Raw genomic sequence first — 144,179 nt, forward strand, 5'->3', positions numbered from 1 at the left:
AACACCCCTCACCTTCCACTCCAGACACAACACTCATCCGCGTTCTATTGAGACGAAGAAATAACCCGTAGGTGAGTTTTGCGCAAATGACCCTCACGAGCATGTAGCATTTTGAATTTCAGGTTTAAAATTGTATTTATGTTTCCACAACTCGGAAAAGCCTAACTTAGACGCTAATTCGAACCAAGTAAGATGTCACTAAGCCGATCACCTATAGGGAGTCCCCACCTGGGACCCCGTGGTGCCTCACACCACGTAGAGTAGATTTTGATGTCTCAGTTGCTGTCTTGGAGTGTTCGCATTTGGATGAGATGCTAGAGAGGAAACAGCAGGAACTGGAATGGTGCTTAGAGCTGCAGCCAGAAATTCGCTGTCCTAGTAAGAGAAATAGATGCTTTAATCCCTCCGGTGGAGACAGCAGAATTGATCAGAGGGAAACGAGAAGATCCTGCTGGGGGGGGGGGTGCAGCTTTATCACGGGATCAGAAAAACCTCGGAGTCAGTCTATGCAGAAGATAACCATAGGGGCTCACCTGTCGGCGCAACACTGAAGGCTGTATTTATGGAGAATTAAACTTCTGACATCATTGATGACATCTACAGGAATAGTCTCCTCTATAGACCGGTGGGAATGGTCCACTGCTTTTGGGAAGCAGTTTTCAAAGATTTAGTAAAAGCCATGAAGCTCTTTGTACTCTCTGACCTAGCAATTCCCATCTTGGACGCGCCTCTAAGGAGATGCTCCAAACGATGGACAATTCATGGGACACAGATGGTCATCAAGGTGCCACGGATCTTACCGGCATATGAAAAAAGGATGCATCAAGTATGCAAAACAGCTGATGTTGGCTGTCATCTAACCCCTCCCCCCCTTGCCGGGCCCCCGCCGGCAGATGCTCTTGAACGTGATGTCACCATCTCACGGGCGTCATGAGATACGGAATCCCTGCCACACAATATCCATTTAGAAAGGGGAAGGGAGAGACCACCCTTGGTGGTCCCCAAACTGTCACCCATGTCATGTTCTGCTGGAGAGGAGAGGCAGAGGCTCTTCACTCTGATGAAGGAGTGAGTTTCTTGGGTGGCTTTTCGGCTGTCCCTGGTTTCTGCTCTCTGGCAAGATTAACCTCGTCCATATTCGTCGTGGACGTATCTGAGCAAGGCCTGGGGAAGGAGTCCCCTTCTGGGATGCAGCAGTCCGCTTCCTGGTGGTAGGCCACGTGCATGGTGGGGTTGGCACTCGCAGGTCCTTGATGCTGAGACTGGAAGTTTCTCCAGCAAGAGGACCCCTTTACCCATTTAAGAGGTTAGACATCTCTTTGCTTCTGGTTAATTCTATAGACTGATGCCTGCAGCAGACAGTTACCAAACACTGGATTCCAGACTGGGTGGTTTTGTCGCTTAGCATTAATCCACGTCACTAAGCCCATTCCCTTGTCTCTGAGTTTAATGACCGCCTTGGTTTCTGCTTTAGGCTAAAATGAAACAACACGTGGGAAGGAGAGGCTCCGGGAGGACAACTGGTATCTTTCCCAGGCAGGGACTGTCCAGCCTACAGTGTTTCTGAAAAGCTGAGAGGATCAGGCTTTGGCTCCTCCAGGGTCTCTGCCTTCGCTGGCCCTGCCTGAAAATTTTAATGGCTGTGTTCTTGTGATGAGTTCAGCTGAATGGACGTCAAGTAACGCTGGATTGTGAGGTGGGGGTGGAGGGGTGAACGTTTTCCATACTTTATTTTTGGTCTTTTGATGTCTATCTGTGCTTCTTTTTTTTTTTTTTTTTGTCTTTTTGCTATTTCTTGGGCCGCTCCCGCGGCATATGGAGGTTCCCAGGCTAGGGGTTGAATCGGAGCTGTAGCCACCGGCCTACGCCAGAGCCACAGCAACGCGGGATCCGAGCCGTGTCTGCAACCTACACCACAGCCCACGGCAACGCCGGATCGTCAACCCACTGAGCAAGGGCAGGGACCGAACCCGCAACCTCATGGTTCCTAGTCGGATTCGTTAACCACTGCGCCACGACGGGAACTCCTATCTGTGCTTCTTATGCCCCCATATTTGGGTGATTTGAAAGTGTCAGTGCCCTTCAGGCAATGCCCACTGGGAGCACAGCTGAAGTCCAACAAGTTGGGGTCATTACTCATTGCAGTGAGGAAGAACCAGCACCGCGGGGGAGCAATGAGGTGTTTCAGTATAAGAAGCGCGATGGAGTTCTTCCAAGAATGTAACACTGAAGGGTCAGGGGGCCAGAAAGTGATATGACCAAGAAAGAAACTGAAGGATTGGATCTTGCTATTCAGGCTGAATAAGAAGTCAAAATTACATGAAAGATTGGAGTGCCCGTCGTGGCGCAGTGGTTAACAAATCCGACTAGGAATCATGAGGTTGCAGGTTCGATCCCTGGCCTCGCTCCGTGGGTTGAGGATCCGGTGTTGCCATGAGCTGTGGTGTAGGTTGCAGACTCAGCTTGGATCCCGCGTTGCTGTGGCTGTGATGTAGGCCGGTGGCTACAGCTCCAATTCAACCCCTAGCCTGGGAACCTCCATATGCTGCGTGAGCGGCTCTATAAAAGGCAAAAAGACAAAAAAAAAATTGTATGAAAGATAATTTTGAGAGTTGGGGAGAAGAGGACAGCAGTCAATAGTGTCCAATAGGGGGATGACCGGAAAGAAACAGACTGAATTTTGTCACGACTATACTAATTGAATGACGGGGGCAGAAGCCAGATTGCAGTAGTTGAGGAGTGAACAGGAGAGTAAGATGGGAAGGCAGCAAGTATAGACAATGCTTTTGAGAAGCACGACCTTGAAGGTAGAAGAAAGGCAGCAGCTAACAATGCAGAGTCAAGGGTGCTGATTATGTTGGTGTTATTTCAATGGGACAGGCTTGAATTTGTTTAAAGGTTGCCGATAAACATTAAGTGGAGAAGGGGTTGAAAATAGAGGGGCCAAGGGAGGAATGGAGGAAAGAGATAGGAGAGGATTCATTCACATGTTTGAGAGGCTACCATTTGCCTCACACTGTGCAGGTCCTGAGGATGCAGTCGTGATCAACACGCAAGGCACAGATGGAGAGACGGCGTGGGCTCCGAAGGAGTGAGCCCTCTTCCTTTGCGACAAGAAGAGAGAGGGCAAAGATGGCTTCTGAGGTGAGGAGGGGGCTGAGTGGCTTGAAACTAGAAAGCTAAGGGACTTCCTGCTTAAAAATGTCCCTTTTCCCCAAAGAGTGGGAAGCAAATGCCTTTTACTATGACTGAGGAGTCAACGTGGGACATGGATAAAAAAGATGATGGTTCATTTTATGAGTCGATTCGGCAGAGCCACACCACCCAGATATTTGGTCAAACACCAGTCTAGATGTTGCCTTGAAGGTATTTCTCAGATGAGAGTAACATCCACACCAGTAGATTTTGTGTAAACAGGTCAGCCTCCTTTGTGTGGGTGGGTCTCCTCAGTTGAAGACCTTTCCGAGCAAAAGACAAATCTTCTGAGGAAGAAGGAATTGTGTCAGTTCAAGGTATCGAGCCTTTGGACTCAAGCTGCAGCATCACCTCTTCCCTGGGTCCCCAGCTTGCGGGCTTGCCCTGCAGAATTCAGACATGCCAGCCCCCCGAGGGCTGCATAGACAGATATATACATACAGACGTATCCTATGGGTTTGTTTCTCTGGAGGACCCTGACTAAGACAGAGAGAGACTGAGACGGCTGGCTTGGGATGCAGAGAAGACTGCTAGATGGCGTCAAGCCCTGAGTTGGGGTTGGAGACCTTGGTGGATGTGCAGCGGCTGGCACCCCTCCACCTGGTAGTAGGCTTTCATCTAGCAGCACTCAGCAGCCCTCCAGCAAGAAGGCAGGTGCAGTTGGATGGCTTCAGGATGGGAGTTCTCCTGGGGAAGCGGAGCAGAAGTATAAGGGGACACAGAGTTGTTGAATTCTGTACCAGAGGTCTATTCTGGATTGGGAAGGATCTGAAGACAGAAAGAGGAGAATTGAGTAGGAGGACACGGATGGGTGAGGGGACTGCAATCTGGTGAGATTCAAAATCAGACCCAAACAACAACAACAAAGAGGTAGGTTATGGGTTGAATTGGGACCCTCCAATAAAGATACGCTGAAGTCCCAATGTCCAGTACCTCAGAATGGGATCTTATTTATTTACTTATTTATTGCTTTTTAGGGCCGCACCCACGGCATATGGAGGTTCCCAGGCTAGGGGTCAAGTCGGAGCTACAACTGCCGGCCTACACCACAGCCACAGCAACTCGGGATCTGAGCCTCATCTGCGACCTACACCACAGCTCACGGCAACACCGGATCCTTAACCCACTGAGCAAGGCCAGGGATGGAACCTGCAACCTCATGGTTCCTAACCAGATTCGTTTCCGCTGCACCATGATGGGAACTCCCGGGATCTTGTTTAGAATGAGGATCTTTTTGGGAGTTCCCATGGTGGCTCAGGATGCAGGTTCGATTCCTGGCCTCGCTCAGTGAGGGAAATTTGGGGAAATTTGGACACGAGGGAAGAGGAAATGTAGACACAGAGGAAGAACACGTGAGGAGAGAGGGCTGCAGTGATGCATCCACAAGCCAAGGCATTGCCCAGGATTGCCCGCCGGCGGTTAGTAAGAGGCAAGGAAGGAATTGCTTTGAGGTTTCGGAGGGAGCACAACCCCACCAACACTTTCATTTCAGACTTCTGGCTTCCAGAACTGGGAGACCATAAATTTATGTTATTTTAAGCCCCCCAGTTACAGAGCCCTCGCAAATTAATACTCGCTATTTGGGGCGTAGGGGAGTCCAAGAGCCTGAGTTTTTTAGAGAGTAGATTCTAATTGAGTTCAGACCCCTGAAGCAGGTAGGAAATTTTGAGGGGGTGAATAGAATAATCAGAATAATCAGTTCCCCCCGGAGTTTCTGAAAAATCCAGATTTGTAGAGGTTGATGGCGTGATGTCAGGTAACTGGGGGCTTCACCAGAGGCCACTGGACTCTGTCTTTCCTTCTTTTTTTTCTTTTTTTTTTTTTGGTTTTTAGGGCTGCACGTGCAGCATATGGAGGTTCCCAGCTCCAATTGGAGCTCTAGCTGCCAGCCTACACCACAGCCACAGCAATGCAGGATCCGAGCTGTGTCTGCAACCTACACCACAGCCCACAGCAATGTTGGATCCTTGACCCACTGAGCGAGACCAGGGATGGAACCTGCATCCTCATGGATCCTACTTGGGTTCGTTACTGCTGAGCCACGACGGGAACTCCTTGATTCTTTCTTATCTCAACCCCAAACCTGCTGGTGGTCCTAGGGTACCCCAGAGAAAGCCAGGGGTTCAGAATGTAGGGCCTCCGCAAGGTAATCATTTGGGGATCCAAAGAGCACTCTCTTGCTTTCCCCAAACATTGCTACAAGGCATTTTGTGCGAAACTGTCATGGCAAACAGACTTGCGGTTCACCATAGGGTAACTTCCTTGGGCCGTCACTAGGCAACAAATCAAGATGGTTCCATCTGTAGCCAATTACATGCTCTCCAGCAAAAGACACTTTCTTTAGGAAGCAAACGGACAAGCTCTGTACAATTCCATACCCACAGCAGAGACGCCTTACTTTGCTCAAAACACTTTCACCGTTTGGAGTTTCTTCAAAACAAAGGCCAAAACTTCAGGCCATATGCTGGGTTATAAGAGCCTCATTATTGTAAGAGGAGTGTCTGGTTTTGTTTGATAAAGCTGGGGTGGCAGGTGACCCATTTCATTGACCTACTTTCAGTCGACATTGAAAGTATCAACTGAAGCCACCTCATGTCAGTTGCAGAGATCTGTCCTTCAAAATTAAAGAAAAATATTACTTTGGGTTTCCTCATATTCAACAACAAATGTCTGTTGGAGGTCAGCTCCAAAACGAACAGGACACAGCTCCTGCCCTCAGTGATACGTGCTACGACCTAGTTGGGGAGACAGTACATGTAAACAGAAAGATAATAATGCAAAGTAGCATAGAGGTGATTTCATTTAATCCTCAGAAGAACCCCACGAGGGATGTACAAGAATAGTGTATTATCTATAGTTATAGCTATTTTACACACGAGGAAATCAAGGCACAGGGAGGCTAAACAAATTGTCTAAGAAAATATAGCTAGTACCTCCAGTATTTGAGTCCAGGTAGTCTGGTTTCAGAGTCCACACTCTTTTTTTTTTTTTTTTTTTTTTTTGCCTTTTCTAGGGACGCTCCTGTGGCATGCGGAGGCTCCCAGGCTAGGGGTCTAATCGCAGCTGTAGCTGCAGGCCTACACCACAGCCACAGCAATGTGGGATCCGAGCCGAGGCTGCGACCTACGCCATGGCTCATGGCAACGCCAGATCCTTAACCCACTGAGCAAGGCCAGGGATTGAACCCAAAACCTCATGGTTCCTAGTCGGATTCGTTAACCACTGAGCCACGACAGGAACTCCCCTGCGCCACGACGGGAACTCCTAGACTCCACACTCTTAAAACTATGCTAGAGTAAAAATGAAGGACTATGGAGTTCCCGTCCTGGTGCAGCAGAAACGAATCCGACTAGGAGCCATGAGGTTGTGGGTTCGATCCCTGGCCTCGCTCAGTGGGTTAAGGATCCAGCATTGCTGTGAACTGTGGTGTAGGCCGGCAGCTGTAGCTCCGATTTGACCCCTAGCCTGGGAACTTCCATATGCTGCGGGTGCGGCCCTAAAAAGCAAAAAAAAAAAAAAAAAAAAAAAAAAAAAAAAAAAAAAAAAAGTGCAAGATTTATGTACAAGGATGTTTATTGCAGTATTGTTTATAATAGAAAAGATGGAAATGACCCAAATGTCTATTGATAAAGGAACTGACAAAATATACAATAGTGCATTATTTAACAAAAACTAGATAGAGCTACATGTATGAATATGGAAAAATGTCCTGTTGTACAGATCATTGAAGAAAGAAAGTTTAAAAATAGTATGAGTAGGTTGTTTAAAAATTGTTTTGTCAATAAATGTTATTATACATGCAAGAAAAAATATTTGGAGGAATAGATACCAAACTCAACATAGTTATCTTTGAATGGCTGGGACTATGCAATACTTTCACTTTCGAGAATACTCCTACGGTTCTGCAATGTTACAAAATTTTGGAATCAGGAAATGACATTACATTTTTTCCTAGTTAAAAAACAATGTAAAACCTTCCTCTGAGAAAACACATGATAACATTTTTGAGTGAAAGCTAGCTTCTGAGAAAATCTTGGTTTACTCCATAGCTCAGGGAATAGATTTGACAGCTCTTAACTTGACCAACCAAGTGTAACAGAGTGGAGTTTAGCAAAAGGCTCTGAGCAATTAAACCTGCAGAATAATTACCAGCCATCAGAGCTTCTGATGGAACCCAGGCCTTTGCACTGTCGTCTTTGATCTGCTCTCAGGGCCTAATGCTCTAAGCACTTAGTGCTTTGGTGGGGGCAGGGGGTGAGAGCTCAGTTCACATAAGACCACCTTCTTAAAAACCTTCCATGGCTACCAATTGCCTACAGACCAAACCCAACCAAATCCAAACCATTTAACATGGCCTTCAAGGTCCTATGTCACTTCCTAGCCCTAAATTCCCAACCCAGTCAAAGGGCTTATATAGCATAATGCTAAAGAGTTCAGGCTTTAGATCTTTTTTTTTTTTTAAACCACCTTTATTGAAGTGTCATTGATACGCAAAGAACTGAACATATTTAATGTGTACAATTTGATGTTTTATTTTTCAAATAATTAATTCATTATTTTTTATTTTTTGTCTCTTTTTTTTAGGGCCACACCTGAGGCATACGGAGGTTCCCAGGCTAGGGGTGGAATGGGAGCTGCAGCCGCTGGTCTACACCACAGCCGCAGCAACTCTGGATTCGAGCCATGTCTACAACCTGAACCACAGCTCATGGCAATGACAGATCCTTAACCCATTCATCAAGGCCAGGGATCGAACCCACCTCCTCAAGAATGCTAGTCAGATACCTTTTTTTTTTTTGCTGAGCTATAATGGGAACTCCTCAGGCTTTAGATCTTTAGCCAGATCTAGGATAGAATTTTCTGCCTCATCTCCTTTTCAACAAACCCTAAGCTATTTGTTCTTCAAAGCCAAGTGAACTTGTCCTTTCTCCATGCCCCACCCTTCCCAGATCCCTATCAGAAAGCATTCAGCTGTCTTTCCCTTAAACTCCTGCATAGCTCTGTACTGTGCTTACAGAGTAAGTTTTTTGTAATGCCTCTCTTAAAAAAATGTCAGCCCCATTAAGGTAAGAAGACCTCGCAGTGCACAGCATATTGCTTGCACAAGCCAGGCTGATAGCAAATATTTACGGAATGAATGAATAAATGAATGAATGGATTTCCTTGTTCATCAACCGCCCGGCCCTATTATACCTGCCACCACCAGGTGGCAGTATTCTCCCTTTCAACACACTGCCACACATTAGAGCCTAATAACGTCTTGCAAGTAGAGCAACTTCCAGTTTAAGATAGTTTGGTAGAGATGAAAGTTCTGAACTCAGGGTCAGGTAACTTGGCCTTTTATCTTCAGATCTTCTCCTAAGTAGATATGTGACCTTCAAGTCGGCCCCTTCACTTCCTGGATCTGTTTCTGTGTCTTCAAGATGAAGTAGTAGGATGGGATGATTTGCATAGTCCAGCATTCTATGACTTTCATTCTCTGCAAACTCCAGATAACTAGAGCTATGAGATCCTTGGATAGTTGCCATCATTATTTCTCATTTATTCTAGAATGTTCTTGCGATAACAATATGGTCAGAGGCATTTCCTTATAATCCTCTCCAAACAGTCTTTCCTTGTTTGGATATGATGGGTTACACCAGGACCGGATCTTCCCAAGTCTTTGACTAGGGTTGACCCTCAGGAGGAAACTGGGTAGTGATCCTTAGAAGTGAGAGAAAGAGGTGGATGAGGGGGGAAAACTCAGTTTAAGGGGATCAGCCAAATCCTATATTAGCGGGAAGGAACTCTGAAGTATTTATTTTGAAACTATTTTTCTTCTGTATAAATGTGTTTCAAAAGTCATATTCAGGAAAAGGAGTACTTACTTCTTTTTTTCCTTGTCTTTTTGTCTTTTGTTGTTGTTGTTGTTGCTATTTCTTGGGCCGCTCCCGCGGCATATGGAGGTTCCCAGGCTAGGGGTTGAATCGGAGCTGTAGCCACCGGCCTACGCCAGAGCCACAGCAACGCGGGATCCGAGCCGCGTCTGCAACCTTCACCACAGCTCACGGCAACGCCGGATCGTTAACCCACTGAGCAAGGGCAGGGACCGAACCCGCAACCTCATGGTTCCTAGTCGGATTCGTTAACCACTGCGCCACGACGGGAACTCCCAGGAGTACTTACTTCTTATCACTACTATTGTAGTTCAGCTATCCAAATTTTTTTAAAAACCACAGTTCTGTATCAATACAACACTGCCGCTGCCTTCCCAGTTGGGGAATAGACAGGAGGCCAAGGGAAGTACAGGCCGACATAGGAGGAGAGAGACTCTTATTGTCTAAATTAGGTTTTAAAGGCAAGAAAGGACAAAGGGCTGCCAAGTTTATTTCGAAAAAGATGTACATAAGCAGGGGTTTACATTTACTTAACAGATTTAACGGGCATTGCGTTTAAAGTTTTGATACTTATTATTATTATTTTTTTTTGTCTTTTGTCTTTTTAGGGTCGTGCCCACGGCACATGGAGGTTCCCAGGCTGGGGGTCTAATCGGAGCTGTAGTTGCCGGCCTACACCACCGCCACAGCCACGCCAGATCCAAGCCACATCTGTGACCTACACCACACACCACAGCTCACGGCAACACTGGATCCTAACCCACTGAGTGAGACCAGGGATCGAACCTGCATCCTCATGGATACTGGTCAGGTTCATTACTGATGAGTCACAATGGGATATGTTCTTTTGGTCAAAAGTTGAACTTAGTGTAGAAGTCTGATTCTAGCTCCTGATGAAATTTAGAATAAGGATCTTCTCTAAGAGGGAAGCTGACAAGTGGGGGAAAAATGCTTCCTGGTTACAAAGAACTAAATGTTAGTTTAGGAACTAAACTTCCTTTAAGTTTAAAGCTTAAACTTTAGCTGATTCAATAATCTTAATGCCTCTAAAGAGATAATATCTTCATAGACAACAGCAGGAAAGGATGGGGAGATTTTTTTGGGTACATGTGCAGCATTAAGGGACAGTGGGACTGAATCTCATAATATTTTTTTTCTTTTTTAAATTCTTTTTTCTTGAATCATAATATTAAGTGAAAGAAAAATAGATTTCAATATCTATACACAATATGAGCCATGGTCTTTGTGTGTGTGTGTCTTTTTGTTTTTTTAGGGCTGCACCCACAGCATATGGAGGTTCCCAGGCTAGGGGTCGAATTGGAGCTGTAGCTGCCAGCCTACACCACAGCCTCAGCAATGCGGGATCCAAGCCGAGTGTGCAACCTGCACCACAGTTCACGGCAATGCCAGATCCTTAACCCACTGAGCGAGGGCAGGGATCCAACCTGCATCCTCATGGTTCCTAGCTGGGTTCGTTTCCACTGAGCTGCGATGGGAACTCCCGAGCCCTTGTCTTTAATTGTAGTGCACACACATAGAAAAATGAATGGCAGACGATATAAAAAATATGTTCATGGCAGTTATGACGGCAAGACAGGAAATAAGCAATTTTTGTTTCCTTCTGTATAATTTTCCGTATCTTCTCAATTCTCTTGGGAAATGAATGTCAAGGGCAAGCAACTATGTTCGGACTGGAAATGACAGTTCTGTGGATCCCTGAAGCCCGTCTTGCTGCCCAGCCCCCACAGAGGATCCAGGAAAAAGCCTCCTTGGAGCTGAGCTACTAAGGAGTCACATGTCCCCTAGACTGGCCTGCGTTACGTGTCCGGTGAAAAGAGCTCCTTTGCCGCTTGAGCTTAAAGGAACTTAGGCCAGAAGTAGCCTAAGGTAGGGCTAGTTGTTTCTCCTCTTTGGGTAAGGTCATGGGTGCTTGCTGGGGACAGAAGGCGACTCTGGTCTGTCATGTCCTAACAGACCATGAGATGCAGGGATTAAGGGATAACGCGGCCCCAGTCCTGTTCTAATGAAAATCACTTCACTCCTCCTGGAAAAAGCCCCAGCGCCTAGTGGGGGGGGGGGACGCATCAGACTTTGAGGACACCCCCAGTGCCTGCAGGGTGCACATGCATGCGCACGCCTGAAATAAAATGTCCACACATAGCACCCTATGATTGGGGCCGGTGGCCTTGGCGTTGACCTCTAAGGTCGCACAGGGCTCCGTGCTCGGGCTTGCATGTGGTTTACTGGTCTGCTAACACTGTCTTGAAATTCTTTTTTTTTTTTTTATTTTTTTGAAGAATAGTTCCAATGTTGTGTTACTTTCTAGCATCCGGCAGAGAGATTCAGGTACACACAGGCACACGTGTATATTCTTTTTTATATTCTTTTCTATCAGCATTTATTACAGCGTATTGACTACAGTGCCACGTATTCTATAGACCTTGTTGTTTATCTGAAATTCGGAATCATTCGGTTTTTTGAAGCTTGTGCCTCGCAAGTGAAGTCCAATGGAACAGTGGAGCCATGGCCACAAGCAGATGGGACGAGGTCATCGCCATGCGTCCGCTGCTGCCTCTCACTGTCCCTTGGGCATACGGCGTCTGTGATGCCCGTGAGCGCCCCTGGGCCCCGGCTGCTGGGAGTTCAGGCAGATGGAGAGCGGAGCTCAAGGCCGGTGTGCTGCCTCTAGAGCTGAGCAAGGCGGGGGTGAGGTGGGCGCGTGGCAACGGTGACAAAGCAAAGAGGCCCTCCTTTCCTCTCCACCCAGAGCGTGTTTCCAGGGCAGAAAGAATGCACGAGGGCTCTGAGAGCCCTGAAGGCCAAGGAGCCGGATCATAGCCTATTGTGTTCCTTCCTGTATAAGCCAACCTGCTGAAAATGAGGACAGAGAGGGAAAGCGAATGATAAGCCAAGACTTTCCCTCTCCCCCTCGCTTACTCATCAGTAAGCTGAAGCGAGAGTGTTAGGAGAAGGCATGGGTAGGAAAAAGTGAAATAAAAACACTTATATTTGGGAGTTCCTGTCGTGGCGCAGTGGAAACGAATCTGACTAGGAACCATGAGGACGCAGGTTCGATCCCTGGCCTCGCTCAGTGGGTTGAGGATCTGGCATTGCCGTGAGCTGTGGTGTAGGTCACAGATGCGGCTTGGATCCCAGGTTGCTGTGGCTGTGGCGTAGGCCAGCGGCTGTAGCTCTGGTTTGACCCCTAGCCTGGGAATCTCCATATGCCAAGGGTGCGGCCCTAAAAAGCAAAAACAAAACTAAACAAAACAAAAAACCATTTACATTTATTATGTAATTTTGGTGATTTTGCGTGTAAGTTAAATGCTCTTACATTTGCCTTTTACACTGGCCTTGCAAGACATAAAGCTGTAAGGTAAAATTCATGCTAATAATTAAAAACATTTTTTATTTAGGATGGTAAGAAGTAGCAAATAGTAGCAAAAATAATATGATAATTCAAGAGACAGTGGGAGAAGGGAAAAAACTTTATATTTGAATACCTTTTTTTTTTCTTTTTTCTTTTTTTGTCTTTTTGCCTTTTCTAGGGCTGCACCCATGGCATACAGAGCTTCCCAGGCTACGGGTCTAATCAGAGCTATAGCTGCTGGCCTACACCACAGCCACAGCAACGCAGGATCCGAGCTGCGTCTTCGACCTACACCACAGCTCATGGCAATGCCAGATGCTTAACCCACTGAGGGAGGCCAGGGATCGGACCCGCGTCCTCATGGTTCCTAGTCGATTTGTTTCCACTGAGCCACAATGGGAAGTCCCTATATTTGAATACCTTTAACGACAGTTTTTTTCCTGCCTTTTGATCAAGGAGTCTCACGTTTCCATTTTGCTCTGGAAATTCTGTAGCCCGTCCTGCTTATAAGGTGGGAGGCTTTGTGATGCTTTCTGCTGTGGTCTTCTCTGTTTTCCAGTGTGGCTTGTGATCCACTAAGTTGACTGCCTGACCCCGAAAGGTTTGTGATGGGCGCCGGGGAGGATCCTGCCTCGAAGGTAAGAGCGCATGCTCAACCCCAAACATTTTTCTCCTCAACCAAAGCAAAGGGCCTAACAGCTGGGCCTGGGGTCAGTCAGAGGTGGTACTCTTTCCCCTCGAGGGAGATAATCAAAGGCATCAGAAGAGTCCTGCCAGCACCTTCACAAGACTGCTTGATTAATTATTGCCATGGCTTCTAGAACCAATAAGATGGGTAATTTGGTGCCTCAAGGCCTTATACATGTCTCTTTGATCTTATCTCAGAAGTCTCTGTAATCCATCAAAGTGATGCTTCAATTAAGTGTATCCCAAAGCTATTCCAGGTACCAGGTCAGGAAGTCACCCCCTCTTCTATTTCCCATCTAAAACCATGCATGGGAGTTCCCATCGTGGCTCAGTGGAAATGAATCTGACTAATATCCATGAGGACTCAGGTTTGATCCCTGGCCTCGCTCAGTGGTTAAGGATCCAGTATAGCTGTGGCTGTGGTGTAGGCCGGCAGCTGTAGCTCTGTTTCGACTCCTAGCCTGGGGACTTCCATATGCTGCAGGTGTGGCCTTAAAAAAAAAAAAAAAAAAAAAAAGAGACAGGAATTCCTGTTGTGGCGCAGAAGAAACGAATCCAACTAGGAACCATAAGGTTGCGGGTTCGATCCCTGCTCTTGCTCAGTGGGTTAAGGATCTGGCATTGCCACGAGCTGTGTTGTAGGTTGTAGACGAAGCTTGGATCTGATATTGCTGTGGCTGTGATGTAGGCCACCAGCTGTAGCTCCAACTGGACCCCTGGCTCGGTGGTGAGGCCATAAAAAGCAAAAAGAAAAGAAAAAAAAAGAGACAAAAATAAAATCATGCAGGATTCTGTTCCGCCAGTACGGTCCGCAAATATTACCGTCTTGCAGAGGACACTACATTGATTTCACAAAGTCACAAAGTGCGTAATAGGGCTTAGTTAATGATAGCTGTTGCTGTTGTCACCAATTGTATTTTCTTTCCTTTTTTTTTGGTTTGCTTTTTAGGGCCACACCCATGGCATATGGAGCTTTCCAGGCTAGGAGTCTAATCAGAACTACAGCTGCTGGCCTACACCACAGCCACAGCAACATGGGATCTGAGCCACATCTGCGACCTACACCATAGCTCACGGCAACGCAGGATCCTTAACCCACTGAGCAAGGCCAGGGATCAAATCCGCAACCTCATGGTTCCTAGTTGGATTCATTTCCGCTGTGCCACGGTGGGAACTCCTTGACATTTGTATTCTCAACAGAGGAGTTTATCTCCAAAGACATATTCTTTATATAACTTTCATCCTGAGTTGTTCCGTCCAGCCGAAAGGGTCTTTCTGGAGTGTCTGTTCAGGAGTCCTTAATCAGGGGTGACTCTGCCCCACTGCGTGATATTTGGCCGTGTCTGGAGACCTCTTTTGTTGTCACAAGCAGGGGGAGGTGCTACCGACATCTCGAGGGTAGAGGCCAGGGTTGCCGCTAAACATCCTACCACGTACAGTACACCTCCTGTCCACCCACAACAAGGAATTGTGCAAAATGTCGAAAGCCGAGATTGAGAAACTCTCCTCTGGTTGAAGCCTGGACCAGAACCTACAGGAAAGTACATAGATTGTCAACCCTTCCACGATTGGCTTATTCCAGCCCCATCAGTCCTACCTTCCAAAGTTCCCAGAACTATCAGAATACAGGGAGCACGATGTAGTGACAAAGAAGATCCATCAGTATCCGAGAAAGCTATTAAAATACTCCTTTTTTCCCAGCTTTGTATCTACATAATTCCCAATTCTTTTCACATACTGTTACCAAAACAACATATGGCAACCAATTGAACGCAGAAGCGTATATGATAATCTCTCTGTCTTTTATTACACCAGGCATTAAAGAGATGTTCAAAAAGAGAGGTTCAAAAATGCAAAGCAGTGTCACATTTCTCACCAATTTTTGGGGGGGTTTCAGAAAATGTGAGGTTTTGAAAAAAATTCATTTTACCAGTTTTGAGAAATACCTAGACATTATATGAAATTAACATTGCAAATGAGACACAGCCCTCATCACCTACCTGGATTGCTATGGCATCTAGGAATCATCACTCCAGAAGGGAAAATATTCTAAATCAGAATCTAGCTGACTTTGATCATCTGTTTTTGAGGGGTAGACACAACTGGAGTGAGAATATGAAGATTCCTGGAAAATGTGTAACTGGGACTGTTGGAGATAAAAACAGAAAAGTACTCCCATAGAAAAGGTTAAAAGGTTTTACGGAAAGGAATTGATGGAGAGAAGGGTAAGAAGAGGTGGAAATTTGAAGTAGAAAATGATGAGCTAAGGCTGAAAAGGGAAAAGTGAACTGAAGCTGGCTCTTGATCTAGTCATGAAACTGGGGTCAGACGGACAGTTAATGAACGAGAAACCACTCACATTTTCATCAGCAGCCTGATGGGTGAGCAAATTGCAGTGTATTCATATGACGGAATGCTCGTCAGCAACAGAAAGAAGTGGATACACAACATGGGACGTATCTCCACAGTGATGTGATGAGTGAAGAAAGCCAGACACAAAAGAGAATATACAGGCTTTTCAGACATACTTTTGGCGGGCGCTGTGTGGGACCTTGAGGATGAAGCCTAGAAGGTTCCTGCCCAGAAAGCTGCAGGCCAGAAGGCTGCACCTCCTCCACAAGCTCAGAAGGTTCAGAAAGCTCCAGCCCAGAAAGCACCTGCTCCAAAAGCATCTGGCAAGAAAGCCTGAGAGCATAAGAGGCTATTATAAATGTAATAAAAGTTCTTTTTGACATGCAGGCAAATTAAAAAAAAAAAGAGAGAATATACAGTATGACTCCATTTATATAAAGTTTAAGAACAGGCAGAAATAACTGGTGAGATATAATTCAGGACAGTGGGTACCTCTGAGGGGGTAGGGGTTGCCTGGAAGGAGGTACCAGGGGACTTTCTGGAGTTACCTGGGTAAATAGTAACACGGATGGAGATATTTTTCAAAGATCCTAAAACTGTACACGTAAGGATTGAGCCTTTAACTGAATTACATTCAACTTCAATAACATAAAAATAAGTTGGGAGTTGTCATGGTTCAGTGGTTAACGAATCCGACTAGGAACCACAAGGTTTTGGGTTCAATTCCTGGCCTTGCTCAGTAGGTTAAGAATCCGGCGTTGCCGTGAGCTGGGGGGGTTCAATTCCTGGCCTTGCTCAGTAGGTTAAGAATCCGGCGTTGCCGTGAGTTGGGGTGTTGGTCGCAGACACGGCTCGGATCCCGCGTTGCTGTGGCTGTGGTGTAGGCCGGTGGCTACAGCTCCAATTCGACCCCTGGCCTGGGAACCTCCATATGCCTCTGGTGTGACCCTAGAAAAGACAAAAAAAATAAAATAAAAAAATAAAAGCAAACTGGGGCTGATTGAGAGAAGTTTTTATTTAAAAAAATAAAATAAAAAATAAAAATGAGTTGAATCAATCATGCTTTGAACGAATCTGTCACTGATTTCACCTAAGATGCTAGCTTCTTTCCAATTAGGGTTGAAACAAGGCTTGGTCTCGGGCGCTTGAGACCATCTCCCCCCCCCCCACCCCCGCACCCGGAGTACTTCTAGCCTTGCAGGTCTGAGCCCCGTGTCATTCTCAGCATACAGAGAGGGCCAGAGTGGGGAAAAACATCCCAAATCATTTCTTTCTCCCACCTCCACTGTGCCACCTAGCGTACACTAGGAGCCTGCCATGGGGACCCCCTGCTTCCCATCCTGCCCTGCTTTGGTCTACACAGCAGCTGTGTCAGTCAGATCACAAGCCATCCCTCCCACAACCCCACCAACTTTCCACTGGCTTCCCACCACATTCAGGAGGAAACCAAACTTTTTTCCTCTCTCCTGTAAGGCCCTGCATGAATTGCCCCTTTTTAAAAGAACCAGCTTCTCTTTTCATTGATTTTCTGTAATGTTTCTTCTATTTTCAATTTCACTGATTTCTGCTCTTCCATTATTTCCATTCTTCTTGCTTTGGGTTTACTTTGCTCTTCTTTTTCTGGGTTCTTACAGTAGGACTTAAATGATTAATTTGAGACTTTTCTTTTGTTCTAACATAAGCATTTAGTGCCACAAGTTTAGTGCCCCTTTAACATTGTTTTAGCGGAGTTTCAAAAATTATGCATTTTCGGAGTTCCTGCCGTGGCTTGGCGGTAATGAACCCGACTAGTATCCATGAGGACTCGGGTTCAATCCCTGGCCTATCCCTCAGTGGGTTAAGGATCCGGCATTGCCTTGAGCTGTGGTGCAGGTCACAGATGCGGCTTGGATGTGGCCTTACTGTAGCCGAGGCATAGGCTGGTAGCTGCAGCTCTGATTCGACCCCTAGCCTGGGAACTTCCATATGCCATAAAAAGCAGCCCTAAAAAGACAAAAACAAACAAACAAACAAACAAACAAAAAAACAAAACCCAAAACAAAAAATAAAACCCACCAAAAATTATATATTTTCATTTTCATTCAGTTCAATGTATTTTTTAAATTCCTTTGAAACGTCTTTGCTCTATGACTTTATTTAGAAATGTGTTTTGTAGTTTCCCGGGGTTTAAAAATCTTCCTATTATCTTTCTTATTAATTTCTAGTTTTATCCCATTGTGATCAGAGAATACACTCTGTTTGCTTTTTTCAAAAAATGATCTCACAAACTCCATCTTTTATTTAAAATTCAGAGGACTCTACTAGAAATTTCCAAATAGGCTGTGCATCAAAGTTAGGACACTCATATATTGATTTGCATAAATGTAGCACTGATTTGCAAAAGATTCGTCAATGAAGTGAAAAAAATCAACATAAAATGCTATGTTCTAAAGCCATATTCTGTTTGCTTTCTTAAATTCCTTGAGGTTTGCCTTATGGCCCAGAGTACGGTCCATCTTGGTATTATGTTCCATGGGTGTTTCAAAAGAACATGCATTCTGCCATTGTTGGGATAGAGTAGTCTGCGAATGTTGATTACATCTTTTTTGATGGTGTTGAATTCTGTCTTTGCAGATTTTGTGGTTCTATCAATTGTGAGAGAGGAGTGTTGAAATTTCAACTATAATTGTGGCTTTGTCAGTTTTCCCCTTCCAGTTCTATTTTTTTCATTGCTTCACAAATTTTTCGGCTCTGCCATTTGGTGCATACACATTTAGGATTCTTAGTGGATTGGCTCTTTTTTTTTTTTTTTTTTTTAAAGGGCCTCACCTACGGCATATGGAGGTTCCCAGGCTAGGGGTCGAATTGGAGCTGCAGCTGCCAGCCTACACCACAGCCACAGCAACGTGGGATCTGAGTTGAGTCTGTGACCTACACCACAGCTCACGGCAACACCAATCCTTAACCCACTGAGCAAGGCCATGGATCAAACCCACGTCCTCTTGGTTCCTAGTTGGGTTCGTTAACCACTGAACCACAAAGGGAACTCCCTGTGGATTGACTCTTTTATCATTATGTAATGATCCTCTATTGCTGCTACTTTTTTTTCTGTTTCATGGTTCCTGCCTTCCTGTAGGTTATTTAAACATTTTTTAGAATTCTATCTTGTTAGCTATAGTGTTTTTAGTGTCTCTATTTGTATATTTTTTTCTAGTGGCTGCTCTAGGTATTTTATTTTGCTTATTACAGTCTGCTGGTAGCATCATTTTACCAGTTCAGATGAGTGTAGAAACTTCATCTCCCTTTCTGTCCCTTTCACTTCCCGCATCTATAATTGTCTTCGATAACTGACAACCAGGTCAAGGTGGTGTTATAGTTTTTGTTTCAATCATCAAACATAATTTCGAAAACACGAAAGGAGACAGAAGTCTTGTATTTACCCATATTTTTTTGTTCATTCTGTTATCCTTCCTTCCTAATCATCTGAGACTCCTTTTATGATTTCCTATCAGTTTATAGAAGTTTCTGTAAACATTCTTTTCAACCGGCATCACATTCTTTTAGCTTATCTTCATCTGAGACTGTCTTGATTTCACCTTCATTCCTGGGAGATATTTTTGCTGAATATAGAATTTGGGACTGTCAGTTCTTGTCTTTCAGCACTTGAAAATGCTGTCTCTTCCTTCTGCCCTCCACGGCTTCTAATGAGAAGCCTGCTGTTATTTGAATTGGTTTTCTCCTATTGCTAAGGTGTCATTTCCTTCTTTTAGATTTCAAGATTTTCCTTTTGTATTTAGTTTTTATGGTGATTTATCTTGGCCTGAATTTCTTTGGATTTATCCTGTATGGGGCTTGTGCAGCTTCTTGGAGTTGTAGCTTCGTTCGTTTTGCCAAAAATGTTTTTGCATTATTTTTAATCCTTTTTCAAACCCTCCCTCTTTCTTCTCTGTTGGGACTCTATTGACATAAATGTTAGATCTTTTGTTACAGTTTCACAGATCTCCATTATACAATTTGTATAAAAGGAAATTTTTATTGCTCTATTTTCAACTTCAATGTTTCTTTCCTCTATCCTGTCCATTCTGCTGATTGGCCGTCACTTGCCTTTATAATTTTTGTTTTTGTATTTTTCAATCCTAAAATTTCAGTTTACTTCTTTTTAATATCTTTCATTTCTTTTCTGGGATTTTCTATTTCTATTTGTTTCAATTGTATCTGCAGTTGCTCCTTGAAGCATTTTTATGACAACTCTAAAAATCTTTGTTGGCTATTTCTAGCATCTCTGTCATCTTGGTGTTGGCATCCACTGACTGTCTTTTTTCATTTTTGGAGATCTTTCTTCCTGGTTCTTTGTGTAACGAGTGACTTTTTTGTTACGGACATTTTCATATGATGTTGTGAGACTTGGGCTCTTCTTTAACCCTTGGGTTTTTAGCTGCTTTCTTCTGGCACTGCCCTGGCAGGGAAGGGGTGACACTGCCTCCTTAGAGGCAGGTGGAGGTGGAAGTCCAGATTCTCTACTTGGCCTCCATTGACCGCTGGGGTGGCTTCTCAGGACCGTTAGGCAGGGATAGTAGTTCTGCCTCCTCACGTGGTCCCCACGGATGACTGCTTGGCTGACAGGGGTTGGAGTGCCTTGTTATTGCTCCTCGAGTGGCCTTTACTGACACTGGGGCGGTGTGGGTGGTGTGGGGTGACCTATTTTCCACTGTGAAGTGGTTAAGTCCTGACTCTTCCCTAGGCCTCCTCGGACTTCACCCCAGCAGGGGGGTCAGGGGACCTACTTACAGCCTTACAGCCTGTTAAGGGTGGAAGCCTAGGTTCTGCACTAAGACCTCACCAGCTTGGGCGGGTTGGGGCCACAGTATTTTCTGTGCGGTTTGGCTGGAGGAGAGCGGTTACTGTCTGAAAGGTTTCTGTCTTGCTAGGTTGCCCCTCTCCTCGTCCTTTGGTTGCCCCTCTCCTCGTCCTTTGGCTAGAGAGAGCGGGCTTTCCCGGAGGCTTTTCTGTCTGTGCCTTTGGCATTTGGGGTCACCAGCTTCACCAGCTGGGATGTGGGAGGCCAAAAGAAACCTGAGACAACTCACCATCGTTTATTTATTTATTTTTATTTTTATTTTATTTTTTTTGTCTTTTTGTTGTTGTTGTTGCTATTTCTTGGGCCGCTCCCGCGGCATATGGAGGTTCCCAGGCTAGGGGTCCAATCGGAGCCGTAGCCACCGGCCTACGCCAGAGCCACAGCAACGCGGGATCCGAGCCGCGTCTGCAACCTACACCACAGCTCTCGGCAACGCCGGATCGTTAACCCACTGAGCAAGGGCAGGGACCGAACCCGCAACCTCATGGTTCCTAGTCGGATTCGTTAACCACTGCGCCACGATGGGAACTCCTCACCATCATTTAGGACCTTGCACCCCTTAGGTTCCTACTCTATCTGCCTTTTTCTCTCCAACTTTCAGTGTCTTCTTGGGTTTGTTATTTTATTAAAATGCCCAGAGATTTTTTTTCCTTTTTTTTAGGGCCACACCCACGGCATATGGTGGTTCCCAGGCCAGGGGTGGAATTGGAGCTGTAGCCGCCGACCTATGCCGCAGCCACAGCCACACCAGATCCAAGCCGCATCTGCAACCTACACTACAGCTCATGGCAAGGCCAGATCCTTATCCCACTGATCGAGGCCAGGGATCGAACCTGCATCCTCATGGATACTAGTGGGATTCATTTCCGCTGCACCGCCACAGGAACTCCAAAATACTCAAAGTTTTTAGCTGTACTTAGTGGGAGGAATAGGGGAAAGCACATCTGCTGCATCTTTCTGGAAACGTGTTTTGATATTCAGAATTTAGGGGATTTCAAGACGATAATTGGATTCACAGTGGTTCTCACACCTGAGTGTGCATCAGAATTGCCTGGAGGGCTGATGAAAGCACAGGTTTCTGAGGGCATCTCCCAGGGCAGACGTGGGGTAGGACTTGAAGATTTGCATTTCTAACAAGTCCCAGACAATAATGCTGGTTCAGGGACCATATTTTAAGACCACTCCCTTAGGGATATCTAGCTTGATTATTCTCAGTTCTGGCTGCCCATTAGAATCACCTGGTAAGCTTAATTAAAAAAAAAATAATGTCCAGTCACCACCTAACTGCTTCCCACCTCTTAAATACTTTTATTCCATTGGTCTGAAGTGAGAACTGGGAATTTGGTAGTTTTAAAAGCTCCCCAGACATGAATGTTCACAGCAGCATTATTCATAATGGCTCCAAAGTGGAAATAACCCACATATGTATCAACTGATGAATGGATAATCAAAATGTGGTATATCCATTAAATGGAATAGTATTCAGCCATGAAAAGGGAATGAAGTACTGATATATGCTGCAACACGAATGAGCCTTGAAAATATTATGTACAGTGAAAGAGATCAGATACAAAGGGCCACAGATTATATGATTCCATATGTCTGAAATATCCATAATGGGCAAATCCCTAGAGCCAGAACTTAGATTCGTTGTTGTCAGGGCTGGTAAGACTGGGAGGAAACGGGGAGTCTCTGTTAATGGCCATGGGATTTCCTTTTGGGGATGATGAAATCTTCTGTGAATAGGCTAACTGCCACTGAATGCTATTTTTTTATAGTCACACCTGTGGCATATGGAATTTTCCAGGTCAGGCACAGCCACAGCAACACAGGATCTGAGCTACATCTGTGACCTACACTGCAGCTTGTGGCAACGCTGGGTCCTTAACCCACTGAGTGAGACCAGGGTCAAACTCGCATCCTCACAGAGACAACATCAGGTCCTTAACCTGCTGAGCCATGACGGGAACTCCTGAATGGTACTTTTTAAAAGAATTAATTTTATGGTGTGTGAATTATATTTCAATAAAAAAAGCCATCCTCCTGGTAATGCCTCACATGTTCCAACAACTGGCAGCCTTATACTTCACATGAAGTTGCAAATGCTGACAGGAGTCACAGAGAGTTTTAGTATCCAGGTAAAGAGTTTGTGTTTATTTCCAAAGATCACAAATTTAGTTTTCTGGGTTTGTCTGATTGGAAGAATCACCTGGGAGTTCCCGGTGTGGCACAGTGCAAATGGATCTGACTAGTATCCACGAGGACCCAGGTTCAATCCCTGGTCTCGCTCAGTGAGTTAAGGATCGGCATTGCTGTGAGCTGTGGTGTAGGTTGCAGACATGGCTCGGATCCTGAGTTGCTGTGGCTGTGGTGTAGGCCGGCGTCTACTGCTCTGATTAGACCCTAGCCTGGGAACCTCCATATGACATGGGTGTGGCCCTAAAAAGCAAAAACAACAACAACAACAACAACAACAAAATTACGGCTTGTTAGCTTGTTAAAACTACAGAATCCCAGACCCTTCAGTGAAGATTTAGATTCTGGGTTATAATTAGATTCAAGTCTGGGGTGGGGCCTGAAACTCTATTTTTTTTTTGTCTTTTTGCCTTTTCTAGGGCCACGTCCACGGCACATGGAGGTTCCCAGGCTAGGGGTCAAATTGGAGCTGTAGCTTTTGGCCTACACCACAGCCACAGCAATGCAGGAATCGAGCCGTGTCTGCGACCCACACCACAGCTCATAGCAACGCCGGATCCTTAACCCACTGAGCAAGGCCAGGGATTGAACTCTCAACCCCATGGTTCCTGGTCGGGTTCGTTAACCACTGAGCCATGACAAGAACTCCAGAAACTCTATTCTTATAACAATACCTGGAGGGATTCTGATGTTCAAGCAAGTTTGGGAAACACAGTCTTGAGTGATGAGAAGCCACTAAAGGTTTCTTCTCTCTTCACCGAAATGTATGTTATTTTCTAAAATGTCTCATTGTTTCAGTAGCTTATTAGAATAGCACTAATTTAATCAGAATTTGGATTTACTGCAGGTGTTTGCCACAGAGCAATGAAGTGTTTGTGAGGAATGGTCTGTGTATTTGTAAAGTCCATTTGATGTTAAGTCTAATTATGTCTCTGTAGTCAGTTCTGACAGTTAACAGATGATGTCAACTGTAGATTTCTATTTTTTATTAAAGTATAGTTGATTTACAGATTTCTATTTTTTATTAAAGTATAGTTGATTTACAGATTTCTATTTTTTATTAAAGTATAGTTGATTTACAATGTTTCTGCTTTCTCATTTCTACCATTCACATCATTCATGCAGTCTTTCTCCAAACAAAAAATATTCTTCCTTTCTGACAATGTTAGAACAATTTTTTTTTTTTTTTTTGCTATTTTAGGGCCGCACCTGCAGCATATGGAGGTTCCCAGGCTAGGGGTTGAATCAGAGCTGCAGCTGCCGGCCTACACCACAGCCACAGCAACGCCAGATCCGAGCTGCATCTGCGACCTACACCACAGCTCATGGCAATGCCGGATCCTTAACCCACTGAGCGAGGCCGGGGATCGAACCTGCGTCCTCATGGATACTAGTCGTGTTTGTTAACTGCTAAGCCATGAAGGGAACTCCCCAATTTTTTAACTATAAAGAAAAAAATTAAAGTTCTCCATAGTCTTGCCTACTTCCCAGAAAGAATTCCTTTTAAAGCTGCGGCGTATATACTTCCAGACAGCTTCTCATACAGACAAAGATGGACTCATGCATGCCTTCTGTCTTTTTCACTGAATTTGGTGAACAATTTCTCAGGTCAGTGCTTTAAGCATCTGCCTTAATGACTGTCCAGTATGTACGTACACACCAACACTGACCTCATCGGTACCCTCTTGAGAGACTTACGTTGTAATCCATTTTGGTGCTAGTGTGATCTTTTGGCCTTTGGAATACAGATTTAAATATTTGAAAAATAGGACCATGAATGTACTAGGAGAAAATACAGAACATTTTTGTAATCATGGATCAGAGAGCTTCTTAAACCACAGCAATAAACCCAGAAGCCGTAAAGAGCATGTCAATCACACTTGACAGCAGAAAAGTTAAAACTTTTAACAGACACCATGAACAAAGTTAAAACACATATCAACAGGTTGGATTAAATAGTTCCAACACACAACAGAATTAAAAGTCAGACTGTATAAAAAGCACATGGAAAGTATTGTGAAATACTCAGAATTCAATAGGAAACTGGATCAAGGCTATGTGTCAATTCATGGGAAGGGAAATAGAAGGGGCCTATAAACTTCAGAAAAGCTGTTCAACTGCATCAATTATTACTATTTTTTTTCTTCTTTGAGCCACACCCATGGCATGTGGAAATTCCCAGGTCAGGGACTGAACCTGTGCCACAGCAGTGACCCAAGTCACAGCAGTGACAACGACGGAGCTTGAACCTACTGAGCCACCAGGGAACTCTCCAATTAAATAAACAGAAATTAAAACAACAGTGCAGAAGTATGTTTGCCTATTAGCTTTGCAAAAATTAAAAATGATTAAGAGTACTCTGTTCGGGCTAAAGCGTGGGAAAATGGACTCGGACACACTGCCGTGACGGTAAAAAGTGGTACACCACATGAGAAGGACAATGCTGCATGCCCTATCAATACATAAATCGTCCACACCTTATGATACAGCGGTTGTATTTTCTTGGACTCTAATCTACAGACATGGCACAAGTACATACAGATATTTGCACAACAGTAGTCATTGCAGCACTGTTTAATAGCAAAATGTAGAAACAACCAAATATTTTTCAATAAGGAAATGGTTAAATAAATGATGGTGCAATACTGTGCAACTTTTAAAATGAAGCAGATCCTCATTATGTGTCATGAAAAGATAACTGGGAAGGAATGTTAGGTAAAGACCAAAATTGCAGAACGATATGTGTCCTGTGATGCTGTGTTTATAAAAAATGTTTCTTAAGTGTATCTATCATATACATATATGTAACATGTAGTTCTGTCTCCCTCTCTGTCTCCCTTTCTCTCTCTCTCTCTCTCACACACACACACCTAGAATACACGCAAACACTCACATTTACCTAGAAAAATGTCTGGAATGTAACATAGCACATTTTAACCGTAATTACCTCTGGTGAGCGAAACATTCACTTTTTTCGGTACACATTTGTACCGTAACAAACCTGAATTTGTTACAATGAAGAAGCAAAGCATTATGTCTCTAAATATATATGTAGAGAGAGTATCTACATTTCGACCGTATCTATATATTCATACATATATTCCAGGTGGAATTATATAATTCATCTAGAAAGTGTGTTTTTGTGAAAGACGACAGTTTCAGAGCAGGGGTGTGAAAATGCTTATAGAGCGGGGCTTTGGTTTCATCGAGAGAGAGACAAGAACCAAGGCAAAGGCGAGATGGCAGAGACGCTGGAGGAAGGAAAATCTATAGGACCTGACAACTAATTATACGTCAGTGGACAGATAAGAGTGAGGTAAAAATAGCTCTGTCACTGAAAGAACTTGGAGATGCCATTAACCTGGGTAGGGAAGCTGGAGGAGCTGATTTTGAAGGGAAAATCATAACTTCAGAGTCTAGACAGATGTAGTAGTTATCTACTGCTCCCAAAGTTGGTGGCTTAAAATAGCAATAATCACGTACACGTGAGTGAAAGAGCCATCAGATGACTCCTGCTCCCGGGATTCAGACGAGGCACGTAGGGAAAGCTGCCCCGGGACGTCCGCCGGGAGCGGGAGTCATCTGATGGCTCTTTCCCTCACGTGTCTGATGACTGATGCTGGTGTCGGCCGGGGGCCTGGCTGGGACTGTCTGCCCGAACACCACCATGTGGCCTTTTCATGTGGCCTGGCTTCCTCACAACATGGTGGCTGAGGTCCAAGAAGAATCCTTCTGACCCGGGGCGGGGGCGGGGGGGGGATCGATCCAGGGGAAAGCCACGTTGCCTTCTAGGATCTTGCCTTGGGCATCTCCCAGCGGTGCTTCCCCTGCATGCCACGGGCCAGGGCAGGCACAAGCCCCCCCCCCCCCCCCCGTGCGCAGGTTCAAGGGCAGGAAGCATAGACCTCATCTTACAGTGCAAAGAATATTACTAACACTGTAAGAGTGTGTGCGATAAACACAGGTGTGGCTGGCCGCCTTTGGAAAATATCATCTCTCACACTCCATCATATCTTTGTTGTTGTTGTTTTTATTTTTTTTTTTGTCTTTCTAGGGCGGCTCCCTTGGCGTATGGAGGTTCCCAGGCTAGGGGTCCAATCGGAGCTGTAGCCACTGGCCTACACCAACGCGGGATCCGAGCCGCGTCTGCAACCCACACCACAGCTCATGGCCATGCCGGATCCTTAACCCACTGAGCGAGGCCAGGGATCGAACTCGTGTCCTCATGGTTCCTAGTCGGATTTGTTTCTGCTGCACCACGACGGGAACTCCTGCTTTGCCATTCTAAATGTAGTAGTTTGCATCTGCTAACCCCAAACTCCCCGTCTGTCCCACTCCCTCCCCCTCGCCAACCACAAGTCTGTTCTCTATATCTGAGAGTCTGTTTCTGTTTTGTAGGTAGGTTTCCATCATATCTTAAGGTGAATTCGACTACTGATGGCTCTAATTAATAGATGATCACTTGCAAAGAGATTGGGAGTTAACAAGGACTCCAGGAGTCCCCCACATCTCAGTCTAAAATGAACACGTCATTAAAGGTGAGGAGGCTACATCATTCAGGGTGGGAAGCATGATGTGACGAAGAGTATTTTAGTCTTTAATATAAAAGACTCAATATATAAAGACTTAACAGAAACATTTTAAAGACTCAATTCTTTAACATGGCATACAAAGGTTTCTATGATCTGGTTCTTGCCTAATTCTTAGGTTTAATCGTCCAATTATGCCTTAACTCACACCTTAAATACAAGGTATGTCAAAGTACCAGAGTTTGGAATTCCCATCGTGGCGCAGCGGAAATAAATCCAACTAGGAACCACAAGGACGCGGGTTCGATCCCTGGCCTTGCTCAGTGGGTTAAGGATCCGGCATTGCTGTGAGCTGTGGTGTGGGTCGCAGACGCGGCTCGGATCCTGAGTTGCTGTGGCTGTGGTGTAGGCCAGCGGCTACAGCTCGGATTCGACCCCTAATCTGGGTACCTCCATATGCTGTGGGTGTGGCCCTAAAAGGACAAAAAAAAAAAAAAGTACCAGGTCTGCCAAATTTCTAGAAGTTCATCCAACATGCTATCCTAGGTCAGGTTTCCCGGAAGCAGAGCCTGGGATAAAGACACAGGCCCTTGTAATTTACTGGAGGCAAGCTCTCAGGAGGAAGGGGGAGGGAGAGAAGCAGGGGGAGGGCACGGAATGGTTCTCAGCAAGAATGTGGCCTCATTTGGAGTCTAGCTTTGGCCACATCCCTAGAGCTGTGAAGTAGGAATGACACCACGAGGCGATCCCATTCCCAGGCAAGGGGGCTGTGTCACTCAGTCCTTGGCTGCAGGTTGTGGGAAGGGAGGCAGGCATGCCTGGTGCCTAATCTCTGGGCCAAGGCGGCTCTCCCTCCTGAAGGGAATTTTCTGGAGCAGGGGGGCAGCTGTGAGCCTTTAGCAGCCCACATTCACCATAGGGGACCTGGACAGGGCACCGGCAGGGGCCACCACCCACATTCATCTGTTTCAAGGCCTCAGACCCTGGCTCATCCTTTATCCTGAAATCCAACTGCCTCCTTTTCTTCACTGATATCACCTCCTCCAGGAGGCTTTCCCTGATAACATACTGGCTACAGCCTTGAATAAAACCCTGTGCCTCTCCCACTCTAGCTCAGCAGTTACCACATTGTATTGAATGTATCTGCATTTATAACCAGCCTCCCCCGCGAAGGAGAAGCTCAGATGAACAGGAACCATGTCCTGCTCATCTTTTGGCCCCAGGTAGTTAGTGGAGCAGAGCGGGACTAAGGAAACACCTGGGGAAGTGAACACTACGTATGTGACTTCTTCAGCGGCGGGACAGGACCAGCCAGCTCTGCCATCAAGAGCTCTTCCATCCCCATGTAGTAGGGGGAGGGGAATGGAAAACTTGGCAATATATTTGGGACGAATTCTGTGATTTACGACAAACAAACTCGCCATAGAGGTTCTTGCTACACCTAAGTACAAACAGTTCTACTACTGCTCCATTGGAAAGGATATGTTCTAACATGGTTTCAATGCTGTCAATTGAAAAAGAAATAGCCTTAAGAAGGGGAGCGAAAGGAGTTCCTGTTGTGGTGCAGTGGAAACGAATCCGGCTAGGAACCGTGAGGTTGCGAGTTTGATCCCTGGCCTTGCTCAGTGGCGTTGCCGTGAGCTGTGGTGTAGGTGACAGATGCGGCTCGGATCTGGCGTTGCTGTGGCTGTGGTGTAGGCCGGCGGCTACAGCTCCGATTAGACTCCCAGCCTGGGAACCTCCATATGCCACAGGTGCGGCCCTAAAAAGACGAACAAAAAAAAAAGAAAAGGAGAGGCAAGAATGATGGAATCTATGCCTTAGCAGGAACAGAAATGTATCTCTTTTTATCAGCGGAAATAGCATTGGCGCAAGGGCTGCTGAAGAATTTTCCAGAGCACTAATCCTCCCCAGAAGTTAAAAAAGAAACTAGAGGTATGTCAGTGCCATGGGCTAAGATGCAAAGGGCCTAAACCAAGGGCACAGGAGTGAGCTGACTTTGAGAGTCCCTCCAAGGTGAAAACTCACCAGTCCCTGACAGCCGGTGGCTGTGGGGCAGGGGGGCGGAGGCTCCGGGTGGCAGGAGGCAGGGGAGGCCAAGACGGGCTGCGGCGGGCACTGCCTTCCCCGCCGCTCTCCTTGCAGTCACTCCCTGTGGCTCCGCAGGCGCGAGGATGCTCCCGTCCAGCGCGGTTTCCGGACCGTAGGCCAGAGGGCAGGGCGCATGCGCGGTGGCCTCTGGGTCCTGAGGTAGGAGGCGAGCATCACGGAAAATAGGAAAGGAAAAGACGGAGATTCCAAGACCTTCACCCAGAGGTTCCTACGCCCTGGCCGATGACAAGAGTTTACCCAAGCGGCAAAACCCGCTGCGGAGCTGGTCCTGGGGCTGCCCTGGGCCAAGGTACATCACCAGCTAGTTTTCTTTTCAGGCGATGCCACCTCTTAGAGTAACCAGGTTTAAAAATGTCCCTACGCCTTTCTGTGCTTGAGCCCAGGGCAGACGGGAGCAGCTCAGAAGGCTTGTGCTAGGCCTCAGGCTGGGCAGACGCCTGGATCTCTGATGCCCCAGGTTACGTCCTGGGCATGGCCCTCAATTCTCTGGCCATCTTACCCTCGCCATCCCCCCTCACCCGCTCTCCTCCAACCAGGTTTCAGGCAAAATCCATAGTGTCAGTAGGCAGATGACAGCAAACCCAGGTCCCACACAACCCCACGGGGTGGGACGGGTTATCCAAGGCCCATCTTTTGGGGCATAGGAGGGCCGTCTCCAGGCCCGTGGTGCTGCCTGGAGCTGGTGGACCCCCTCTCCGCCTCCTCTCTCTTCCCATCCCTCTGCACCCTGCTGGCGAGCTGCTTCCACGCCCGGCTGCTTCTGATGTGTGTGTGTGTGTGTGGGGGGGGTGCTTTCAGACCCCCCCATACACCCCTCTCTTTCTGGAACTGCAGAGTGGGGGAGGGGCGCTTGGGCTCCCGCATCGGGCAGCTGAGGAACCTGTTTCTTCCCCAGGAAAAATGGGAAGAAAAGTAATAGGCCTTACCTCACTTGAGAAATGAAGGTCTCACGATTCTAGTGTATCCCCCCAAAAAATCTGCTGGAGGGGGCCAGCCTCTCCCCACTCTGAGACTTACTTACTTTTTTCTTATTTGGCCGCCCCGCTGGTATATGGAGCTCCCGGAGCCGGGGACCAGAGACAAGCTGCTCTGGAGACCCAAGCCACAGCGTGGCAACTGCTGTCTCTTAACCCACTGTGCCAGGCCGGGGATCAAACCTGTGTCCCTGCGCTCCCAAGACACTGCAGATCCCTTTGCGCCATTACAGGAACTCCCTGGGACTTATTTTTCTGCTTTGCTCAGCCAGCATCTGCACTTGCCCTCAGACCGACTTTTCAGCCTCTTAAGGTTTCTCCACTGCATTGATCCCATCTGACATATTAGATATTCACATTTCGTTTTTTTTTTTCTTTTCTTTTCACAGCTGCACCTGCAGCATATGGAGGTTCCTGGGCTAGGGGGTCGAATCGGAGCTGCAGCTGCAGGCCTACGCCACAGCCACAGCCACGGGGGATCCTTAACCCACTGAGCGAGGCCAGGGATCGAACCTGAATCCTCATGGATACTAGTCGGGTTCTGAACCCTCTGAGCCACAACAGGAACTCCACGTGTTTAGTTATTCTCTGTCCCCGAGGTGGGGATTTGGGCCTGTCTCATTCACCGATGGCTATCTGGCTCTTGGCACAATGCCCAGCATATAGTAGATGTTTAATAAACGATTGTCAAATGAACCCCCCTCCAGATAGGCATTTTTTCCTCCATCCCCTGTCTCAGCGAGTGGCCACACAACTTCCCCACTGCTTGAGCCAGAATACTGGTCCTCCCCGACTCCTCTTTTCCCAAGCCTTATATTCAATCAACGGGTAAGACTTGACCATCCTACCACCTCATGGTCCCTGGGATCCACATGCTTCTTTCCATCCTTTCATCACCCACTACAGTCTGGCCCATTTAGGTGAAAGAATCAGACACCTAAGTTGTCTTCTGGATTGTGTGTTTTGCCCTCATCTCCCCCATTCTCCATGCCAAAGATAGAATGATATGAGCAGAACATGCTCTGCTGAGAACCACCCAGAGGTTCCTCATTGCTCTCAGGATAAAATTCCGACCCCTCAGCAGGACCAAGCAAGCCTTGCACCACCTGACACCTCTCACCTCTGCAAGCTCATCTCTAGCCGCCTTGCTCCCCATCCTACCCCCCGCCCCCAGCTCCCCTGCACTCTAGCAATACGGAACTTTTTTTTTTTTTTCCATTGGGTTTCTTTCAAAGTTTCTCAGCATTGGACCCACCTCACCATTTCCTGCCTAGAGCACCTGCCCTCCTCCCCTGCACCATTCCTCTCCTCCAGCAACCCTCTCTCACCAGGCTGCTTCCTGCATTTCTTGCAAGCCATCAGGAAACCTTCCCTGTGTGGCCCCCAGACCTCTCTGCCCCCGGGCCAATATACCTTCTTTCCTGTGCTCCCGTAGCACTTGGTATAACATTGCATCCACACTTTTGGTTATTATTTTCCCCACGAGAGTGGAATCAATAAGGGTGTGGACTACATCTAGTCTTGCTTTTATTTAAAGCTTACACAGAGCTTGCTCTGTGCTAAGCACTTCTATAAACTCTGTAAATATTAACTCATTTGATCCTCATAGCAATCCTATGGGGTATTATTGCTATTCCCATTATACAGAGGATGAAGCTGAGGCAGACAGAGGTTACAAAGCTAGTACATAGCAGAGTTGGGATTTGAACCCCCAAATCCAAGATCTTAACTGCAATAATATGCCCTGCCCCCTGTTCACCAATATATTCTCATTGCCTGTCGCATAGAAGGTCCACCCAAGGAATATCTGAATAAAAAAGAATGACTAAATGATGAGTTTCCATTGGGGCTCAGTAGAAACAAACCTGACAAGTACCCATGAGGATGCAGGTTCAGTCCCTGGCCTTGCTCTGTGGGTTAAGGATCGTCGTTGCTGTGAGCTGTGGGGTAGGTCACAGACTTGGCTCGGATCCCGCATTGCTGTGGCTGTGGTGTAGGCTAGTGGCTACAGCTTGGATTCGACCCCTAGCCTGGAAACTTCCAGATGCCGAGGGTACGGCCCTAAAAAGACCAAAACAAACAAACAAACAAACAAAGAACGGCTAAATGAATAAAGAGGGTGGAAATAAAAAAAAGTCCTGGAGTTCCCATCGTGGCTCAATGGTTAAGGAATCCGACTAGGAACCATGAGGTTGTGGGTTCGATCCCTGGCCTTGCTCAGTGGGTTAAGGATGCGGCATTGCCGTGAGCTGTGGTGTAGGTCGCAGATGCGGCTGGGATCCTGCCTTGCTGTGGCTGTGGTGTAGGCCGGCGGCTACAGCTCCGATTAGACCCCTAGCCTGGGAACCTCCATATGCTGCAGAAGCGGCCCTTGAAATGGCAAAAAAAAAGAAAGAAAAAAAAAATCCTTCGCGGGAGCAGTGGGAGGAAAAGCAGTAGCCACAGACGGAGAGAGATTAAGTTTAGGAGGCAGAGAAGTTGAAAGCAGATAGTCCACGGGGTAAGAAAGACGCCAGAAGTGGCAGGTGATGAAAGGCAAGGTGGCGGGGCAGGGGGAGCTCAGAAAGGCAAGTGACAAATAGCTCTGCAGTTGACAAAGGAAAATATAGAACAGACCACTGGATTTGGCCAGGAGCTGGCCCCTGGGATCTCAGAGCGGTTTGCACAGAGCGCTTGGGAGCAGAACTGATTGAGGGGGCTTGAGCAGGGAGCGGGCGGTGGGGACACAGCAGCGGTACTGCACTCCCCTCGGAACCAGGAGCGGCGAATTCGGGAGAGGGTTGTGTTCAGGTTCAGTAAGGTCTTTTCGTCAAGATGGGGTGATTAGGGCCTGCTTAAAGGCAAGAGGTAGCCCACGTTCGGCGAGTGAGAAGTCAAACCAGCCCTCACCAAAACAGTCTGCTGTATGCTGGTGACCACGCCAGGCCGGCCACACGCAACGTAAACACGGGCACAGTAGGCTAACTTCTGTCGCAAAGGGAATGGGAACGGAGGCCAAGGGAGCCGTGCGTGGGAGGAACGCCTTCCTGAGAGATTGCTGGTAATCTCGGACCTGAGGTAGAAAGTTCTGGAAGGGGGGAGGACGGTGCAGGATTAAAGTGAATTGGTTGAGAGGCTACAGTATGTCAGAGAAGAGCACATAAAGTGTAGAGACATGGAGAGAAGAAACTATTTTCGAAAGCTTAGGAGTTTCAGGAGTTCCCGTCAGGGCTCAGTGGTTAACGAATCCGACTAGAAACCATGGGGTTGCGGGTTCAATCCCTGGTCTTGCTCAGTGGGTTAGGGATCCGGCATTGCCGTGAGCTGGGGTGTAGGTCACAGATGTGGCTGGGATCCCGAGTTGCTGTGGCCCTGACCTAGGCCGGCAGCTACAGCTCCGATTGGACCCCTAGCCTGGGAACCTCCATATGCCACAGGTGCAGCCCTAGAAATGGCAAAAAGACAAAAAGACAAAAAAAAAAAAAAAAAAAGTTTAGGAGTCTCAGAGTTCCCTGGTGGCCCAGTGGTTAAGGACTCAGCATTGTCACTACTGCGGCTTGGGTTCGATCCCTGGCCTGGGAACTTCTGCATGCTGCGGGCATGGCAAAACAAACCAACAAACAAGGAGTTCCCATCGTGGCTCAGTGCTAACGAACTTGACTAGTATCCATGAGGGTGTGGGTTCGATCCCTGGCCTCCCTCAGTGGGTTAAGGATTTGGCTGTTGTGTAGGTCACAGATGCAGCTCCAGTGTGACCCCTAGCCTGGGAATTTCCATATGCTGTGGGTGCAGGCCTAAAAAGCAAGCAAACAAACAAACAAACAAAAAGAATTACCTGCCCTGTTAGGAAAAAATACATTAAAAAGGCATTCGCATTTGAGGGAAATGCATCCCAAGGGCCTGCGTGTCCTCAACCTCTGGAGCACGGGGTGACAGATCATTTGCCCTTGCCTAGTATTTTCTCGGTAACTCTTTCAATAGTATTCACCTTGGGATATTTTTTCTTTTGGAAAATTTGTAATTTGCATTTAGAATACTTTGTAATTTGTACTTTGTACTTTTTAACAAAGCTCCTTTTCTGATTGTAAAAGTAAGGCACACCCACTGTGGAAAAGTTACGGGAAAAGTATAAAGAAGATTTTTAAATGTCTTAAATACTGCCTGTGAACTGGGGCCTATCTCAGTCCATATGCATATTTATGATATATAATATACATAATATATAAATATATATTTATGTTTATAATTACAAATCTTGATTGTTTATTTATATAAATAAATATATGTTTGTTTCTATATATTGAAGTATGTAAGGACTGTGATATGTCCCCGTTCACATATGTGTGTGTGTGTGTGCAAAGCTCCTGACAGGAAATCTTGTATTGCTTCACCAAAGATAGTCTAAGCAAGCAGTCAACCCCATGCATGGGATCTGCTGGGCTGATAATTCTATATTATGATTGGGAGCTGATGTCGACAAAAACTGTGCAGGAGGCCAAGTTTGTTTCCGGCACGCCCACCTAATGCTCGGCAGAATTCTTAGATGGCCCCGTGATCTCTGCTGCGTGGTGTTGCCTCCTCCTGTGTAATCTCTCCCGGAGCGTGGTGAGATCTGCGACTTGCTTCTAGTCAATAGGATATGGTAAGGTGACGGATGGCAAGCTCGTGATTAAATGATGTTATAGATGGCTCCATCTTCACAGACTGGAGGGAGTGGTTCCCCTGCTGGCCCTGAAGAAGCCAACGGCCTACTGTGAACAGCCTACAGTGGGAGGCCTCCCCCAGCAGATGGCCACAAGGAGATGAATTCTGGGAGCATCCATTCAGGATTCAGGATTCAGCTTCATCTTGGAAGCCGATTCTTTTTCAGATGAAAACACAGCCTGTCTTTTGTGTTGTTGTTGTTTAATGGTTTCCTTTGCTGTGCAAAAGCTTCTAAGTTTGATTAGGTCCCATCGGTTTATTTTTATTTGTATTTCTATTGCCTTGGGAGACTGACCTAAGAATAAAATAATGCCATTTGCAGCAACATGGAAGGAACTAGAGATTCTCATACTAAGGTCAGAAAGGGAAAGACAAATGCCATATGATATCATTTATATCTGGAATCTAATATATGGCACAAATGAACCTATCTACAGAAAAGAAACAAACTCATGGACATGGAGAACAGACTTGTGGTTGCCAAGGGGGAGGAGGAGGGAGTGGGATGGACTGGGGATCTGGGGTTAGTAGATGCAACTTGCATTTGGATGGAGAAGCAATGAGGTCCTGCTGCAGAGCACAGGGAACGACATCCAATCGCTTGTGATGGAGCATAATGGAAAATATTATGAGAAAAGTGTATGCATATGTATAATTGGGTCACTTTGCTGTCCAGCAGAAATTGACAGAACATTGTAAATCAACTATAATTAAAAAAAAAAAAAAAAAACCCAGAGCTTGGCTGACACCTTGATGGCAGTCTTGGGGGACTGAGCAGAGAATCGAGCTAACCATGCCCGGACCCCTGACTCACGGCAACTGTGAGGTAACCAATGTGTATGTTGCTCTAATGGCTGGATTTGTGGTAACTGGTTACACAGCAGGAGAAAAGGAACACACTGGCCATCGCCGGTCCTGTGCTTTTAGCCGCCTAGCCCTTGCTGGCATTGCCCTTCTCTCATAGTATTTGTATCAGAATGGAAATGGGGGCTTAGAGTGTCTTCTTCATCCATTTATTCCTACCAGACGGGCCTGCTTTGGGCCAGGCACATGTCCACCTCTGGCTGAATTTCGGTTCACATCATTCCTTTCAATCCAGAACCCCTCCCTTCCTGCTTAGTGCCTCATCCAGGAACCCTCCTGAACGTCTCGATCTTTGGTCCAGTGCTTGCACTGCATTTTTTATTTGCATCACTTGTTTGTCCCGGATTCAAATATTGCTGTATGGCCTCTTCTGAAATCTTATTTTTACAGAAATGTTATTGAATTTATATATTATATATTATATTACAGGGAACACATCAAGTGAAGTTGTGAACTCATTCAGGATTCCACATTGTGTATAACATACTGCTAGGAATACACAGGTCTTTCTTTTTTATTTATGGCCTGGCCCACGGCATGTGGAAGTTTGGAGCCAGAGATTGAACCTGTGCCGCAACAGTAACCAGAGCTACAGCAGTGACAACGCTGGATCCTCAACCTGTTGAGCCACCAGGGAGCTCCCACGCCCTTATTTAAAGTTGATGTTACTTGAAGCAGTCAGCCAAGCGGGGTGGGCCACTTATTGAGCCTCTCCCTAGAGCCAGATCTGAGAACATCCCTCAGTGTTGGCCTCGTCTCGCTGAGCTGCACTTTCCCTTACTGAAAATTGAATATAATGGCATCTATCACAATTATTTCAAAGACTAAATGAGAGTAAGGTGGGTGGCTGACACTTCATAGGTGCTTAATAAATGAGTCGAATCAGAATCCAGTGCGACAAACCTTCCATGTGTAAAGACCGTGCAGACCAATTATTGCAGGCAGGCCAATACTTCAAAGTGCTCAATGAAACCGAAGAAGTATGTGCACACAAAAGGCCAGTTTAGGTAACCGTGTCTAAGTTTTCGTTTCCTTTCTAAGTAGATATATGTGGAATGCAGGGCCAGAAACCGACTTAGAAATACTGACCGCGAGTGGAGTGGGATATGAAGGAACGCGAGTAGAAGTTTGCTGCTTCTCGAAAGCACGGGCAGGATTGATCGATTGCAGTTACCAAAGCGTTTTCTGGGCTGCCTGTCCAAGCCTCGGTTTCTGTACTTCTGCACAACTGTTGCTCAAATTCACTCTTCCTTTCGAATTATCGTCTTTGAAGAAGAGCAAGAGAAAAATCCATTCAAACCACCCTAAGTGTCCTAACAGCTTCCAAGTCCTTTAAAGGAGGGTCCTTAACATTTCCCCTTACCCCCTGCCTGGGTTCAAACTTCAACTCCCAGGGTTCGCCCAAACCCCTCCCCTTGCCCTGTCATCTAATGAATATGCAAATACCACATAATTGGCAGCCAATGGCGTGGGTTCTGGTCACATGGTACCCGTGGTAGGTGAGCGGACAGAAGTTGTGTGTCGGTGAACAGAGACAGCTCTCAGTCTGGGGCGAGCGCTTCAGTGAGCGTGGATGCTTGGGCAGTAGTCCCTGCGGCGGCGGCGGCGGCAGCGGCGGCGGCAGCAGTAGTGGTGGCAGAAGAGAGGAAGGGGGAGGGCCCCGAGGGCTACACACGCTCACACTTTCAAGTTCCCCCGGAGGGAGAGGAGGTGGGGCTGCAGAAAAGAGGAGGCCAGGAGCAGTTCCATCCGTCCCGTCCCGTCTCCCCCTCTTCCTCTTGCTCCCTGCACCCTGGCTCTGCAAGAGTTGAGGGTTCGGGTGGCAGTACGCGGCAGTGAGGGCAAGAGGGCCAGGAGAGTGGGGAGCGGAGCCAGGGGTGCGGGGGAAGATGCCCATCCTGCTGTTCCTCATAGACACGTCCGCCTCTATGAACCAGCGCACTGACCTGGGCACCTCCTATTTGGACATTGCCAAAGGCGCTGTGGAGTTATTCTTGAAGGTAAAGGGAGGGGAGGGGAGCGATGGAGAGAGTTCCCGAGGGATGGGGGGGGGTGGATTTAGATGCTTCTGTAACGTTGCTATCGCCCCCTCCTCCCTCCTTCCCTTCGCGGCCCCCTCCGTCATCCCTCGTCCCGCAGCTGCGCGCCCGGGACCCGGCCAGCCGCGGAGACAGGTACATGCTGGTCACCTACGACGAACCCCCGTACTGCATCAAGGTAAAGGGGCCATCCAGGGGGTGGGCCGGGCGGGAAGCGGGAGCTGGTCGGCCTGACCAGCCGAGCCCTCCTGCCCCCGCCCGAGGCGGTCCTGCGTCGCCCGGCGGGGCGGGCGGGGCGGAGTGGGGGCGAGGGCGGGAGGAGTGGTGCCTCCGCGGCTTCGGAGGAGCCGCGGCGCCGGGGGTCGGGGAGGAGGGCGGGGGAAGGGCGGTCCCGGGCAGAAAGCGCCGGGGAGCCCGGCCGGTGGCGGCGACGGGCGCAGCCGCCTCGGAAGATGGCGGACATTTTGCTTTTGTATGAGCCGGAGAGGGAGACCGAGGGCGCTGCTGAGATGGAAAGGAGGGAGGGGAGGGAGGAGAGGGGAAGGAGGGCCCGGAGGGAGGCTGCGGGCGGGCCCGCCCCTTCGGGGCGCACGGAGAGCGGCGGCAGCCGAGGGGCCGGGCGGAGCCGGCGACTCCGCCCCGAGGTGCGGCGGACTCCGCGCGCGGGTTTTCCTGGAGTCCCGGCTCCTCCCCCGCCCCCCTCCGGCCCTCCCGCCCTCCGCCGCGGCTCCTCCCCCGCTGGAGCCCAGGCTCCTCCCCTGCCCCTCCCCTCCCGCCCTCCGCCGCGGCTCCTCCCCCGGCCCCTCCTCCCCCCTCCCGCCCTCCGCCGCGGCTCCTCCCCCCTCCTTCCTCCCGCTCCCCTCCCCTTCCTGCTGAGAGCGTGGCAGAGCCGGCCGCCGGCCTTCAGAGATTAGACTCCTGCTTTTGCGCTTCTGTGGTCGCTAACCCACCCCACCCAATGGAAAATCCGTCCGCGGAGCCAGCCTCCCAACCCCCGACCGGGAGAAACTCTTTTCACTTCTCCTCCAGAATGAGTCCGGTTAAGCCCGGCTCTGTTACCTTAGCTACTGTTAGTGTCTCATTGGCGATTCCACCCGAGCCGCGACGGGGCGGGGCGGGGAGATGCCGAGTCGCAACCCACCGGGACAGAGCTTTTTAGGGACCTGGCCTACCTATTTACATCAGACATTGGGTTTGTGTTAGTCACCTAGGGATTTGTCCAGGGAAAAGAAAGGAAGGAAGGGAAGGACTTGGCTGCGTGCTAGTAAAAGAGTCAGATTCGATGACTTGATCTGCAGGGGTCTGACCTACAAGAGGGAAGTAGGGGGGACTTCATCTCTGTGGGGTAGTTAATTTACGTTCCTAATGGCGAGGAGATAAAGGACTGCTTTGCTTGCAGTAGCCCCATAAAGCAGAACTCAGACTATTAAATCAACCTGCACAAGTGTCCTGCTTGCATATTGAAATTTTAAAAATATATTACCATAATCCGCGACGTCTTTTGCTAGATGCCGTCCTTCAGAATGATCTTAATAGTGCCGCGGAGGCGCTGGAAGTGTTGTAATCCGTTTTAGCCGAGTGAAGTGCTTAAAATAATGGAACCTACCAAACTGAATAGTTGGCTAAAGAGAGCGTTCCTTCAGAAGTAAAACCAAAGAGAGGCTTTACTTTTGTAACTCGTAGCTTCAGTTAACAGTTTGATTAGTAGGTTCCCCTTAAAACCGTTCTGGTTTCTCTGGTTTGTTTTCAGTTTTTGATTTATCTAGTTAGAAAAAAAAATGGAGCAAGGAGACATCTTTAAGAATGCCATAAGCTTTTTAAACATGTCAGTTTCCTACAGGGTGTGACCATTTTTTTTTTTCCCACATAGAAAAGCAGATGTTTGTCCATCCTAAGTCTGAAAGTCTACACCCTTTGAGGACTAAGACAGATAAGAACCCACCGTTTGTAGTGTGGCCATTTGAAATCCTCTTTAGTTTGAAGTAGTAAAAAGAATATACTACAAAGCAGCGTGCTTTGTTTTTTTTCTTTAAAGGAATAAATTATTTAACATTTTCCTGAATGCTAAGACTAGTCGTTGAAAAACGACTTTTGATCTATAAAACTTTCATGGAAATATTTACAGCCATCTAATCATTGCAGCTTTCTACCTAGCATTGTCATCGTAGTGTACACACTACTTTCAGTTCTGCCTTTTCCACCTATTTTGTTCTATGAATTATTCCGTGTTGCCACATAGTCCTCATACTTAAAATTTTTAGTGGCCGTGCAGCTTATCCATGGTATTTTTTGAGGCTCCAGATAGTTCTGTGAAGAGAGGGGAAAAGTTGGATTTTGTTTTTAGTGGAAATTTTATCTGGTAGCTCTTTTTATCTAGCCATCTTGTATACCACATTTTTTCCTAAAGTAAAAAACATTCCTCCAAGTTGAGTTTGATCTTTTTTTTTCCCCTTATGCAGCACAGGTATGGGAAGATACTTTGTATCATACTTTTGATTAAAATCATTAGTTATCTTCTTATTTGCTCTTTGTGCTTTTCCAAAGTCATTCAGGTTTTTTCATTTTAATCTTACATGCTAACTACCTGTGTCAGGAAATGGTTCCCAATCTTAATGATATTCGTGTCATTTTGCTCTCTGTACCCGAATTGCTAATGATATGCCATATTTTCGTAGCATTTTCTTTCTCTTGCGCCTCTCTCAGTCCCTTCCTCCTGCCCACCCCAACCCTCCCCTCAGCATGTGGTAACTATTTGTTCTTTTGCGTTTAGGAGCTAGCCATTTTGGAAGGTCTGAAATTTTAGAACATCTGGTGAATTTTTCTTAAAATTTAGTCTAATCTTTCACTTGCTAATAGCTGGGAGCCATAAATGTCTGTTTTCTGTCACACTGATTATCAAATAGGTCTTTATTTGATTGTCAGCAGGCGTCTTAGTTCCTACTTAAAACTGCATTCTTCACTAGGAGCCTGAGGTCCTTTCAGCAAAGTGATGTTAGATAGGGTTTTATTTGTAACTTACTCCTCTGCAGAATAACATGAAGTGCATTTTTCAGTTCTCTACGGTTAGAGGGCCATTGTTTATCTCTTCTCAAAGTAACTGCTTACTTATTTCTCAGGGTCTTGGTTATATCCGACTCTAAACGCTGCAAAACCAAAATTTTTTTTCTCCCTAGTAGACGATTCAGTTCTATTGGTGTTGTAACAGGCTCGAGCTGTGCATTTGGTTGGGAGGTTTTTTTTTTTTTTTTTTTTTTTTTTTTTTTTTTTTTTTTTTTTTTCCTAATAGGCGTGGAACAATTCCCAGTATATCCACTTACAAGCTCGGACAATAAATCTTGTTGTGAAAAGTTACGGGGACTGGAATTTTTCACTCAAGTGTACTGTGGAGTATGTGAATACAGTATTTAACCCAGGACTTAGTAGCTTCTTGCTGCATACCCCTTAGGACATGGCTCTGTGCGCTTTTAAAATTAGTCATACCTGTTATTTGCAGTCAGCTTGACATGGATGGAATTAAGTTTGATTTTGGGGAACCATATACAAAGCATACAAAAATGCAAGTATTTTGTGCTACATATGTTTCAAGTGTGGCTCTGAAGACAGGTTTTATACATAGTGTCACAAGTGTTAACACTACATTTATACAATGGTATCTTTAGTGTACACAGCTAGGAGAAGCTGTTAAATATTTTAAAATTTCCAGTGTATCCTTATGAGACTAATACATGGTTTTTTGTGGGTTTTTTTTTTTTTGGTATAATAGTTCTTAGTAGTTTTGGCCGAGGTTCTGCTGTCTTGTGTGTTTTGTTTTGCTATGAGTCATAATTTCCTTTTATTCAGTGAATAGCAGAGGTAAGCTTGTCACTACTACTAACTTTGAGCAAGTTAAGGGCACCAAGAAGAAAGTGAGCCACGAGGCTGGATATATAATAAGATTCACAATAGTTTGATGTTTGAAGCTACTTTCTTAAAATTATTTCTTTTTTATTGAAGGAAAACTTTTGAAGAAAAACATAAAAATTCATTTTCCCACAAAAATTTTTTCTGGGAAAAATTCATTTCCCCAAAAATAGCCAAAACACATGTGTAAATTGTGGCCTTTTTAAAAAAAAAAATAAATAGGAAGGGGTGTTTCAAAGAAATATCCCAAGTCTGTAATTGGAAACAGAGAGCATTTGAAAAAGTGAAAATTTCCCTTGAGAGTTACTTTTTTTTTTTTTGCTTTTTATGGCCACTCCCACGGCATATGGAGGTTCCCAGGCTAGGGGTCAAATCAGAGCTATAGCTGCCGGCCTACACCACAGCCACAGCAATGCTGGATCCTCAACCCACTGATCGAGGCCAGGGATCGAACCCGAAACCTCATGGTTCCTAGTCAGATTCATTTCGGCTGAGCCACGATGGGAGTTCCAAGAGTTGCTTTTTCACATCCTGCAGTCATCCTTGCTTACTGCTGTCGGCCTGCTTTTGTCCACATGTGTCAGCAAAAGGCAGCATTTTGGCTTACCGATTTAGGAAGCAAACCTATGGTTTTTTTTAAATGATCTGTATCTCAAACATTTATTGGTGTTTTAACTAAGGCTTTTTTCATATGTCCAAGAGTATATTTTATGTGCCTTATTTGGAAAATAAGTGACTTCTAGGGGAGCCTTTCATTGTGGTTGGAAGAAGGGAAAGTGCTTCCGGGGGGAAACAGTAGCAACGTGGCCTGTGACAACAGCCTGAGGCAAAGGACATGGCATTGAAAACGCAAAACGCCACAAACATGGTGCATCAGCCTTTATGATTAATTGTTTCCCCCCTGAACTTTCTTGTTTTTCACCTTCCTCGCTGGCCATTTGAAGCATGTGATCGATGATAGTTAACTGGAAATTTTAAAAAGGAAAAGAAATCATCAGCAAAATGAAAAAGGCAACCTGCTGAATGGGAGAAAATCTTTGCAAATTTTATCTGATAAGGGTTAATATCCAAAATATAGAAAGAACTCATATAACTCAATAGCAAAACCCCCAAAAAAAATCCGATTAAAAAATGAGCAGAGGATCTGAATAGACATTTTTTCAAAGAAGACATACAGACGGCCAACAGGTACATGAAAAGATGCTCAGCGTCGCTAATCAGCAGGGAAATGCAAATTAAACCACACTGAAATATCCCCTCACACCTGTTAGAATAGCTATTTTTAAAAAAGACAAGAAATAGTAAGTGTCGGTGAGGCCGTGGAGAAAAGCGACCCCTCATGCTCTGTTGGTGGGAATGGAAATTGCTGCAGCCACTATGGAAAACCGTGTGGAGGCTCCTCAAAAAATTAAAGAATAGGACTCACATGTGACATAACAACTCCACTTCTGAGTATTTATCTGAAGAAAATGAAAATGATAACCCTACCTAAGTAACTAATTTTATCTGTAACGATAAACCTACCCCCGTGTTCATTACAACTTGTTTACAATAGCCAAGATATGGAAATAACCTAGGTATCCATTGATGTATAAATGGATAAAGGAAATGTAGTGTATACATACATACAATGGAATATTATACAGCTGTAAAAAGAAGGAAATCTTACTTGTTGTGACGACATGGATGCACCTCAAGGGCATTATGGCAAGTGAAATAGACAGAGAAAGACAAATACCACATGATCTTATGTGTGGACTCTAAAACCAAACCAAATCCAGACAGGCACATATATACCGAGAACAGTTTGGGGGTTGCCAGAGGTGGGGATTGGAGGCTGGGCAAAGTGGACAAAGGTACAAACCTCCAGGTATAAAATAAATAAGTCATGGGATGAAATGTACAGTATGATGACTATAGTTAATAACATGATATTGTATATTTCAAAATTGAAAGAGTAAATGTTTAAAGTTCTCATCATAAGAAAAAAGAAAAAAAATGTTGTGACTGTGTGTGGTAGTGGATGTTAACTAGACTTATTGTGGTGATCGTTTTGCAGTATATACAAATATCAAATCATGATGTTGAACACCTGAAACTAATACAGTGTTATCTCTCAGTTATACATAACATACATGAAAAACAAATGCTTACAGACTTTTATCCAACCGATGGCTTAAATATAGTTTACTGGGAAGAATTTTAGGAATGAGGTCCTTCTTTTTTTTTTTTTTTTTTCCCTTCTTTTTAGGGCCTCACCCGCGGCATAAGGAGGTTCCCAGGCTAGGGGTCAAATCGGAGCTACAGCTGCCGGCCTACAACACAGCCACTGCAATGCGGGATCCGAGCCTCGTCTGCGACCTACACCACAGCTCACGGCAGTGCCGGATCCTTAACTCACTGAGCGAGGCCAGGGATCAAACCTGCATCCTCATGGACACTAGTCGGGTTTGTTACCGCTGAGCCACAGTGGGAACTCCTGGGAATAAGGTCCTTTGATTGCGCTTTTCTTTTATATAAGTAAGAGTGGAAGATGGAGGAATTAGCACTTTAATGAAAGCTTACACAGATAACCCTCCAGTGGTCAAATATACGCCACTATATTTATCTGCACTTTTGTTTGTTTTGCAGTGAATAAAATATTCCTTATTTTTAAAAAAAGGAAAGATTAAATAGTTTGCATCTACCAACCCCAAACTCCCTGTCCATCCCACCCCATCCCCTCCCCCTCGGCAACCTCATGTCTGTTCTCTATGTCTGTGAGTCTGTTTCTGTTTTGTAGATAGGTTCATTTGGTCATATTTTAGATTCCACATATAAGTGATATCAAAGTATTTCTCTTTCTCTTTCTGACTTACTTCACTTAGTAGGATAATCTCTAGTTGCATCCATGTTGCCGCAAATGGCATTATTTTGTTCTTTTTATGGCTGAGTAATATTCCATTGCATATATGTGCCACATCTCCTTAATCCATTCGTCTTTCAGTGGAAATTTAGGTTGTTTTCATGTCTTGGCTACTGTGAATAGTGCTATTACATTTAGAATGGATAAGCAATGAGGTCCTACTGTACAGTTTAGGGAACTAGATCCAATCTCTTGGGACAGGACATGATGGAAGATAGTATGAGAAAAAGAATGTATATATATGTATGCCTGGGTCACTATGCTATATAGCAGAAATGGGCCCAACATTGTAAATCAATTATACTTTAATAAATTACAAACTTTAAAAGAAGAAAGAAAAGGAAAGAGTTATTGAGAGAAGACTGGGTCTCTGGGCAAGGGAGAAACTGCTGTTTTCAGGCCAGGCATCAGCTGGAGGATGCCTGGGCAGTGCTGAGAAGACGATGGGCTCCTGTCTGTTCTGTATCTTAAACCCCTCTTGTGTGCATTCCTTCCTCTTTGCTCTTCCCTTGTTTCAACGTTTATCATTCCTCGCCTGGCCCATTGCTGCAGCACCCACTCACTTGGCCTCCCAACTTTTGGTCTTGCTTTCCACTTCACCCTCATTGTCACTGGACTGGTCTTTTTTTTTTTTTTTTTTTAAATGGCTGTACCCACAGCATATGGAAGTTCCCCGGGCCAGGCATTGAATCCCAGCCGCAGCTGCAAGCTTTAACTCACTGCCCCAGGATGGGGATCAAACTCGTGTCTCCACAGTGAGCCACTGCAGTCAGATTTTTTTTTTTCCCCACTGTACAGCAAGGGGGTCAGGTTATCCTTACATGTATACATTACAATTACATTTTTTCCCCCACCCTTTGTTCTGTTGCAACATGAGTATCTAGACAAAGTTCTCAATGCTACTCAGCAGGATCTCCTTGTAAATCTACTCTTTTTTTTTTTTTTTTGTCTTTTGTCTTTTGTCTTTTCTTTTTGTTGTTGTTGTTGTTGTTATTGTTGCTATTTCTTGGGCCGCTCCCGCGGCATATGGAGGTTCCCAGGCTAGGGGTTGAATCGGAGCTGTAGCCACCGGCCTACGCCAGAGCCGCAGCAACGCGGGATCCGAGCCGTGTCTGCAACCTCCACCACAGCTCACGGCAACGCCGGATCGTCAACCCACTGAGCAAGGGCAGGGATCGAACCTGCAACCTCATGGTTCCTAGTCGGATTCGTTAACCACTGCGCCACGACGGGAACTCCCATAAATCTATTCTAAGTTGCGTCTGATAAGCCCAAGCTCCCGATCCCTCCCACTCCCTCCCCCTCCCATCAGGCAGCCACAAGTCTCTTCTCCAAGTCCATGATTTTCTTTTCTGAGGAGATGTTCATTTGTGCTGGATATTAGATTCCAGTTATAAGTGATATCATATGGTATTTGTCTTTGTCTTTCTGGCTCATTTCACTCCGTATGAGGTTCTCTAGTTCCATCCATGTTGCTGCAAATGGCATTATGTCATTCTTTTTTTATGGCTGAGTAGTATTCCATTGTGTATATATACCACATCTTCCGAATCCAATCATCTGTTGATGGACATTTGGGTTGTTTCCATGTCCTGGCTATTGTGAATAGTGCTGCATGCAGTCAGATTCTTAAGCTACTGCACCACAGCAGGAACTCCTAGATTGATCATTCTTAAGGCCAAATACAAAGTCATTCCCCTACTGAAAAGTCTCCGATGGCTCCCCATTATATTTCAGAATAAAATCCAAACTCCTTAGCCTGGCCTGCCCAACAGTGGCTCTCCACTGTCTTCTCTGGACTTCGGGCTCCAGCCACAATAAGTACTTAGCCATCTTCTCTAAACTCATCACGCCTCTTGCTTCTGTGCCATTGCGTATGATGTTCCCTCTGCCTGGGACACACTGGTTGGCCTGACGTGCCTCAGCCCTTCATTTTACATTGGCAAAAGCCATCCTGTCCCTCTGCCCAGCCCTACTGCAAACAGTGTCACAACTCCCACTCTGAGCCCTTAACACTCTGTCCAGAACTTAACTCTGGCAATTAGTACATCATATGGTGATTAGCAGGTTCATCTAGGTCTCCCTAATGTGAGGTCTTTGGGGACTCATGTTTGCACCCCCACCCCGCACCTAAAGGAGTGCCTGGATTTTAGTAGGTGCTCAATAAATAGAAGATTTCAAGCAGTATGTAAGTGTGAAACTCTCCAGCCCCCCTCCCCCATTTCCACCACTTTCCCCAGCAAGCAATCACTTTAACAATTTGATGTGTTTAATGTTTGTTACAGTGGGTGTTTTCACGTAGGTTCAGGTTTATAATGTGGTAGAATTGTATTTTTACAAGGCTAATATATATGTGTCCCTCCTTTTTTGTTTATTGAATTATAACTGATATATAGTGAAATATATCCGTCTTAACGACTTGATGTATTTTTATTTATTTTTTTTGTCCTTTGTCTTTTTTTGTTGTTGTTGTTGTTGTTGCTATTTCTTGGGCCGCTCCCGCGGCATATGGAGGTTCCCAGGCTAGGGGTCGAATCGGAGCTGTAGCCACCGGCCTACGCCAGAGCCACAGCAACGCGGGATCCGAGCCGCGTCTGCAACCTACACCACAGCTCACGGCAACGCCGGATCCTTAACCCACTGAGCAAGGGCAGGGACCGAACCCGCAACCTCATGGTTCCTAGTCGGATTCGTTAACCACTGCGCCACGACGGGAACTCCCTTGATGTATTTTTAAATATTTACGGCTAAGATACAGAATGTTTCCATTAACCCAGAAAATGCCTCTTGCTTCATCCTCAATCCCTTCATCCCCTGAAGGTAGCTGTTGGTCTGACTTTGATTACCGTTGTAGTGATGTGATAAAAGTGATGCGATGTTTCTGGAAGATCAGTCTGACGTTGTGTCACTACTCCAGCCATCTAGGTTTTCATATATGGTATGTTCATTGAGCACCCTCCCTGGGCCAGACTTTGTTACAGGGGTCTAAGGTGACACAATCAAAGACTTGGCCCAAGGGGAGATTGGAATAGTAACAGATGTGGACCTGGTCATCAAGGGTCTTGAGAATTGGCATTGGGAAAAGGTGACTGGAGCATAAGTAAGATATAGGAGACATCAAGAACAGTGGACTCATGTGTTTTGTTTTTGGTTTTTTTGTCTTTTTAGGGCCGCACCTGCGGCATATGGAAGTTCCCAGGCTAGGGGTCGAATTGGAGCTGCAGCTGCTGGCCTACACCACAGCCACAGCCACAGCCACGCGGGATCCGAGCCTTGTCTGCAACCTACACCACAGCTCATGGCAATGCTGAATCCTTAACCCACCGAACAGGGCCAGGGATTGAACCTAGGCCCTCATGGATTCTCGTCTGGTTTGTTACCACTGAGCCACGATGGGAACTCCAAGAACGGTGTTACCTTAACCAAGCAGCGGATCAGAGGTGAGGGCGGGAGGATGCACAAGACACAGTGATAATTCACTTTATCCAGTCGAGATTGCAGTTCGTTGAGGCTGGATAGCCAAACGGCATTGAAACCCACAAGCCGGAGTTTGCGCATTTCTCCGAGATGAAGAGCCACGAGGTGGAGTTGAGGAGAACTAGGGTGAGGCGTGAAGTCGGTGAGCTTGTTTGGTTCTTAGGCGGAAGCGTGCGTTGACGTGGGCTGGGGACAGGGCGGAGTGCGCTGCGGGGAGCTCTCGAAGTGTAGTTGAAGCTGCCAGGCTTTGCATTCGTGCTGACCATTTGATGGCCTTTGACCTCGAGGTTGGGGTGGAGGAAGGAGGCATGGCAGAAGGGCAGGGCACGCATGAGGGAAGGACAAATAGTGTCCTTTTCCAGTTGGTCTGTGCTTCCCGACGCTAAGTAGAGCTGCTCCGAAGACAGAGGGCTGTTTCACTGAGCGCTCCGCCGCCGCCGCCGCTGCCGCCGCCGCAGCTGTTCCGCGTCTCAGGGAGAAACCTGCTTCCCAGGGAGGGCAGAATGGGGGACCCGCTGCTCTGTGGGGGAGGGAGGGGGCGGGGATGAAGAAGGGAACCAACTGGTTTAATTTAAATACTTAAATGAAAAACTGTTTGTAAGCAGGTCTTCGGCTCCCTTTTACAGGGAGTGTGGATGAGAGATGCAGGCGGTCCCTTTGTGTGCCTATTGGAAGCTTGGAACACATGATCTCCTGGATACAATGTTCTAAATGGTGATTAGGTTCCCAGACCTTCCTCCCCAGGAAAGCCTATTTAACCCTTAATGTCACTTAGCCACAGAACTATTGTTTGCTATTGTTTCTACCGGGAAATGGATTTGGGTTTCCAAGGTGATTTGTGAAAAGCACATCCTTTCCCCGCTTCTTCCTCCAACTCCAGGTGGACGAGTGGTCCCAGAGAGGGGTGGGGACACTGGGAGAGCTCCAGCCGAGAGGGTGAAGGGCTGAGGTGGCAGTGAGGGTGGGCAGGCTCTCCAAACCAGTCATTCATACGGTAGATTGGCTGTATTTGCACCTCAGTACAGCAGCCACTGGCCACGTGTGGTTACTGAACCCTTGAATCGGTGGCTAGTTTGCATCCATAAGTGTCAATGAAATGCGGGAGTTTGAAGATTTCATACCAAAACTATATGAAATATCTCATTAACGACTTTCATATTGTGTACAAGTTTAAAGAACATGGTTGGTATATTTTTTTAAATTAAATATATTGTGAATCTCACTTGCTTCTATTTTTTTTACCGTGGCTACTGGAGCATGCACAATGATGTCTGTGGCTTGCACTGTATTTCTATTAGACGGCAATGCTGGTCTGCGTTTTTCCTTAAGATGTTTATGATGTTCATATCCTAGAATTTGTTTCTGAAGGTGGATCCTCTCTCTCAGCGTTCTGTTCAAAATGAATGTCGCCATAATGGAGTCATTTGTGCCTGAAAGGTTATCGTACAGTTCAGAGTTGATGGGTTGATAACCCTTGGCCCTAGGGCAAAAATATGAAAGCATCCCATTCTTGTTTGTGTTGAAAGCCAGTTTGGTTGCTTAGACTTTTGGATGCAGTTGGTGATACAACTGGTTGGGTTAGAAGGTTTTTTTCCTGGGCTCAGTGCTATATATTATATAAATATATAGTTATATATATACATAGTTATATAATATATATATATATATGAGAACACCTAATGTACCTATAGTCATTCAGAATTCTGTTTGTAGTATATGCTCATCAGTGGCACAAAGTGTTCCAGGCTTTTAGTGTTATTAGAAATATTAAAAAAAAAAAGAAATATGTAGCATATCCCTTATTAGATTTACGTAGCTACTTGGCCCAAGAATTCCCAGGAACTGTATTCTCATCAAGAAAAGTAGGATAAAGGATAAATTCTTTAGCTTGGCATAGTGGAAAACCTAAGAAACAAAGAGGGGTTTGTATCGCTGCTCTTATCCGAGGCTTTCTTGAGGTTCCCTGGCAAAGCCCTCATCTTCTATCATGGGAAGTCATCAGCAGCGCTAAAAGGAGGGGGAGGTCCAAGCGGAGCCATGGGAGGGCTCCCATGATGATTGCTTTCTCGAAGCTCAGTCTCCCAAGGAGGGTTACAGGAATGACAATGTTATTTTTTGTTACTGTCATGGCTTCCACTGAAGGAATAAGTGCCAATGTCTAATTCTGGGCCTGGGCGAGTGTGCAGATAGACTGATGCGTAGCATGTATACAATGTGGAACCATTTTATTGCCCCAGGTTGGGATCCTCTGAAACCTATCTTGTAGGCAAAAGTGTTATCTGGCTTTTACAGATAAGATTCAACTTATACCTACTTCTTTGTAATAATGAGCAATAATATAATAGCCTTCTAATAATAGCAGCTGACATTTATTGAGTAATGCTTATGTACGGGGCAGTGTGCCAATGAATGTACAGAGCTTATTTCATTTCTCTTCCCAACCAGCCTACATCATAGGGACAATTATTATCCCCACTTAATAAGATAAGGAAACCAGGGCCCAGAGAGGTAAAGTAACACAGCCTGACTAGTAACCCAGGCCTGTCTTAAATGATCAGCCCCTTCACATTTCCTATCAGTCCTCTTTGCTACCACCAATCATGGAAGAACATTCCTTTTGATAACTTCCCAGCGGTATTTTCTCATTATGGTATATATCCTGGAATCATGGTTTTTAGACAGAATTATGCTCTTATTTCTTGTTGCTTTAATATAACAGTGTCTGATATTGGAGCAAGCACTCAATGAATGAAAAGCATTACTGTCAGTCTTCCCGTTTTTATTACTTCTCAGACTCTCGGTGGCTGAATATCATGGCGCACTGGTTTGTGAAACACTTTGGCCTTTGATGGCCCACAGTTAGGCCCCCTACTCAGGGAAAGAGATGGAGTTGTTGGGACTCAGTTGATGGAGCTCGAGATGGCGTGTCCGTGTTGGGGAGTAGAGGTGGAGGACGGGGGCCGAGGCCGGGCAGGCCCTGTAGGGAGAACAGTAGACTTGAGAAAGCAACCTGGTGGCCTTTGGCTAGCTATCTCATGGTCTCCAGAAACTGATATGCCAGCTGCACTCCATTTGTCAGTCTCTTGGCAAATGCTCTTCTTGCAGGGAAAAGAAAGACCCTCAGTGTCCTAAACAGTAGGCCCCTAGTTTCCTGTAATCCACAACCTCTGGGCGAGGCGGAGGTGGTTTTGTCAGAGGCCCGAATGCACCCTACCGCCTAAGCAGAGTTTTGGGTACAAGCCTGTGTGCCTGGCGGCGCTCCTCATGTCACTCTCATCTACTCTCCTTAAGCCACGTCCCTGCCAGGGCCAGAAAGCCTCCCCCCCGCCCCCCGCCCCTTGCTGCTTCGTTAGGCTGGTAAGGCACGAATTTCAGAGGACTGGAGGTGCTGCCAACTTAGCCCCTGGGGTCTGAACCAGAGAAAAGTTACATCAGGACTGTTGTGCTGATGTGCCAGATGTTCGGAGAAAAAGTCAAGTTCTGTATCTTCAACCATATGTGCCTGATTCATGGCACTTGCTCTCTTGTTGGTTATATCCTGCCCCGTGGGTCAAATGGTTCGGTAAACTTAGTACCAAGAGCCAAACTCTGGGCTCGAATGTTATTGAACCAAAGATTGGAAACGTTTGTCTGTGCGAGGGGGGTGGGTAGTTCAAATGAGGAAAGTAGAGACAGTTTCTTAGGGTCTTGGGGTTTTTCATATAGCTACTTGGGCTCATTTACTAGTGTTTGTTCTTTTTGTCCTCGCCTGTATTTGAGCGCGTTAATGCTCTTTCCTTCCAGAAACGTATCCCCTCCTCCGCTGGGTCGCTCTGCCCTCTCTGATGATTCTCTCACCCTGTCTCCCACATTCTCTCCCGGGGTAATGCCTCCCTCCTCGCTTGTGGTTTCAGATCTTCCTTCCCCTCTCCACCTTGCGCATCTCAGCCAGGCTCCGCTGGCTGGGCCACAGGGCATGTCCGCTTGCCTCTCTTGCCGTCAGCATGTCAGACAGACCCCCTTATGGCTGTGAAACCGCCTCACCTCTCTTTCATAAGTCCCGTCTTTTTGTCACTCACGATTGCAAGGGGGGCATTATTCAGCTTTGATCCTGTCCTTCCATCTTCTTTGAAGGCTCCTCCCTTTGAAATGTCACTTACATATCACTTTTCGCTGCCATCACTTTAGTCACAGGTCCTGACGTCTACGCTGTGGCCACTCTCAGCCGTCTTTTTTTTTTTTTCTTTTTAGGGCCGCACCTGCGGCCTATGGAAGTTCCCAGGCTAGGGGTCTAATCAGAGCTGCAGCTGCCGGCCTACGCCACTGCTACAGCAGCACATGATCCTTAACCCACTGATTGAGGCCAGGGATCGAACCCGCATCCTCATGGATTAAGTCAGGTTTCTTAATCCACTGAGCCACAATGGGAACTCCTATCACAGCTTTCTTATGTAGTCTCCCCAGTGCCTCCCGGATTCCTACCTTCTACCCACACCTATCGCTAACTTTCTAAAGAAGCTGGTTTCATCCTGTCACTCCACTCCTCGCATGTCTTCAAAGACTCCTCAACGCCCATGGAATCAAGACAAAATTGCTCAGTCTGCCGTGCGGAGCTCTCCGGGCGGGATCTGCTCCATGTGTCCGTATAGATATATTTTCCATCATTTTCCCCCCGGAGCCCTGCACTTCAGTCAGGCCTCTCTCTTCTGCCCCCAGAGGTCGTCTCCCCGTTCCTGATGCCAACCCTTAGCGCATCAGCCAGAGGGAGGAGAGGTGCAGCCCGGGGAGGAGCCTGGGGGAGGCGAGCAAAGGAGCTGCAGGCAGCCCAGTAAAGGGCATGACTTGAGGAAGAGGATGTGACCCCTAAGGTGCTTTAAACGCGGTTGTAATGCTAAGAAGTTGCAGAAGGGAGGGGGAGCGAGCTGGATGGAGGCTGACCTTTCGTGGGTGATCAGCCTAAACCAAACCGAGATGTTTTGATTTAAATTGGCCTCAAGTTGCCTGGAAGCCCAGCCGTTTAATCGGAAGCCCCAGTCTCTCCCTCTCTGCATGCGTCTCTGGAATGGAGCCCACGTCACTGGCCTGTGGAAGATGAGATTCTAGGGAGACTCTCTGGGCGTGAACGGAGCCATGATGTTGAAAAGTTGGGGGTCCCTCCTGTCGTATGGCTTGTAGGAGAAGGTGGAAGATGTTTGGCATAAAGTGCTCCTTTTTCTCAGAAGCTTACGCATGGGTAGAGATGTTGTCAACTGCATCTCAGAGTGATGTTTTTGAGCCGTGTGTGTTAGAGTCTTCCTAAGTACTTTAATAAAAATGCGATTTGAAAAAATCGTAGTATAACCTATCCCGTAGATCACACCACCCATGTAAGTCTGGCAAGCTGTGTGGCTCTGGGCTGGCGGGCAGAGACCAGCGCTCTTGCCACAGTCTGCTGCGGATTAGGTAGACACATGGCCCTGGGCAAGTCACCTAACCTTTTAAGGTGTCAGTTTTCTTATCTGTAAAATGAAGGGATTAGACTAAATTATTTCCACTATTCCTTCCAAAAGGTCCAAGAGAGAATTTTATAACTGAAAGGCAGGAAGGAAGTGGAATAATTCAATCAGGGTGCTTTCAAAATTGACTTAAATTTTAGAAAATGTTTAGTTCCTGTAAGAGGCTAATGTGCTGTATCGCATACCCACCAATTAAATCGGTCTCTCCATCTTACTGGTAAATGTCACTTCATCCTATTGGAGTCATTTCTATTTGCTGCTGACAGTTTAATGTTCAGGACAGATTCCAAACTCTGAAGAGTTTGGAACTGGGAGTTTGGTGAAGAGATAGACTAACTTTGTATTTCTTGTTGGGATTTTTAACAACGAGTGTGTGGTACTTTTATAATGTAAAAAACAGCTCATAAAAATTTTTGAGAGAATTTTAAAAAAGGATTAGTTTGGAGGAAAGAGATGCCATAAAATCTTTAGAAAGTAAGGAATGGCTATTCTGCTTTCTCCTCCATTCAGTGAAATTTTGCAGATAGTTTAGACTAATTTGGGTAGCTTAGTCTCACTCCCGTCCTTGTGTATTTTTCCAAGGCCATTTTTGTTGATTCTTTTTTTTTTTTCTTTTTTTTGTCTTTTGTCTTTTTGTTGTTGTTCTTGTTGTTGTTGCTATTTCTTGGGCCGCTCCCACGGCATGTGGAGGTTCCCAGGCTAGGGGTTGAATCGGAGCTGTAGCCACCGGCCTACGCCAGAGCCACAGCAACGCGGGATCCGAGCCGCGTCTTTGACCTACACCACAGCTCACGGCAACGCCGGATCATTAACCCACTGAGCAAGGGCAGGGACCGAACCCGAAACCTCATGGTTCCTAGTCGGATTCGTTAACCACTGCGCCACAATGGGAACTCCCATTTTTGTAGATTCTTAGTTTGTGTATGTGTTCATAAAAATGTCTCCTATCAGAACCCCAAATCTAAACAATTGAGCATGTGATCTGCACAACAGCATTTTTTGCTTGATTGGTTGGTTGGTTGGTTTTGTTTTTGTTTTTCTGATAATGGGTATTGGCCAATAAGTACAGTTGAAATAGACTGGGAGTGAAAGAGGAAACTTAACATTTATATCTGACCGAGTTTGGTAAATTTTTTGCAACTGTATGGTGTTTTTCTTTCAGTAACTGTTCAGTTGACTCTTGGACAGAGGAGAAAAGTTTGGTTTCTACATGTTAGCATCCTCTGGTGAAGATCAAATTTCTTTTGATGATATGCTTTCTTTTCACGTGAACTCTGAGAGGTGTGCTACTTCATAATTTTATCCTAATTCCCTGGGGTAAGAATTGAAAAGCTGTCAATGAAATTTTGCAGATATTTTAGACTAATCCTTATGCTTGTTAATCTGCTTTTATAAAAAAGTCATACTAGGTATCTTAACGAGATCAGTAGTGCAAAACTGACTGTGAGGGTAGAATCAAACTGAATCATTTTTTTGCTTGGTTTACTTAAAAATACGTAGTCATGAGAGTCTTAAACCATCTGCTGAAAAAAACAATTCAGCCGGCCACAGACTGTCAAGTAAGATTCCACAGTATATTAGGGGGTCAATTTCTAAGAACCTCTTTTAAAAAGTAGAAGACTCAAGTAAGCTAGATTTCTTTTATGTGGTCTTGGCTGGGAGTGTTTCCTGAAGCTTGTGCATGACAATTGGTGGATGGAACCACAGAATGATGGCATTCGGAGTTCCTGGGAGAGAACTGATGTCATCAAATAAAATGGACTTTGAGCATCTTAGGAAGATCAGGATGCTAAGGGCCCCTGGGGAAGTAACTCTGACAAAAAGGAATCCAAGAGAACTATTCTTAAAACAAGTAATGTTGTAAGGAAAAAACCCGATATTAGTACACATAAAACGCAGAATAATAGAGTGTCTCCTCTGGCCTTGGAGGTGTATCAATACCTTGAGTCAAGTGAGAAAACCACAAAATAGTGAAACCAGGCCAAATTGCTGTAGAGAATTAAGGGGAAAAAAGCATCAGATAGAGCCGGAAAATCTAATGCCAGAAGTCTTAAAAAGTTGATGCATTTAGAATGGATAAGCAGTGAAATCCTGCTGTGTAGCACAGGGAACTATATCCAGTCTCTTGGGATAGAATATGATGGAAGATAGTGTGAGAAAAAGAAGGTATATATGTGTATGACTGGGTCACTTTGCTGTACGTTGGAAACGGACACAACACTGTAAATCAACTCTACTCAAATAAATATTAATCCCCCCCCCCAAAAAAAAGTTGTGGCTCAGCAGGTTAAGGATCCGGCATTGTCACTGCCGTGACTCTGATAACTGCTATGGCACGGGTTCAATTCCTGGCCTGGGCAACTTCCACATGCCGCAGGTGTAGCAAAAAAAAAAAAAAAAAGAAAAAAAAGTCGGTACAAGAAGCAAGACAATTCTATACTTTCAATGATGTAGCATCTTTCTAATGTGTATTTCGGCGCACTAGCTATAAACACAATTTTAAAAGACATTTGGATATGTTACAGTGATTCATCTTTACAGGGTTCTGCTTACCTAAGAGGGCAGGTAAACCTTGTTTTTATAGCTATCAGAATTGGAGTCCATCTTAGTTCTGAGAAGACAATTCTCAAAGTTTAAGACTTAACTCACACAAATATTCTATCTAAGGCTAAGGACAAAGACCAAGGAAAGTCATTTGTCTCCGCAGGAGACAGAGTTGATTGGAAAAGCAGGGCTTCTTATTTTTCATGTCATCCTGTCCCACTGGTCAGTTTGCCAACACAAGAACAGTGTGTGATGACGAACATGATAGAATGTTACGTTGGAGAAGAAAAGCAAAGTTGATTGAAAAATCCCATTGAAATTGATTTATTCAAATCATCTGGGCCGTTGCAGCAGAGCAGGGTTCTCCCAAACTGGTGGAGAGCAGATGGAAAAAGGAAAATAGTTTATCTTTCACCAAGAGGAATGATGGCCCTGCTAAATTTAGGCTCTTCGGCTTTTACTTGCAACATCTGGGAAAATACTCAAATCTGTTAATCCTCTCGTTTGTAACCACCGAGAAGAAGAGCCCAAGGTGCAGGGTAGCCCTCGATAGCGGTTCAGACGAAGGGCAGATATGGCCAGGCTGATTTGACTTCCTTGAATAAAGGATCAAAAAAGTCTTGTCAAGGAGAGGGAAACAGTGTGCGTTTCCCCTCTGGGATCCAGCGAGGCTTTTTTTTTTTTTTTTTCCTTTCTGTCTTTTGTCTTTTTTAGGGCCACACTCGCAGCATTTGGAGGTTCCCAGGCTAGGGGTTGAATAGGAGCTGCAGCTGCCAGCCTACACCACAGCCACAGCAACGCCAGATCCTTAACCCACTGAGCGGTGCCCGGGATTGAACTCACGTCCTCGTGGATCCTAGTCGGTTTCATTAACCCCTGAGCCATGATAAGAACTCCCAGTGAGGCTTTTTATTCATGGTAAAGGGCTTGCTAACAAGCTAGGGAGCCTTGGACTGAACTGAACTCCTCTTCAGGGAAGGGTCCAAATAGGCTTTGAGGCGTATGTGCCCAAAACGGGTTGTGCAGTGGCTCAGCACCCAGGCAGAGGGACAGAGCACGTGGTGCCCTTCCAGGGAGAGGCTCTCGCTGCTGTGCGAGCGAGCCTGCTTTGCTCACAATCTGGAATCTGGAAGGATGATTTTTGCTCTTAGAAAAAGGTTCCCCGCCATTCCCTTTCAGTAGCTAGCCCCCTGGAGAATTGGAAGTATTCAACCGTTTTTTGATTTAAAAACATTCAATTTACATGTTTTTTTAAGGGGCACTACTCTTGTGGAAAGTTAAACGCAGCTGCCCTACCAAAATGTTTTTCAGTTACCTTGGATGATGAAATTAATACCATGGTCATTAAATCTGCACTGTATACTAAGTCTAATACTCATATAAATCATTTATATTTTGGAAAAGGATTACAAATGACCTTTAGAGATAGAGCAGGGTGTTCCAGAAAGGGCTCTAACACCACTCCCACATCCCCTTCAAGGACAGTTGATCTGTTTTTATCTCTTTGACTTGTTTATACTTCCTGGCAAGATTCCTTGGAGGAAAAGTTTTTTCCATTAAAAAATAAAATAAAATAAAATAGAAAATCAATGAATCAGAGAAACAGTCCTGCCGAATGGGCTGCAGTTCAGGAAGGACATGTATTAGGATGCTGAAATTTGGGGGAGCCCTACCTTTCCCTCCTCCATGAAAACCAGTGGAGAAAAAAACACAGGAGCCAGCCGGAGTTCCAGGTAACAGCTTCACTCCTGAGAAAAGCTAGACCAGAGGATATAGCCTAGGTGCATGTTCATAAAGTTTCCAAATAGCTCACGTGTTGACAGACCTCCACTCTAGGCCTATTGTAGGGCTGAACCTATCCTATTAGTACCATACGTCAGAGAACATTCCAGATAAGAAGATGGAAATACGGGTGCAGAGGGTAGTAGAAAATATTTCCTATTTAGGCTTTGGGGAATTTATTTCACTTGGGGGAATAAATGGCAAGTGGGCTGGTCAGTAGAGCTACGGGGAGAGCCCAAGTCATTGACAGACTGAAAGTCCCATTCTCTTTCTGCTGATATTCCAAGACATTTTGAGTTGACTATACAAATTTAAACCAGGCCTGAATTACCATATTTATTAATATATGAGGCCTTTTCTTTCTGTGCATCGGATTTTTTTTTTTTTTTGGTCTTTTTGTCTTTTTAGGGCTGTACCCATGGCATGTGGTGGTTCCCAGGCTAGGGGTCGAAGCAGAGATGTAGCTGCTGGCCTACACCACAGCCACAGCAATGTGGGATACGAGCCGCATCTGCGACCTATGCCACAGTTCACGGCAACACTGGATCCTTAACCCACGGAGTGAGGCCAGGGATGGAACCCGCAACCTCCTAGTTCCTAGTCGGATTCATTAACCACTGAGCCACAACGGGAATGCCACATTGGATTTATATAAAGGATTGATACAAGGCTTGGAATTAGAGGATGTGAGAACTAGAAGGGAGCTTAGAGTTGGTTTTCAGCTTTTTCATTGCCTCGATGAGGAAACAGCCTCAGTAAGGGATAAACGACTAACTCTGGACCACTTGCTTCGCTAGATCATTAGAGCCAGGATTAGACCAAGGTCTTTCAAGTCCTAATTCCCTGCTCCCACACGCAGTTGGTCTGCATTTTGACATCTGGGAAAGCAGGCTTCAATTAAATGAAATTTGGAAATGTCATTAGACTTATGAACGTTTAATTTAAGCTAACATAACAAGACATGTCTATGAGTCAAATATGTGGAATCGATGGAAGAATCTCTAGTATAGTGGTTTACATTGCTGGGTTCTAAGTTAGGCTACCTGGGTTCAAATCCTGGCTGTGCCATTTACTAGTTGTTGTGACCTGGACAGGTTGCTTATCCTCTCTGAGCCTCAGTGTGCTCACCTATAAAATGGAGATAATAATAGCACCTACTTCCTGGGGTGGTGATGAGGCTCAGATGAGAAGGGTACATATGAAATGCTTTCTTTAGCACAGTGAGTTCCTGACACATAGGTACTGATTAATATTATCTGTGATTATTATGTATCGTCGTCATCATTATCATATTTTACTTCTGGGAGACTTTGAAATCTTGACCTGTGAAGACAGTAAACTCTTAGTTTAGGGAGTTCCCTTGTGGCGCAGCAGGTTAAGGGCCTGGCTTTGTCACTGCAGCAGCTCGGGTTACTGCTGTGGTGCAGGTTCGGTCCATGGCCTGGAAACTTCCTCATTCTGTGGGTGTGGCCAGAAAACCCCAAACCACCCAACCAACCAACCAAACAAACCTCTTAGTTTAAGATTTCACCTACCCCAGGTTACTCCTTTGTCCTAAACCTCTGTTCTTTAGTTCTCTCGGGATGGAAGTTTTCTAACTATCTTCTACCCTCTCTCCTTTAGGCCTATAGTCTCTTTGTCACCAAGCCCTAGCTTAGTGGTTTAAAATGTTTCTCTGAGTTCCCTGGTAGCTCAGTGGATCAAGGATCCCGTGTTGTCACTGCAGTAGTTGGGGTCGCTGCTGTGGCACAGGTTGGATCCCTGGCCTGGGAACTTCCACATGCGGTGAGCATGGCCCCCAAATAAATAAATAAATAATTTAAAAAATGATTCTCAATTAACCCCTTCCTCTTCATTTCTCTCCTAACCCGGGCCCTGATTCCCTCAAGCCTGGATGACTCTTCACACCTCTGAGCTCCTTTTTCCTGACTACAGCTTCTCTAGCCTATAACTCACTGCCAGGCTGACCTTTCTGAGACCCTGCTTCGATCCCGTTACCCCTCTGCCTCGAAATCTGTAATGAGCCTCTTTTCTGTCTAAGCAAGGCCCAAGCAAGCTCTCCTGCCTGACCTGCAGCTCCCTCGAGATCATCCCTGTCCAATAGCTGTATGCTGCCAGCCACACACAACAGTCACAACTGTCCAATAGCTACATTAACAAGTAAAAGGAAACAGGTGAAGCCTTTAGTATCCTAACTGAAAACATTCAACACATTATCATTTCAACATGTAATCAATATAAAGGTAAATAATGAGATATTGTCATTCTTTCTTGTTGTTCTAAGTCCTCAAAATGCCATGTATGTTTTATTTACATCACATCTCAGGTCAGACGTGCCATGTTTCAGTGGCTCAGTAGCCCCGGGCTGCTGCGTGAGATACGGCGCCGTCGGACCGGGCCTCTAGCGAGCCACCATCACCCTCCCAAAGAAGACATACCCCGTCTTACTTCCTCCTGGTTTGTTAAAATACGGGAACACCATGCCTCTTTGATAGGGTGTCTTAGGCAAATGTGAAACGTGGAAGTGCTTTGCCACAAAGCTCCATAAAAATGTGTGGAAGTTGTTATCAGGAGTCAAGGTTTTGCTGACATGAGACTAAGACATCTTTGGAAAAATCTGAAAGCAGAGACTGTATTAAAAAGGTCATTGGGCGTTCCCGCTGTGACACAGTGTGTTAAGGATGTGGTGTTGTCTCTGCAGTGCCTCAGGTCACTGCTGTGGCCCAGGTTCCCGGCACAGGCATGGCTCACAGCTGTGGCTTATATCTGATCCCTGGCCTGAGAATGTCCATATGCTGCGAGTGCAGCCAAAAAATCTCCAAAAAACAAACTTTCCCCCACTAGCTCTAAAGAATAATACTAGTAATTTTTTTTTTTTTTTGCTTTTTAGGGCCACACTCGCAGCATATGGAAGTTCCTGGGGGTCGAATCAGAGCTATAGCTGCAGGCCTACGCCACAGTCACAGCAACGCAGGGTCTTAGCCACGTCTGCAACCTACACCACAGGTTACAGCAACCCCGGATCCTTAACCCACTGAGTGAGGCCTGGGATCAAACCCGCATCCTCATGGATACTAGTTGGGTTCGTTAACCACTGAGCCACGATGGGAACTCCCTCTTTCTCTTTTTTTTTTTTTTCAGATTTCTTTTTTGGCCCATGCCCACAACATGTGGAAGTTCCACAGCCAGGTAATGAACTCATGCCACAGCAGCGACCCAAGCCACAGCAGTGACAATGCCAGATCCTTAAGTGCTAGGCCACCAAGGAAGTCCCAGTTTAGTGTTTCTCTTGAAGGAGCTAGACTGCTACCAAGAAGTTTATTGCTTTGGGTAGCAAATGTAGCCCATACACTTTGTAGTACTGAGGCAGCAGTAGCATTTACATTTCTTGTGTTGTCAAATTTATTGCAAAGGATTGGGACTGACCTAAACACAGACTGCCGGGGATTCAGGTGCAGCAATGACTTGTAAAATGTCTTTTCATTCTTATAAAGAAACATTTAAAGGAGTTCCTGTCGTGGCAGAGCGGAAGCGAATCCACCTAGGAACCATGAGGTTTCGGGTTTGATCCCTGGCCTTGCCCAGTGGGTTAAGGATCTGGTATTGCTGTGGCTGTGCTGTAGGCTGGCAGCTGCAGCTCCGATTGGACCCCTAGCCTGGGAACCTCCATATGCTGTGGGTGCGGCCCTAAAAAGCCAAAAAAAAAAAAAAAAAAAAAACAGAAAGGAAAAGAAAAAGAAACTTTTAAAGAGCATTTATTCTGACACGTTGAGCAGTAACAATTAGGACCCATTGTTTTGAATACTGATGAGTTATAAGGTGCTTGCTTGAGTGTAAGCAGATCTTATCCCAGCCCTTTACCAGATCAAGTCGTTCACTCCTTTTTCCTTAGTCATGGCTTGAACTATCTCGTGCCTCTCAGGAGTCCAACACTCGCTGCAGATATAACTCTTAAGTTTACAGTGTAGGAGTTAGACTGCTAAATAAAGTCACTGTGAAAAAAAAAAAGCAACTTTGTAAAGCGGCTTCTGGGTGAAGGACCCCACCATTCACAGGTTTGCTGAAGCCAGAAAACTCAACCTCATGTATGGCTTTTTCTCCCTCACCCATCCCCCTAATTAGCTACTAAATCCTTCTGCCTCCACCTCTGAAATACCTTTCATCTGCAGCCTCCTCTCCGTCCCCACTGCCCTCGCTCAGGCTTTCATCACTTTTCTCATAAGCTATTGCAACATTCTCCCAAACCAGTTTCCCCACCTCAAGCTTCAGCTTCCCCTCCACCCCTCAATTTATTCTCCTACTCCCAGCAGAAGGATCTTGCTAAAATACAGATCTGATCATGCCACTCCCCTAATTAAAAACCTCAAGGTATTCCCAGGGCCAACAGAGAACATCCAGACTGCTGAACGCAATGTCCAAAGCACTTGACAGTCCAGGCCCAGCTTGTCAACTTTGCCTCCTGCCACAGACCCAGAGCAATGACAATCAGATGACTTGCGGTGCTCCGGGAAGCCCTAACCTTTTATAGCCTCTCTGTTCTCTTTCCCAGGCCTGCCCTCTCCACTGCTCACGTCAGTGCGGGGAGTCCCACGATCTTCCCCTCGTGCCACCGGATAGCTTCAAACGCCCCGTCTTCTGTGACGAGCCCTCCCTAACCCCCTGGTCGTTTGCTCTTTCAGTCTCCACAACGGCATTCCTTAGTCCTTTGCGGCACGAACCCCTCAAGGGCTAATTCCTCTCTCTATCTCCGGCATGTGGTATTCTGCCCAGCATAGCATCGCTGGTCCATAAAAATTAGTTGAATAAGTACAGGGGAGAATTGATGCTGTCCCTCTCGGCTGTGTGCCTTTCCCTTCCCCGCCAAAGAAGAAAGCTAAGTTTTGAATTCAGTGTGGTTTGTGATCACCTGCTGATATTTCTAGGTATTTGATGAGGATGCTTTAAATCGTAATCCTTCCTTTTAACTAGAGTTTAGTTTGTCTGGTTCGGTATGGTTTTCCTTGGGCCACAAGGAATTAGTCTTTTTGCTTTTGAGGGCCGCACCTTGTTCTCAATTTTATGATAAAAACATTGTCTTTCACTATTACCTATGATATAAGGACAGGGTTTTTTGTTGATAATCTCTCAAGTTGATGTAACTCCTAACTTTGTGGGTGTTTTTATTTTATTTTATTTTGTTTGTCTTTTTGCCTTTTCTAGGGCTGTTCCCACGGCATATGGAGGTTCCCAGGCTAGGGGTCGAGTCGGAGCTCCAGCTACCGGCGTCCACCACAGCCACAGCTACGCCGGATCCAAGCCGTGTCTTCCACCTACACCACAGCTCACGGCAACGCCAGATCCTCAACCCACTGAGCAAGGCCAGGGATCGAGCCTGCAACCTCATGGTCCTTAGTTGGATTCGTTTCTGCTGCGCCACGACGGGAACTCACAAGGAATTATTCTCATGCTCTACTTTGCCCAGGTACTAAAAGTCATGGGTACAATCTGGCGAAAGAAATACGTGGACAGGTTTTACCTTTAGATCCTTTGACTTATAGGATATGTTAGGAAAAGCTAAGCACCTTTTCAACGTCACAGTATCCCAGACTATTGGACCAGAGCGGGTCTTAACTGGGTCCCCTGCACCTTGTAGTTATGGAGGTTGCGTACTGCTCGAGTCCAGGGGGCGCCATTCTCATGGGTCATGATGTGACTAGCTCTCCAGAGTTGTATGGTGCTCGCCTTGCACAGTGTCCCTGTTTATCTAATCTTCATTTTCAGATGATGAAACTTAAGTCTTAAGAGCCACCAGTTTTACTCAAGGTCACACAGATTCTTCAAAGTAGCCGCTTTTCTGACTCTCAGTCCTTCTGACCCAAATGGCTTCAGGAGACTATGAAACTAGACAAGATAGTGTTTGCTGGAGTTCCCGTTGTGGTGCAGTGGTTAATGAATCCAACTAGGATCCATGAGGATGCAGGTTCGATACCTGGCCTTACTCAGTGGGTTAAGGATCCGGCGTGGCCGTGAGCTGTGGTGTAGGTTGCAGACATGGCTTGAATCTGGCGTTGCTGTGGCTGTGGCGTAGGCCGGCAGCTGCAGCTCCCATTTGACCCCTAGCCTGGGAACCACCATGTGCCGCGGGTGCAGCCCTCAAAAGACAAAAAAAAAAAAAAAAAAAAGAAGAAGAAAAGGAAAGATAGTGTTTGCTCTTGCTGTATGGATAATGGTCTTTAGCTAAGTTGGAAATGTAAGTCATTTCATTTAGCGCTGCTTTATTCACGCCGGCTTCCCACCTCCAGCCGTGCCGCTCTGCTTGGCCGTCAGCATGTTACACGGCTGCCCTCAGGGTTCCCAAGACTCCGGTGGCTCTTTGTCCCACCAAGTTGCCAATCTGCGCTCTCTGCTGTCGCCCTTGCTGGCCTACTCCTCTGTGATCTGCATCAGCTGCCACTTTCTTTTGCCCTTTCTTCTTGGCGTTTTGTGCTGCTTTGTTTTTATAGCCATTGCTGGCCAGTCAATGGGATCCTTCCCTTCTCTTCTCCCAACCATTCAACCAGAGCATATTGGCTGTTGACTTTGGGTCTTTGGTTCTTTGCCGCTGTTCATCGCTGCCGAGGGTGCCCCGGCCACGCTGCCTCATCGTCAAAACTTGTTTGTTTCTTTTATGTCTCCCCCATCGTAGATTTGGGGTTTTCTGAATGCTTGAGGATGCCAGAAGGGTGGTCTCCCTATACTCTTGTTTAAAATGAAAGTATTGTTTGGGAGGAAGAATCTTGGTTAGAAAAGTTCACGTAGCTCACGCACTCAGTAGCTAGTTGTCTCTGTCAAGGACATTGACCATAACAAAATGTACTCCTTCCTCTCCCCCTTACTCCGTGCTCATCATCAGTGTCAAACGAAGGTAAATACTGAGGTGCTTGGGTTAGGTTTGATTGAGCCTGAATAGAAACCTAGACTTCTTGAGCCAAAGCCCTCGAGCTGTAATGGACTGAATGCATTGTTTGCATCTTTGCTCTTGATCATTAATCTTTCTTAAACTGTTTGCTTGCTTTGGTTCCACTTGATCAGTCAAGATATAGACTAGAAATAGGTTAAGGAGGTATTAATTTGTTAGAGGTTTGATACTTGTTATTGAGTGGTTGTTTGCACTTTATATATTGTTCATTGTATAATTGGGAATTTCTTTGTAAATGTTTGGTTTTCAGGCTGGTTGGAAGGAAAATCACGCAACATTCATGAGTGAACTAAAAAATCTTCAGGCTTCTGGACTGACTACTCTTGGTCAGGCTCTAAGATCCTCATTTGATTTGTTAAATCTCAATAGATTAATATCTGGAATAGACAATTATGGACAGGTAAAAAAAATTTTGAGTGAGTACAGCTAATTTATTTTGGTGACTTGGGGTAAGAACTTTAAATTGGGCATGGTTACCAAGTTTTCTGCTACTTTTCAGAACTTCCAAAAGGAGGTCCATTTATCTTTTAAATACATACTTTAATAAACATCCTTTTGGGGGAGTCTTTTATGTGGCTTGATGATAAAATAGTTAAATTGCCTACCCATCAGATCATCAGATATAATGGGATGAATGAATTGCTGAGAAATAGTGGAACAAGACAATCGAAGAGAAACTTCCAGAGTGTCCTTAACTCCTCTGCCCCGCCCGATTCAATGAAAAAGCTCTAGTGTAAGAAGAAGGCAGAATAGCATTTGCTGCTGCTACCATTTCACTTTTCTACTATAAAAACTCTGCTCACAATAACCAGAGTCACTGTCCAGGTCGCAGAGCATAAGTCACTAATGTCCCCCTCTGTGTCAAGATTTTGACTCAGGTGAATGGATTCACGGGTGTGGATGCTGCTGCCATTATAATCTCTTTAATGTCTTTCTTTTATGATGACTTGGAAAGCAGAGGGAGAAGGGGCTTTGGGTGTTACGAGATTGGGGAGTTCCTGGATTATAAGGATTCCTCAGTTTATTCTGAATGTCACCTCTTCAGGGATTGTTATTTTGATTCCCACCCACTTCAGTCCCTAATCTTTTCCTTCTTATTTATCCAGGCAAATTTTATCACACACTTGAGAGATCCCTGGCAAGGCAAATGTAAAAGTTGAAATACAATGTTATTGCTTTACCCGACTCTAATACTTTTTAAATGTATTTTAGGGGAGAAATCCATTTTTTTTAGAACCATCTATTTTAATTACCATCACAGATGGAAACAAGTTAACAAGTACTGCTGGTGTTCAAGAAGAGGTGAGATTTCACTTTTTAAAATTTCGTTTAAATGACAGAGAACATGAAGCTATTTCTGTGGGCGGCATACGTTTCCAGTTAAGAATAAGTTTGATTGGAATTCCCTGGTGGCTCAGCGGGTTAAGGATCTGGCGTTGTCACTGCTGGGGCTTGGGTCTCTGCTATGGTGCAGGTTTAATCCCTGGCCTGGGAACTCCCGCATGTTGTGGGTGAGGCCAAAAAAAAAAAAAAAAGAGTAAGTTTGATCAAGCCTTCCATTTTGGTAAAGCTTGAAAGACCACCTCATTGTACTGAGTATATCAAAAAAGTGAATCTTGGAGTTCCCGTCGTGGCGCAGTGGTTAACGAATCCGACTAGGAACCATAAGGTTGCGGGTTCGGTCCCTGCCCTTGCTCAGTGGGTTAATGATCCGGCGTTGCCGTGAGCTGTGGTGTAGGTCGCAGACGCGGCTCGGATCCCGTGTTGCTGTGGCTCTGGCGTAGGCCAGTGGCTACAGCTCCGATTCAACCCCTAGCCTGGGAATCTCCATATGCCGCGAGAGCGGCCAAAGAAATAGCAAAAAGACAAAAAGACAAAAAAAAAAAAAAAAAAAAAGTGAATCTTTTGTCTCTTTACCTTTTTCTGTTTTTCAGTGGGTTGTTATGATAAAACTTTTCAAATTTTGCCTTATCAGCTCCATCTGCCTTTGAATTCTCCTCTGCCTGGAAGTGAACTAACCAAAGAACCTTTTCGTTGGGATCAAAGGTTATTTGCCCTGGTGTTGCGTTTGCCTGGATTGGCTTCTACTGAACCCGAGCAGCTAGGGAGTGTACCCACTGATGAATCTGCCATCACACAGATGTGCGAAGTCACAGGAGGTATCGGCGATATTTACTATTTCTCCTTCTTTTTGAAAAAGAAAATATATTCAGTGTTTCTACAGGAAGCACTCAGGGCCTTTACTTGTTTCCCTTCCAAATCTTTTGACTCTGCTGCTTTAGCTCATCATCAGTGTGATGTTTGCTGCCAGTGTAGCTGGGATTATTTCACGTTGTATTTTAGGATTTCGAATATGCTGGTATTGTTAAGTAGTATTTTATTTGATCAAACTTGCACTGTTTGTTTTTCCTTCTGGTACAGGTCGCTCCTACTGTGTTAGAACACAACGAATGTTGAATCAATGCTTAGAATCCTTAGTTCAAAAAGTTCAGAGTGGTGTTGTGATTAACTTTGAAAAAACAGGACCAGATCCACTTCCTATTGGAGAAGGTACAGTACAGACGTTTTGTTTTGTTTTTTTTTAATCTGTAAGTGTTCTATAGGAGAACGTTCTGAGATTGAGACGACGTTAAAGTAATCATAGCAGATGCCGCCTTCACTAGCCACGAGCTCACACACATCCCCCCAAACCATCCCATTCATGCATTGGCTGTGGAGATGTGTCAGGCGGCCAGATTCTAGCTTTAATTCAACATCGAATCTTCCTGAGGAAATTCTTCCTTTTTCCCTACGCATTTCATATTCCTGGTCCCAGTCTTGAGATGACACTGAATCATTCCCCTCTCAATTCATGAAAAAGCTTAACTACAGAGTGCCACTTAACTAGCCATCTGGTCTTGGTCTAGTGAGAGCCAAATGTGCCAGGCTATCTGTGTGACATCCATGTTTGTTACCACGCACCAGGCAGAGATTGTGAATGTTTATCCAGGCACTGCTCATATTCCTTTTTTTTTTTTTTTTGTCTGTTTAGGGCCACAGCCGCGGCACATGGAGGTTCCCAGGCTAGGGGTTGAATCAGAGCTACAGCTGCCGGCCTACACCACAGCCACAGCAACACCAGATCCAAGCCGCATCTTTGACCTACACCACAGCTCCCAGCAACACCAGATCTTTCACCCACTGAGCGAGGCCAGGGATTGAACCCATGACCTCATGGTTCCTTGGATTCGTTTCTGCTGCACCACAGCGGGGACTCTGGGACTGCTCATAGCCTATAAGATTCTTTCCCAGTATTTTCTTGGCCACTTTTTAACTGCAGAACCTCATCTTTCTTTCAGATGAGATTTTACAGAAAGTTCAACCTCTCAAAATATGAAAGCCGAGCTGCTTTTGTGTCGAGAAGGGAAATCATAGCCCATTGCAGGGCTTCCTCAGAGCACCGTTCTGGGCTCTGGCTTCTCCTCAGGTCCGTCCGTTCACACTCGTGTGTGCCTAGCCTCCCTCATCACCACAGTGTCTGACTGTCTGATCTGATCCATGAATTTAATTGCTGTGCCCACGGTTAGCGGTAGCTGCCTGGAGAAGCAAAGGGGGCGCATGCAAGAGGCAGAAAGACCCACATTTCCTGTGGTTCCTGACCTTTCGGCTATTTCGTTTCCGGGACCCTTGGAGAAGCTACTGGAACAATAGGGGCCCGCCTCCCTAGACGGGTGGACCCAGGCAACGCATACACACATAATTTTGTATTTAATTCCCATAGTTTTTGGACTCTAATTTAAAAACACCTGCCACAGAAAACTGAGGCCTCATGGCCTACTTTAAAGTAATGAAATTAATTGTAAAGCAACGACAGGTTATATTGCTAACGGCTGACCGCTCAATCCATAATTCTGTGTTCCTTGCGTTTATGTGAACGGGGAACTTTCATACTGAAAACCAATTGGCGTCACGTAACAAGCGCCGCTATTGTTTCTAGCTCCATTTCCCTTTTGTCCAAAGTTCTTAACCTTTGAGATTCTGATGACAGCTAAGCACTCTCTCCTGAGAAAAGGCCGTCAGAAGGCTTCTCTTGGTCTCCTGAAGCCATTACATGTATTCTCTCGAGCTCCACACACCTCAGTAAATCTGGTCGAAAGTAATTCCCCGTTTAGGAGTTCCCAGTGCGGCGAAGCGGAAACGAACCCAACTCGTATCCATGAGGATGGGGGTTCGATCCCTGGCCTCACTCAGTGCGTCAGGGATCTGGTGTTGGTGTGGCTGTGGTGGTGGCCAGCAGCTGTAGCTCTGATTCGACCCTAGCCTGGGAACCTCCAAATGCCGCGGGCATGGCCCTAAACAGACAAAATAAATAAATAAAATAATAATAATCACTTGTTTAAAGTAACGCTTAAATAAGCAAATCAAATATGTAATTTACAAAATAAGACTCAAATAATTAACACATATCTTTTACAAATGTAATTTAGACTAATGAATTGCGTTAAAAGTTATGTAACTCTGCCTTGCCCTGTTTGGGGAGGGCAAATGCAATATGCTAGTTTAAATAATTAAAATGCTTTCGGGCTATATTATTCAGCATTATACGATGCCCAGTTCCCATGGAATTTTAGTAGTGGATGGGGACACGGTGATGAATTAGTCCCCATAAATACGAAACGTTTGCTTCGCTTTCCCTCCCCAGCTACGTGCCCTGATTGTTTTGTCAGCATTTCTTCTGCCTTGGAGTGATTCTGCCTCTGTGGTCATCGGGTTTAACTGTTTAGTTAAGAATACTTGTTTTCATCCAATTGGAAATAGAACGAAAGTCTAAATGGGATTTATGACCTATTTTGTCAAATTCCCAAAATGTAAAACTATACCAGGGAATGGATAATTTTACACGCCCAATTTGGAAAAATAACTGTAGTGCATTAATATGTTTAAATTTTGTGTCCAAATTTCAGAAAATTTAAAACTAACTTTGTAACAGTTTTCCACATAACTATGTATTTCAGTTGTAGTTAAGAATGAGGGGGGTTGGAGTTCTCGTCGTGGCTCAATGGTTAACTAACCCGACTAGTATCCATGAGGACACGTGTTCAATCCCTGGGCTTGCTCAGTGAGTTAAGGATCCGGCGTTGCCATGAGCTGTGGTGTAGGTCGCAGATGCAGCTCGGATCCCATGTTGCTGTGGCTGTGGTGTAGGCCAGTGGCTGCAGCTCTGATTCAACCCGTAGTCTGGGAACCTCTGTATGCTGCGGGTGTGGCCCTAAAAAGACAAAAGACAAAAGACAAAAGACAAAAAAAAAAAAAAAGAATGAGGGGATGGTTCTGGTGTGGCTCAGTGGATTAAGGATCCAGTGTTGCCACAGCTGTGGTGCAGGCTGCAGCTGTGGCGTGGATTTGATCCCAGCCCGGGAAACTTCTACATGCTGTGGTTGTGGCCAAAAAAAAAAAAAAAAAAAAAAAAAAGAGGGGGGGCGAGGTGTTGGCCTGGAGGGGAAGGGGAATGAAGAGTGTTGCAAGAGAGAACATTCAGAAATCCTAGTAGAATCACTTGTTTCTTCCATTTTTCATGAATCACTGTTTTTGGTTTTGTTTTCTGTTTTGCTTTTAGCTGGAAAATCTGTACAAGAAATCAGCAGCTGTAAAAAGGCATCCACACCTTAAGTTTGTCTTTTGTTTAACTTTTAGATGGACTTATGGACTCATCCAGGCCAAGCAATTCATTGGCTTCTCAACCATGGCATAGTTGTCATAAGCTGATTTACGTACGACCCAACTCTAAAACCGGTGTTCCTGTTGGACACTGGCCAATTCCAGAATCTTTTTGGCCAGATCAGAATTTACCTTCACTAGTAAGTCTCGTAAAACAAAACGGTAGATGTCATTCTGGATTTTCAATGTGCTGATTACAGAGAACCTTTTACGCTTGGAGGCTTGTGAGCCCTGTCTTCAGTCTCTTACTGGAAAGTCTTAGCTTCTAACCTTTCTGTTTTGTCATTCTTTCAGTTGCCTTTGCCCCTTGAACTGCCCTCTTCAGATGTTAAAGCACTGTTCTTTTTGATGCAGTTGTAATCTGACTTGGTTTTTATTTCAGAGCTGCTGATTTGATTTACACGGTAAACACAACGTCTAAAAAGCGCTGGCATTGATTTTCATGTACATCCTCAGGAAATTAGAACCTGGTTCGCACCTTGTGTAGGTTCTAGAAACACATTCAAAGCAGGTTTCATTCTCCTTTCTCCAAGGGAGTCGTTAGACACCTAGTGGGACTTTGTGGGCCTGCTTTCCGTAATCAGTGGACTTGGCAATGCGCCTTTCAATGATGGGTAATTAAGCAATATTTCAAAAATGATTTCTAAGCAAGGATTTGTCTTTTTGGTCACTGCATTTGGTAGAGGATTTGATATTGTAGTTGCTCCTAGCACCAGATGAATTGGCTTGGGAGGAAGGGGCAGTGTCTCTTAATAAAGGGAACAGTGTGAAAACCACTTTCCCTTTCTTTCTTTTTTTCTTCTTTTGTCCTTTTAGGGCTGCACCCGAGGCACATGGAGGTTCCCAGGCTAGGGGCCTAATTGGAGCTGTAGCTGCCAGCCTACACCACAGCCACAGCAAGGACGGGTCTGAGCCACAACTGTGACTCACAGCACAGCTCATGGCAATGCCGGATCCTTAACCCACTGAGTGGGGCCAGGGTTTGAACCCACGTCCTCATGGATACTGGTTTGGTTGTTGCCGCTGAGCCACATCGGAAAGTCCCAGTCTAAGTTTTAGACATTTTCGATGCATTTTCTCCTGGATTACTCTTTTGAGGCTCCTGCATTTTTTTTCAGAAATGGCCATGCAGGGCCTGAATGTGCGAGCGAAGGGCCATTTTCAGCCCCTGCCGTGGGTGAGGTTCCTCTCCTGCTCCTCCCCTCAGGGCACTCAGGTCGCGCACTTGTCAAACCTCCGGGCCCAGTGACTCTTGGCCCCCTTCAAACCCCAGAGTGAGGGTTTTAGGTACAAATTGACTTCACTATTGCTAGCAGCAGGGTTTCACTCATATCTTTATAGATTTCAATCTAATAAGCCAGAAATATTTCGCAAGTTTTGATTAAAATTAAAATCAGGAAAAACTGGAATAGAGACTTGCCAGGAAACTTACAGGTAGCCATGTTACCATTCCTTCAGCTTTTAAAAAATTATGTTCACTTTTATGCTTATCTGTTTATTTTTTATGGCCACACTAGCGGCATATGGAAGCTCCCTCCCCACAGCTGCAGCAACGCAGGAGCCTTTAACCCACGGAGCTGGGCAACATGGAACCCATACCTCTGCAGCGGCCCCAGCTGCTGCAGTCTGCTTCTTAACACTCTGTGCCATAGTGAGAACGCCTATTAATTTTGATTTTATATTGGAGTATAGATGATTCACAACGTTGTGTTAGTTTCAGGTGTGCAGCAGAGTGATTCAGTGTTGTATATATGGATATACATATCCATTCTTTTTTCAGATTCTTATCCCATATAAATTATTACAGAGGACTGAAAGCACATTGGAAGGCTATTTTTCTCAGCTCTCGAAATGTCTTCTAGGTTTGTAAACCATGGAGGCAGATGAGCATATTTATCCCCCCCCCCTTTTGTCTTTTTAGGGCTGCACCTGTGGCATATGGAGGTTCTCAGGCTAGGGGTTCGATCCGAGCTGTAGCCACCTACACCACAGCTGCAGGATCTGAGCCACATCTGTGACCTACACCACAGCTCACGGCAACGCCAGATCCCTGACCCACCGAGCGAGGCCAGGGATCAAACCCGCATCCTCATGGTTACCAGTCGGGTTCGTTTCCTCTGTGCCACCACGGGAACTTGGCAAGTTTATCCATTTTATAAAGGAAACAGATGTTTTGCCAAATCCCCATCAGCCTTACAGATCTCTCAGAAAGAGTGGGTGGGGCCATGTCTCACTCTGGGCCCTGGGGCTGGTCCTATCTCCTTCTCTCTCCATTTGCCTTTGCTGCCACCATCTCCTTCTCTGATGCTCTGCATTCCCACAAGCGAAAGCTGTTAGTAAAATGGGCTGCTCCATCAATCTCCTCTGGTACCCCCGGCACACAGACCTTTCAGCCCAGCCCAAAGCACCCCAGCTCTAGCCGTCCAAGTGTGTGGGTGTGAGAAATGCTGTAAAAATTCAGCTGCAAAGAAAATTTCAATCGAGCCCTGGAGTGATGGGCTTTTTTTTTTTTTTTTTTGTCTTTTAGGGTCATAGCCTTGGCATATGGAGGTTCCCAGGCTAGGGGTCCAATCAGAACTGTAGCTGCTGGCCTTCGCCTCAGCCTCAGCAACACTGGATCTGGGCCACGTCTGCGACCTACACCACAGCTCGCAGCAATGCCGAGGCCAGGGATCGAACCTGCATCCTCATGGATGCTAGTTGGGTTTGCTAACCACTGAGCCACGATGGGAACTCCCTTTAAAGGTTTTCATCTTGCTTATTAGTGGCTCCAGCTTTGTCATTACCTCATTAGAAAGCTTCATGGATGTCTTCTTCCCCTGTAGTATCTGGACTGTCTAGAACCTCCAGGTACAAAGGAGCAAGGGTAGTCCTTGGAGGTCCTCCTTGGAGGTGGAAAAGCAGATCTCAATTTCAGGGTTCTTTTTGTTTGTTTGTTTGTTTTAGGGCTGCACCCATGGCATATGGAAGTTCCCTGGCTAGGGGTCGAATGGGATCTGTAGCCACAGGCCTACGCCACAGCCACAGCAACACCAGATCCAGGCCACATCTGTGACCTACACCATAGCTCATGGCAACACTGGATCCTTAACCCACTGATGGAGGCCAAGGATCGAACCCAAATCCTCATGGAAACTACATGGAGTCCTTAACCCACTGAGGCACAACGGGAACTCCTTAATGACTTCTTACCCATAGGTAAAGCGGTTGTATTTTTTTTTTACTTCACAGAAACTGTAGTTCAAACGTTGGAACTTACCGTTCCTCTTCCCAATACCAAGTAGACTCTAGAGAGAAGTAATCTGAGTCTCATCCCCGCATGGAAGCCATTGGTGATGCGTAGATATCAAGGGCTGTCTTTCTCAAAGCAGTAGTCTGTATCTCAGCGATGGTTTGACAAAACACGAAAGGGTGGCAGAACTGTCATACATGTAAAGTCTCTTGATAACAGACTGTGTTTCCCCCTCTTGTCTTTTAGCCTCCGCGAACCTCTCATCCTGTCGTGAGGTTCTCTTGCGTAGATTGTGAGCCAATGGTAATAGACAAACTTCCCTTTGACAAATATGAACTTGAACCTTCACCCTTAACTCAGTACATCCTGGAACGAAAGTCTCCCCATACCTGCTGGCAGGTACGTATGCTTCCTTGTTAGCCAAATGCCTGTTACCACTCTGAGGTCTGGGAGTCATTGAGCTGAGACTGTTAGTAATGTTTCTCACAAATGATATCAAATAAGCAACAAGGCCAAGCAAATAGTTTCAGACTGACATGAATCACTAGCTGACTGTACATTGCCATTTAAGGACGTATAATCTGGGGAAACCTATGTATTTGAAGATTTGGAGGACTCCCCGGAAGCCTATCCAGGTACCCCAGGTTAAGAATCCTTAAACTAAAGGATTGCTTCTTCTTCTTTTTGTCTTTTTAGGGTTGCAGCCATGGCACATGAAGGTTCCCAGGCTAGGGGTCCAGTGGGAGCTGTAGCTGCCAGCCTACACCAGAGCCACAGCAACACAGGATCGGAGCCTCGTCTGTGACCTACCCCACAGCTCACAGCAATGCCAGATACTTAACCCACTGGGCGAGGCCGGGGGTTGAACCCACGTCCTCATGGATCCTAGTTGGGTTCATTAACCACTGAGCCATGACGGGAACTCCCAAGCTAAACGATTTCTATTCAGCAATGGCTTCTGCAACAAGAGCAGTGTTCTCCGCCCTTGTTGTGAACTTAACAGATTGGAAGTACAAGACATTTTTGACCAAACCCCATAAGCCTGAAATGACTTTTTGTATCAGTGCAATGTAGTCAGACTCTTCTTCCTGCAGTCCAAGCCACGCTGGTGTGTATAGTGTGGATTTTACTTGCATGAGGCAAATCCTCAGGCAAATGCAGAGACGCTGGCTCTTCCAACAGTTAGACGTTAGCCAGAAGGACTTGCTATTTGTTGATCGACTCACTTTCGGGCTTTAATTTGTAAAAATCCAGACATGGCAGTCACAGCCTTTGTATTTGGATATAATAAGGAAGTCCTGCACGGTAAGAGTGTTTGTTCTATTTCCAAACTCCAGGACAACATAGCAGTAATTGTTAGATTCTAGTTATGTAAGGAGCGCTTGGAGTCTGCCATCTGCTTCATCCTAACACGTGAAGTCATTGCTACTAGTTGTCTTTAAGATACTTGAATTCTCCAAAGATGCTAAAACTGGGTAGAAAAAAAGGAACAGGCATAAAGCAAGGATGTAAGAGTGCAAGAAACAGAATGAGCTCATACACACACACACACACACAGAATATATTAATATATAATATTGAGCGAAAGAATTCAGGCATAAAAGAGCACATATCATATGATTCGACTCTATAGAGTTCAAAAAGAGGTAAAACTGCCTCACTCTGCTAAAAGTCAGGATAATGGTTTCTCTTGGGAATGCAGAGTAGTGACCAGAAGAAAGACAGGAGGGAGTTTTTGTCAGATTCTACTTCTTGATCTGGGTGCTGAGGACACATGTGCATTTATTTTTTGAACATTCGTTGAGCTGTATACTTAGAATTCATGCACTTTTTTGAATGTGTTTATGTTTCAGAAAGATACACCAAAAATGTGCTAGAAATGTGGAGATAAGGATAATAGAATGCTAAGTTAAAATCAAGGCAGGCAGCTCGAAGTTATAAATTAAAAACATTTTTGCCATAAAAGCAAATAAAATTATCCTTTTTCCCTAAAATAGACCTTCTTTTCTATAAAGTGCACTCGTTGTAAATCTTCTCTGAAGGGACTTAAGAAATCCTGTCCTCTCTCCCTGTACCATCCCTCAAATATGCTAGGCTTTTCTCTTGCACCTTTGCTTTAATGCGATGAATTTAATGGGAGTTAAAAAGAACCAGGAGCCAGAGAATTCGGCAAAATCATAACAGAGACTGGATTCTATAGGAGTTCCCGTCGTGGCACAGTGGAAACAAATCCGACTAGGAACCACGAGATTGGGGGTTTGATCCCTGGCCTTGCTCAGGGGGTTAAGGATCCGGCGTTCCCGTGAGCTGTGGTGTAGGTTGCAGACACGGCTCGGATCCCACGTTGCTGTGGCTGTGGTGTAGGCCTGTGGCTACAGCTCCGATTAGACCCCTAGCCTGGAAACCTCCATATGCCATGGGAGCGGCCCTAGAAAAGGCCGCTTGGAGTTCCCGTCATGGCTCAGTAGTTAACGAATCTGACAAGGAACCATGAGGTTTCGGGTTCAATCCCTGGCCTTGCTCAGTGGGTTAAGGATCTGGCATTGTTGTGAGCTGTGGTGTAGGTTGCAGACTCGGCTTGGATCCCGAGTTGCTGTGGCTCTGGCGTAGGCCGGTGGCTACAGCTGCAATTGGACCCCTAGCCTGGGAACCTCCATATGCCGTGGGTATGGCCCTAGAAAAGACAAAAAAAAAAAAAAAAAAAAAAAAAACCAGAAAAAAACAGGAGCCAGGGAATTCAGCAAAATCATAACAGAGACTGGATTCTAACCTTAGTTCTGCCACCAACTAAGTGGTCTTGGACCAGATAATTTCTCTAGACTAAAAGGTCTCTAATGATAGTCCCTTTGACCCCCTAATTCTATGAATCCGCAGGTGATAAGGAATTTGGAAAAGCTCAGTGGGCTGATGGGAATGAAGGAAATATGAAGGCGAGGAAGGACAAGGGCAGAAAGACAGGTCTTGGGAAAAGAACAACAACCAGTGCTTTTCCTGGTTTTGGGGAAACCATAGGTCTGACCCTTGCTGGCTGTAACTTTTTTTAAAATCCTTTATGATGATTTTTTTCCCCTTTTCTATCATATACACTTAGGAAATAGGGTGAAATCCAGTATGTTTTGTTAGAATCATCTGTTTCTATTAAGGTTCAAAGACATAGTAGATGAGTAATGTTTCAGCACAGCTCATTGTTTTGTGGAGTCACATTACATAGGAAAGATTTATTTTAGCTCTGCCTCTACTTAGCAGGAGTTTAGTGAACTGGTAGGTGATATTGCTAATTGCCAAGAATTAGCAACGTAGGTGGGTTCTGTTAACGTCAGGGTTTGGTTTATTGTCTTCTGCTGAGGGACTTTGGAAAAAGGTAAAGATCTAGGTCCCTAAAATTATGTACTGATGGAGTTCCCGTCGTGGCGCAGTGGTTAACGAATCCGACTAGGAACCATGAGGTTGCGGGTTCGGTCCCTGCCCTTGCTCAGTGGGTTGACGATCCGGCGTTGCCGTGAGCTGTGGTGTAGGTTGCAGACGCGGCTCGGATCCCGCCTTGCTGTGGCTGTGGTGTAGGCCGGTGGCTACCGCTCCGATTGGACCCCTAGCCTGGGAACCTCCATATGCCGCGGGAGTGGCCTAAGAAATGGCAAAAAGACAAAAAAAAAAATTATGTACTGATGCCCTGATTGGGGCTAGAGAGTGAACATGGAACACAGAGAAAACATGGCAGCTAGAGGACTCCAGAATAGCCTATCGAGTGTACGGGACCTGGCAATGTAATATATATCAACTCAGGAGTACCAATAAGGAATGAGATGATAGTCATATGGAATAGAGATTGCTTTCATTTTTATCGAATGTTTGCTCTATCAGCATAATTTACAAGAGAAAATGCCTTCCAGATTGAACCGAAGCATCTCCTTGCTCAATATATATTGCCTCCAAATAATTAGCACCAGGGTCTAGCTTATAATAGGTTTCTCAATAAATATTTACCGGATGAAAAATGAATAAACGGGTAGGGAAATGGAGCATCAAAGGGAAGTAGAGCAAGACTCAATAGTAGTACACAGGAGGAGTGTTAGCATAATCCTTTAGATGGGCTTTATTTTTTTATTTTTATTTTTTTGTCTTTTTGCCTTTTCTAGGGCTGCTCCTGCAGCATATGGAGGGTCCCAGGCTAGGGGTCTAATCAGAGCTGTAGCCACCGGCCTACACCACAGCCACAGCAACTTGGGATCCGAGCCACGTCTGCAACCTACACCACAGCTCACGGCAACGCCGGATCCTTAACCTACTGAGCACGGCCAGGGATCGAACCCAAAACCTCATGGTTCCTAGTCAGATTCGTTAACCACTGAGCCACAACGGGAACTCCCATAAATGGGCTTTTTTTTTTTGGAATTGCCCTCTTCAGGCACAGGGGCCTCGTGCCGTTTTCCTAACCGTCTCCACTCTGGTCACCACTTGTTCTTTCAAGTAGTCAATTTGCTTTAATGGCCGGTGTCACTTAGTGGTATTTCAGCCTTATTTTCCATTGTGCTAACTGGGTAAATATTTGGCTATTGCTGATGCAGCCTGTGGTCTCTGGATGGTTATTGCGTAGTACAGTTTCATTTCTTAACATCCTTTATAAAAGCACTGCAATCTGAACATTCGTATTTAGTGTGAGATGTTATGACATAACCATAATGAAAGTGCTCTTCCCATTGTAAAATCACAGTTAAATTGTGCTTGAGATGTCGGTGCGGAATGTTGCTATGAGTTTGGTTTTACATCAAATCCTTGTGGTCATAACCGTACATCACTTCATGCGCTTCTCAGGTGTTTGTTACCAGCAGTGGAAAATACAATGAACTTGGATATCCATTTGGTTACTTAAAAGCCAGTACGACTTTAACTTGTGTAAACCTCTTTGTGATGCCCTACAACTACCCAGTTTTACTCCCTCTTTTAGGTAAGTCCAGTGTGTGCCATTTAATTTTTAAAATACGATAGAAGAGAAAAATGGACCATGAACTAAGCATTTGAAATGTAGTCAGAGGAATGGATGTTGGGCTATATAAAAGTCTAAAAACTGACTTGAAAGGATAGAATTCGTCTGCTGTTTTCTGTTTTGTTCATTTTCCTTTGTTGTTTTTACATCAAACAGAAGAAACCCTTAGCCTCTGCAGTGTGATTTTTGTGCTGCTCTTTTTTTTTTTTTCTTTTGTCTTTTTAGGGCTGCACCCGTGGCATATGGAGGTTCCCAGGCTATGGATCCAATCCGAGCTGTAGCCGCTGGCCTACACCACAGCCACAGCCACGCCAGACCTGAGCCACATCTGCGACCTACAGCACAGCTCACGGCAACGCCGGATCCTTAACCCAGTGAACGAGGCCAGAACCCGCAACCTCATGGTTCCTAGTCAGATTCATTTCTGCTGCGCCACGACAGGAACTCCCCTGTGCTGCTCTTTACGTTGCACGACCCAATACTGCCACCCCTTTTCTCTCCAGTTTTAAGTGCACTTGACTTTTGGTAGCCTCATTTGGATCTCCCAAATACCACTGATCGGGATTAACACTTTAAGAATCTGATAGTTTTCTTCAGAAAATAGAGTTTCTGTGGGGCTCTTGGCTTGCAGTAAGTTCCTCCACAAAAGAATATGAGATGTTCTTAAGGCATCTGTTTTAGGCAGGGTGGCACGTAAAGGAAATAGGTGCAAGAGTGAATTCCGCAATGACTGCAGTCATAGAAGCTGTGGTTTCCATGGCAAAATTCTAAAAGGAACAACTCCAGAAGCAGTTATGCAGACATCACTGAAAATGTGTGTAGAGATTTTTTTTCTCATTTAAAGAGCCACATCTGTTTAGGGTAACATAGGGCCATGTGGTACCCTTCTAGTTGTAAAGTTGTGAACATTTTTAGTTGGTGATTTTTGCAAAAAAGTCAAACCTTTACAAAGTTTTAACATAGTCATTCATTAAAAGCATACAATTTTCAGGGCTACAAATATTATATATATTAAATGTGCTATAAAAGCAATTCTTTAATATGTTGCAAGTTAAGAAGGCTAAGAGTGGGTCATGATAAATGGCTGTTTTGTGTAGCCTGTTACAGTTCTTAGCCCCATCTATAAATATCCTACACAGCTCAGGGCAATGCCAGATCCTTAACCCACTGAGCGAGGCTAGGGATCGAACCTGAATCCTCATGGATTCTAGTCGGATTTGTTTCCGCTGCGCCACACCGGGAACTCCTCCTTGGTCATTTTTTTGAGGGGAGTCTGCTCCACCCTGTTTAGAGCATCACTGTCCCTTGGCAAACATCCAAAGCCAGAAGGTTCTGAACTAGCACTCTCAACACTTCCACCACTACTTCATGTCTGGCTTGTGTGGCCTCCATAGTGATTAGCAGTCTGGACTGCAGCACATAGCTGCCCTGAGATGAATCCTGGCTCTGCTGTTTGCAAGTTTTTCCCCCTTGGATGAAGATACTTAACCTCTCTGTGCCTCAGCTATTTCATCTGTAAAGTGAGGATAATGATAGCACCTACCTCAGAGGGATTTAGTTGGGATTAAATGAATTAATACACTTACATCGCATAGAATTCACCTGGCAAACAGTAAGTGCTCAATAATACTATCAGTGTTATTATTAGTGTTGTCATTATTAATATCACTGTTATCTCAGTAGCTCCGCAAGGCACTGCTATTCCATATGAAGGATGTAATGTAAAGATGGGGCAGTTATGCAGAGTCTTAGTAGGAAGGAAAAGTATTAGTAAAAAGTCATCAAGTTGAGTCATACACACTTTATAGTGTCTGGAACATCACTATTGTACTGTGTAGTGCAGGAACTGTCTCTGGGGTTGACCCCTGCTTCCTCTTCACAAATTCAATTATTTCCATCAAAAGTTTAATTATTTAAGCACTAAAATTTACCAGGGATGGGGAATTCCCATCGTGGCGCAGAGGAAACGAATCTCACTGGGAACCATGAGGTTGAGGGTTCGATCCCTGGCCTCGATCAGTGGGTTAAGGATCCGAGCAGCGCAGCTTGGATCTGGCATTGCTGTGGCTGTGGTGTAGGCTGACAGCTGTAGCTCCCACTTGACCCCTAGCCTGGGAACCTCCATATGCCGCGGCGGGTGCGGCCCTAGAAAAGGCAAAAAGACAAAAAAAAAAAAAAAATTACTAGGGATGGATAAGTGAGGCTTGATTATATCAATGAGCTACCATAAGAATCTTGTCAATAGTCAGTCGTCACTGCCAGATTATTGCAATTGGCAAGTTCCTCTTAATCAGGAAATTAGGAAATTATTTCTTTCTATTAAAGTTCAGTAATTCCAGAAATTAAGGCATTTGTAGCAATTTTTTTCTTTTCTTAATATACCACATTCAATCATTTTTTAAAAAAATTTAGAACTGGGGACTTGGTTGAAAAATAAAGTCCAACAGAGTTCCTGTGGTGGCTCAGCAGGTTAAGAACCCGACATAGTGTCGGTGAGGATGCGGGTTCGATCCCTGGCCTTTCGAAGTGGGTTAAGGATCAGTGTTGCCACAAGCAGCAGTGTAGGCCGGCAGCTACAGCTCCAATTCAGCCCCTGGTTCGGGAACTTCCATATGCTGCAGGTGCAGCTGTAAAAAAACAAACCAAACCAAAACAAAACCAAACAACCGCTTATCTCCATATTAAGACCAATTATCATCAGGAGGAGGAAAAGAGACTAATCGGAAGAAGATACTTTGATGTGTATTTATCGCTATATAGCTGCGCTTCACAGTTTGCACTATTTATGATTTTGCATAGGGGTTTGACGTGCATCATCTGGTTGCGCAGAACCAGCCTTGTGCTAAGGCAGCTCATTTTATAGATGAGATGGAGGCGCAGAAGGCCAAGTGATGTCTCGAAGCTCTCTGAGCTTGAACTCAGGGAGCCCCTGTCTTTCTTCTTTTGGAAGCAGGACATGGGGAGAGATGAGCTGGAAAAGAAAATACCTCTCGTTGTTGAGTCTGGGCGGTGCCCTTTTCCTCTCGCTCCTCTCCCTCGTGGGTGACGGAATCCTTGATGACACCTTCGCTTCACCCGCCCGGAGACTGCATGCCACCGGAAACCCAATACCACCGAGATCATTTTCTGAGCCGCAGAGATAGCGACTAAAGCAGTGTCACCCGAACTGCTCTCTACCCTAAATCTAGACGGGAAGATTTTCTTTCCTCCTCTCGCCCCCGTTAAAAAATAAATCCGACCCGAAATCATTAGACTAAATTAGCTCCTGGGCAGAATCGTCGCAATTGGCATTGTTAGCATATTAAGACTATTATTGACTCTCATTATCTAATCTATTTATATCTCAATGTCGCTTCGGTCTGGTGGTATTTAAATTTGTCAGTTAGTTTCCCAAAGCTGCCTAATTCCCCACAGACTTCACACAAAGACGCGGTATAACAGGATATTTCCATGGTCTGTCCTTCCTTCCTGAATGGCCTTTAAAGGCCTGCGTGCTGCAAGGAGCCAGAAATCTCTTCAGATCTTTTTTCCTTTGTTCCTTCTACACGGTACCAAAAGAACAAAAGACCTACATTTTATGACTTTGTAAATTCATTTAAATTAGTTTCAGCAGGAGCGAATAGCTTATTATAGCCGTAAAAGGAGGAAAATATGTAGTGGCCTTTCTTAACCAAAGTAATTCAGAATTTCAAAGAATAGCCCTATTGGTAGAGAAATTATGCATATGTCATTGGGGTGGATTCCCCCCCCCAAATAAAGCACTTGTTTTTTGGATAAAAGCCAATAAAACCTGAAGAAACAATATAGAGGATGAATTTATACTATTTTTGGTATTTATAGTAAGTGTGGCAGATTCACGTTTGTTGATGTATGCGAATATCAATTTTGAAGTAGTATATTAAAACTGTTTTCCTTACCCTCGGAAGGAAATAGATGTTTTAGAGACATTCTTTTCTTTCTCTCTTTCTTTCTCTCTTTCTTTCTCTCTTTCTTTCTTTCTTTCTCTCTTTCTTCTTTCTTTCTTTCTTTCTTTCTCTCTCTCTTCTTTCTTTCTCTCTTTCTTTCTTTCTTTCTTTCTTTCTTTCTTTCTTTCTTTCTTTCTTTCTTTCTTTCTTTCTTTTGTCTTTTTAGGGCCACACTCGCAGCATATGGAGGTTCCCAGGCTAGGGGTTGAATAGGAGCTGCAGCTGCCAGCCTACAACACAGCCACAGCAAGTCAGGATCCAAGCCAAGTGTGCAATCTACACCACAGCTCGCGGCAACACCAGATCCTTAACCCACTGAGCAAGGGCAGGGATTGAACCTGCGTCCTCATGGATGCTAGTCAGATTCATTTCCGCTGAGCCACGGTGGGAACTCCCTAGAAATTTTTGTGTAGTGTATAGAATGCATTTAGATTATTGAAATAATTAAATTTGAGTGTGAAAAGATCGGGGATATCTGCTTATTTAAGGAAAATATCTTTAGTTGTAGTAACGATGCACACGGTATTCAACAACCTATTTAGTCGCACAAAATTTTAAACTTCAAGCTACATCTCTACTTGCTTTTACTCGGGCTATCACCCAGTTGTTAACTAATGTTTGAGAGACCTAGAGTTTGGCTTAAAATGCCTGACTACTGAAATCCAGGAAATGAAGAGGGGGGAAATATGGATAGACAAAAATATACACTGATTACGGAGAGTTCAAAACATAATTTAGAGCTTGCCATTATTAGCTAGACATTATTGAGGTATAATTGACGTAGTCTTTTAGTTTCAGGTGTTTAACATAATGATTCAGTATTTGTGTATATTGCAAAATGATCACCAAAATAAATCTAGTTAACATCAATCACCATGCATAGTTCCAATTTTTTTTCTGATGATAAGAAATATTAAGCTCTACTCTCTTAATAACTTTCAAATATGCAATACAGTGTAGTTAACTGTATAATCCCAATGCTGTACCTTACGTCCCCATGACTTATTTATCTTATAACTGGAAGTCGGTACCATTTGACCCCCTTCGCCCATTTCACCCACCCTCCCAAGCCCCCAGGTCTGGCAACCACCAATCTGTTCTCTGTATCAATGAGTTTTCTTTGTTGTTGTAATTTTTGTTTTATTTTATTTTTTGCTTTTTAGGGCCGCACCTGTGGCATATGGAGGGTCCCAGGCTAGGGGTCGAATCGGAGCTACAGCTGCTGGCCTACACCACAGCCACAGCAACGCCAGATCCTTAACCCACTGAGCAAAGTCAGGGATCAAACCCGCATCCTCCTGGTTCCTAGTTGGATTCGTTTCCACTGTGCCATGATGGGAACACCTGTCATTGTTGTTTTAACATTTTTTATTTCCATAAAGGAAATAGTCCATCAACCAATGGCCATGGATTCCTTCTCAGATGAGATCAGAGTGTTTTAATGTTACATTTCATGTAGCTTCACAGATTAAAGATGACTATGTAACCTGAGAATTTCATTTCCTAGAAAACTATATACTTGGGTACATAGTACCCAAAAAGATCAATCAAAAAAAACTGCAATGAAAGGTTCATCTAATGTAACTGAAACTGGAAATTTCTAAGAAATTATATAATAGGTGTGGATTGCTTGAGTTAGATCTTGGAATTCAAGCCTGAAAAAATGTAATGTTTTATTGGATTTTCTCTTGCAGATGATTTGTTTAAAGTTCACAAGCTTAAGCCAAATTTGAAGTGGCGACAGGCTTTTGACAGCTACTTAAAAACTCTGCCTCCATACTACTTATTAGTATGTATTTCTGTGTATGTATGTACTAACTGCATCAGTGATGATTCTTGTCACAAGAAATGTCAATGAACCAAAAAGCTCACCCTTGAAATTAAATAGTTTTTTTAAATTTGTAAATTCGGGTTGCCATTGTCTTCTCAGATTATATGTTAAGTGCTTGAAGACGTCATGGCGGCACAAAAGAAAATCGTTTATTTCCTTTCACTGCCATGGTTCTCCTTATAAAACACATCTATGTTTCTCTTATAAAAACTAACCTTATGCAATTAGAATTTTGGAATTGAAGAAAAATAAGTCTGGATTCATGTATTATTTCAACTTCCCCTTTTTAACTCTAGAAATTCGCATTATGGTATTTTCCTCTGGGTGGGGGCGGGATGGGGGGCCCTGAAGATGTTATATTTACTTATTGCTTGTTAAATGTATCCTAGATGCAGCAAGAAGTCGGGGCACTGGTTTGGGCGGGGGGGAGGAATCCAAAAAGAGTGAAAAGTTACTAGGTGTCATTTGGATTTTTATAATTTGAGAAAAATATTCATGACTATATTAAACTAGTCATATAATCTACATCAAGATTACCAAAATCATTTCAGAGGTGGATGTGGTAAACTTTAAGCCAAGTTTCTAGAGGTGAAAAGGCAGACTCTTAAGTGGTACCCTTGGTGTCACTGGGAAGAGAAATTGGGGTGTGTTGGTATTTACCATGGCAGGAATGGGGTGCACAACAAAATGCAATGTGAAATGATTTTATGACTTGGGAATGAAGACTGAAAGCAATTGGCCTGTTTGCATTTGCTGTTACTTGCTCTTCTTATCCCACTCTCTTCTGATTTTTTTACTTTCTGCTCCTTACTTCTCTGCTATTTTCATTGCCACTTTTTAATGTTCCATGTTTGGTTTTATGTGCAGCACCTTGACTTCTAAGAAATGAATCATGTCCCTTTGCCCCTTATAACTGAACTTTGAGTATTTTAAGATTTATTCTATTCTTACTGTTGTGTATTTTGTTTCCTTATAGCCATTAAAGAAAGCACTAAGGATGATGGGAGCTCCAAATCTGATATCAGATAATTTAGATTGTGGACTTAGTTACAGTGTTATCTCTTACCTTAAAAAACTCAGCCAACAGGTAGTATTGGTAAAAACAAACAAACAAAAATCCTTTGCCCTCAGAAGTGCATTTCCTTATTCTTTAGTGTAATTGTAATTTTCAAATTAAATGTGTATATATTTCTACACTTTATGGATTAGTAATAATGTGATTCTCTATGGCTTCTAGCTTCACCATTAAACCGCAGTTAAGGGTCTGTCAGTATCATTGGATGCTGTGCCATTTCTCCTTTTGCTTGCCAGTTTGTTCTACCCACAAGCTGGTTGATATTTGTGGCCTAAGAGGGGCAGAGGCTTAGTAGCATTATCTCGTGGGTCACATTTTGTCTTATCCTCAACCTAGTTTCTCCTCAAACCTCATTGGGCTAGAACATCCCCCCTTTTTTAGGTCAGCACACCGAGGTGTGGTGTGATTAAATGACTTGCCTGAAATCAGTTTTTAGGCAATAAAGATCAGTATGCTTTTTCGTGGAGGGGGGAGATGAGACCAGTGTATCTCACACTGGAGGGTGATAGGCCCTCCGTCTGTTCCTTTATACCCCCACCTCATTTACCATTATTCACCTTGTCCCTTGCCTGCCCCTCTCTATTAGTACCTCATCCTCCACTCACCCCTACTTATCATACTTCTCACCTCTACCTAGCCCATTCTTGCAGGGTGGAAATGTTTGAGAACTACTGAGTTAGAGTTTTACCGCCATACCTATGTGTTATGTTATATGACAAATTAATGCAGCAGCTTTACTTTCTTCGTATGCACAAATGTATTCCCAGGTAGGGAATAGAAGTAGCATGTGCGCTGACAATAATGCTTCGAGTTGGATATGTTTCAAAGTTGGGCCTTTAGAAAACCGAGAGTAGCAGGCAAAAAAGTGTCAGATTTTTGACACTAAAGAATCACAATGACTCCACAATTTGGGATGCTGACACACCTTGCTAGGAACTGGCCAAAACTTAATCATAGTCTGGAGTTTATCAGCTCCTACCAGTCCAGTGTGCTCATAAATGCAAAAGAAAGTAAAGGCGAACCCTGATTTCTGGTCCGCCAAGTGCCCCTTAACCCCTTTTCTTCTCTGCTCAGAGATTTTGGTTGTTGTTAATGTTTTGTTTTGGTTATTTATGTATTTATTTTTTGATCTATTGATTTGTATATTTTTATTTGATCTTTACCTTAGGCCTTTAAGGCTGTGTCAGCAGGGTATGGCCAGAAGGAAGAATAGTGAACAGTGTTGAACCTCATGCAAGTTCTGGGACCTTCTGGGACCTTCTGGGACACATTGCATGTAGAGTTTTATAGATGAGATTTCAGGACCATTTATGGAAACAGACCCTTCATTTGCCCTTATGCCTTAGTTCATGAATTAAATGTTTAAAAAGAAAATAAACACAGTTAATACCAATAATTAGGGAAAATTAATGAATATCTCTGATCGAACCAGAAAAAATTCAAAATTGACTTGGGCTTACTGGACATTGGTGGAATGCCACCTTTTAGAGAAGGAGAAAAGATCATTACTAATTTGTACTAGCTCTAATTACTAATTTAATTACTAATTTAATAACTCTATGACATCAGTGTTCTTTGAACCATCTCAGATGTATGTAAATCACAAAATATGCCCAATATATTGCTACAATACATTCTCAAGTAATGTGTCTATTAATAGGATTTTTTTTGTTCTAAGTAAGAAACCTATCGAGTACATGTTACAAATTATTTACTTGGTAATACTTGTTAAATTAAGCATTACCTTTTCGGGGGGTGGCCCGATATTAGAAATAAACAGTGTGCATTTTTTTTCAGATATAATGCCAATCTATGTAATCTGAATTTTAGCACTAGCATACTTTTATAAATACTCTTTATGTCTGGGTCCAAAATGAATATGTTGACTTAGTTTAGATTTTACCGTAACAAAATATGATTTTTAAATGTCTATGGATGTAATTCTTACCCATGGTTTTCATTCTCTCCATGAGTCAATCATAATTTTGAAACTAGATACGAGAAAAAAACATAGTTATTTGTCTTTCTAGCCCCCTCTCTCTGTTTGCTGTGGTAGTACAGAGAAGCACAGGAAAATGTTTAATTATCTGTTTTTCTGTGATTTGCAATTGAAATTTGTTCAATGGGGTTCTTGAAGCATTACCTTTCTTAGGTAGTAAAAATGACAGTTATACTAAAAATCTTTTCATAACATACTATGTACTTTCATTTTAGACCAAACTAGAATCAGAACGAATACTAGCATCAGTGGGGAAGAAACCTCCCCAGGAAATTGGAATCAAAGTGAAAAATCATTCTGGAGACGGTGTGTCCTTGACTCACAATAAAAATTTTAGAAAACTATTGAAAGAAATCATAGGGGAAAGTGCACCGAGACTGACAGAACTGAATACCAAAGAATTTGCTGGCTTCCAAGTAGGGCTCTTAAACAAGGTAAGTTGTGACACAAATAGCTTGTATGTGTTTGAACTTGTCTGAGACATTTATGTCTTTCATATTTACTCTAGTTTTGAGACAATTACGATCCTGTTTTGGACATCATAGCTATTAATGGACCAGTTGCGGATTGGCAACAGATGCCGATAAGGAATTAAATGTACGTGATGTATTTGGGGAGTTAGGTCTGTGAAAGATAAAGGAGGAAGCAGGGAGAGCCTTCAGATCCCTGGCAGAACATTTAGTGTCCGTGCAGCCATTTGGTCCACGCTAAAAAGTCCTTGAAATTTGGTCCAATCCAAAAAATATTCATGAGTGTATCTGGTTCATGCCAGCGGTTCTGGACAGGACCACATATCAAGGACCTTTTGGTCTGGACCAGCTGTCTCCGTGGACATTTGGGACAGGACCAGATGTCTGTTAACATCCAGAAGGTTCTGCGGAGCTAGCACTGTGAGAGGGTGGAGGAAGGAAGGAGGAATGCCGCAGACATTGGATAGCTTCTAGAAAGTCTTGGCCAGCCCAACAGGGACCTCTGGCACCTCCATTTCCCACAGAGGAGGCCCTCGCTGGGCAGACCTGGCCAGGCCCCAACCCCCCGGCCACTCTCAGTCGCTGGCCGGGGGCAGCCTGGGGAGGGCGTGGCCTCGGCTCCAATGCAGCAGCAGCTCCCGAAGGTCCTGCAGCAGGGGGTGCTCGGCTCATCACACCCCTTGGAGCCTCAGCCATTGCTTCCTGGATGGCCATCCCAGCAGCTCACCTCCACGGCTGCCCGGGGAAGCGCCTGGTACAAGCAGCGGGCCGGCAAGGCGGCCCCAGGCGCAAACCTCGGGACCTGGTGTTTTCAGTGACGCCCTTGACAGAGGGAACCCCCGGCGGCTGTAGTACTCTGTGGCTGTACTCGCGTGCAGAGCAAGGCCAGCAAAGGCCACCTTCCCGCTGTGTGAGCTGTAATGAATAGCCCTCTCGTCACTAAGATTCTAAGAGGATTAAAAATTACATTTCTCTATTCAAAGCCTCAGGAGTAACTGAGATTGTTTCATCTCAAATAGGATTTGAAACCTCAGACATACAGAAATGCTTATGATATTCCACGTAGAGGTCTTTTAGACCAGTTAACCAGAATGCGATCCAATCTGCTGAAAACACACAAGTCTATTGTCGGACAAGATGAAGGTAAGTGAACAAGGGAGTATGTTTGCTGATTAGGAAAGTGTCAAGCCGGACTTACACAAAGACGTTTGTTACCTAAGAGTACATTATTTCGTCATACTCTTCCCTGAATCCCTTCCTCTACCCATGTACAAGTTTACTGTTTTGGGGTTTAAGGGGAAGGGTGCTTTAATCAGCACATACATTACTTTTTTTGCCTTTTTTTTTCCTAGGGCCACACCTGCGGCATATGGAGGTTCCCAGGCTAGGGGCTGAACTGCAGCTGTAGCCGCCGGCCTACACCACAGCCACAACAATGCAGGATACAAGGCGCGTCTGCGACCTACACCACAGCTCACGGCAGCACCAGATCCTTAACCCTCTGAGCCGATCCTTAACCCACTGAGTGAGGCCAGGGATCAAGAGGCCGGGGATCAAACTCTCATCTTCAGGGATACTAGTTGGGTTCTTAACCCACCGAGCCACAACGGGAACTCCAAATCAGCACATATATTACATTATACATGCTTTAGCGCTTGTAAGTCTCAAAACAGCCCCATGAAATTGATGTTGGGTTTTTTTTTGTTTTGTCTTTTGTGATTTTAGGGCCGCACCCACAGCATATGGAGGTTCCCAGGCTAGGGGCTGACTCGGAACTATAGCTGCTGGCCTATGCCACAGCCACAGCAACGTGGCATCTGAGCTGCATCTGTGACCTACACCAAAGCTCATGGCAATGCCAGATCCTCAACCCACTGAACAAGGCCAGGGATCAAACCTGTATCCTCATGGGTACTAGTCAGGTTTGTTAACCACTGAGCCACGATGGGAACTCTGATTGATGCTGTTTTTATGTCCATTTTATGGACCCTGGAACTGAGAGTAAGCATTTTAGCAGTTTGTTTGCCCAGGTTTAGTGAGTTGGAAAGTGGCAGAACCTAAGTCTATTAGATTTTGGAATTGCTCACCCCAACACTATACCACACAGCTTACAGTGATGTGTTAAATTCACATTCCTCATTTACATGAAAGAATGAACCGGATACGTTGTCCGGTATAATTCCTGATGGTGCGAAAGTCCCCTCTGCTCTGTTTTGTTCATTTTATTATTTTTTTAATTTTAAAAATTTATTTATTTATTTATTTTCATTTTGTTCATTTTAAACAGGGTTGTTTGTCCATTAAAATGAGTACACCTTAGCCAAGCCAACCTCCTGTATTTATATGCCAGGGTTTTATTGGTGGTGGTGGGGGATGGGGAGGGGAAAGGGCTTTTCTAGGAAGATAGCCTATAGATTTAATCAGATTTTCCAAGAGGATGAGTCCCACTAAGCAAAGTTCTCTGGGGGATACGAGAAAACCGTGGAGCCTGGGCTCTTCAAAACACAGAACACAGAGGGTGCTCTGAGCTGGCAGGGTGGTCTGAGGAATGTCAGCCCATTCTCAAACCTGGTATGACAAGTAAAGGAATTGTTCTTGGCCTAGTGATTTGAGCTTATAGGCAGTAGTGATGGTAGACTGAGTACTGAGGAGGATGAAGAGAGATGATTTTAGGACCTAGGATCCCAGATTTTAGACGAGGGGTTGCCAAGATACACAATGCTAAGCCAGACTGTGACCGCCTCTTCCTAAAAAGACCATACTCTGCAGCTGTCCAGCACCTGTTTCTTTCCTGGTGATTTTACAGATTCCCTTCATAGTGTTCCAGTCGCACAAATGGGGAACTACCAGGAATATCTAAAGACATTGGCTTCTCCACTTCGAGAGATCGATCCAGATCAACCAAAAAGACTACACACTTTTGGAAATCCATTTAAACAAGATAAGAAGGTGGGATATCTATTTCCATGTCTGCCTAAATCGTGATATGCTTGCTATCATTCCTTTCGTCACGGCAAGATATATATAAATCAGAGGTTCTCCTCTTTCTTTGCTTCCTTCCTTCCTTCCTTCCTTCCTTCCTTTCTTCTTTCTTTCTTTCTCTTTTCTAGGGCCACACCTGTGGCATATGGAGGTTCCCAGGCTAGGGGTCCAATCGGAGCTGTAGCTGCCAGCCTACACCACAGCCACAGCAAGGCAGGGTCCAAGCCACATCCACGACCTACACCACAGCTCACGGCAATGCTGGATCCTCAACCCACTGAGCGAGGCCAAGGAACGAACCCGCAACCTCATGGTTCCTAGTCGGATTCATTAACCACTGCGCCAAGACAGGAACTCCAATACTCATAACTCTTTTGCAGATGAGCATTACTATCTGCCCTATAATAGGAAGAAATCAAGGCTCCCAGTGCTCAGATGACTCACCCCAAGTGACACAGTTGATAAGGGTCAGGATTTAATGCCCCATTTTCCAGCTCCACAGTCTCTATTTGTTCCCACCTCCACAACCAAGTTATCTAATATCAAGGCCACCATTATTTCCTCTGTTTACATCGTTCAGATTTCTAATGGTCTATCTAGACAGTGCTGAAATGGTCCTCTTAAAATATGAAGTACTAGGTGATGTCACTTTATTGAATTGTCCTACCAGAGATATAAATGCAAGAGGTGTATATGTGTGTGTGGGGGGGGCTCTATTTCTGTGTATATGATGTGAGAGCTACTCTGACTTGACCATATACGTGTGTAGATGTAGGGGGATTGTATTTGTGTTCATGGAGGAGACCATGCGACAATGACTTCTGTAACAAAATGAGACTGAAAGATCTACTTTGCCCAAATCCTCAATTGTTTCTGCATCTTTGTGTGTCTTGGTTTCCTCATTTGTAGCACTGGAGATAACTATGACACCTAACTGGTAGAGCCGTGTGGAGTATTGCGTTAGCACACGTACGCCGTTTTGAACATTACCTGACACGGGGCACGTGCGCGATGAATGTGTTTTCCCCTTTCTGTACTGTTTTGCTTTGGGAAATGCTTTGGAAAAGTCATTGATCATGGTTTTATTCACATACTGGGAGTGCATATTCTTGGGTTATCCTTGAATGAGACCAGCTAGCTCTTAGTTAACCTTCTATACTGCGGCTCTCATCTTTTATCGATTCCCAAGGGTGAAAAGCCCCAGCCCTCGTTTCTGTCCAGCACCAAGGCAGACATGTTTGAATGTCTGTGAGGCTGCTTTTGGGGGAATGGCATTTCCCGTCTACCTGCCCTTCCCCACTTACATGCAGTGCTCTGTACAGTGATGATCGATATTTCTTAATGATGAGTTTAAAGCACAAAAGCACACCAAGGAGAATTAGTTCCCTTACCAAGTGTTGATGCAAAATGGTTTGTGCTTCTTTAGAAAGGTAATGGGGTTTATTCCCCTTTTGGTTGATAAGAGTTGCTCATTCCCCAGGCTTCCTGGTTAATCATGATTGTGTTATGTTTGACCTTGGACATGACCTTACATTTTGGTTCCCTGCTTATTCCTGGATTAAAACTGAGTAGCATTTTCTGTGAACCGTCTGAGTGGGGCACTGCAAACCTTTGGCCCATCATTAGGATCTAGGTTGCTGATGTCATGCATGATCGTATATGCATATGAAGAGTGCCTGTTGTCTTTAACAGAATATGTTTATTGATGTTTTTTAGGGAATGATGATTGATGAAGCAGATGAGTTTGTAGCAGGGCCACAAAACAAAGTGAAACGTCCTGGAGAACCCAGCAGTCCTTTGTCATCTAAGAGAAGGCGGAGTATGTCCCTGCTGTTGAGGAAACCACAAACACCACCTACTGTAACTAACCATGTGGGCGGAAAGGGACCACCCTCAGCCTCGTGGTTCCCATCTTATCCAAACCTCATAAAACCCACCCTTGTACATACAGGTATAGAGTAGTGGTTGTGATTTCCTTATGGCTCCTAGAGGACTAAGACACTAAACAGTTTTCTTTTCCTTTGTACTCATTTCTCTTGACGTCAGGTTTTGTTCATTAAGTAAACCATTATTATATCATCGATGGGGTAGGTACGAAGGGCCCTGTTGGGGGGGCAGAGACCCTGTTTCAAGGATCTCAATCTGCATGGGGAGGAAGAAGGGGGAAGATCCCTGTTGACATGGCCATGAATACAAGATGGAGAAATGGAGAGAGATGGCCGTGTCTGCTTGGCCAGGGCTGCGCACATCAGGGTGATAAAGTGGGCTCCCGAAGCAGCAGGAGCACATGGGCTGGAGAAGAGGATGGGGCTGCCCGTGCTCTCCCTGTCTGCATCTCTCCATGCTCTAAGCCGGTGCAGGCTGGCCGGGCCTTCTCCGCTGAAACAGGTCCCTCAAGGTCCTCAGGGTTGCCATCTCTTCCTAGTGTCCTTTGACCGTGGTTCACTCCCTCCACTGTGGAAACTTATTTGGGTCCCCAGACACCACAAACTCTGGGTCCTCTTTTGCCTTTGACAGTGGCTCCTTTTCATCCTCTTTTTGCTGGTTTCATGCTTACTTTCCTGCCTCTAAATAGTATAGAAACCCAAAGCTTGGGCCTAGACCCGTTCCTCCTCACTGTCCTTTATCCCTAGGCCATGCTATGCAGTCTCAGGGCTTTAGATAAGATTACACTTCAGCGGCTCATGTCTAACTCTAGACTACCTCTGGCTCTGAACTCCAGACTCAAATTTAACCATGGACATGGTGTCTCCACTTAGCTGTTGGACTAAAACACATAAAACTCAATAGGCATCACGTGTTTCAGCTCAACCCCCAACCTTCCCTCTCTCTAAAGCAGCTCTGCTGGCACCTTCCCCAGTGTGTTCAGTGGCGCCATCCAGCCAGGCGGTGGCAAAGCTCTAACAGCCATCAGTCTCCAGGTGTACTGGTTGGGAGAGTGGAGAAGTACCAGACTGCAGTGTTTGCAGAACTCCACGCTGTGCGTGATGCCAACATTACTGATGGCCCGCTCTTAGCAGGAGGTCACTGAAGCCGATCAGGAAGAGGTGGACACGATCCACTCTCCTGGGCAGTTGTGCTCCGGCACCTGCACGCCCTGATGTGATTATTTACCCGGTGATCCAGGTGGAAAAACTTACACCCACCATGGTTTCTCTTTTCATTTTCTCTCACTTCCATCCCTTGGCAAGTCCAGGCAACTTGATGCGCAATATAAGTCCCGCATCCCACCACTGCTCTCCATTCCGCTAGTCTTCGCTGCCAGCACCTGCCCCCAGGCTACTGCAGTGGCTTCTTATCTGATCTCCCTGCATCCCCTCTTCTCATCGAACCCATTTTCTGTCGCATAGCCAGAGCAGTCATGTCAGCACGGGAATCAGATGGCACCATGTCCATCCTGCAAGCCCACCGTCACCTTCCCCAGGCACTCAGGACAGAGTCTGAACTCCTGACTACAGTCTACCAGCTCTGCTCGCCCTGGCCCCGCCACCCTCTCCTAGCACGAGTCCCCCTTGCTCTCTCGGCCCCTGTCCTTGGCTCTCTGATCCCGGCTCCTCCACTCCTGGGCTCCCACGCTGGCCTTTCCCGCAGCCCGGACCTCTTCCTCTGCCTGGGCCCAGGCCGGCTCTCCCCGCTCCAGGCTCTGCCCACAGGACACGTCCTCAGAGGGCGCTGGCCGCCCTCGCGGTCACCGAGGCCCGCGTCCTGCCCTCTGTCCCCCGGCCCCGCGTGCTTCTTCCCTCAGACGAACGAACCCAGGCTGGAATTGCGGGCTTGGGTCACGGGACACTTGCTGCCTGGCGTCCCCGTGAGAATGAACGTCCCCCCAGGGCAAGGGCTGCTTCTGTGTGTCCTGCCGGCTGCCGCCCCGCAGCTCCTGGCACGGTGCCCGGCCCGGAGCAGGATGAGCCCCTGGAGGAGAGGTGCCAGGGCCGGAGCACCAGGAAGTGCGCTTTTCTGCGCCAGGAAAGATGCGGGAGAGGCCCCCGGGGCGATGGAGGACCTAAAGAGCCTCCAGACCTAAGGGCCGCCTCCTCGGGCTCCTCAGAACGTCTGCGGTAGGAGGAGGGAGCCTGAGCGCGGCCCGTATAGAGCGTGGCATTTTATAGGTAAATTCCAGAAATTTCATGACGCCACGTGAGACTTGCTGCTTTTCAGCTCGTAAAGCCCAAGCTGCAGCCAAACCCTCCGCGCCGCCGGGGATCTGAGAATGTCTGCTCGTCTCCGCCCTTTCTTGGTCTCCATTTGTATTCGTGGCGCCGCCGTAGAGAGAAGGCCGCGCTCTTGTCGCGTCGCCTTCGCGAGCCCGCTTCGAGGGCTCTCCGAAACAATGTCCTCAGAACTGAGGAGCCCCGGGATCTGTGGGGTCGCTCGGCCGCCTCACAGCGCAACGTCCGCCTTTGCTTTCCAGATGTTCCCGTCGCTCCCGAGCGCCCTGAGGAGAAGCTGGAAAATGGTCGCCTCTCGCCGGACGCCTTCTTGTCCAAACCTGCTGCGCCGGAGCTTTTGAATGTGGCCGGAGACGCCGTCCCGCCCGGCCAGTTCGAGTCTCTGGCTGATGGTTTCACGGACCTAAGGAAAGACCATCTAACTCACAAGGCCGCCTGCAATGCGCTCCTGGGAGGAGCCCCAAACTGCAGTGTCCCTGTAGACGATCAAAAAGCCCCGACGCCCTCTGCCTTGGAACCTGGGCCAAATACTTTGCAAATAACTCCTGCCATGGCCCAGGGAATCAATGCTGATATAAAACACCAGTTAATGAAGGAAGTTCGAAAATTTGGACGACGTAAGTAGTGAAAGAACATCCACCACTAATGTCATGTGAGGTCCCTTTCATGATACGAAGGCTCCCAGGCTAGGGGTCAAATCGGATCCGCAGCAGTCGGTCTACTGCCGCAGCTCAGGCCCCCGCTAGATCCTTAACCCACGGAGGCAGGCCAGGGATCGAACCCATGTCCTCCGGGATACTCGCTGGGCTCTTAACCCGCTGAGCCACGATGGCAGCTCCTCATTTTATGATTCGCAATAGACTCAAGGTATCTCTTGAGGTGCATTTTGGGGAAGTATTGGGTTTTCACATAATTGAAAATGATGCCTTTGCTTTACCTAAAAACACCCCGTACACCTTTCTCTCCACCCCCGCCCCAGCTTATCCTAACAGTTTCCTTTCGCTGTTGTAACAAGTTAGCACAAACTTTGTGGCTCAAAACTGTATTATGTCATAGCTATCGTTGTGGAAGGCAGATCTGCAGTGCTTTTCCCTGAGCCAAAGTGGAGGTGTTGGCTGGCTAGCGTTCCTTCTAGAGGCTCTAGGGAGGATGTTTCCTTGCCTTTTTCCAGCTTGTAGAAGCTGCCTGTCTGTATTCCTCAGCTGGTGGCCCCTTCCTCTATTTTCGAGCCAGCTGTTCTAGTCCCTTCTCTCCTCTCTAAGCTCTGCTGCCATCCTTGTATCTTTTCTCTATGGCCTCCTTGTCATAATGATGTTTGTGAGTACGCTGGGTCTGCATGCATAAACTTGGATAATCTCCCTGTCTCAAGATCCGTAAGTTAATCACGTCTGCAGAGTAAAGTGTCATTTGCCATATAAGGTAACATGTTCACAGGTTCCCAGAATTAGGACATGGACAACCTTGGGGGCCATTTCTCAGACAAGAGTTTCCCTAGCAGATATATGCAGATGTTTTGATTTGAGTGCTGAAAATACAAACTGTACCTAACTTACCACACATGAAGAATGATTTCTGAGGATGTGTGAAGGCTGAATTTTAGTTTTCTATCCATATTTTTAAAAACACTACTTTTTAAATATCTTCAGGGTATGAAAGAATTTTCGTTTTGCTTGAAGGAGTGCAAGGACCTCTTGCAGTCAAGAAACAATTTGTTGAATTTACCATCAAGGAAGCTGCAAGGTAGGTATAAGGGGGAACTCTTCATTGTGGCTTTTTTCTCTTTTAAGCAGTAGGGCCCACTGGAAGACAGGCAGAGGAACTGGTACTGCCTTGCGTTTCTAAGCCCTGGCCCTGCCTCACAGTTACACCTGTCTCCAGAGGCATTTAGATTGATATTATCTGAGTCCAACTCACTCATCTGAGTCTATGGAACCTTCTAGACTCTTCACAGTTGGAGGTGGGCTTGTGCACTCAGTTGGCACTGTTGGTATTGGCTAAGCCCTATCTTTACATGAAGATACATTTTCTATTTCCCACTTAGATTGTCAGTTCCACTTTGTACCCTGAACAGTGCCTTACACGTCATAAGTGCTTTAAGGACCTTTTGGTTAATAAAATTTCTTTTTATTTATTCTTAGGTTCAAAAGACGAGTCTTAATTCAGTACCTTGAGAAGGTACTAGAAAAAATAGAATCACATCACCTTCTCCTCAACGTCAATCACATCAACAGCAGATCATCATGTTAATGCAAAGAGCAAGGAGAAAAAAAGAACAAGCTTTCTGTGCTGCAGGCTGGAGCAGGATATTGTTGAATATCCTAGAATATTTTAGTCAAGGGAACTGCCTTCCAGAGGCTAAGAAAAAGCAGTGGAGCTTTTTGGCATATGATTCTCTGGCAGTAAAAGCTGGCTTTTGCCCCATGCGTTTTCTTGGAAGGTATTAATTTGTAGTTTTGTGGTTCCTTTTCCCAAGTGAGGAAGGTGATGTGATTCATCCAGCAGGTGAAATTCAGTCAACACTGTCGCCCCTACCACACTTTTTGGGATAAGGGTTCACTCTTGAACTTGGCTGTCCTGGGCATTTCCAGAGTGACTTGGTGCTCTTAAATGGTGTCCTTTCGAAAGAATAGGTGTTCAGATTCCAACTAGTTATCTTGTGTGTGCTGAACAAAGTTTTCAACAATTCCTAGTTGTGCCTTTTCAAACATGCAATATTCAGGACAGTTTGGATCCAAGAGCAAGAAAGCTGCTATTCAGGTAACTTATCTCGCCGTGGGAGGGGCAGGGAGAGTCAGTAAACAATCTACCTCCAACTTTCTTCTATTTTGTCTAGAGACATTGCAAAGTGCACCTGAGGCTGCCCCAGGCCCTGACGTTTGTTCTCGTATGTGACAACAGAGAATCTTCAGGTGGACTTAGGCATTCTGTGCTTCAGAAGCACTAAAAGAAAAAAATAGTGTATATATTTCCTTTAATGTTTATACAAAGGTTTATATGGAGCAGTATTGTGATGTTTGTATTCATTTGCAAAAAAAATTAAGTGTACAAAGAGATTTTGACTTTGCATATATAAAATAAATCATTTTATTGATTTTTCACAAGTTCATTAACGCTCAAGAAACTTCTTGCTTTCTCTTTCTTGTGATTTGTTATTCCTTTTGGGGGAAAGAAAAAAGTGCACCCTGGGTTAAGATGTTAGTGTAAGGACTTAAACGTCAAAACGTCACTCGTAGAACTGAAGGATATTGGTGAAAATGGTGGGGTAGCGTACTCTCGGGGTTAGCCCCTCTCCAGAAATACTGAAAACACTGGTAAAAATGAGCAGAATCAAGTTGGTTGGAACTCTGGAAGACAGAGGTTTACAGCAACCGAGGGAATGTTGAGTCATGAGGAAAGCCATTGAAATTGCGTTTGTCTGTTTCAACCTGTCTAGAGGGCTCCCTGAAGGACTGACCCAAGGGGATTGATTTTTTTTTCTTTTTTCTAAAAGTATAGTTGATTTACAGTGTTGTACCAATTTCTGCTGAACAGCAAAGTGACCCAGTCATGTATATATTCCCTCTCTTGTATTATCTTCCGTCATGTTCTATCACAAGTGATTAAATATAGTTCCCTGTGCCGTACAGTAGGGCCTCCTTGCTTATCCATTCTAAACGTCATAGTTTGCATCTACCAACCCCAAACTTCTCATCCATCCCACTCCCTGCCCCCTTCCCCTTGGCAACCACAAGTCTGTTCTCCATGTCTGTGAGTCTCTTTCTGTTCTGTAGATAGGTTCATTTTGCCATATTTTAGATTCCACATACAAGTGATATCATATGGTATTTGTCTTTCTCTTTCTGACTTAGTATAGAATCTCTAGTTGCATCCATGTTGTTGCAAATGGCATTATTTCATTCTTTTTATGGCTGAGTAGTATTCCACTGTATATGTGTGCCACGTCTTCTTAATCCATTCATCTGTTGATGGACATTTAGGTTGTTTCTATGTCTTGGCTATTGTTAATAGTGCTGCTATGGGTGCATGTTATCTTTCTGAATTATAGTTTTGTCCAGACATATGCCCAGGAGTGGGCTTGCTGGATCATATGGTAGTTCTATTTTTAGTTGTTTGGGGGAACTTCCATACCTTTTTCTACAGTGATTGTACCAATTTACATTCCCACCAACAGTGTAGGAGGGTTTCCTTTTCTCCACATCCTCTCCAGCATTTGCTATTTGCAGGGATTTATTGCTTTGCTTTCGCCTAACTCCAAACTCTCTTAGGGCAGAGAAGCAGCTATCTGAAGGGTGTTCCTCAAAAACATTGAAAGGCAAGAGACTTACCTGCCAATGCCCATGGCAAACAACATGCCAAAATCCAAGAAAGAAAAACTGAGGTGTGAGATTCTTTGAAACATAAGGGCTTTGAAATGCTCCCATATATACCTGGGTATCTGGAAAACCATGTGTATGCCCAGGGCAGGACTCAGTCAGAAAAGACTGGAGAAGACCATTAGACTTCACCTCTGGCTAATCTTTAGACTCAGCCCAATAAATGGCTAGAACAACGAATCAGAAGATCAATAAGTAAGTAGATGACTTGAAAGACACTATAAACCAATTAGGTCTAATAGACACCTATAAAACAGCCCACACTGGAGTTCCCCTTGTGGCTCAGTGGTTAGAAACCCGACTAGCATCCATGAGGATGCCGGTTCAATCCCTGGCTTTGCTCAGTGGGTTAAGGATCCAGCATTGCTCTGAGCTGTGCTGTAGGTTGCAGACATGGCTTGGATTCTATATTGCTGTGGCTGTGGTGTAGGCTGGCAGCTGCAACTCCAATTGGACCCCTAGCCTGGGAACTTCCATATGCTGCATGTGCAGCCCTAAAAACTAAAAAACAAAACAAAAAACAGCCCACATCAAAATAGCAGAGTATATATTCTTCTCAAATACTCATGGCAACTAAGATTGACCATATATTAAGCCACAATCCAAGTCTCAATACATTTTATAAAATTGAAATCATACAAAGGATCTTCTTTGCCATAGTAGAGTCAAACTAGAAATCAGTAACAAGTTAGATTCTCACCTCATAGCATATAAACAATTAACTAAAAAGGAATCAATACTTAACTGTAAGAGTTAAAACCACAAAATCCTTAGAAGGAAACTTTGGAGTAATACCTCATGATCTTAGATTTAGCAATAGTTTTTTAAACAAGAAACCAAACACATAAAGCAACAAAAGAAAAATGTAAATAATTTGGCTTTGACTTACAGATTATTTGACTTCAAAATTAAAAGCTCTTGTGCCTCAAAGGACTCTGTCATGAGTGTGAAAGGAGAGCCCATAGGATGGGGGGAAATATTTGCAAAGCACACATCTGATAAGTGTCTAGTATCCATGATATAAAAAGAATTCTTTCAACTCAAAAACAAAAAGACAATCTAAGAAAAAAATAGGCAAAGACCTTGAAAAGACGTATCTCTAAAAGTATATACAAATGGCCAATGAGCACAAGAAATGATGCTCGATATCATTAGTCATTAGGGAAGTGCAAATCCAACCCACAATGAGATAACACTTCGCACCTGCAACGATGGTCATAAAAAGAAAAAGAACAAGGGTTGAGGATATAGAGAGACTGAATGGAGTACTTACATGCTACAGCATGGATGAATATTGAAAGCATGATGCTGGAGTTCCTGCTGTGGTGCAATGGGATCAGCAGCCTCTTGGAGTGCTGGATCGCAGGTTCAATCCCTGGCCCAACACAGTGGGTTAAGGATCTGGCGTTGCCACAGCTGTGACCTAGGCCATGACTGTGGCTCGGATCTGATCCCTGACCTGGGAACTCCATGTGCCGCAGGGCGGCCAAAAAATGAAAAAGAAAGCAAGCAAGAAAGCATGATGCTAAGTGAAAGAAGCCAGACACAACAGGACACATATTGTAAGATTCCCTTTGTATGAAATATCAGGAAATGGCAAATCCATAGAGACAGAAAGTAGGTAAGTGGTTATAAGGGGCTGGGAAGGGGGGAAATGGAATGACTGCTGATGACATTTCTTTTTAGAATAGTAAAACAATTCTAGAACCAGCTAGTTCTGCGATGGTTGCACAACATTGTAAATGTACTTTATGTCACTGGGATTTTTTTTTTTTTTTTTGCTCTTTAGGGCCGCACCTGCGGCATATGGAGGTTCCCAGGTTAGGGGGGTCGAATCGGAGCTGTAGCTGCCGGTGTACACCACAGCCACAGCAACGCAGGATCCAAGCCACATCTGCAACCTACACCACAGTTTACAGCAACGCCCGATTCTTAACCCACTGAGCGATGCCAGGGATTGAACTTGCATCCTCATGGATACCAGTTGGATTCATTTCCGCTGAGCCATGACAGGAACTCCCTGGGATGTAGATTTTTAAATGGTACATTTTAGGTATAATTAACAGTAACAACAAGATGCTCCAAAGAGACCCAGCTGCCATCTGAAGCCACTTGATGCCACATGGAGCAGAATGATTGCCAGTATCTGCCCTGCTCACATTCCTTCCATACAAAATTATGAGATGTAATAATTTTTTTTTTAATTACTTCCTCCTGGTTTCCGGTTCCCCATGCAAAGAGCTTGGGAATCATCACTGTCACAACAAGTAAAAAGCTGAACAGACTGAAAAATCAACAATTCCTGGATCCATAAGAGCAGGAAGATGTAGTGTAAAGCCCCAATATTGGTGAGACAGACAAATAACAGGGAGTCATGGCTTCTTGGAGCAGAGATTCATGACCAAAAACCAGCATGAGAACCAGTGTTGGGGTTGGAAAACCTGAACTATAATTGACAAATTGCTAGATGCTCAGTGTGAACCAGTCTGGGATTTAAAAACTCCAGCTTTTGGTTTTCAAGATGTCAGTCCTTCCCAGCTTGATCTATAGAGTCAATGCAATACCAATCAAAATCCCAGCAAGGTGGAATTCCCGTTGTGGCTCAGCAGGTTAAGAACCCGACTAGTATCCATGAAGATTTGGGTTTGATCCCTGACCTCACTCAGTGGGTTAAGAATCTGGCATTGCCGTGAGATGTGGTGTAGGTCACAGACACAGCTTGGATCCAGCATTGCTGTGGCTGTGGTGTAGACCAGCAGCTGCAGTTCTAATTCAACTCCTAGCCTGGGAAATTCTGTATGCCATGGGTGTGGCTCAAAAAAAAAAAAAATCCCAGCAAGTTATCTTGTGGATACCAATAAACTGATTCTAAAGGTTATATGGAAAATAAAAAGATTCAGAATAGCCCACACTACACTGAAGGAAAAGAACAAAGGTGGAGGACTGATGCCACGTGACTTCAAGACTTATAAAGCTACAGTAACCAAGAAAGTGTGGTATTGACAAAAGAATGGACAGGTCAATGGAATGAAATAGAGAAGTCAGAAATAGACCCACATAGAATTGTCAATTGCTCTTTAACAATGGAGCAAAAGCAATGCAATGGAACCAAGATAGTCTTTTCAACAAATAGTCCTGGAAAAACTGGACATCCACAAGCAGCCAAAACAAAACAAAATGAATTAGACACAGACCTTACGCCCTTCACGAAAACTAACATGAAATAGATCAGAGACCTGGATGTAAAAATGCGAAACTATAAAATTCCTGGAAGATAACATAAGAGAAAAGCTAGAGGACCTCGGGTATGGCAAATACGTTTTAGATACAATCCCAGAGGCTCAATCCATGAAAGAAAAATTGACAAGCTGCACTTCACTGAAGTTGAAAATTCTGCTCTGCAAAAGAAAATGTCAAGAGAATGGGAAGTCAAGTCACAGATTGGGAGAAAAATTTTGCAAAAGACATATGCGATAAAGCACTATTCTCCAAAATATACAAAGAAGCTCTTAAAACCCAGCAATACAAAAAAACCAAACTGACTACAAAATGGGCCAAAGCAACGGAGACCTGCTGTATAGCACAGAGAACTCAATCCAATATTTTATTTATTTATTTATTTATTTATTTATTTATTGTCTTTTTGCCTTTTCTAGGGCCACACCTGCGGCACATGGAAGTTCCCAGGCTAGGGGTCTAGTTGGAGCTACAGCTGCCGACCTACACCACAGCCACAGCAACGCAGGATCTGAGCCTCGTCTTTGACCTACACCACAGCTCACGGCAATGCCGGATCCTTAACCCACTGAGTGAGGCCAGGGATCGAACCCACAATCTCATGGTTCCTAGTCGGATTCGTTAACCACTGAGCCATGACGGGAACTCCTCAACCCAATATTCTTTGATAATCTATATGGGAAAAGATTCTGAAAAAGAATGGGCTGTGTATATGTCTAACTGAATCACTTTGTTGTACAGCAGAAATATCACTGCATTGTAAATCAACTATTATTCAGTAAAACTTTACAAAATGAAAAAAACAAAAACAAAGAAATGGACCAAAGATAACAGTCATCTCACCAAAGATGATAAAGGGATAGCAAACCAGCATATTCTGTGGACAAGATGTTGCCCATCATATCATCAAGGAAATGCAAATTAAAACAACAGTGAGATGCTACTACACTCTGATCACAATGCCCAAAGTCCAGGACACTGACACTACCAAATATTGTTGAGGATTGTGGAGCAATAGGAATTCTCATGGCCTGTGCGAACACAAAATGATACAGCCACTTTGGAAGACAGTTTGGCAGTTTCTTACAAGACGAAACATACTTTTGCTACAGAACCCAGCAATCTCTCGCCTTGATATTTAGCCAAAGAAGTTGAACTTATGGTCACACAAACACTTGCACGTGGGTGTTTATAGCAACTTTAAATCACCCAAACTTGGAAGCACCCACAAGGTCCTTCAGCAGATGAATAGATAAAGAAACGGGTACATCCAGACAATGGAAGATCTCTTGGCGCTTAGGAGACGCGAGCTGGCAAGCCATGAAAAGACAGATGAACCTTAAGTGCATATTCCTAAGTGAAAGAAGCCAGTACGAGACGACACGACCAGATGCTGTGTGATTCCAGCTACATGCCATTTTGGAAAAGGTAAAACTATGGAGACAATGAAAAGCCCAATGGATGCTGGAGGTTGGAGGGATTGAGGGGGGATAGATAGGGGGAGCACAGAGGGTGTTCAGGGCAGTGAAAATACTCTGTATGATACCATAATGATGATTACATGACATTGTACATTTATCCAAACCCATAGAATGAACCACACCAAGAGTAAATCCTGGCGTTCCCGTCGTGGCTCAGTGGTTAACGAATCCGACTAGGAACCATGAGGTTGCGGGTTCAATCCCTGGCCTCACTCAGTGGGTCAAGGATCCGGCGTTGCCGTGAGATGTGGTGTAGGTCGCTGATGTGGCTTGGATCCCGAGTTGCTGTGGCTGTGGTGTAGGTCGGTGGCTATAGCTCCGGTTGGACCCCTAGCCTGGGAACCTCCATATGCCGCAAGTGCGGCCCTCAAAAGACAAAAAAAAAAAAAAAAAAAAAAAAAAAAAAGAGTGAACCCTAATGTAAACTACAGGCTCTGGGTGACTATAGCGTTAATGCAGCTTCATCAGTTGTAACAAACATATCTCCTCTCATGGGGGAGGCTGCTAATGACCGAGGCTGTGTATGCGAGGGGGCGGGGATATGTGGGAAATCTCGGTCCCCTCTCAATTTGCTGTGAGCCCAAAATACAAAGTCTAAAGAAACTCACTGCAATAGACTGAATGTTAGCGTGTCCCCAAAACTCAAGTTGAAATTCTGAATCCCGATGAGATGTATTAGAAGTGGGCCTCTAGAGTTCCCATCATGGCTCGAATCTGACTAGTATCCATGAAGACACAGGTTTGATCCTTGGCCTTGCTTAGTGGGTTAAGGATCCAGCACTGCCGTGAGCTATGGTGTAGGTCGCAGACGAGGCTCAGATCGTGACTGTGGCTGTGGCCGGCTCTGGCTACACCCTGAGCCTGGGAACCTCCATATGCCATGGGTGAGGCCCTAAAACGACCAATAAAAAAAAGAAAAGAAAAGAGAGAGAGAGAGAGAAGTGGGGCCTTTTGGATGTGATTAGGTTGTGAGGGTGAAGTCCTCGTGAGTGGGATTAGTGCCCTTATAAAAGAGACCCAGAGAGCTCCCGCGTGCTCTTCCATGTGAAGATACGAGTCAGCAGTCTGTCATCTGGAATAGAGTTCTCACCAGAAGTCAACTGTGCTGGCTCCCCAATCTCAGACCCCCACCCTCCAGAACTGTGAGAAATAAATTTCTGTTGTTTTTAAGCCACTGGCTCTATGGTATTCTGTTATAGCAGCTGGAACTGATTGAGACACTTACAATCCAATCATGGTATTTGATTATGCTTGATGTGGAAATGTTGAACTGAACAAGGAAATTGTAAAAGATAGAAATTAGGAGTTACTGGAGTTCCCTTGTGGCACAGTGGGTTAAGGATCCAGTGTTGTTGTTGCAGCGGCTTGGGTCACTGCTGTAGCGCGGGTTTGATCCCTGGCCCAGGAACTTCCGCGTGCCAAGGCTGTGGGGAAAAAAAATGAGTTCCTATTCACAATGTATCAGCAGAGAGAAAACTATCAAATTCTAGAAGTCAACGAGAGAAAATGCTGTTGTTGCTGCTGCTGCTGTCACAGAAAACTGGCCTTACTTAAGTGATTATGACATGTGGTTAGGAAGCCTCTGTAAAGGTGCTGTCACCTCAATCGAGGTGGGGAGGAAAAAGCACAGACTAAAACCCACAAACATGATCTGGAACCCCATCAAGACAGACAAATATATCTCCATTCTTGTCACCTCTAATCTTGGTGACAAGGGTGCCTGTAGAAACCAGGGCCCTGCTTCCTGGAACTAGCTGTAAACATCTGGTCCGAAAGACAGAGAGACCGAGGGAGAGTCCAGGGGAAGGCAGAGACGTTGCAGGCCCCGCTGCTGCTTCATACCAGGAAGAGGATGTGCAGGTCAGCAGCCATGGGTCAGAGCCACCAAACGGGGGCTGCCTCTCCTCCACCACAGTCTCTCATCTCCCAGAATCTCCCCGTGGCACCCTCTGACCGGAAACGAGCAGGAAGTGGAAGTGTCTGTAGTGCGAATCACCCATCAAGGGCACACATCACACCAGGCACCTCTTGTCATCTTGGCACCTATGAACATCTCTTTAAACAATCCTTAGACAATAACCGAGTCATAAATCTGCCTAATCTGATGCATCCCTCCCACCCACAACCAAGAAAACACTAACCCTTCTCTGAAAGAGGGCACGAAGCCTTATCTTTTCGTCTTGCTCATTTGTTTTTACCTGATTCACAACCCCATTTAATATCCTGTATCTTTTTTTTTTTTTTTTTTTTTTTTTTTTTTTGCTTTTTAGGGCCATACCTGCAGCATATGGAGGTTCCCAGGCTAGGGGTCGAATCAGCGCTGCAGCTGCCGGCCTACACCACAGCCACAGCAACATGGGATCCGAGCCACATCTGCGACCTACACCACAGCGCACAGCAAGGCTAGGGATTGAAACTGCATCCTCATGGATACTAATCGAGTTCATAACTCACTGAGCCACAGTGGGAACTCCAATATCCTGTACCTTAAATCCCGAAAAATATAGTTACTAACACATCTTGTGTTAGAAGATGAGAGGATGTCAAAACCAAAATTAAGTGGTTAATATATATGTGAATTAATTCATACAAAAATCAAGCCATACTCATAGTCATTACACTCCTCAATTTTGCATGTGGTTATTACGGTCCTGCGGTTTACTTCCACTGCACATGCTCTTAGCCTCACAAGCTTTTCCCCTGGTGACTCTCCTTCTCCTCCTGATGGGGTTGACACAACCTTTCACTCCTGAGGTTCAATCATTAGCAGTCCCGAAGGAATTAGGGTGGGGTAGTTTCCACCGACTTATTTTTCATTTATTTATGGCTGGCCTGCAGCATGTGGAGGTTCGCAGGCCAGGGATTGACCATGAGCCACAGCAGTGACAACGCTGAATCTTTAACCACCAGGCCACCAGGGAACTCCTCCACTGACTTTATTTTTATTTTTTATTTTTTAAAATGATTTTTATTTTTTCCATCCTTCATTGACTTTTATCAGTGGACTTGGGAGTGCTGAGAAGTGTCCTACAGGAGCTCCTGCAGCGTTGAACGGAAGGGGTGAAGGTGGGCGTCTTTGTCTTGTTTTTGATCTTACAAGGGATCCTTTCAATTTTTCACAAAGGAATAGCTCTGTATGCTGTACATTTCTGGTGTAAAATCTTAAATGCTGTCGAATCTTTCTTTATGTACAGTTGTTGCATTTCATCCCATATGTTTTCTTCATTCTTTAGGATTACCATATGATTTTATTCTTTTACTCTTTTAATAAAAAGCTATAGTTATGTTGCCTGTAAGCTCCAAATTCACCTTTTTGTCCTGCTCTGAAAAAAAAGGTCCTTACATTTTTTCCCCTCGTGGCAGTTGTTCCTGAAGTTTACCTCCAGATGGCGCCAGAGACAGTGAAAGGGGAAAGTTTGGCTTTCTGCTTCTGAGTTGCTGGCACAGCGGGCTTCCCCTGGCCCTGAAGATTCTCCAGCATCAGCCTCTGTACCTCGCCTGGCTTCTCCAGGGCGGGCTGGTGCAGGGCAGTATGGCCAGCACCAGTCCATGGCCGGCAGCTTCCTTTACAGCTCCCTGGGGCAATAAGAGTGCTTCTGGTGAAACACCTGTGTACGACACTGCCAGTCATTCAAAGGAAGATTTCTAGAAACTTCCAGGGGGCAGAATTCCAGAAAGTTCCACCGGTGTGGCAGCGCTACAACTTCACTGACAATTCTGTGAGTTTCTGCCAGGCTCCTCCAGCCAGATGAGAATTTCAGCACTGAGCGTGGGGATACTTTGCCTTGGGCAGAAAAGTACCCCTTGTGTGTGTTGCTCGAGTATTTTATTTCAGTCCTGTAGTGAGGTGCTGTCTCTACGGCACTGCTAGCTCAGCTATGTTTTGGAAGAGACTTTTCCCACCGTGAATTACCTCAGCCCTGGGCCAAGGGACTTTGCCTTGGATGCTTCATCTCTAATTTCAGAGGGTGGCACCATGAAAATTCTTTGCCATACATTGAGTCACAGCTGGGTCTCTCCAACAAGGTCTAGGCTTCAACCCTTGAGGGAGTGGTTCCTTGTATGCTCGATCTCGGCGTGAGGAGAAATTTCTTTGGTCCTCCATCCCCGACTCTTCCTGGGAGATGGTCCTTACATTGTTGCACTACCCCCACCCACAGGGGGATGGGTCCTGGCTCTGTCTCATAGACTCTGTGGGCTGGGGCTATGTCTGAGATGCTCCATCTCAGCCCTAGGAGGGAACTTTCCACAAGCGTTCTCTTTCTCTCAGTCCTGAGGTATGATACGTTCTTGGGGGCTCAGTCTTGGCCTTGGGGAGGGAGACTAACCCTTGGATGCTTGGATGCACTGTAGAGGGCTCAGTGATGTTGGGGTGCTTTCCTTCGTTGCTCCACGGCAGCCATGAAGTGGCGCAGCAGCTACCATGGATGCTCTGTCTCTGCCCAGGAGTAGGAAATGACTGGTTTTCCTTTGGGTGCTGTGTCTCAGGCCTGCGGGGGACCCTGCCTTGGGTGCTCCTCACAGTAATGTTGGGTGGGGAGGGTGTTTGCTTCCCAACCTCTGCTTGGGTTGGGAACTCTCTCTTGGGTGGTCCGTCTCAGTCCTGCAGGTGGTACTTTTCCTAGGACCCTCTGTCTCAGTTGCTCAAGGGAGACCCTCTTCCTCGGTTGCCGTGTACCAGCTCTGGGGGTGGAGTTCTCCTTCCAGTGCTTTCTCTCAGACCCAAGGGCTCTTCTTTGGATGCTTCGTATCAGCTCTGTAATGAGGGAATTTTTCCTTGGAGGTTCTATCTCACCCCCAGGGGTGGGGGTTGGAGGGATCTTCTCTGGGTGTTCTGTCACAAATTTATGAGGTCAGAGTTCCAGTAGGTTCTGACGCTATGGTACCGAAACGCCTTCTGCACCACTCAGTGATTCACACCTGGACTTTGCCATCAAAGCTACGTCCCAGCTTGGGGAGAGTGACGTGGGGACATTGTGTCTCAGCCTGGGAGGAGTCCTCGTTCTTGCAGGCTCTATATCATGTTCCAGAGCATGGATTTCCCGCAAATTCCACGGGTGTGAGACTATAAGCCCTCTCTGCCATTCTGTGAGCCACAGCTGGGCTTCTCCAACGTGGCCTGGATTTCTGCCCACGGTTTGGAGGGGAGTGACTATTTTTCTAGTGGTGGAGGGGCTCTTCCTTGGGTGCTCTGTCTTCCATTTGAGGTGGGAGGACATTTCTTTGGGTGCTCTGTCTTCCATTTGAGGTGGGAGGACATTTCTTTGGGTGCTACATGTCAGTACTGCAAGAGTGGCTTCTTCCTTGATTGCTCTCTCTCAGAGAGGGGGGAGAATTTTCTTTGGATGTTCTATCGAAACTTGAGGCTGGCTCTTCTTTGGCAGCTCTCTCTCAGCTGTGGGAAGAGTCACATCAGTGGCCACTTTCTTTTAGTCCTGGAGCGGGATGCTTCTTCTTCGTTGCTCTGTATCAGCTCCTCAGTGCGGAGATATAGCCTTGGGAGCTCTGCCTCCGCCCTGGGTGCACCATTTCAGCTGTGGCGGGCTACCTCCTTCGGAGGTTCTATGTCAGTCTAGGATAAGGGCTCATCATTAGCGTGCTTTATATTAGTTTTGGGATGGAAGCTCTCTCTGTGGCTCTCTTTCTCAGTCCTAGCAGACGACTTTACCCTGGGGACTCTATCTCAGCCCTGTTAGCTACAGATCTTTCCTTGGATTTGCAATTGCAAACCCCAGGTGGTTTGTCTCTAGTACTCTACTTCCGCGTTGCTGGAATTTCTCTCCACTCTGAGGAATAGGACTTTCCTTGAGTGCTCTATCCCCTGGAGAGGATTCTTCTTTTGTGTTCTCTGACTCTACCCTGCAAGGATCTTGCTTGGTGCTCTGTCTTAACATGGATGGGGTAGGGTGGTGGAGAAGGGTACTTCCAGTGCTCCCTCTTCTTCCAGGAGGGGGTCGAAGTCTTCTTTGGGTGCTCTAACTCATCCACGGAGAGGGCTCTTCTTTGGGTCTCTATCTTAGCGCTTTGGGAAAGACTCTTCTGTAGGAGATCTCAGATCTCCTTGGTGCTGGGGCAGAGGGGAGGGGCTTCGCCTTGGATGCTTTATCTCAGCCTGAGCAGAAGTCTTCCTGGGGTGCTACTCTCATCTCTGAGCAGGAGAGTCTTCCTTGTGGGAATCTAATTCAGTCCTTAGGGCGTTCTGCCTTGAGTGTCTTAAATCAGCCAAGGAGGGGAAGGTGGTTTTTCCTTGAATGTTTGTTCCCAGCAATGGCTGGTGGATGGGAGTGAGGGGATGGACTTCCTTGGGTGCTGTGATAAATGACCATAGACTTGGGTGGCTTATCAACAACAGAAATCTATTTTGTACAGTTCTGAAGGCTGGAAGTTTGAGATCACGGTGCCAGCAAAGACAGGTTCTGGTGAGAGCTCTCTACCAAGTGTGACTCTTCTTTTTATCCTCACAAGATGGAAGGAGAGCTAGCTAGCTTTTTGGCCTCTTCTTAAAATGGCATTAATTCCACCCGCATGAGGGTGAAGCTCTCATGACTTAATTACCTCCCAAAGACGCCACCTCCAAACACCATCACACTGGGACCAGAGTTTCAATATTTAGATTTTGGGGAGTGGGCACATTCAGTTCATTGCAGGCTCTTTTTCAGCTTTGAGGATAGAGGCTGGTCTTTATATCTCCTTTTTCTATATTTAGAGTTCTCTTGATGTCTTACTAGCCAATTTCTTCTTATTCTATTCTCCCCTTATAGTCAATAATTTCTTTATCATAAACATTCACTGTTCAAACTACTGTGTGGTTTCTCTCTCTTGATTCAATACAGTATGAAACAGAATTGGTGCTGTAAGCAGTCCCTAAAGTAGACCCTTGGGATGAGAGTGGGGGACTTACTTGGTTATGCCTCTGGGCTTGAGTACAGTGTACTGCTTCTTGCTAATGGGAAATGGGATGAAAGTACACCATGACTTGAAATGACATCACAGTTTGTAAAATTGTCATGATGGATGATTGCCATAAAGTGCCAGCTAAAGTACTGGGGAGCTAATGTATCCAAATGGTTCCAGCAATGCATGAGCGTTCCACTTGCATCACATCCTCACAGACATATGTTATAGTCTGTCTTTAATTTTAGCTATTCTGGTGGGTGTTTAATGAAATATCATCATGGCTTTAATTTGCATTTCTTTGATGATTAAATAAGTTGCAGCACCTATTTATATGTTTAATAGCCATTTGGATATGTCCTTATGAAGTACCTTTTAAGGCATTTCATCCATATTTGGGTTATCTTTTTCTTATCAATTTGTAGGAGCTCTGAATTCAACTCCTTGACTCAATGAATATCTTCTATGAGTCTCTAGTTTACTCTTTCACTCTCTTAATAGTGTCTTTGGATGAAGAGAAGTTGTTTTTTAATTAAATCCAGTTCATCGATCTTGGGTTTTTTGTATTCTGTTTAAAAATCTACACCCCCCCCAAAATCATGAAGATGATATTCCAAATTATCTTCTAGATCTTTGACCCCTATAAAATACATTATTGTGTATGCAGTGAAATAAAGGTCAAGTTTCATATTTCCAACATGGTTATCTAGTGGACTTATTAAAAAGATAATTAGGAGTTCCCGTCGTGGCGCAGTGGTTAACGAATCCGACTAGGAACCATGAGGTTTCAGGTTCGGTCCCTGCCCTTGCTCAGTGGGTTAACGATCCGGCGTTGCCGTGGGCTGTGGTGTAGGTTTCAGACGCGGCTCGGATCCCGCGTTGCTGTGGCTCTGGCGTAGGCCGGTGGCTACAGCTCGATTCAACCCCTAGCCTGGGAACCTCCATATGCCGCGGGAGCGGCCCAAGAAATAGCAGCAACAACAACAACAACAACAAAAGACAAAAAGACAAAAAAAAAAAAGATAATTATTTCTGCACAGATATGCAGTAAAATTTTTATGATAGGGATTGTATTACATCTATAAATCAATTCTGAGTTATTGCCAACCTAACAATAACAAGTTTTCCAATCCATGAACATGAGAAGTCATTCCATTTATGCCTTCTTTATATTTTTCCAGTAATGTGTAATTTTAGAGTACATGTTTTGGACTTCTTTTAATAAATTTGTTCACAACTATCCTGTCTTTAAATGCCATTGTAAAGGAGATTTTTTAAAACTAGATTTTCTGATTGGTTATTGCTAGTGTAGAAAAACAATTGATTTTTGTATATTGCCCTTGTATCCTGCAACTTTGCTGAACTTATTCATTAGTTTGGATGTATTTTTAGTGGATTCCTTAGGGATCTCTATGTACAACATCATGTTATATGCGAATAGTGATAGTAACGATTCTTACGTTCCGTGATGTTGGGGCTGATTTTCCCTGCTAGAACTTCCAGTACAATATTGAAGAGAAGTATTGAGAACAGACATCTTTTCCTTGTTTCCAGTGAAGGAGGAAGCGTACAGTCTTTCATATCATAGTTCACATATTTCCTACCAATGTTAAGTCTGGGGTTTTTGTAGATGCTTGTTATCAGGTTGAGGAAGTACCTTTCTGTCCGAGTTTGTTGGTATTTTCATCATGAAAAGATTTTGATTTTGTCAAATGCTTTTTCTGTATCTATTGACATGGTCAGATGATTTTTTTTTTCTTGTCCGTTCTTCTGTTAATACTATGTATTACATTAATTAATTATAAACCAACTTTTCATTCATGGGATAAATCCTTTTTGATCTTGGTGTATAATCCTTTTCACATGTAGCTGAATTTTGTTTGTCAATGTTGTGTTGAAGATTTTTTCATTTGTATTCATGAAGGATATTGGCCTATAGTTATTTTTCTTGTGATGTCTTTGTCTAGCTTTGGGACAGGTAACACCGGCCTTACAGAATGAGCAAGTGTTCCTTTCTCTTTTTTTTTCTTTTCTTTTCTTTCTTTCTTTTTTTTTTGAAGATACTGCTAAGGATTGGTATTTTTTCTTTCTTAAATATCTGATAAAATTTACATGTGAAGCCACTTCATCTGGGTTTGTATTTGTGGGAAGATTTTTAATTTCTAATTTAATCCCTTTCTCAGTATAGTTCTATTTAGATTTTTTTTTTTTTTGGACTTTTTGCTATTTCTTGGGCCGCTCCCGCGGCATATGGAGGTTCCCAGGCTAGGGGTTGAATCGGAGCTGTAGCCACCGGCCTACGCCAGAGCCACAGCAACGTGGGATCCGAGCCGCGTCTGCAACCTACACCACAGCTCACGGCAACGCCGGATCGTTAACCCGCTGAGCAAGGGCAGGGACCGAACCCGCAACCTCATGGTTCCTAGTCGGATTCGTTAACCACTGCGCCACGACGGGAACTCCCTATTTAGATTTTTTTACTTCTTGAGTCAGTTCAGTAATTGGTGTCTTCCAGGAATTTTTCAATTTTATCTAAACTATCTAATTTTTTTACATTAAGTTGTTCATAATGTAATCCTTCTAATTTCTGTAAGATCAGTATTGGTGCTTTCACTTTCCTTCCTGAGTTTGATAATTTGGGCATTTCTTTCTTTTTTCCTTAGCCAGTCAAGCTAAAGATCTGCTGATTTTTTTTATCTTCTCAGTGAACCAACTTTTGATTTCATTGGTTTTCCTCATGATTTTTCTGTTTTATAGTTTAGTGATTTTTCCACTCTAATCTTCTCGGTTTTCTTCCTTCTGCTTACTTTTATTAAATATACAAATTTAAAACTTATGGGGTAAAAAAATTATTTGCTTCATTTAAAGTAGGATTCAGAACTTCACACATAAAAATGTTTATGGCAAAGTCATTTAGACCACTTAACAAGAGATTTCATCTGCTAAAAAAAGACAAGATTTTGTTTAGGACATTTGTTGATTATGAAAATATCAAGTCTAGCTTGCATTAAGGTTTTTATTGTGTGAGTAGGTTATTTTGTAATACTTTAGCATTTAGAATGCCACTTTTTCTGAGTGCCCACATCTACCCAGATCCAAGTTTATTTTGCTCAAGCTCAAGGGTGTGTGTGTGTGTGTGTGTGTGCTTTAATCAGCACACACACTACCCTCTTTTTTAAATTTAATTTTTATTTTATATTGGAGTATAATTGATTTACAATGTCTGTTCATTTCAGGTATATAGCAAAGTGATTCAGTGATACATATACATATATCCATTCTTTTTCAGATTCTTTTCACATATTGGTTATTACAGAATATTGAGTAAAGATCCTGAATATGCAATGGAGAGAAGACAGTCTCTTCAATAAGTGGTGCTGGGGAAACTAGACAGCTACATGTAAAGGCTACATGTACATCTAACACTATACGCAAAAATAAATGGATTAAAGAGCTAAATGTTAGACTGGATACTATAAAACTCTTAGAGGAAAACAGGCAGAACACACTTTGACATAAATCCCAGCAATATCTTTTTGGATCCACCTCCTAGAGTAATGAAAATAAAACCAAAAATAGGAGTTCCCATCCTGGCACAGTGGTTAACAAATCCGACTAGGAACCATGAGGTTGCGGGTTCGATCCCTGCCCTTGCTCAGTGGGTTAACAATTCGGCGTTGCCATGAGCTGTGGTGTAGGTCGCAGATGCGGCACGGATCCCGTGTTGCTGTGGCTCTGGCGTAGGCCGGTGGCTACAGCTCCGATTCAGCCCCTAGCCTGGGAACCTCCATATGCCGCGAGAGGGGCCCAATAAATGGCAAAAACGAAAACAAAAACAAAAACAAACCAAAAATAAATAAATAGTACCTAATTAAACTTAAAAGCTTTTGCACAGCAAAGGAAACTGTAAACAAAATGAAAAAACAACCCACAGAATGGGGAAAGTTTCAGCAAGGGAGTTGATTCTAGATCTTAGAACATGCTCTAGATCCTAGATGTGAGATTCTAAACTCTGTTGAGTGCCATGGTACATGTTGCCAAGACAGACTATGAACATGTCCTCCTTAGAGGACCGTACGTTTGAGCGCTACAGTAGCAGTGTCTTTTCCAGTGATCTTCCACTTTGCCAGCAGCGTGCTCTGCTCACGCAAATAGTTAACTATGAGGAATACCTGCGGACATTGGCTTCTCCACCGCAAGAGATGAATCCAGGTCAAACTCAAAGGGTTTATACTTTTAGCTATCTGTCTAAAAGTGCTAAGAAGGTAGGGTAACTATTTCCATTTCTACCCAATTTATGATATTCTTCTTTTAATATTTTTAAAATTGTTTATATATATATAGATAATAGTTGATCTACAATGTTGTGCCAATTTCTGCTGTACAGCAAAGTGACCCATTCATACATACATATACATTCCCTTTCTTATATTATTTTCCATCATGGTAAATTGAGATATTTATAGTATAATTATTTTCTTCTTCAAAGGAAAAATCTTATGCTTCTATTTTTTTTTTTAAATAAAACATGACCCGGGGATTCTTGTGTAAACAGAAAGTGGACGTCTCCTGATCCAAAAAAGTGTTGGCTGAACAGAAATAATCGTTGTTATTTATTGGACTAGGGTCTGGTGTTCTAAGTGATCACATTCAGTGCTCACAACTGTTCTGTAGATAAGTATTACTCTCTGTCCTTTAACAAAAAGAAATAAAGGCACAGGACATGCAGCCATCTCTTCTGTAACAAAACTAGACCAAAAGTCATTCCACTTTATCCCCAAGTGCTTCAATTAATTGCCATTTTTCTTAATTTTCAATGCCTTGGTTTCCTTATTTTCAGCAATGGAGATAATAATCATACCTAACTCATAGGTCTTGGTGAAGTCTTGAGTAACACCTGTAAAGTGTTTTAAACAGTACCTGGTGGAGTTCCTGTGGTGGCGCAGTGGTTAACAAATCTGACTAGGAAACATGAGGTTGCAGGTTCGATTCCTGGCCTTGCTCAGTAGGTTAAGGATCCAGTGTTGCTGTGGCTGTGGTGTAGGCCGGCAGCTACAGCTCCCATTAGACCCCTAGCCTGGGAACCTCCATGTGCTGCAGGAGCGGCCCAAGAAAAGACAAAAAGACAAACAAACAAACAAACAAACAAAAAACCCACAAAAAAAAACCCAGTACCTGGTGTAGAATAAATGTTCAATGAAAATGTTTTCACCTATTCTGGGCTCTTCTTTTATGGGAAATGCAAACTGTTTGGAAAAATTTTTATGACAAAATTATTCATATAATGCAGAGACATATTCTTGGGTTATTCTTTAATGAAAACAACTCTGCACTAATCTATTATACACTTCAATTTCATGTTTTATCTGCCGCCAACACTGAAAAGCAGTGCCTACACCTGCCCACCTCCAAAGGTGACATATTTGAATCTCCATAAGGTTAGGGATGGGGAGATGTGTATTTTCAATCTCTTCTACCTTTCACTATTGACATGTATCACTTAATAAAGTGTTAATCAGTATGTTAATATGATTAAAGGACAAAATGACGAAAAAAAAAAAAAAGAAGCTATTTCCTCCCTTAACAAGGGCTGGACCAAAATGGTGTGTATTTTTCCAAAGAGACCCCGGTGTGTTTATCACTTTGGTTAATGAGAAGCACTCATTCTGCAGCATTCTTAGTAATCAGGGTTGTACCATGTTTGGGTTTGTACAACACTTTGTATTTTACCTTCTCCTTATTTCACTTAGACTAGATTAAAATCGGATGTGTTTTCTGAAAACAGAGTGTGTGTTGAGCGATGGTAAATCTTTGGTCCATGATGAAAGCTTTTTTAATGATATAAAATGCATGGCCATATGAAGACAGTAATTTTCCAGTGATTGAATTTTGTCTTTAACGGAATATGTCCACTGATGTTTTTCAGCAAACAAAGAATGATGAAGCAGGTCCATTCGCAGCAGGCCTTCAAAAACAAATGAAACATTCTGGAAAGTCCAAGAGCCACTCATCATCTAAGAGAAGGCAAAGTATGTCACTGTGGCTAAGCAAACAGGAAGAGGGGGGACCCCATCTCTAGGGCTAAGCCATGTCCGAGGAAGTTGATAGTTATGTCCTTGAAGGCTGGACAGATATGAGCATGTTTTCAAGTAGAGGGGCAAGGCTTTATTTAGGTGCAAGGCTTCTGAGTGGCTTCAAGAATTAGAAAGATGGAGCAGGTTCCTGAGGCAGAAGGAGGTGACGCGTTCAACAAGAGGATGGGTCTGCTCACATTCTGCCTGTCTTCCCACCCTGCTCATGCTCTAACCCAGTGTAGTCTGGCTCCAGCCTACTGTATGCCAATAAAACAGTTAGCATCAAGGCCACTAGTGTCGGCTGCACTTTGGTATTAATTCCTCAGCAGTATATGATACAGTTGTTCACTCCTTCTTCCATGGAAAACTTTTAGGGTCTCAGATAGCACATTTTCCCAGATTCCTTGCTCCCTTATTAATGATATTTTCTTTCTCCCTTTTCTAATTTTTTCTCTTCTTTCCCACCTTTAAGTATTGCAGGGACCCAAAGATGGATCTTAAACCCCTTTCTCTTCAATCCAGTATCTCTCTAGGGGGTCACATGCAGTCCTACAGCTTTAAATATGATTCCCACTCTAAGAACACTCACCTTTATGCCTCTAGACCACAACTTGCTCCTGAACTTCAGACTCACATAAACATAAAAGTGTAACTACCTGCTGTCCACAGATATGGGAGGTATAAGGAGGTTTAGGAGCCCCAATAGTTAGTTTGTACATATCCATAGTATAAGTGGTCCAACTATAGCCTGGGTCAACTTCCAATGTGAAGTCACTGAACCAGAGTGAGGAAAAGTTGGCCACACTCCATTTTTGAAAGTCATTGCCTAACACCTGCGCACACTTGTTACTTTTATCTACCCAGTAGTTCAGGCTAAAACACTCAGAGCCACTCATGCTTTCTCTTATTATTCTTTGATTATTCTCTGACTTCCCACCCCTTGGCAAGTCCAGGCAACTTGATGCCCAATATAAGTCCCGCATCCCACCACTGCTCTCCATTCCGCTAGTCTTTGCTGCCAGCACCTGCCCCCAGGCTACTGCAGTGGCTTCTTATCTGATCTCCCTGCACCCCATCTTCTCATCGAACCCATTTTCTGTCGCATAGCCAGAGCAGTCATGTCAGCACGGGAATCAGATGGCACCATGTCCATCCTGCAAGCCCACCGTCACCTTCCCCAGGCACTCAGGACAGAGTCTGAACTCCTGACTACAGTCTACCAGCTCTGCTCGCCCTGGCCCCTCCACCCTCTCCTAGCACGAGTCCCCCTTGCTCTCTCGGCCCCTGTCCTTGGCTCTCTGATCCCGGCTCCTCCACTCCTGGGCTCCCACGCTGGCCTTTCCCGCAGCCCGGACCTCTTCCTCTGCCTGGGCCCAGGCCGGCTCTCCCCGCTCCAGGCTCTGCCCACAGGACACGTCCTCAGAGGGCGCTGGCCGCCCTCGTGGTCCACCGAGGCCCGCGTCCTGCCCTCTGTCCCCCGGCCCCGCGTGCTTCTTCCCTCAGACGAACGAACCCAGGCTGGAATTGCGGGCTTGGGTCACGGGACACTTGCTGCCTGGCGTCCCCGTGAGAATGAACGTCCCCCCAGGGCAAGGGCTGCTTCTGTGTGTCCTGCCGGCTGCCGCCCCGCAGCTCCTGGCACGGTGCCCGGCCCGGAGGAGGATGAGCCCCTGGAGGAGAGGTGCCAGGGCCGGAGCACCAGGAAGTGCGCTTTTCTGCGCCAGGAAAGATGCGGGAGAGGCCCCCGGGCTGACAGGGACTCTGGCGATGGAGTGTGACTGTCAGACACGTTGACATCAAGGAGACTCTCAGCTTTTCCGCTTGTGAAGGGCGTTGAGGAGACAGTGAATCAGGAGCGTTGGGAGCCCGTGAATGTCTGCTTCCTAGCCGGACTGTCCAACCACGTTTCTGCCGTCATCGATAGGGCCACGAGAGAAAAGGTGGCTTATTGCATGCTCTTTTCTATTTGTGGGATCGATATTTCCACTTGGTACATCCTTCCACTTTATGAAATAATTTTCTTCAAAATTGCCAAGCACAGGGATGCCACTGTGGGGGTGATAAAATGAATCTAACTCACAGCTCAATCTCTTCATTTGGTTCCCAGATGCTGTGGTCACTCACAATGTCCATGACAAGAGGATGGAAGATAATCAACCCCCACCTGATGGTTTCTTGTCAAAATCGGCTGTGCCAGGACTTATGAATGTGGCAGGAGACACTGTTCCGCCTGATCAGTTGGATTCTCTGCCTGATGACTTTGCTAGTCTCAGAGAAGATCACCGAATTCACAAACCTGGGAGTAATGCACTTAAAAGAGGAAGCAGAAACCTCAGTGTCTCCGTAGGTGGCCCAAAAGTCAGCGCAGTGTCTGCGACAGGAACTGTGCCACATACATTGCAAATAAGTCCTGCCATGGCACAAAAAATTAACAGTGATATAAAATATCAATTAATGAAGGAAGTTCGGAAGTTTGGGCGAAGTAAGTAGTGAAAGAATGTTTATTAATAAAACCATGGGAAGTCTCTCTTATTTTGTGGTTTAGATTAAATTGAGCCTACCTCTTGAACTCATCCTTTGGCTGAGTTGGGTTGTTACATAATTTAGGATCATTTTTCGTTAATATGTCTAAATACACCTCTTAACCTTTTTAATTTTGCTTGCTTAATATTTACAGTAATTTCCTTGTAGAAATATGCAGGCATTGTTGTTTAAGCATTCAAAAAGCAAACGCTATGTAATGTTCTCATCCGTAAAGAATCGTTACTGACGTAGCAGATGCACTAAGATTGAGTTCTATACAATCCTCATCTCTTTAGAAATACTGATTTTTTTTTAAATATCTTCAGAGTATGAAAGAATTTTCACTTTGCTTGAAGAAGTACAAGGCTCTCTTGCAGTCAAGAAACAATATGTTGAATTTACCATCAAGGAAGCCGCAAGGTGAGTGTGAAAAAGAACTCTCTAATTTTTTTTGGTCTTTTGGTCTTTTTTTTTTTTTGTCTTTTTAGGGCCACACTCACAGCATATGGAGGTTCCTAGGCTAGGGGTCCAATCAGAGCTGTAGCCGCCGGCCTATGCCACAGCCACAGCAATGCAGGATCTGAGCCACATCTGTGACCTACACCACAGCTCATGGCAATACCGGATCCTTAACCCACTGAGAGAGGCCAGGGAGGGAACCTGCGTTCTCATGGATGCTAGTCGGGTTCGTTAACCGGAGCCACAGTGGGAACTCCAGAACTCTCTAATATTTTAAAATGCAGTTGTTCCCAATGCTGAACAAAGGCAGGAACAAACCTTGCCTTGTTTTCTCCAACCCCTGGCCCTCAATTACAGCTCATGCTACTTCGTAGACTTTTAGATTGATATTATTTTAGTCTAACATTCTTTCAATCTCATGGAGGCCTCTAAGCTCAGCTTAGTCTGGGATGAGCCTGAGCCCTCACATGACACTCTTGGCATTTTGCTAAACCATATCTTTCCATTAGGATATACTTTCTAATCCCATGTAGATTAAAAGCTCTATTTTGTATCCACTGCTATGTCTTACACATCGTAGATGCTTTAGACATCTTCTGGTTAATCAAATGCCTCTTTATTTTTAGGTTTAAAAAAAGAGTCTTAATTCAGCAACTTGAGAAGGTCCTAGAAAAATTAGAATCTGCTCACCTTTGCCACAAAGTTGATCACAAGAAAAGCAGATAATTGTATTCTTGCAAAGACCAATGAGAAACAAGGACACATTTATCATGCCACATGATGGAACGAGATGTTGCTGAAGCTTCCTAAGATGTTGTAGTCAAGAGAATTGCTAAGAAGAAAGAGCAGTGGAACCTTTCAATTTTATAATTCTCTGTCAGTAAAAGCTGGGGTTTTGCCCTAAGAATTTCCAGTAAAAGTACAGCTTTTTTGTTTCTTTGTTTGTTCTCTTACCTGAGGAGGTGGATGTTATTAGCTCATCAAGCTAAGTAATATTACAGTCCATCAGCAGGTCACATGGTGGTAGCTGGCATTTATAACTGCCTTCTTTCACTACCCATTTCTTTCTTTCTTTCTTTTTTTTTTTTTTTTTTTTGGTCTTTTGTCTTTTTAGGGCCACACCCGCAGCATGTGGAGGTTCCCAGGCTAGGGGTCGAATCAGAGCTGTAGCCACTGGCCTACACCAGAGCCACAGCAACGCGGGATCCAAGCCGTGTTTGCAACCTACACCACAGCTCACGGCAATGCCGGATCCTTAACCCACTGAGCAAGGCCAGGGATCGAACCTGCAACCTCATGTTTCCCAGTTGGATTCGTTAATCACTGCGCCACAATGGGAACTCCCACTACCCATGTCTTATTCCCTTTGCCCTGAGACATGGTTCTTTGCCATATAGGATGATCAGACCTTAATTGCTGAGGAGTCTGCGCCTTTAGATGTCTTGCCTTTAATGGGTTGTAATTTTCCACAAACTTGAATCAGGAGGCATGAGAGTAGTAAGCTCTCTAGCCATGCTGGATATGCTCCTTCTTAGCCCCTTGGGTAGTGGGAACCCAAATTCCCTTTGACTGTCAGGTTCCATCACTCCAGCCCGTATGGGACTCCTTTCTTCATCTCTCCATTGAGAAGGATGAAAGGACCAAAATGGCAGTTTCAATTCCATTTCAATGGCATCTCTATTGTGTTCCTTGATGAGAACATTTCTCCCTTTGGAACTAAGATCTCTAGTTCAGTAAAACTTGAAGAAATAGGGATGGGAAGCATTTTAGGGATAAGTAGTGAGAGGAGACACATCCATTTCCACCCCTTGATTTTTTTGTTTTTTGTGTGTTTTTTTAGGGCCGCACCTGCGGCATATGGAGGCTCCCAGGCGAGGAGCTGAATCAGAGCTGCAGCTGCCGGCCTACACCACAGCCACAGCAGTGCCAGAGCCACAGCAACACCAGATCTGAGCCTCGTCTGCGACTTGCACCACAGCTCACAGCAATGCCGGATCTCCAACCCACTGAGTGAGGCCAGGGATCGAACCTGCAACTTCATGGTTCCTAGTCAGATTCATTTCCACTGCGCCATGATAGAAACTCCATTTGTTTTTTCACCCCTTGATTTCAAGACCTGCGAGTCCTGATTATGGGAGAAAAGAAACAAACTATGTTGGATACTGATATATAGCAAGTACTGCTTTCTAGAAGTAATTACTTCTGACGTAATCTCCATCCCTGCCACTTTGGCCACTTTGGCCTTGAGCCCACTGAGTACGACACAAATACTGAGGAAAGTGATGGATTTATATGTAGGTAGTGGATACCTTATTCATCAGATTAGTAGTTTTATTAGTGGTTTTATTTTAATTTAAAAAAAGTTTTCAATATACACAATGGAATACTACTCAGCCATAAAAAATAATAAAATAATGCCATTTGAAGAAACATGGATGGAACTAGAGACTCTCATATTAAGTGAAGTAAGTCAGAAAGAGAAAGACAAAAACCATATGATATCACTTATATGTGGAATCTAAAATATGGCACAAGTGAACGTATCTAGAGAACAGAAACAGAGTCAGGGACAGAGAGAACAGACTTGTGGTCGGCCAAGGGGAGGGGGAGGGAGGAGGGATGGACTGGGAGTTTGGGGTTAGTAGATGCAAGCCATTACATTTAGAAAGGATAAGCAATGAGGTCCTGCTGTATAGCATAGGGAACTCTATCCAGTCACTTGGGATAGAACATGACAGAACATATGAGAAAAAGAATGTATATATATGTATAACTGGGTGACTTTGCTGTACAGCAGAAATTGACAGAACATTTTATTTTGTTTTATCTTTTTAAGGCTGCGCCCATGGCATATGGAGGTTCCAAGGTTAGGGGTTGAATCGGAGCTGTAGTTGCTGGCCTTCATCACAGCCGCAGCAACAGCAACATCAGATCCAAGCCATAGCTGGATCAGCAACGCTGGATCCTTAACCCACTGAGCAAGGCCAGGAATGAACCTGTGTCCTCATGGATGCTAGTCATATTCGTTTCCTCTGAGCCATGACGGGAATTCCAATTTTTAAAGACAGAACATTTTATTTTATTTTATTTTATTTTATTTTTTGTCTTTTTGCCATTTCTTGGGCCGCTCCTGCGGCATATGGAGGTTCCCAGGCTAGAGGTCGAATCGGAGCTGTAGCCACCAGCCTACGCCAGAGCCACAGCAACTTGGGATCCGAGCCGCGTCTGCAACCTACACCACAGCTCACGGCAACGCCGGATCGTCAACCCACTGAGCAAGGGCAGGGACCGAACCCACAACCTCATGGTTCCTAGTCGGATTCGTTAACCACTGTGCCACGACGGGAACTCCTTTTTTTCTTTTAAATAGATTTTTTTTTCCCACTGTACAGCAAGGGGGTCAGGTTATCCTTACATGTATACATTGCAATTACAGTTTTTTCCCCCACCCTTTCTTCTGTTGCAACATGAGTATCTAGACATAGTTCTCAATGCTATTCAGCAGGATCTCCTTGTAAATCTATTCTAGGTTGTGTCTGATAAGCCCAGGCTCCCGATCCCTCCCACTCCCTCCCCCTCCCATCAGGCAACCACAAGTCTCTTCTCCAAGTCCATGATTTTCTTTTCTGAGGAGATGTTCATTTGTGCTGGATATTAGATTCCAGTTATAAGTGATATCATATGGTATTTGCCTTTGTCTTTCTGGCTCATTTCACTCAGGATGAGATTCTCTAGTTCCATCCATGTTGCTGCAAATGGCATTATGTCATCCTTTTTTATGGCTGAGTAGAGACAGAACATTTTAAATCAACTGTAATTTAAAAAAAGAAAAAGAAAAAAATCAATCAATTAAAAAAAAATAGAACTACCATGCGATCCAGCAATTCCACTCCTGGGTATATAGCAGGAAAAAAATGAAAACACTAATTTTAAAAGATATATGCATCCCAATGTTCATAGCAGCACTGTTTATAGTAGCCAAGACATTGAGAGAACCTAAATGTCCATCAACAGAGGAATGGATAAAGATGTGGTACATATATACAATGGAATATTACTCAGCCATAAAAAAGAATGAAATAATGCCATTTGGAGCAACATGGATGCAACTAGAGATTCTCATACTAAGTGAAGTAAGAAAGAGAAAGACAAATACCGTATGATACCGCTTATATGTGGAATCTAAAGTATGATACAAATAAACTTATTTACGAAACAGAAATAGACTCACATATACAATAAACAAAGTCGTGGTTACCAAAGGGGAAAGGGAGGGAGGAGGGGAAAAATTAGGATTTTGGGATTAATGTATACATAGTACTATATGTAAAGTAGATAAACAACAAGTACTTATTGTATAGCACAGGGAACCATTTTCAATATCTTGTTATTATCACCACATTCTAACCAACTGAGCTAACCAGACAGCTTGTACTCAATGTCTTATAACAACCTATAACGGAAAAGAATCTGGAAAAGAATAAATATATGTATGTATAACTGAATCACTTCGCTGAAACTAGCATAATATTGTAAATCGACTATACTTCAGTGAAAAAGAAAGGCTATATTACACACACACACACACACACACACACACACACACACACACACAAACTTTGGGAGTTCCCTGGTGGCTCGGTGGGCTAAGAATCTGGTGTTGTCACTGCTATTCTCAGGGCTTGTCCATAATCAGTCTGAGAGCTCACCTTGTGGGAACAGTCCTGTTCACTACGTGAAGGTACAAGTCAGGAATCCTATAGATTTATATAAATATGTTGTGTATATGCTGCGGAAACCGAAAAAAACGTGGCAATGGAAGGAGACAAACAGCACTCAGAGATATGGAAAAGCAAGGTTTATTCAGCACCGGTGTGGGCTCGGAGGAGTCACCTCCAGAGTCTGAGCACCAGGTCTTTGCTCTCAGTAACTTTTATACACTGCAAGGTCTTGATTTTCCCATGTAAGCATCCTGGACCTCCCCCATCCCCAAGCAGACAGTGTTCCTCCCTAAGAAACTGAGCAAGCAAGGTTACAGAAGTGGAACTGATAAGCAGTGCTGGGTACATGATTAGCAGGGCTGCTGGCTTGGACAGAGGGCACACAGTTGTTACATTATTACAAGAAGGGTGGTATAGCGAGGAGCATAGCTGGAAAGGCTTTCAGCTGCCTTCTTAGCCAAGGGGGGGTTGTTCTTTAGTTAAAACTCTATTTCATATATACATACAAATATACGCTGTATTATATAGAAAGGGAAACAGTGGTAATCTTGTCTTGCTTTGATTCTACCTGGACTACTCCTAACGCGTCTCTACTAGGAATAATGTGCATAGTCGATTTCTGGTAGACTCCTGTCTTAACAAATCATTTTAATTATCCCTCATGAATAATTCCTGCATTTTATCAAGACGTTTTCTGCATCAATGAGGAGGATCACATAGCCTTTCCCCTTTTCTGTTCAAATAATAGTGTCCCAGTGTTGATTTCTTCCCTCTCATCTCCAAAGTCACCCTTTTGGCCTGATCTGTGCAAGTGGTTCTGGTTCCTTTGTTTTGTTTCTGCGGGCTGTGAACACCGACGGCGGCCTGTAGAGGGCGCCAGAGGCTGTGCAGGGGGAAGCTGGTCCCGGGGTTCTGGGCGTGGCCTGGGGCCGCGGCCCCTCTAGGCTGCAGTGTCTCCAGTGCCTGGCCGCTGTAAAGGGCACGTGACAGCCGCGTGGTGAAGGGCACGTGACAGCCGCATGGTGAAGGGCACGTGACAGCCGCGTGGTGAAGGGCACGTGACAGCCGCGTGGGTGCCCCTGTTGCTTCCCTCAGGCCCTCTTGGCAGCAACACATCAGCTTCTGGTGAGACACTTCCTGGTGTAGTTCCCTCCCAGGCACCCTAGAGGGCGTATTTCTGGCAACGTCCCAGGGCATATTCCAGAAAGTTCCACGTGTGAGGCCCAACGCGTTTACCGTTATTTTGTAGGTTGCCTCCAGGCTCCTCCAGGTAAGGTCAGGCTTCTTTTCCCTGGGCGGGGTGGGGTGGGGGGCTCCCTCTGCCCAGGGTTTCTCTGTCCCAGGTGCAGCCCTTTCTGGGGGATCCCTCAGCTCTAGGGAGACGCTGCCTCGGGGGCTGGTCACTGCTCGGGGAGTCCGATCCTCGGGCGCCATAGCTCGGCCGTGTCGTGTGGGGGACAGGTCGCCCCTGGTGCCCCAGCTCAGGTCTGGGAGGGTTCCCGTGTGGTTCTCCCTAGGCTGGTAAGGGGATGCTTCTGTGGGGGCTCATCGCAGGCTCGGGGACAGAGGTGCTTCTTGAGGTCTGTCCCAGCCCTGAGAGGGGACGTTTTTCGGGTGTGTTACCCCAGGGTTGCGGGTCCCTCTCGCCTTGGGGACGGCGTTCTGCCTCCACCTCCGAGAGCCTCTCCTCGGATGCCCAGTTCAGCTTACAGGGCGCTTGTCCTTGGACCCTCTGGCTCTGCTCTGATGGGGCGGCTTTTGTTTGTGATCCGCTCGTGCTGGTGGGGACTCTGTGGGAGCGCTGGCCTTGCCCTGTGAGGACTTAGCATGGCTGCTGTCACAACCGAGGAGGGTGCTGTTCCTAGGATGCTCTGAGACTGGGGTGGACTGCTTCCATGGGGGCTCCGGCTCAGCCATCTGGAGAGAGAAATGTACCCTGGGTGCCTTCTCAGCACGGGCGGGGAGGGTTGAGCTCTTTCTTGGAGTTCCCTCTGCGATCAGGGCCAGCTGAGACTGTTCCTTGGAGAGTTGGCCCCTGTCCAAAGCAGAGATTCTGTCTCGAGTGCTCTTTCTTAGCCCGAGGTGAGGCCGTTTTCTTGGGCATTTGCCTCGCTTGTGTAGGAGTGGCTCCTCGTTGTTGGGTCCTCTAGCTTAGTGGTGGCTGGGGACTCTCCTTTGGGTTCTGTGTCCACCTTAGGAGGCCGATTCTTCTTGGTGGGGTCTGTTTCAGCTTTGGGGGGGACGGCGTCGTTGGGTTCTCTAACTCATATTTGTGGTGTTAATTGTCTGCTCCGTCTCAGCCCTAGGGTAGTGAGGTACTTTGCCTAGATTTCTGTTTGTTTGTTTTTTCCTTTTTCTTTTAGTTACATAATTTTACCGATCTTTAAAATAAAACGTTTTCCTATTGAGAAAAAAAAGTAAACTTGGTAATTATGGACAGAAAATAATATAACATCTCACACCTTGTTATCTTTTAGCGGTTTTTTTTTTAACCTCTGCTCCTTTTTTTTCCTTTTTCACGTTGAAGTATAGTTGTACAATATTATATAAGTTAATAGGTATACAGTCGTCATTCACAATTTTTAAAGGTCATACTGGATTTATAGTTATTATAGCATATTGGCTATATTCCCTGTGTTGTACAATATATCCTTGTAGTTTATTTTATACATAATAGTTGGTACCTCTTAACCTCCTACCCCTGTATTGCTACTCTGCTCTTTTCTCTACCCACTGTTGACCACTGGTTTGTATTCTATATCAATGAGTCTCTTTTTGTTGTTGTTATAGTCACTAGTTTGTTGTACTTTTTAGATTCCCCATATGTGATCTCATACAGTATTTGTCTTTCTCTGACTTATTTCACTTAGCATAATACCCTGAAAGTCCATCCATCCATATATATATATGTAGCATTTGCTTTATCCAGTCATCTGTTGATGGACACTTGTGTTGCTTCCATACCTTGGCAGTTGTAAATTATCCTACTATGAATACCACGTACATGTATCTTTTCAAATTAATTTTTGGTTCTTTTGGATATACCTAGGAGTGGAATTTCTGGGCTTTTATCAGTTTTGTTTTTTTTAATGTGCAAATATATACTTTTTGCCTCAAATTGAGATTATACTATATAAGAGTTTGCTGCATTTTTTTCTAATTTATGTCAGAAGCCTTTTCTCTAGTTAATAAATGTCATTCTAAAACTTGTCTTTGGAGTTCCCGTCGTGACGCAGTGGTTAACGAATCCGACTAGGAACCATGAGGTTGTGGGTTTGATCCCTGGCCTTTCTCAGTGGGTTAAGGATCCAGCATTGCCGTGAGCTGTGGTGTAGGTCGCAGACGTGGCACGCGGCTCAGATCTGGCGTTGCTGTGGCTCTGGCTTAGGCCGGCGGCTACAGCTCGGATTAGACTCCTAGCCTGGGAACCTCCATATGCCGCAGGAAGTGGCCCTAGAAAAGGCAAAAAAGACTAAATAAATAAAACTTGTCTTTTAGTAGTCGCAAAATATTTGATCATATAGCTATATATGGGATTTTTAACCACTTCTGTGTTGTTGAGCATTCGATTTGTGATTTTTTAATTTTATCAATCTTTATACATAATATAATATTTATATGTAAGCATTTACAAATTCATTTCTATAAATTAGTAGAAATAGTATTGCATAGGAACAAATCATGAAAGATTCACCTCCAGAAAAATTACAGCAACCTTAGAAGTTTGTGCAAAGGTGCATTTTCTTGTTATCTTGTCCATAATAATTCCTGGTTATTATTTTAACACTTATAGGGAAAGTTGTGTTGTCTTGACTTACTTTTAACTTCTTTCCTTATTTTCTGTATTAGGTTTATTTCATTCCAAATATCTAAACAGGCCCTGGTTAACCAAAGCAAAAAAGAATTTTTAAGAAGAATATTGGGGAGTTCCCGTCGTGGTGCAGTGGTTAACGAATCCAACTAGGAACCATGAGGGTGCGGGTTCAATCCCTGCCCTTGCTCAGTGGGTTAAGGATCCAGCGTTGCCGTGAGCTGTGGTGTAGGTTGCAGACGCGGCTCGGATCCCGCATTGCTGTGGTTCTGGCGTAGGCCGGTGGCTACAGCTCCGATTAGACCCCTACCTAGCCTGGGAATTTCCATATGCTGCGGGAGCGGCCCAAGAAATGGCAAAAAGACCAAAAAAAAAAAAAAAAAGAATATTGGTTAGCTTGGAGTTCCATTGTGGTGCAGCGGAAACGAATCTGACCAGGAACCATGAGGTTTTGGGTTCGATCCCTGGCCTTTCTCAGTGGGTTAAGGATCCAGCGTTGCCGTGAGCTGTGGTGTAGGACGCAGACATGGCTCACATCTGGCATTGCTGTGGCTGTGGTGTAGGCCTGCAGCTGTAGCGCTGGTTCGACCCTGAGCCTGGGAACCTCCATATGTGTGGGTGCAGCCCTAAAAAGCAAAAAAAAAAAAAAAAAAAAAAAAAAAAGAATATTGGTTAGCTTGCAACAAGCTAGGGGGAAAATTTACAGTGAACATTAAAGATATGGAGTATATGTTCCAATTCACTAAAGAAATAACAATAGGCAACCAATATATGGGGATATGCATTTTGTTCACTAATGAGTTTGATGTCTGTTGTTTTGTTCTATTGTTATCTTTTGGAGGTACATGTCTTCTCCCCACCAAAGGTCTTACTAAAACTGTTGCCACTCCTGACACAAACTAGGGCAGTGCACATTCTGCAGAGAGGTCAAGGTCGGTTGCTCAAACAGCAGCACCTTAGAGAAACTCTTCATTAATTCATGCTCCCTATAGCTCCAAGAATGACTTTATTTCAACTAAAAGCAGATCACTCAATTGTATTTTCTTGATTTCTTTATCTCAGCCTTAAGAGAGTTTGATCTAACCTTTCAACTATGTCCTTGAGCTTCTAAGTAGAAATCCGGGTTCTGCAAGCAGTAAATGAGCGATTCTGTTGGACCGCCCACTCACAAACACTTACTATACAGGCAGTCTTTCATTTCAGCCACTCTGGTGGGTGTGCAGTGACTTCTCATTATGTCTAAACTTGCATTTCTCTGCTGATCAATGAAGTTGAGCACCTTTTAGATATGGATTGGCCGTTTGAGTAGGTTTTTTCTTTTGCCCTTATTTTAGTAGGATGTTTGTAATTTTTAAATTGATTTATGTTTCTGCATATATTCTGGATTCCACTGATTTTGGGGGGGGAAGAAAAATATATCCAATTATATATATAAATATATACAAGTATTTATATACATTATTTATATTATTATATTATATATGGAATATTAGTAATTACTTATGTAATTGTTTATCCAATTTATATATCTATAAAATTTTGAGTAACTTCTATATATCTGTTCTGCTTTTTCACTCTCTTAATACTGTCTCTTTTTGATAAACAAGTTTCAAATTTAACTATATCTAATTTGTGCTTTCCCCCCCTGCTTTTTAGGGCCGAATGTGCAGCATTTGGAAGTTCCCAGGCTAGGGTTTGAATCGGAGCTGCACCTGCCTGCCTACATCACAGCCACAGCAATGCAGGATCCGAGCTGCATCTTCGACCTACACCACAGCTCAAGGCAATGCCGGATCCTTAACCCACTGAGTGAGGCCAGGGATTGAACCCTCATCCTCATGGATACTAGCTGGGTTCATTACCGCTGAGCCACAGCAGGAACTTTTGGTGAGTGCTTTTTAAAATCCCCTTTTTAAAAAAGTTTTTGACTACCTTAAAGCTATGAAGATAATATCCTAAATTTTTTACCAGGTCTCCCATTTTTGTGGAATGGTATGAGGTGAGAAGCAAGATTTATTTTTTCCTGTGTACATATCAAGTGGATTTATTTTAAGTGCTATCTTTTCCACAGTGATTTGCAGGGGCCCTTGTGTCATAAATCCAGCTGTCCTCCATATTTCCAGATCTGTTTCTAGAGTCTCTGTCCTCTTCCATTGATGCGTTTGTCTATCCTTGCTCCATTACCACACTGTTTTAATTAGAGTACTTTTGTAGTAAAGCTTCAAATCCGGTAGTGTGTGTCTTCCAACTTTGTTCTTTTTCTTAAAGACCGTCTTGGCTATTCAGAGCCCTTGAATTTCCACACACTTTGTACTATCAACTTGTCAGTTTTCACAAAAATGTAACATGGTAGGATTCCAAATAGTATTAGTAGAGATCATTTTGGGAAGAATTGACAATAATGATTCCTTTTTTCCTTCCTTTTTCGCCTGCAGTGCAGCATATAGAAGTTCCCAGGCCAGGGATCAAAAGCAAGCTGCAGCTGTGACCTATACCACAGCTGAGGCAACAGTGGATCCTTAATCCACTACACCAGGCCAGGGATCTAACCTGTGCCAATGCAGAGACAATGGCAGATCCTTAACCTGCTGCACCACAGTGGGAGCTCCAATAATGAGCCTTAATAATGATCCATGCAAAAAGTGTTTCTCTCCATTTACTGAAGTCTTTCCTTTCTTTCAGTGATATTTTATAGTTTTTGTGTTGTGCTCTAGCAATATTTCCTTAGATTTAGAGATTGGATGTTTTTGATACCATTTTCAATGGCGTTTACATTTCATATTCTAGGAGTTCCCACTATGGCAGGGTGGGTTAAGAATCCAACTGCGGTGGCTTGGGTCACTGCGGAGATGTGGGTTCGATCCCTGGCCTGGCGTAGTGGGTTAAGGATCTAGTGTTGTCACAACTGCGGTCACAGCAGCAGCTTGGATTCAGTCTTTGGCCTGGGCACTTCCATATGCCACAAGTGCAGCCATAATTAAATAAATTTATTTCATGTTCAAATTATTTGTTGCTATATATATATATATATATATGAGAATAGAAAAGTGGTAATAATAACCACAGTCATTTTTATTATAATGAGTTGAATAAATTCACTTATTCTAATAATTTTATATTCATGTGTGTATTCTCTGTAATGCCATCTGTTAATGATGACAGTTTTCCTTTTTCCTTTCCAAACTTTACAACCATTACAATTTCCAAGTGTTGCTGCACTTTTTAGAACCATCAGTAAGTTATTGAATGGATAATGGACATCCTTTTTTTTTCAAACACAGGGAGAAAATGTTTGATATTTCACTGTTAAGTGTAACATTTGCTATAGATTTTTTTTGATAGGTACACTTTATCAGATTAAGTAAATTGTCTTCTATGCTAAATTGCTGATAATTTTTATCATGAATAGGTGTTGAAATTTAACCCATCTATAAAAGTGATCATAAGGTTTTCCCTTGGTTGGTGGTGGTGGTTGTTGTTAAGTGGTGCATTACATTGAGTTTTGAATTTTAAACCAATCTTGACTTCCTGCAGTATACCTTATCAAGACAGGCTGTATATCCTTTTCATATACTATTGTATTAATCTTTGGTTTAGGATTGTTGAGTCTAAGTTCAGAAGGTATATTAATATAAAGGCCTATAGTTTTCCTTTCTTCAAATGTCCCTGTGAGGAGTTCCTGTTGTGGTACAGTGGGTTTGACTGCAGTCACTCGAGTTGCTGCAGAGGTGTGGGTTCAGTTCCCAGCCTGGTGCAGTGGATGAAGGTCAACTGTGGCAAAGGTCACAGCTGTGGCTTGGAGGTCAATTCCTGGCCCAGGAATTCCTATATGCTGCAGTGCAGCAAAAAAAAAAAAAAAAAAAAAAAAGTCCTTGTGAGATGTTATCAGGTTTGTATTGGTCTTCTAAAATGAGAACAAAGAAATATAAATTGGATTAAATTAAGTTGCTTTTCCTGAAAAGGTAGTTGTTGAGGTATAATAAATACTGCACCATGATTAAAACCCAGTGATTCAAATTCTTGGTTGTATATACATAGGAAAACTGCGGTTTTCTGATTGTTGGATTTTTGTTGCACATGAATGTGTTTACTGATGTTTCTCAAGAAATGATGTGTGACAAAGCAGAGGAGTTTGCTGTAGGGCCTGAAAACCAAATGGAATTTTGTGGAGAACCCAAGAGTCCTTCCTCATTTAAGGAAAAGCTGAATATGGACCTGCTGCCGGTGAAGCAGGAAGAAGAGGTAGAATTCTATCCTGGGGACTCATGCATGTCCATGGAAGATGGTGAGAATGACAGTTCTCACCTCCTCTTCATGATCTGATCCAGCAGAGTCTGACTCCTCCACTGTACTGGAGCCGTTCTCATCACGTTTGGGCCGAGGTTGCCACTAATTTCTCAGCCGTATTGGACACAGGTGTTCATTTCCTCCTGCGTGGAAACCGTCTTGGATTCCCATACTTTATGATCTGCTGGTTTTCTTCTAATCTTGGTCACCACCTTTTATGCTTTTTTCTGCTTTCCCTTGTCATTTTCCCTATAAAAATTCATGAATCCCACCATTTTTCTCTATCCCTATAGTCAGAGTTGACATGATCTTTCAGCAAGATGATGCAGTAGTTTCTTATTTGATCTGATTCCCATTCTTGCTGGGGTCTGACCCTCACTGTGTAACCCTGCAGCCAGAGCAGTCATGTCAGCACGGGAATCAGATGGCGCCATGTCCATCCTGCAAGCCCACCGTCACCTTCCCCGGGCACTCAGGACAGAGTCTGAACTCCTGACTACAGTCTACCAGCTCTGCTCGCCCTGGCCCCTCCACCCTCTCCTAGCACGAGTCCCCCTTGCTCTCTCGGCCCCTGTCCTTGGCTCTCTGATCCCGGCTCCTCCACTCCTGGGCTCCCACGCTGGCCTTTCCCGCAGCCCGGACCTCTTCCTCTGCCTGGGCCCAGGCCGGCTCTCCCCGCTCCAGGCTCTGCCCACAGGACACGTCCTCAGAGGGCGCTGGCCGCCCTCGTGGTCCACCGAGGCCCGCGTCCTGCCCTCTGTCCCCCGGCCCCGCGTGCTTCTTCCCTCAGACGAACGAACCCAGGCTGGAATTGCGGGCTTGGGTCACGGGACACTTGCTGCCTGGCGTCCCCGTGAGAATGAACGTCCCCCCAGGGCAAGGGCTGCTTCTGTGTGTCCTGCCGGCTGCCGCCCCGCAGCTCCTGGCACGGTGCCCGGCCCGGAGGAGGATGAGCCCCTGGAGGAGAGGTGCCAGGGCCGGAGCACCAGGAAGTGCGCTTTTCTGCGCCAGGAAAGATGCGGGAGAGGCCCCCGGGCTGACAGGGACTCTGGCGATGGAGTGTGACTGTCAGACACGTTGACATCAAGGAGACTCTCAGCTTTTCCGCTTGTGAAGGGCGTTGAGGAGACAGTGAATCAGGAGCGTTGGGAGCCCGTGAATGTCTGCTTCCTAGCCGGACTGTCCAACCACGTTTCTGCCGTCATCGATAGGGCTACGAGAGAAAGAGGCAGTGGTTGTATGATCTTTCCTGAGCTCGGCTTGTCACATCCGAGATTCCCACCAGGTACCTCCTTTTGCTTTATGAAATCCAGAATTCCTTAGAAACCGAGGGCCACATAGATATCCCTGTGGGGATGATGAAGTGCAGAGATCTTGTGGCGCAAACTCCGTCCTAGGTTTCCAGAAGCTCCTGTCATTCACTGTATCCCAAGTGTAAGGGAGGGGAGGTGGTCACTCCTCACCCGACAGCTTCTTGTCCACATCTGTTCCAGCAGGGCTTATGAATAGGGCAGGGGGTGCTGTTCCATCCGACCAGTTGGATTCTTTGATGACGTAAGCAGCCTCAGCAAAGATGGGCTGACCCAAATGCTGGCAGTAATGCACTTGCAGGAGCCATCATTACCGCTGTCTCTCTGCAGATGACCCCGAAGCTGTAGCCGTGGCTGCCCTGGGAATGATGCCGGCTACATCGTCATTACGTCTGGAGGAGATCAATGCTGATCTAAAACATCAATTAATGAAGGAAATTCGACGGTTTGGACGCCGTAAGTAGTGTAACAATTTCCATTAAAAAAACAAACACAGAGGAGTTCCCGTCATGGCGCAGCGTAAAGGAATCCAACTAGGAACCATGAGGTGGTGGGTTCGATCTCTAGCTCAGTGGGTTAAGGATCCAGCGTTTGCTGTGGCTGTGGTGTAGGCTGGAGGCTACAGCTCTGATTGGACCCCTAGCCTGGGAACTTCCATATGCCATGGGTATGGCCCTGAAGAACAGCAAAAAAGACAAAAAAACAAACACAAAAAACCATGAAAAATCTCTCTCATTCTATGGTTTACAATAGATTCAACCTAAGTCTTCCAGTTCATTCATCTCCAGCATTGAGTTTTCACATAATTTATGATAGCTCCTTTTTATTTTGACTGAAATGTCCCATTACATGTTTTTTGAATTATTTTAATTTTTTACTTGGTTGTTGTTTGCAAGAATTCCATCGGTAGACACGTTCAGGTGTCTTGATTTAAACATTTCAAAAAATACTCTAACATTCTATCAGTTGAATATTTGTTGAGGTAGCAGACACACCAAGATTGAGTTGTACCTCTTCTGTTCATACTCGAGAAATACTGAAGAGTTTTTTAAAAAATATCTCTAGAATATGAAAATATCTTCAGATTGCTTCAAGGAGTGCAAGGACCACCAGAAGTGAGGAGACAATTTGTTGAATTTACCATCAGGGAAGCAGCAAGGTGGGTGTCAAGAGGAACTTTCCTTTTTTTTTTTGACAGCTGGGCGCAGTGCTGGGCTGAGGGGTGGGTACAGGTCTTGTCTTGTGTTTCTCAAACCCTGCTACTTCAATGAGAGTTACTGTCTCCATAGTTATTTAGGTTGCTATTTTCGGAGTGTATCTCATTCTTCCAAGCTCAAGGGGACTTTGGCTCACACCAGAGTTTGATTGGACTTTGAGTCTTGATTGACACTCTTTATGTTTGATGGTTTGTCTCTTACCGTCAGGGTCTATCTGCTGTTCCCAAGTGGATTGTAAGTCCCTCTTTCTATCCCTCACAGTGCCTCCCATGTCATTGATTCATAGGTATCTTCATTAATGTCATGTGTCTTCATTTTCAGATTTAAAAGAAAAGACTTAATTAATCGCCTTGAGATGATGCTAGAAAAAAATGAAATATGACTACTTTCTCAACAAAGATTATCACACTCCAAGCATATAATTCAGTTATCTCAACAGTCAATGAGAAAGAACCAGAGCGCTGTTTTCTAGAATGAAATGTAGTGTTGTTGAAGCCTCCTAGCATGTATTAATTAAGAGAATTGCCTTCCGGAGGCTGTGGAAAAGCAGTGGGGCTTCTTAATGTTATTAATTTCTGTTAGTAAAAGCTGGGCTTTTGCCCTGAGAATTCATTTGAATGGATAATTTGTGCGTGTTTTTTCCCACCTGACATGACATGGTATTAACACATCAGGTTACTTACAGTCCTAATCTCTACAGCAGGTCACATGGTTGTAACTGGTTTATAACTGCATCCTTTACTATTCATGTCTTATTCCCTTTGCCCTGAGACTGCACCTCAGCTGGTCTTGGTGCTTGGCCTAGGGAGTGGGGTGCCTCAGTCCTCCATTCCTGAAGGATCTGGACCAGTAGATGTTCCGCCTGATTGCGAGTGTGCTAATTTCCCATATACGTTCATCTCAAAACATGGGAGTATTAGGAGAGTCTCATAGACATTCTCCACATACTTCTCCTTAGTCATTTATAGTAGTAAAACCCAGTTCCTTTTGATAGTCAGCGTCCATCACCCCAGCTAGCACAGAAACCCCCTTCATGCCTGTTGAATAAGAGAGAAGAGCAATCCAAAGTGGCCAACTGGCAGTCTCGACTTCCATTTCAATGAGTCATTGTTGGGTCACCTGTTTGAGAAATTTCTCCATCTGGAAGGAAAACCTCCAGTCTGGCAGAGCTTAACGTCATAGAGACAGGCAGCAAACTTTTGCTACTGGATACGTAGCAGGTCTTGGGTTATGTTGCCCCAGCTCCAAAAGAACTGACACCAAGCTGGAACTATAACTCAGACTTCAAAGAATCACCACACTATTTATTATGCTAGCCAATTCGGGACGATAGGGAACATCAGACAACCAGTGAAATCCCCTAGTGTAAGCCCATTGCTGTACTTCCTTTCCCGTAAGGCGAGTTTCATGCTTAGACGTGTTATATAGCATGGAATACCACGATGGTGGATATGGCGTTTTTAAGACTGCAAATACTGGTTTCCCAAAACAACTCTGGATGGAAAGAAAATCCGTATCTGGAATAATTGTCTATTTGAGTAAGAACAAAGCATTGCCACTTCAATTACAGAATCAGACCCAAGTAATTACCTTGCCATTGGAAGCTGACTGACCGCTCTGGGGTACAGTGCCATGTTGGTGGCTCAGTGTTGGTGTGGGGCAGGTCAGTTACGCAGTTGGCCGTGGATGTAGTGAGATGGTCCTGGGGAATGGAAGTTAATGCTGCTGAGCCCACCAGTAACTTCCATCTCTGCCACAGTGACCATGATACTCCATGACCACTTTGAAGGACATGTGTGGTGGGGGTGGGGGGGCGAGGAACTTAGAGAGGCTTTATCTGAGAGACAGCGAGAAAATGGAGACCACGGCCCTGCATCCTGAAGAAACTAGAGCTGCCAGTAGCCCGAATGAGTTTGGAAGCAGTTTTTTTCTCTGAGTCTCTACTTAATGACCCAGAATGGTCAACGCCTTGACTTTAATTTTTGTGAGACTCTAAGCAGGGAAACCAGTGGAGCCTGCCATGGCTTCTGACCTAAAGAACTGCTTGTTAATACATTTGTGTTGTTTGAAGCTGCTAAATTCGGGTGAATTTGTTTCCCATCAGTAAGAAACTAAACTAGATGGTGCACGGCTATTATGAAGTCATAACGGGAAATCAAGCATGATGTTTTTCTTTTCCAGTCATCTGGTCACAGGAAACTCCCCATGAGGCCACAGGTGTAGGATCAGAGAATGTCCTCTTCTTCTGGGCCCCATTACAAGCCGGCAGGTTTTCAGGTCACTTGTCAGTACCAAGTGCAATGAGTTTTATCTTACACCTATCACCTAGGAGGCCAGCTCATTGCTGTGATTCTTTCTTAGTGTTAAGAAAGGCAAGGTGTCAGAACTGGCTGCCACGTATGAGCACTATATTGACATTTCCTGGTAAAGTAGAATGCTAAAAATTTCACCAGTTTTACTAAGTTCACTCATTTTGTGTGGGAATTATTTACCACGTTCTGTCTTTTAAAGTGTGTTGCCAACATGATTATATTAGTTTCTGCTTCCTTGACAAACAGAATAATGTCATTATTAATGGAAAGCAGTAGTGTCATGTCTGGTGTAAGGGAAGAGGTGATTAAAGTCCCCAAGGAATAGTTTGTTTCATACGCTCAAAGAATTGATATAAGCCGGAGATAGGAAGTGAAGGTGCATTGCTGCCCTTTCCAGCTCGAGGCAAACTCCTAGTGATATTTATCGAAGTGTGGGGGAGGGAAGCATTTGCTCAATTAATACTGTATACCAGGTGCCAGGGGATGTGTTGGTGGCAAAAGCTACAAAAGTACGTGTAGAACAGCCACTGTAGTACCATCCTTAGGTTTGTGATAATGGTCCTTTGCTAAGGTCCATCTTTTCTGCACAGGACAAGTAAGTAAATTGAAAGGGATGACATAAGAATCACAACCCTGGAGTTCCTATTGTGGCTCAGCGGGTTAAGGACCAGGTGTAGCCTCCGTGAGTATGTGGGTTCGATCCCTGGCCTCGTTCAGTAGGTTAAGGATCTGGCGTTGCCACAAGCCATGGCATAGGTTGCAGATGTGGCTTGGATCCAGCATGGCTGTGGCCATGGCATAGGCTGGCAGTTGCAGCTCCGATAAGACCTCTAGCCTGGGAAGTTGCATACACCATGGGTGCAGCCCTGAAAAAAAAAGAATCACAACTCTGCACCTTTCAAATTCTTGATGGTGGCAAAATCACACCAATTGCTTTAGGAATGGGGTGTTGCTTTTGATTTACTGTCTTGATAGAGCAGTTCCAGTGGCTTCTACGGAGCGTTTCCTACCATAATAGCCCTTATTTCACAGGTCAGGGAATCGCTGTGGGAAAGTTGCCATTTACTGAATGTCTTTATTCTAATTATGCATTCTGTACTTGGAAATAACCAGAGCATGGATTCACAGACCAACTGGGTTCACTGTAAGAGGGATCTGAGATAAAACCGTATGATCACTTGACCTACATAAGCCAATACTGTAACTCAAGGACCATAGTGATGTATTTGGGTCTCTTGGAATTAGTGTCAGTTTAGAGCCAATATCAAGTCATCTCTAAGAATTTGTATTACAGTTGATGCTTGAACTACATGGGTTTGAACTGTCCAAGTCCACTTATACAAGGATTTATTTCAGTAAGAATATTGAAAAAATTTTTGGAGATTTGCAACAATTCAAAAAAATCCAGATGAACCACAAAGCTTAGAAATACTGAAAAAATCAAGGAAAAGTTAGGTATGTCATGAATGCACAAAACGGGAACTTTTGCACACTATGGTAGGAATGTAAATTGGTGTACCTACTATGGAAAACACTATGGAGGTTCCTAAAAAACTAAAAATAGAACCACCATGTGGTATAGCAATTCAACTTCTGGATATATATATATAAAAAAAGGGAAAACATTAATTTGAAAAGATAACGCACCCCAGTGTCCATAACAGCATTATTTACAACAGCCAAGATACGGAAGCAATGTAAGTGTCCATCAACAGATGAACAGATGATGAATATGTGATATATAGAGATGTATATACAGACAGATATGTATATCACACATATACATACATACATATATATATATAATAGACTACTACTTCGCCATTAAAAAGGAATGAAATGTTGCCATTTGCGGGAAAATGAATAAAGAAACAACAAACTAGTGAATATAACAAAAAAGAAGCCAATTCACAGATATAGAGGACAAGTCAGTGGTTACCAATAGGGCAAGGGAAGGGGGGAAGGACAACATAGGGGTAGGGAATTAAGAGATTCAAACTATTGTGTATAAAATAAGCTACAAGGGTATATTGTACAACTTGGGGAATATAGCCAATAGTTTATAATAAGTATAAATGGAGTATGACCTTTAAAAACTGCAAATTGCTTATGTAAGTTATACCTATAACATATAATATTGTACAACCACTATACTTCAAAACATGAACATTCAAAAAAAATCATCACAAGGAAAAACTCTCAGTAATTAATAGTAATGCCAAAAGTTAGGGTCTGCTTTTAGCTCTAAAATATAGGAAATGACTTGCCATTACTGATCATTCATGTAGTACTTCAGATAATCTTGCCATTTTCTGTTAAGAAATGTCAAGTCTGCTGCAAGACCTCACCTAGTGCCAGTGGATCACCTAATAGGAAGGTTAAGCAATTAGATTAGCAGCTCACCTTTCTTTGTTTTCTTCTTTTCTTTTTGGAAATGTATGAATTGTATTTAGTATCACTTCTTTAAAAAAATAAATTTTATTGGCATATAGTTAACTTACAAAGTTGTGTTAGCAGCCCATATTTCTTAAATCCTCACAGTGGCAAATTCCACTCGGCCATAGGATGGGCATGTTCCCAGCGGGACTGATGAATAGCTGCCTGTGATTTGTATGTTGTTTCCCCCCTGCTGCAGGAATTCTGCATGTGTGCCTTCATCCAATGGCCATCTGATGCCGTGGTTGTGTGATAAGGTGGCTGGGCTGTACTACAGCTTCCACAGTCTCCCTTCTTACATGTTTCTGGATAGAGGAGGCACAGGGGCACAGGCGAGATTCTGGGAGATTTTCAGGGGCAGGGAGGGAGCAGGGACCATTATGAGGCTTGCACACGTTGTGCTAATCTGCCGATTCACCTGATTGGTGTGATGCAGCACGGAGTCCTACAGATGTTCTACCTTCCTTGGATCTGCCTTCAGCTTTTCTGACTCTGGACTAGGAGCGCATGTTTAATTCCTTGCTGGAGGGCCTCTGCTTCTGTAGGATACCCTTGTCTCCAAGGTCAGAAGCAAGAATGGCCATGGGCTTCAGTCAGTTTTCATAGTGCTTACAGGGGCTGCCTTGCCCATGATCTTCCCTTCCTGCTTCCCTGGTCCAGCATTCCATATGAGATAGCAGCCTTAGACAGGGACCAAAACAGATATTGTTTTGTTCTGTTTTGTTTTCTTTTTAGGGCCGCGCCTGTGGCATATAGAAGTTCCTAGGCTAGGGGTCAAATCGGAGCTGCAGCTGCCAGCCTCGCCACAGGCACAGCAATATGGTATCCTAGCTGTGTCTATGACCTATGTCTCAGCTTGAAGCAATGCTGGATCCTTAACCCATTGAGCGAGGCCAGGAATCAAAACTGCATCCTCACAGGTTCTTAACTTACTGTGCCACGACAGGAACTCCTAACATGTAAATATTGTATAAGGCCAATTCTATGTAACCACAGCAGGAACTCCCTGAATGTCTTTTGGTTAGTGACTTGTCTCTCTATTTTCAGATTTTAAAGAGGAGACTTAATTAAGCACCTTGAAAAGGTACTAGAAAAAAATAGATGCAGATCATTTTCTCAGCGATGACAATCACACCCCAAACATAGAATCCTTTTATTACCATGATCAATAAGAACTAATGACCAGATTGCTGCCTTCTAGAATGGAATGGAATATTGCTAATGCCTCCTAGCATTAGTTAGTTAGCAAAATTATCTCCAGAGGCTAAGAAAGCGCATCCTAAAGTTGTGTGGATGAGAAATAAAATTTTGATACTGGCTACCGAAAAGTGATGTGGAGAGCAAGTTGTCCCACTGTCACCATTCATTGCTGAAGACATGCACTGCGGCTATTGTAGAAACAGCTCCATAAATCAGACCCTAAGAAAGAAGACTGCCACTTCCTAGATGATGCTGCCTCCACCCCACAATGCACTGCTGCCAAGGTAGAACCATGACTGAGGTTTCAGAAGATCATTGCGCAATTCAGTTGAACCAGCCCCTTCAGGAAGCTGGGGGACATAATAAGCCCAGTGAAATCCATGCGCATGCGCTCAGAGAGTACTTTCCTTATTTATAAGCAATGTCATGTGGGTCATGACATTGGTAAGGCATTTTCTAAGTCCACAAATATTTGTTTTAACATACTTATGGGTGAGAAGGAAAATCCGTGTCCAGGAAAAAATGGCTGTTGCAGTACACACCAAGAGCAGCACTGTCCCTGATTATTTTTGCTGCAGACCAAAATAATCAACCTGCCAGCTCCTAGCCAGCTGCCTTATCAGGTGCTCAGTGTTGTTCTGTGCAGCTGGCACACTGAGCAGTCAGCTGTGTGTGTAGCAAGACCAGTCTTGGCGAGGGGAAATTCATGTTTAGGGCCAGTGCATTATTTGCATCCCTGCTTCCATAAGCATGATGTACTATTACTGCTTGGGAAATGGAGGGATGCACCTAAGGAGGAGGGGGTGATCCTGGAAGCTCAGAGTGGCCACAGCTGAGACAGCAAGCAAATGAATGGGACCTCAGTCCTACAACTTAGAACCTAGACATGCCAATAACCTGAAGGAGCTTGGGAACAGTTTCTATCTCTGAGTCTCCGGTTAATGACCCAGCAGAATCAACTCATTGACTTCGAATTTATGAGACCCTTTGGAAAGAAACCAGTCAAACCTATCTGGACTTCTGATCTTTAGAACTCTTTGATGATATATGTGTACTGTTTGAAGCTGCTAAGTTTATGTTGATTGGCATGCAGCAACAGAACTCTAATGTAGGTGTTGCCTGTGTATTGTGAAGGAATAACTGAAAATCAAGCAAAATGGTCTTTCTTTTCCAGTCAGAACTAATCTCAGGGAGCTCGCCATGAGGCCACTGGTGCAAGATCAGAGAACTTTCTTTTGTTCTCGGCCTCACTCTAAACAAGTAGGTTTTCAGGCCATACAACCTTGTTGTGATCAGCACTTGAACTAAGAAGTGATGGTTCATTGTTGGCCTTTCCAGTTGAAGCCAACCTCTTTCTGGTGATTTTCACTGATAGAGGGAAAAGAATTTTCCCCATCAATACTGCACACCAGGTGGGGATGCTTTGGTAAAACAACAAAACCACATGTAGAACAGCAGCTGCAATTCGAATAATCTTGTAGTTAGTATTATTATAATCAGCTGTAATTCTCCCAGATCTGTCTGATTTTGCTTTGACAAATAGGTAAGATGAAAGAGATGTCATAAAGTCATCACCCCACATCCTTGAAATTCTTGGTGGTGCCACTGTCCCTCCAGTCCCTCCCGAAGGAAATGTCTTTTTGTCTTACCCTATTTATAGGTGGGTGGCTCTACTAGGTGTCTTCTCCTTGGCCTTTCCTGAGGCCTATTTCATGAGAGCCCTCATTTTACAGGTCAGAGAACCAATGCAGCAATTCTGTCCTTTCCTGAATATGGCTATACAATTATACATTCTGAATCTGAAGGAATAACCAGAGGATGGATTCAGGGATCAGCCACTGAAGTGGACATGAGGTAAAAACATTGATCCTATGGCTTTTGTGAGTCTAAACATCAGTGTCAGTTCAGAGCCAGTATTGAATAATCTCTTAGAATTCTGATGACTTAAATTTCCACTTAAAACGTAATTGGCCACAAGTACACTTGGGGAAGGTTGGAACACTAATATTTGGCAGCGTAGCATGGCCCTTCCTCCAGGGCAAGCCACAGTCATTTCTGATCGACAGAGAAGAGCTGCCACAGAGCTCTTCTCAGATGCCTGGGCTCCCCTTGGAAAGTGGCGTCCGCAGTCTTGGTGCAAGTTGTGTCCTCTGGACCTGCAGAGGTGAGGGCACACGTGCCATGTGGGAAACTCACTCTAACATTCCGGTCTCCTTGAGCCTTTGGATGCCCTACTCTGCAGTACATCAGAGAAGGTCGCATTTCTCCTTATTTAAGTTGTTTGGGTTTTTTTTTTCAGTCAACAAACTGCAGTGAAGTAAATGTTTATGTACTCTCCAAATAAATGTCAAAATCCTCATGCCCAATGTGATGGTATTTGGAGGTGAGACCTTTAGGAGGCGATTGAGTCAGGAGAGTGGAGCCCTTGTAGAATTAGTCGCCTCATAAGAGACCCTGGAGAGCTCCTGTCCCCCTTCCGACACATGAGAACGTAGGGAGAATCAGGCCTTCAGTGACCCAGGAAGTGGGCTCTGACCAGATACCAAAGCTGCTGCTACCTTGCTCTTGGACTTCCCAGACTCCAGAACTGAGATGAATAAATGTTTGTTGTGTGACCACCCAGCTTATAGTATGTGTTAGAGCATCGTGCATTGGCTAAGGCACCACCTAGCAAACTCTGAGGGGCTTTCCTAACCCCAGAAGCCAA

The 144,179-nt window shown here is 44.7% G+C and overlaps 2 protein-coding genes across 19 annotated transcripts; both read left to right on the plus strand.

Annotated features, from left to right (window-relative positions):
• On the plus strand, positions 37,164 to 98,243 carry INTS6L (integrator complex subunit 6 like). Of its 16 annotated transcripts, none has more exons than XM_013991008.2 (19): positions 37,167 to 37,385; positions 37,590 to 37,675; positions 37,815 to 37,892; positions 64,984 to 65,133; positions 65,946 to 66,035; positions 66,709 to 66,892; positions 67,155 to 67,283; positions 70,407 to 70,570; positions 73,909 to 74,061; positions 78,475 to 78,607; positions 84,306 to 84,400; positions 85,419 to 85,529; positions 87,732 to 87,950; positions 89,006 to 89,129; positions 90,793 to 90,935; positions 92,685 to 92,919; positions 95,380 to 95,754; positions 96,784 to 96,877; positions 97,276 to 98,233. In XM_013991008.2, the coding sequence occupies exons 2-19, from the start codon at positions 37,604 to 37,606 to the stop codon at positions 97,382 to 97,384; spliced, it is 2,658 nt and encodes an 885-aa protein (XP_013846462.1). In that variant the 5' UTR covers positions 37,167 to 37,385; positions 37,590 to 37,603; the 3' UTR covers positions 97,385 to 98,233. The 16 variants fall into 16 exon arrangements, with proteins under 16 accessions (XP_020936520.1, XP_013846462.1, XP_013846461.1 ...); XM_021080864.1 differs by having other exon boundaries at positions 37,169 to 37,385; positions 92,685 to 92,787; positions 97,276 to 98,243; XM_021080861.1 differs by having other exon boundaries at positions 37,164 to 37,675; positions 92,685 to 92,787; positions 97,276 to 98,243.
• Positions 119,320 to 136,142, plus strand: LOC100157667 (integrator complex subunit 6-like). 3 transcript variants are annotated; one of them, XR_299681.3, is made up of 4 exons: positions 125,897 to 126,024; positions 134,638 to 134,763; positions 135,373 to 135,466; positions 135,846 to 136,140. XR_299681.3 is itself a non-coding variant. In XM_021080279.1 (3 exons), exons 1-3 carry the CDS (start codon positions 119,339 to 119,341, stop codon positions 135,904 to 135,906), a joined length of 495 nt encoding a protein of 164 aa, XP_020935938.1. In that variant the 5' UTR covers positions 119,320 to 119,338; the 3' UTR covers positions 135,907 to 136,140. The 3 variants fall into 3 exon arrangements, 1 of the variants encoding a protein (XP_020935938.1); XR_299680.2 differs by having other exon boundaries at positions 125,901 to 126,169; positions 135,846 to 136,142; XM_021080279.1 differs by lacking the exons at positions 125,897 to 126,024; positions 134,638 to 134,763 and adding an exon at positions 119,320 to 119,678.

Source organism: Sus scrofa, chromosome X (assembly GCF_000003025.6).
Source record: "Sus scrofa isolate TJ Tabasco breed Duroc chromosome X, Sscrofa11.1, whole genome shotgun sequence".
NCBI lineage: Eukaryota > Metazoa > Chordata > Mammalia > Artiodactyla > Suidae > Sus > Sus scrofa.

What these genes read in the sequence shown, in the direction of transcription:
- INTS6L (XM_013991006.2), top strand. Translation starts at nt 37,698, where the DNA reads ATGGAGAGAGTTCCCGAGGGATGGGGGGGGGTGGATTTAGATGCTTCT. An exon ending in TGCCTCCATACTACTTATTA is followed by an intron (nt 84,401 to 85,418) that starts GTATGTATTTCT and finishes GTTTCCTTATAG; the next exon opens with CCATTAAAGAAAGCACTAAG. An exon ending in AAGTAGGGCTCTTAAACAAG is followed by an intron (nt 87,951 to 89,005) that starts GTAAGTTGTGAC and finishes CATCTCAAATAG; the next exon opens with GATTTGAAACCTCAGACATA.
- LOC100157667 (XM_021080279.1), top strand. Translation starts at nt 119,339, where the DNA reads ATGGAAGATAATCAACCCCCACCTGATGGTTTCTTGTCAAAATCGGCT. An exon ending in AGTTCGGAAGTTTGGGCGAA is followed by an intron (nt 119,679 to 135,372) that starts GTAAGTAGTGAA and finishes AAATATCTCTAG; the next exon opens with AATATGAAAATATCTTCAGA. An exon ending in ACCATCAGGGAAGCAGCAAG is followed by an intron (nt 135,467 to 135,845) that starts GTGGGTGTCAAG and finishes CTTCATTTTCAG; the next exon opens with ATTTAAAAGAAAAGACTTAA.